General features: G+C 41.3%; 2 protein-coding genes across 2 annotated transcripts; both read right to left on the minus strand.

Moving 5' to 3' along the window:
- Positions 1-29,352: 29,352 nt before the first annotated feature.
- Positions 29,353-82,564, minus strand: DSG2 (desmoglein 2). The gene is made up of 15 exons (XM_065932402.1): positions 82,405-82,564; positions 63,553-63,588; positions 60,768-60,902; positions 55,653-55,814; positions 55,376-55,520; positions 54,383-54,549; positions 51,542-51,679; positions 51,247-51,432; positions 48,007-48,272; positions 43,703-43,845; positions 43,182-43,409; positions 37,067-37,294; positions 35,225-35,346; positions 33,865-34,203; positions 29,353-32,166 (listed from the first exon to the last, which is right to left on the minus strand). Exons 1-15 carry the CDS (start codon positions 82,441-82,443, stop codon positions 31,102-31,104), a joined length of 3,399 nt encoding a protein of 1,132 aa, XP_065788474.1. The 5' UTR covers positions 82,444-82,564; the 3' UTR covers positions 29,353-31,101.
- Positions 82,565-99,191: 16,627 nt separating this feature from the next.
- DSG3 (desmoglein 3) lies at positions 99,192-129,441 on the minus strand. The gene is made up of 17 exons (XM_065934985.1): positions 129,394-129,441; positions 120,949-120,981; positions 119,852-119,887; positions 119,190-119,321; positions 117,143-117,298; positions 116,439-116,583; positions 115,631-115,797; positions 114,503-114,631; positions 114,019-114,204; positions 111,284-111,555; positions 110,358-110,497; positions 108,323-108,550; positions 106,986-107,243; positions 103,699-103,838; positions 103,327-103,390; positions 101,399-101,646; positions 99,192-99,812 (listed from the first exon to the last, which is right to left on the minus strand). The coding sequence occupies exons 1-17, from the start codon at positions 129,439-129,441 to the stop codon at positions 99,192-99,194; spliced, it is 3,003 nt and encodes a 1,000-aa protein (XP_065791057.1).
- Between the last annotated feature and the right edge of the window lie 14,738 nt (positions 129,442-144,179).

Below are 144,179 nucleotides of genomic sequence, written 5' to 3' on the forward strand. Positions count from 1 at the left end.
CCAGCTAGCACCTCTAGGGGCTTCCCTTGTGGCTTAGCTGGTAAAGAATCCGCCTGCAATGTGGGAGACCTGGGTTCGATCCCTGGGTTGGGAAGATCCCCTGGAGAAGGGAAAGGCTACCCACTCCAGTATACTGGTTTATGGGCTTCCCTGATAGCTCAGTTGGTAAAGAATCTGCCTGCAGTGCGGGAGACCCTGGTTTGATTCCTGGGTCAGGAAGATCCGCTGGAGAAGGGAATGGCAACCCACTCCAATACTCTTGCCTGGAGAATTCTATGGACTGTATAGTCCATGGGGTCACAAAGAGTTGGACATGACTAAGCGACTTTCATTCATCATAGCACCTCTAGAGGAGAGTCAGGAGAAGCACAAGGCAGGTAACTCTCCCACGGAAGGCTATATTGAGTCAGTGGTGAGGTACCTTCGGCTTTACCTGGGCGATCAGGTAAAGATGGCATCCTGGGAAGAGGGTGGCGGTAGACCATCCTGGGACCAAGGTCCTCAGACTTTCTGCTCAGTGTTAAGGACCCTTGGGCACAATTGCTCTGGAAACCACTCTGGCTTTCTTGTTAATTATTTCCTGGTTTTGCCCACTGGAGGCTTTTAGAGCCAAATCAGAGTTTAAGATCCCAAACTCAGAGGCAGCCAGCCTGTGCTCCGACCTAGGCTGAGGGCAACGGGCTGCTCTGCACGTGCTTCCTCCAGCCTAGAAGTGGCCTCCTTGCTTCTTCTGAGGCTGTAAGCGCAGGTCCGGGACTTTCTGAGAGGAATGGGCTTGAGAGCTGGAAGCTCCTTGGGGCCCTGGTGCCATGTTTGGTTGGATTCTTGGATTAGACTTGACATTCAAAGCCATCAACCCTTCTTTGCTTGTTTTTTCCATTTAGACCTTGGGCTTTCTGGGAAAGCAGTATTAAAAAAAAAACGGCACAAATGAGGTTGGGGGATTATCTGGGGATTTCAACAATGGTTGATTCCCTTTAAGAAGGATAATCTGGACTTGAATGTGTAAGGGCTGCAATTTCAAGTCTTACACAGCCTGCAGGGGGCCAGACTGGGTGAGTGAAAGCCGGTGAATAAGAGGGAAATGATGTCTCCACAAAGGACACATGTCTCGCCACTAGAACACAGGAAAATTGGTCATCTCATCACTGTTTCCTCTTCGCTCTAGGGCTGGAGCCACTGGATCAGCAGGAAATCAGGGCTGAGAGGCACTCAGAAAACACTCCTGTTCTTAAAAGAGACAGGACAGACTCATTCAATGCCGTCTTGCTGGGGCATCACTGTGACTGTGAACCTTCTGAGATATTCATCTCTGTATCTCTCTGGGATTTCTCTCATTTGTTAGCAGGATTCAGTATGTTCTGTTCTTGCAGAGAAAAATCTCCCTAGGCAATTGCATTGCATTGTTTTTAAAGTTAATTTATTTTTTTGTTTATTTTTGGTTGCCCTGGGTCTTTGCTGCTGCGCATGGCTTTTCTCTAGTTGTGGTATATGGACTTCTCATCACAGTGGCTTCTCTTGTGTGGAATACTGGCTTCAGAGCTCGGGCTCAGTAGTTGTTTTATTTTATTCATTTATTTATTTTTGGCTGCGCCTTGCGGCAGGTGGGATTTAGTTCCCTGACCTGGGGTTGAACCCATGCCCCCTGGCAGTAGAGGGCTGGAGTCTTAACCACTGGACCACCAGGAAAGGCCGTACTTTTTAAAAATCTACACTTTCTACAGGCAAATACATCATGACCAATTGGAATTTATCTTTTTTTAAATAATTTTATTTCTTTTTGGCTGGTCTGGTCTTCGTTGCTGCATGGGTTTTCCTCTAGTGGTGAGGAGGGGCTACTCTCTAGTTGCTGTGTGTGGACTTCCTCACTGCATTAGCTTCTCTCGTGGAACACAGGCTCTAGGGCTCCAGGGCTTCAGTAGACGAAGCTCCCCGGCTCTAGAGCAATAGCTGTGATACACGGGCTTATTTGCTCTGCAGCATGTGGGGTCTGTCCAGATCAGGGATCGAACCTGTGTCTCCTGTGCTGGCAGGCAGATTCTCTACCTTTGAGCCACCAGGGAAGCCCCAAACCTATGTTTTATAGACGAGAAACTGAGAAATATTTGGGCAAGGTTGACCTGTACCGGACCACTCAAGGCCATACATCTCTTCAGTGAGGAAACTAGAGCTGATACTAAAATAGGTTCCACCTTTTTCCTGCCTGAGAATACCTTTCCAAAAGGCCCTGAATGGGACACTCTGCCTCAAGGATGCTATGTGTTCTTTGAGATAAAGAAAGGTCTTTAGCAACATCTACGAGAGCATTATCTATAGGGAAACACCTAGAAATGTTTTTTAAATAGAGAGTATTCTTAGAGCAGTTTTAGGTTTACCAAAAATGAGTACAGAGTTCAGAGGGTCCCACACACCCCCTCAAACGCGGCCCCCTCACCCCACCCCCGCTACAATTTCGCCTATTAGCAACATCTTGCATTAACCTGGCATATTTGTTACAATTGATGGGGAAAATTCAATACATTATTATTAACTAAATTGGTAGTTTGATTACCACTGACTGTTTGTGTTATACATTCTATTTCAGTTCAGTTCAGTTCACTTGCTCAGTTGTCTCCGGCTCTTTGCGACCCCATGAATCGCAGCACACCAGGCCTCCCTATCCATCACCAACTCCTGGAGTTTACTCAAACTCATGTCCATCGAGTCGGTGATGCCATTCACCCATCTCATCCTCTGTCGTCCCCTTCTCTTCCTGCCCCCAATCCCTCCCAGCATCAGGATCTTTTCCAATGAGTCAACTCTTCGCATGAGGTGGCCAATGTATTGGAGTTTCAGCTTCAGCATCAGTCCTTCCAATGAACATCCAGGACTGATCTCCTTTAGGATGGACTGGTTGGATCTCCTTGCAAGCCAAGGGACTCTCAAGAGTCTTCTCCAACACCACAGTTCAAAAGCATCAATTTTTCGACACTCAGCTTTCTTCACAGTCCAACTCTCACATCCATACATGACCACTGGAAAAACCATACCTTTGACTAGACAGACCTTTGTTGGCAAAGTAATGTCTCTGCTTTTTAATATGCTATCTGGGTTGGTCATAACTTTCCTTCCAAGGAGTAAGCGTCTTTTAATTTCATGGCTGCAATCATCATCTGCAGTGATTTTGATCCCAAAACCATACATTCCATGGTTTTAACAAATGCAGTGACATGTATTCACCGCTGTCCTGTTACACAGACTAGTTACATTGCCCTAAAAATCCTCTCTGTTTCTCCTATTCATCCCTTTTCCCCCTGTCTTGCATAATCACTGATCTTTTTACTCCTCACAGTTTTGTTTTTTCTGGAATGTCATCTAGTGGGAGCCATACAATATATCACTTCCCTGGTGGCTCAGATGGTAAAGAATCTGCCTGACAGTGCAGGAGACCCTGGTTTGATCCCTGGGTCAGGAAGATCTGCTGGGGAAGGAAATGGCAACACACTCAGTATCCTTGCCTGGAGAATCCCATGGGCAGAGGAACCTGGCAGGCTGTAGTCCATGGGGTCGCAAAGAGTCAGACACGACTGAGCAACTAAACATACATACAATACATAGCCTTTTGAATTGGCTTCTTTCACTTAGTAACATGTGTTTAAAGTTTCTCCATGTCTTTTCATGACTTCATAGTTCATTTTACTTTATGGCTGAATGACATTTCATTGTATGAATGTACCACAGTTGGTTTATCCATTCACCACCTGGGGGCTTCGTGGTTGCTTTCACATTTTGACAATTATGAGCAAAGTCACTATACACGTCCATGTGCAGGCTGTTGTGTAGTAGAAATGGTTTTTGATTGGCAGCTAAAATGACTGGCTGAGCTTTAAGAATACTCTCAACTTCTCCAGCTACACTTATTCTAGTCTGGTTTACTTCGTCTAATACACATGGAGATTCCTTGGTTCCCCAAGCCCATGCTCTCTTCTTTAAAGAGGAACAGTCTATACCATATAACAGAACTCTGAAGCTTGGGAAGTTCTCAGACTGATGTCCCCCTGGCCCCCAGATTTGATTAGACTTAAGGGAACTTCTCACTCTCAGAAACAATCAACAACCGAGGAGTCTTAACCCATGCGAATTTCACATGAAGGATTCTGGAATATTGCAGGCAATTTTTGACACCTTGGTCACAGGCAAGATTCTTCTTGAATTTCAGTCTCATTGTTCCTTCTAAAGTTGCCTCAGGAAAGAATGATTTCTCAACAGCTAATGTTCTCCAGAGCACCACTCAGGTTTAGGAGAGCGGATGTGAGAGCCATTAGACCACATGTATACCAAGGGGGAAAGGCCAAATTTTAATGTTGCCCTGTTACTATTTAGGCAAAGTGGTTGTCTCCACAATCACACATTTCCCAATCACCCTGCTGACTCAGCCCCGTCCTTCCTTTTGCTCGTGGGCTGAGACTTGCAAAATTCTCGTGTTCAGTTTGCTTCTGCTAATATTTTTACAGACGCATTTCTTTTCCTCTCACCTTTATTTACCTCCATGAAAAAGAACCCTGCTAGGGAGAACTCTTCTAGTGATAATGGTGTCATGTTTTAGTTCAAGTCATTAGGATTTTCATTTGATTATTACTCCCTGTTCTTTTTGGTAACCTTGGTCAAAACCTGATATGAAAATAAAAATATGTTCTTGCAGTCGTTTGGGGATGATTTGTTGGGGTGATGGAATTTAAACATCCCCTTTTTAGTTGCTAATGTTGAAAAAAGGAAGGAACTGAGGTGAGAGAAGGCAAAAATAAAATGAGACAGACACCCTTTTTTTTTCATGTCAGAGATGTCTTTATATTTTTCAAAAATTTTTGTTGGAGTATAGTTGAACTACAGTGTTGTGATAGTTTCAGGCGTACAGCAAAGTGAATCAGTTATATAAATATCTGATTACATATATATAATATGTATATTCTTTTTCAGATTCTTTTCCCACATAGAATATTGAGTAGAGTTCCCTCTGCTATACAGTAGGTCCTTATTATAATAGTTATCTATTTTATATATAGTAGTGTGTATATGTTAATCCTAATCTCCTAATTTTTCACTTCCCCCCACGTTTTGCCTTTGGTAACCATAAGTTTGATTTCGAGATCTGTGAGTCTCTTTCTGTTTTGCAAATAAATTCATTTGTATCATTTTTTAAGATTCCACATAGAAGTGATATCATATGATATTTGTCTTTGCCTGGCTTACTTTGCTTAGTTTGATAATCTCTAGGTCCATCTATATTGCTGCAAATGGCATTATTTTGTTCTTTTTATGGCTGACTAATATTCCATTGTATATATGTACCACATCTTCTTTATCCATACTTCTGCTGATGGACATTTAGGTTGCTTCCATGTCTTGGCTATTGTAAACAGTACAGAAGCTGACTGTTATTAATGAAAGAGCCCTGGGGACACATATTCCAATAAACCACATGTGCAAGTACACTCATATTATGTTTTTAAACCGGGTGTCCAGGTAGTTTGACACTTAGAAATAAATACACAAAGGACCCCAATTGAAGGTGGAGTAGAGGGAAGGGATAGAGTTAAGGGGAGTGGTAGGTGGGCCTGAGCAAACAGGCAACATTTGGAACAGTTTGATATCGATTCGTGGGGCCAAGAGGCAGCATTTAACCTGTGGTAGACCCAGAGGCTGAAGTTGCCGCCCTATGTCAGGAACAGGCTCAGTACGTGTGATGGGAAAATGTTTGATGGCCTGGCCCTGTTCTCTGTCTAGATAAGGATGTCAGAATAATGTGTGTTCAAGTGTATTTAATTTAGAGCTGAGCCAAGACTGAAGTCTTCGACCAAGAAGGGTGATTAACAAAATTCATGCCGAAGATCCTGCTTACTTTTTATGATGAAGTATACGTGCTTTTATTATGAAGTATATGTGCTTTTATTATGAAGCAAGTCACTTCAGTGAGTCTGACTCTTGCGACCCCATGGACTGTAGCCCACCAGGCTCCTCTGTCCATGGGATTCTCCAGGCAAGAATACTGGAGTGGGTTGCCATACCCTTCTCCAGGGGATCTTCCTGGTGCAGGGATCAAACCCGTGTCTCCTGCATCTCCTTCATTGGCAGGAGAGTTCTTTACCACTAGTGCCATGTGGGAAGCCCACTATGAAGTATGCACAAACTCAAGGCCGATGGGATGCCTTGATTATAACATAAATAATTATTGAAATTAGTGTTTAACTTTGAAATAGATGGCAGTACAATTCTTACCTGTGCCTACAGTGAAAATTTGATTACATTCTTTATGTTAATAAAGACAGCCTCTTCCATGAAGTATGATAAGAATTATTTGTTCAATGAATTATCCATCAATAGTATCAGTATTGCTGCCATTATTATTGCAGAAGACTGCCAAGCAAACAAATACTTGATTAGGGTTGATACACGAGAATGTCTTAAGTCTCTAGTGAACTTGATATTATTCCTCCTCTAGGCATTATATCTGATTTTCACAGTTCCTTCTTTTGTGGTGGACATACATTCAACTCTAAGGAATCACATAAAGGAGCATATATTGTAAATCTAGAAAAATCCCATGAGGCTGTCCTGCAGTCTTCTGGGCCAGACCTCATGGTCTCCATTTATCCTTCTGAGGCCTGTAGGAGGAGCAGTGGGACAGGTTCGGTGGGTGTGCGGTGGTCCTGGCTGACAGTGTCAGGTTGGAGCATGAGGTTACCGGGGATACAAAGATGCTCTGGGCAAGAACTGGAAGTCATATTCAGAAAGAGAGCAAAGGTCAACATGTGTTAATACCTCCAAAGCCTACAATGAATGAAAAAGACTACCTGGCCCGCAAATCTTTGACAAGAGAAAGTCGCAAAGCCAAGAGTCAGCAGAATCTGACCAGGAGAACGAAAGGAAAGCCTGGAGGTCCAGGGCAGACCGCTGGGGGCTTCAGTGGATTGAATGTCCTAGGGCAGCGGATTCCTTGCAAAACTGGGAATACTGAGATGGTATAAAGCTTGGAGGTGAGTCTATGTGGAGGAAGAGTGCCTGGAACACGTGCTTCTCTGCTCAGTTATGAGTGGTCGAGACATAGATGCGTCAGGAGTCTCAACCTATGGTGTCACTGCTCTGAGCCCAGCTTCTCTGTGACTTGCTTGACTTTCCTGAGGGCTGTCGACAACCAACATGGTTGCCCCATGTGTCTTCATTATTATTTTTTTCCCCGCATCACATGTTATGTGGGATCTTAGTTCCCTGACAAGGGATGGAACCATGTTCCCTGCAGTGGAGGCACTGAATCCTAACCACTGGACCACCAGGGAAGTCCCCCGCATTGCATCTTCAAACAACAGCAACCTGAACAGAAGAAGGGCATTTCTGTTTATTAGAAAGAAAAGCCTTTCCCACGACTTTCCCTCTGAGCCTGTTAGCCAGGATGAGGCCGTAAACCCAGGACCTGGCACCAGGGTGGACTGTAAAGCTGGTGTCTGGCATTTTCGCCTTGAATCAGCCAGAAAAGAAGCCAGTCCAAGGAACAGCAATTGTGATTCTGCAGACAGTGCTGGCTGCAGTGTGTACATACGTTGGGGCTCTTTTAAGTCTTGCTCAGAAAATATAAAGTTCAATGATGTTACTCTTTCACAACTCAGCCAGCTCATTTGACTGTGCTCCATCCTGGTTGAAAGAAGAGTTATAGACGTGCCAAGTGTTCTTGAGAAGCTAAGTCTGAGCCAAACAGGAAGTGGTATTTCCTACCCTCTTGTTTCCCATATCCTGCTGTTGTTTGTGGAGTCACTGGAGACGGAAGGACCTGGTCAAGAGCTCTCTGCTGAGGAGGAGTGAGCGTTTGGGCGGAAGTGCAAGTATCAGGGATGGAACGTGTGCAGGTCATGAACTATGTTGCTCATCAGAGAATCTGTTCCATGCCGACTACCACGTGACAAACACTTCCTCTGTAACAAGAATTTTAGATCTGCTCTTCGAGTCAGCTTTTGTCCTGGCTTTCTCTGAATTCAACCGACTTTGACATTGCTCTGTGTCCATGTGTCTAGTAAGCTTCGAGCTGTTCTGAGCAGGAGGGAAATGTAGACACTACGTGCTGTGTTGTTGTTGTTGTTTAATATATTTATTTATTTATCTTTGGCTGTGCTGGGTTTTCATTGCTGCGTGGGCTTTCTCTGTTTGTGGTGAGTGGGGGCTACTCTCTAGCTGGGGTTGAGGGCTTCTCATTGTGGGGGCTTCTTTTGCCATGCAGCACAGGCTCTCGGCTCACAGGCTCAGTAGTTGTGATGCATGGGCTTAGTTGCCCCATGGCACGTGGGATCTTCCAAGGCCAGGGATTGAACCCATGCCCCCTGCATTGGCAGACAGAGTTTTAACCACTGGACCACCAGGGAAGTCCCTGGTATGTTCTGTAGCCACTTTTAAGGAACAGAGGGTTAACGATCCAGGAATTCAGGAAACCAGGAGGGTCCACGTTGGGGACATGGAGATACTGAAAAGACAGGTGAGCCGGGGGAGACCTGGGATCAGGAGGTGAGGGCAGAGAGTGCGGCTGCCTCAGCAGCCCAAGCAAATGTCTAGGCCTCTAGGGGACTTCCCTGGTGGGCTAGTGGTTGACTCCACGCTTCCAATGCAGGGGACACAGTTTCGATCCCTGGTTGGGGACTAGGATCCCACATACCACGCAGCACAGCCAAAATAAAAACAGTCAGAGATCTTGGTTCTGATGTGTTCCAGGGCCCCCTTCCCTCTATGTCTGAGTGAGAGTTGGCTATCAGAGACACCTGCGTGAGATTTGAGAGGCAGATAGTGACCTGTAGTGAAGTAGTGACCTGTAGGCTCTAAAGCTCTTTGCAGGCTGATATGGTGGCAGCTGGAAGGAGGTGTCCAGTGGCTTCAGCCTATCCTCGCTGCATCCCTCCGGTGTCAAGCTCCTTTTCCTGATTGTTGGCCCATCTGAATGACAATCTAGCACCAGCCACGTGGCTGTGGATCTGTAATGCACCCCCCCGCCCCACCTCCACCCCATACAAGCGACTACTGCTGTTCTCCTAGTGACTAGCCAGCGCTTGGCCAGCTCTGATCAGCCCACCCAGCCACCACTTCAGGAGGTCTGGATAGTGAGTTTTCTCTGATTGTCTCGCTTCTCCGTCCAGATTTTTTGCTTCCCGAGCTCCTCCCACAGTTGGGCCAGGTCCACTTCCTAGACTAAATCTTACCCCATAACATACATGGCAGCTCTCCTTTCCTGAGCTGGCTGAGGAAAGCAGGCAGCCTGCCTGAGACACATACTGCTCCAATGTGCATAAAGCTAGCCTCCATTCATCTTCTCTACACCATGTTTGGAGCCCCCATCTCTGCTAAGGGTGGGGTGCTACTTAAACTTGCCAAATTAAGGAAATTCTGTCTCTTAGAGTTTAACTGATTTCTGGGTTCACTTAAGCTGCTTTGCATCCCCCTCCCTCCTCTGTTCGCTGGGTGCCCTGTCCCTGGGAGGCAGGAGAAAGACCCATATTCCTGATGGGACAACCCTCTCTTGGCGTGTGGATCTCCGCTTGGTCCAATCAAGTCACCCCCTGGAGGCCCTGGACTGCTCTCCCTTGAGACAGGGCTAATTCCACATGGTCTTCCAGTAAAGGTGCTGGACACTTCTACTGGATTCCAAGATCTCTGACATTTTTTTTGGGCTGTGCTGCATGGCATGTGGGATCCTAGTTCCCCAACCAGGGATCAAACCTGTGTCCCCTGCGTTGGAAGCGTGGAGTCAACCACTAGACCACCAGGGAAGTCCCCCAAAGGCCTTGACATTTGCTTGGGCAGCTGAGGTGGCAGCCCTCTCTGCGCTCACCTCCTGACCCCGGGTCTCCCCCGGCTCACCTGTCTTCTCAGTATCTCCATGTCCCCAGCGTGGACATAGTTTCCTGAATTCCTGAATGCCCAGGCTGTGTGGGAACTAGGGCATGGTCAGAACCATTTAGGGAGTGTTTAGAATCCACGAGGAGGGGAGAGGGTTTCCAGAAGTCTCCAGAAGATTGAAGAGTAGATGCAGTGGGAATGGAGACCCGCCTGGGAAAGTGGGACTTGAGACTGAAGTATTCAAGGTGGAGGAGTTTCCTGGAGCTGACGGATCCAAGGATATTCCTCAGAAGTGGGGATGGAGTGAAATGGGCCAGAAATGGAGCACATTGCCAAGTTACCTTCCTGAGTGGAAACTCACCTGTGAACGTGCTGGGGAGAGGCTCCAAGGAGAGCAGCAGAACGCCTAAGGAGGCAGCTTAGGAGACTGGAATGATGGCGGACTCTGTAAGTCAACTTCCTGAGTTTAAATCCTGGGTCTAAGGTTGAGGTAAATCCTTTGGTAACCAAAGGTGGGATCCAGCTGCTCACTGTTCAAAAGCCAGTAAAGAGGCCAGGTTGGTGGAAAGGAAAGTTTGCTTTATTCTGGAAGCTGGCGAGGGGGAGGGGAGAGAGGGTGGGCTCCTGTCCAATGTCGACTCCCCCCCACCCCGACAAGCAGTGGGCGAGAGCTTTTATAGACAGAGGGAGGGGGCTACGCCCAGAAACAGCACAGTCAGCTCAGGTGCTCATCCTGAAACTGGTCATCGGGGGCCTGACTGACGTCATCTTGATTAAGTACAGTTTATCTGGCGTGTTGTGATTCATGGGGTCGCAAAGAGTCGGACACGACTGAGCGACTGAACTAACTGACTGAACTGAATCTTCAGTTCTGGGGTTGGTTTGTTCCCATTTTCTGGAGGCGAGTTCTCAGAATTGTGGCAGCTTATGTCATGGCTATCCTGGTGGCTCAGAGGTTAAAGCATCTGCCTGCAATGCGGGAGACCTGGGTTCATTCAATCCCTGGGTCGGGAAGATCCCCTGGGGAAGGAAATGGCAACCCACTCCAGTATTCTTGCCTGGAGAATCCCAGGGACGGAGGAGCCTGGTGGGCTACAGTCCACGGGGTCACAAAGAGTCGGACACGACTGAGCGACTTCACTTTCACTTTCATGTCATGGCTACAGTCCTTGTGTAGTTACCTTCTTCCATCCAGTGTGCATTTCAGTATCTGTAAGACAGCTCACAGGGTATAGTGAAGTGAAGTCACTCAGTTGTATCCAACTCTTTGCAACCCCATGGACCTACCAGGCTCCCCCGTCCATGGGATTTTCCAGGCAAGGGTATTGGAGTGGGCTGCCATTTCCTTCTCCAGGGAATCTTCCCAACCCAGGGATCAAACCCAGGTCTACCTGGATTATGGGCAGACACTTTACCGTCTGAGCCATTAGGGAAGTCTTCACAGGGTATTGTTCAGAATATTGTCTATAGGTCTTGAGAAGGAATTGAAGGTCCTTGACTTTGCCTACTCACTAAACTAGTCTTGTTTTGTCCTGTTTGACTGCTTTTATTTGCTTCTGCATTTTCTCATTTCTCTGATGAAACTTATTCTTTGGCTGAAGTTTTTCCACCAACAGGAGGCAGGCAGAGAACATGGGCGGGGAAGGCCCCTAGGGTCCTGCTCTGTTTCACTCTCTTTGAGCCTCGCTTTGCCCAGTGTTAAACAGGGGCCTTGATGGTCCTACTACGGGATGACCGAAATAGTCAGTGGGTACTTGGCGCTTTGCAATCCGTCATTAGTTGCATTCATCACTCATCATTAGCCAGCAACAGCCAGAAAGGAAAATAATAAAAACGCACTACCATATTTCCATGGACTGGCCCCTTGCACCTCCCTTGGATTTCTAGAATCCAGAGGGCATGGGTGTTTGTTGTACTCACTCCCACTTCTGTCCTCTTAGTAAAGCAGTGGGTCCATCTTATAATTATGGATAAGACCAGGAAAGATATGAATTTACTGCCACTCCATGTAATGCCTGGGAACAGGACAGGATTTGATGTTCCTTTTATCCCATTTTGCGACTAGAGGGCGTCAGTCAGTTCAGTCGCTCAGTTGGTATTCTTTGCAGCCCCGTGGACTGCAGCACGCCAGGCCTCCCTGTCCATCACCAATTCCTGGAGCTTGCTCAAACTTATGTCCACTGAATCGGTGATGCCATCCAGCCATCTCATCCTTTGTCATCCCCTTCTCCTGCCTTCAGTCTTTCCCAGCATCAGGGTCCTTTCCAGGGAGTCAGTTCTTTGCATCAGTAGAGAGCGTACCCACCTGCTCTTTCTGCCACACCCCTTCCTGGCTCTGCGCCTCTCTCTCCCAGAGGAAATTAAGAAATGATTGGGTTTTAGTGTAAAAACAGAGCTGAAACTTTGAAATGGAAAATTTAAGGTAGTTTTGGTTGGTAGCTCATCAAAATGCAAAATTTCAAGAGAGAGCACTCCTGGGACTTCCCTGGTGGTCCAGCGGTTAAAACTCCTCACTTCCACTTCCAAGGAGTGCAGGTTCGGTCCCTGTCTGGAAACTGGAGTCCCATATGCCACATGGCGAGGCCAAAACGATTAAAAAATTAAAAAAAAAAAAAAAAAAGAGCACTCCTGAAATTCACACAGCTAGTCTGCTGCCATTATTTCATTAAATATCTGTGTCACCGCAGGAGACCACAAGCTCCTTGCCAGCGAGGACCATGTCTTAAGAATCTTTGTATGTCCAGGACTTAGCCTAGAACCAGGCCCAGTAAATGTCTTTCTAATGAGTGATTGAAAATTTGAACCTGGAGAAGAGAAAGGTCCATGTGAATTTATGATGCCTGTCAACTTAATAAGAGACTAAGGAAAATCTTAAGAAAAATAGATTCCTCTGTTACGAACAATAAAGGAAGAGATTGGCTTAGAACAGCAGCATGAGGGATTCCAGTGAGACCTAGGGAAGAACTTCCTGATATAGAAGCTGTGAATGGTAGTGGATAACGAAAAACAATGATGACCACCCATATGCCGCTTTCCTTTCGTTGTTCAGGAGGTGCTTCTGAATGGGAGGATGCTTCTAGCTATATTCCAAGCTCCTTTTTAGCTCTGAGACTCTGAATGTGTTTTCTTCACTTACTGCAAATTGTTGCTGCTTTCTCTGCTGCCTTGACAAATTTTTTGGAGACTTCAGAGCACTTGACTGCTAATCTTAACTGTCATGGGCTGGAGTGGATTTCTATGGATGTAGAAAGTTTGAGAAGTTTCAGAGACTGAGTAATGAGTGCAAAGCCCACCTGGGTGGAGGGAGACTGAGTGAGCTGGAGACCCTCCCCACAGCCCAGAATCTGGTCTCTTTCAAAGACTACATGCAGTTTGTAAGCTCAACAAGTGATGAAGACTTGCTTTGCACCGAAGAAAAAAACCAAACCAAACTGAAAACAACTTTGCCTGACCTTTTAAAACCCCTGTAAGCCTCAGGGCTGTTGGCTGTATTTTGCAATAACTCTGATCTTTTGACTAAAAAAGAATGCTGATCAGTCCGGGGAGGCCAACTTCCATTTGTTACCCGGTTGCTAAGTGATAGCTAAAGAGGATTAGCCATCATAGATCACAGGTGCATGGAAATTTCTGCCCTCTGCTTTTGTTTGTAGTGATGAAAAATAGTTTAGATCATTTGAAGAAAAAAATCTTTTCCTGTGTCTTTGGCTCTTGAATTGTTTTTAAAGAACTGCTCTCTGCCCCAACAAATCCAAAGATGGAAGATGGAATTCAGATTTCTGCAGACCTGCAGTGCCTCTTAAACTTAGTTTTTTCTTCTTCCATCATTATTTCTTTAGCTTGGACTAAATGTCTGATGATGCAGAAGGCCTGAGACAGATCCTCTAGATTTATATTTGTTTAACTGTGCTAACCCTCAACTTACTCATCCATAAAATGAGCGAAAATGATAGGAGGTATTTCTAGGATTGTTGAGAGGATAAAAATAGATTAGTATGAGAAACGTTTAATTAGCATTGTATTTGCCCATAGAAAGTACCCAGTAAATACTGAATGCTGTTATTAGTACCACTGCTATTGTCAGGCATAAGTTTTCTCTGGTCTTAGAGTATTATTATTTCAAAGTGAAATGTGCATTTATTTTCCTGTCTTAAAGACTGACTGCAGTTACAACAAGTTTTGACCAGGGTGAGGACCACCCAGGGACAAGGGTCACCGAGCGCAACAACTTTGCCCAGCAGCATGTACACGGGGCCACATACTTTGGTTTGCTTGTCTGCAAAGTGAGTTTTTAAGCCCACTATAACTGACACACGCTGTCATGAAGGTCGGATGGAGCAGTAGAAATATGGATTCCATGTCCCCTTTTATCCTTGGAGTTGTACGTGTGTGTGTGCTAAGTCACTTCAGTCGTGTCCAACTCTTTGCAACCCTATGGACTGTAGCCCGCCAGGCTCTTCTGTCCATGGGATTCTCCAGGCAAGAGTACTGGAGTGGGTTGCCATTTCCTTCTCCAGGGGATCTTCCCAACCCAGGGATGGAACCCAAGGCTCTTATGTCTCCTACATTGGCTGATGGGTTCTTTACCACTGAGCTATCTCAGAAGCCCCATCCTTGGAGTTTCTGAAAGTAATTTAAGAAATGTCATCAGTGTTCTTGGGGCTTCCCTGCTGGCTCACACGGTAAAAGCAAGAGACCCGGGCTCCATCCCTGGGTCGGGGAGATCCCCTGGAGAAGGAAGTGGCAGCCCACTCCAGTATTCCTGCCTGGAGAATCCCATGGACAGAGGAGGCTGGTGGGCTACAGTCCACAGTGTTGCAAAGAGTCAGACACTACCGAGTGACTAACACTAGCTAACTAGCTAGCAGTATCACAGGAAGCCCCCAGCTGGAAGCAGAGGTCCCTCAGTTCTGTTGTTAGAGCTGTGTCAGAGCTGGGGGCAGGGGGCAGTGGGGAAGACCTGGAGAATTTGTTTCCCTCTGCATTTCTCCCCCTTCTTTGCATGTTTCTCTGCCCCTTTTTTCAAACATCCTGATTTGTACTTAGGATCAAACATTACTGGAGACAGACAGACAGACAGAAAGACAGAAGAGAGAGAGAGAAAATATTCCTCTTGATTGTTGCCTTTATATCTATTTCAACCAGGCGATTGTCTGTGGATATGGGTCCCTAAACCAATTTTTTTCTAATTTTTAAGAACTGAAATCTTGCATGAACAATAATAAGGTGGATTATACCACCTTTTCTGAGAATGCTCTAGATTATTTCTCTTCATTTGCAAGGGAAGATCCTGGATGAAAAAGCTCATTCTTTAGAAAAGCAAGAATCCCTATTTGTCTCTTTAACTACCAGCTTTAACTGTTCTCAAAGAAATCAGAAGAGTGATTAGTTTCTTTTTCTTCTGTGTCCACTTTTAACTAAATGCTTCCTTCCAGTGTCTCCATTTCAAATTCTCAGAGAAATGAATTAACTGGACCAGTTACTCACCATCAGTGAGCCGTGAGCAGATCTTTGAATCAGTCTTTTTGGCTTCTAGACATCCCGCAGATGACCACTCTTGGGTTAAACATTCCTCTCTCATCTAATCAGCTTTCAGTTCAGTGTGTGTGTGGGGGGGGGGGGGGGATTGCCACTCTGTTTGAGCTGCTATAATAGACTGGGAGGCTAAAAAACAAATTATAACAACAAGTTAATTTCTCACAGTTCTGGAGGCTCAGAAATCCAAGGACAAGAACATATTCAGTGTCTGGTGAGAATCCACTTCCTGGTTCACAGACCAGGAAGTGTCTTCCCAGGGTGGAAGGGGTGAGGGAGTTAGTTCTCTGGGGTCTCAAGGGCACTAATCCTGTTCACGAGGGCTTCATCTTCACAACTTAATCACCTCCCAAAGGCCCCACCTCCTAATGCCATCACACTGGAAGTTAGTTTGAATTGTGGGGGACACAGGTATTTTTTCTATAGTGGGTGTGTATCACATGGAGTGGGAAGACTCCTCTGAAGTTCTGGAGTTCTGAGTGAGGTATACAGCATTCAGTGGACCTGTGTGGATGCTCACACTCCAGGTTTCTCTTGGATTGTCAAGCCAGGGGAGATAAAGTAGACTGTGAATTACCAAACATTTTATAAAAAGGAACTCCTGAAAATATCTAACCATTTACACTGGGCCCAGCAATCGCAGTCTTAGTTACTTGCCCAGGAGAAATGAAAATATATGGCTGCAAATACCTGAAAAGGAATGTTCGTAGTATCTTTATTCTTGATAACACAAAATTGGAAAACCCCCCAGCTGTCCATAAAAATGAGAATGGGTAACCAACTTTGACATATTTAAACATAGAATACTACTGCTAACAAAAAGAAATATATTACTGATACACACAACACAAGGGAATCTCAAAAACATTATTCTGAAAGAAAAAAAGACTCCCAAACACACATGCTATATGACTCCATTGTGAAGTCATAAAGAGGCAAAACTAAAAAGTTTTTAAATGATTAAAGAAGGTGATAAAATGAAAAAAAAAAGATTTTAAAAAATGTTAGGGAGTGGGGCTTTGGCAGGAAGAGGCATTAGTATTTTCTGTTGTGATGATAATTTCTACATCTTGAAAGGGGTTTGAGTAGCACAGGTATAAGCATTTGTCAAAACTTAGCAAATGTACACTTAAAATTGATACATTATCTGTAATTTTACAGCTGAGGGGGGAAAATGTAAGCAAATCTTGAACTCTAGTTAAAGATACACACACTGACATATATAGGCAGAAGTTTACTTATGGCTATATTGTAATTTGAAATTGACTAAAAAATAAGATGGATTGATGGATGGAAAGAGAAATGGGTGGGTAAATAGCTATGTGATAAAGAAAGAATAATGAAATATTAGTGGTGGAGTTTGGTGATGGGATTTTGAGTATTCTCTGAAAATGCTTTCAAATTCACTGCATGTATAAAATTTCTCAATAAAATATAAGGGAAATATCTCATAAATAATGCCTTTCAAATAATTTCATTAGTCCTCAGTTTAAGGTGAATTCAATAACAACAAAAAATAACTGAGCACCTGTCATCTATAAAGCAGTGTTATGTATTATACTAAGAATACAAGAGTAAAGACAAAGTACTTGGCTCAGAACGCTTACAATTTCATTTTTGTTGTTGTTCAGTTGCTAAGTCATGCCTGACTCTTTTTGACCCCATGGACTGCAGTACGCCAGGCTTCCCTATCCCTCACCTTCTCCTGGAGTTGGTTCAAACTCATGTCCATTGATTCAGGGATGCCATCCAACCACCTCATCCTCTGTCTCCCTCTTCTCCTCCTGCTCTCAATCTTTTGCAGCATCAGGGTCTTTTTCATTGAGTCAGTTTTTCCCTTCAGGTGGCCAAAGTATTGGAGCTTCAGTTTCAGCATCAGTCCTTCCAGTGAAATTTCATAAGGCAGACCAAACCCAACCCAAACTGTCATGGGTACAAACACAGGTCAGTGACTTTCTGGAATAGTCTAATTGCAAGTACTTTCATTATTTTTTAAATATAAGGGATTCGTTAATAAATAACTCGGTGTTCTTTTGATTGCTTAACTTTGAAGACTTTGTATATAAACAAATTCAGAAGTCAGGAAAAAATCTTTTGTCAAGTGCTGTCTGCTGATTTTGTTTAGGAAAAAGTTTTTTGCTATAATTGTATCTGGCCTCTCTGTTGGTTCAGGGACCTTGTTGACATGACATTTAAAATTTACTTTACACCAAGGAAACAGGCACCGGAATACATGGAAAAATCAATGAACGTCAGAGAAAAATAAGGTTACTATTTAAGGTTCACTCGGGTTGGAGTTATTTTCAACTTTCCCCCACTCTCTTGCTTTAGGATTTCCCACCTGCAGCCCAGCCGCCACAACAACCTAGGGCTCTTTCTAAACCCCGATCATAAGATTTTCCTGCTCAGAAATTTCTTGTGGCTTTCAATTACAGAGTCTGATCCCATGGTCTTCACCTGTGTTCTATATGGATTCCTTCATTCACACCTTCTGCTGAGTCCTCTGCATGTTGTTTAGTCGCTGAGTTGTGTTCGACTCTTTGCAACTCCATGGACTGTAGCCCCCCAGGCTCCTCTGTCCATGGGATTCTACAGACAAGAATACTGGAGTGGGTTGCCATTTCCTCCTCCAGGGGATCTTCCCGACCCAGGGATCGAACCTGCATCTCCTGCATTGGCAGACGAATTCTTTACCACTGAACCACCACGGAAGCCCAGTGCATCCTCTGTATGGTATTTCCCAAACACTAACCACCCACAGCTCTGTGAGATGAGCCTCTGGTCCAGCTGATCCCTGTTACTCAATCCTTACTTTTCATGAAAAGCCCTCCTCTCTCAGAAGGCTTTTTAAATATTCCCATCCCCGAACTCATAGAAGAATTAATCTTGCCCAGCAGCTTTGGGGCTTTCGATCTTTGAAGTCTTGTTTGTTACAGACCGTCTTGGTTTTCAGAATAAGGTGTTTGTAACCAGCACCTCCACTACTGTGTGGGCCCCTGAAGGGCAAAGTCTGGGCCTTACTCACCTTTGAATAAACTTGAAGTCACCTAACAATGCTCTGCACGTCGTGAGAAGATGACAAATGTTGGTTTAATTGAATCCTGTTTTGCAGAAAAAGTCAACATCTCTTCTTAAAATCAGCCCACACCAGGCTGTGTTATTTGTAAATCCATTGGCCAATCCTTCCTCCAAAGTGTAGCGTTTTTAACAGAGCCAAAATCCCATGACTGATCTTCTGAATGGAGTTTTGTATTTCGACACCAAAGGAGCCTACAGATTTCGTCAGACTTCCATAAACTGGACCTTGTTTCCCAGGCACTTCTGAAGGAGAGCACACTTTACCTGGGAGGAGCACAGTTAGCAAGCAAAGGCAGGTATGGGCATTTGTGAGTCTGCATCACTAATGAGCTTATTAAGTTCTGTTCAGTCAATCAGTCATGTCTAACTTTTTGTGATACTATGGACTGCAGTACGCCAGGCTTCCCTGTCCATCACCAACTCCTTGAGCCTACTCAAACTCATATCCATCAGGTCGGTGATGTCATCCAACAATCTTATCCTCTGTTGTCCCCTTCTTCTTCCGCCTTCAACCTTTCCTAGGATCAGAGTCTTTTCAAACGAGTCAGTTCTTCCCATCAGGTGGCCAAAGTATTGGAGTTTCAGTTTTAGCATCAGTCCTTCCAATGAATATTCAGGAATGATTTCCTTTAGGATGGACTGGTTGGATCTCCTTGCAGTCCAAGGGACTCTCAAGAGTCTTCTCCAACACCACAGTTCAAAAGCATCAATTCTTCGGCACTCAGCTTTCTTTATAGTCTAACTCTCACATCCATACATGACTACTGGAAAAACCATAGCTTTGACTAGACGGGCCTTTGTTGGCAAAGTAATGTCTCTGCTTTTTAATATGCTGTCTAGGTTGGTCATAGCTTTTCTTCCAAGGAGCAAGTGTCTTTTAATTTCATGGCTGCAGTCACCATCTGCAAGTGATTTTGCAGCCTAAGAAAATAAAGTCTGTCACTGTTTCCATTGTTTCCTCATCTATTTGCCAAGAAGGGATGGGACCAGATGCCATGCCCTTCATTTTCTGAATGTTGAGTTTTAAGCCAACTTTTTCACTCCCCTCTTTCACTTTTATCAAGAGGCTCTTTAGTTCTTCTCTTTCTGCCATAAGAGTGGTGTCATCTGCATATCTGAGGTTATTGATATTTTTCCTGACAATCTTGATTCCAGCTTGTGCTTCATCCAGCCTAGCATTTTGCATGATGTACCCGGAATATAAGCTAAATAAGCAGGGTGACAATATACAGCCTTGATGTACTCCTTTCCAGATTTGGAACCAGTCTGTTGTTCTGTGTGCAGATCTAACTGATGCTTCCTGACCTGCATACAGGTTTCTCAGGAGGCAGGTCAGGTGCTCTGGTAATTCCCATCTCTTTAAGAATTTTCCACAGTTTGTTGTGATCCATACAGTCAAAGGCTTTGGCATAGTCAGTAAAACAGAAGTAGATATTTTTCTGGAACTCTTGCTTTTTCGATTATCCAGCGGATGTTGGCAATTTGATCTCTGGTTCCTCTGCCTTTTCTAAATCCAGCTTGAACATATGGAAATTCATGGTTCATGTTCTATTGAAGCCTGGCTTGGAGAATTTTGAGCATTACTTTGCTAGCGTGTGAGATGAGTGCAATTGTGCAGTAGTTTGAACATACTTTTAGCATTGCCTTTCTTTGGGACTGGAATGAAAACTGACCTTTTCCAGTTCTGCAGCCACTGCTAAATTTTCCAAATTTGCTGGCATATTGAGTGCAGCACTTTCACAGCATCATCTTTTAGGATTTGAAATAGCTGAACTGGAATTCCATCACCTCCACTAGCTTTGTTCATAGTGATGCTTTCTAAGGCCCACTTGATTTCGAATTCCAGGATGTCTGACTCTAGGTGAGTGATCACACCATCATGGTTATCTGGGTCATGAAGATCTTTTTTTGTACAGTTCTTCTGTGTATTCTTGCCACCTCTTCTTAATATCTTCTGCTTCTGTTAGGTCCATACCATTTCTGTCCTTAATTGTGCCCATCTTTGCATGACATGTTCCCTTGGTATCTCTAATTTTCTTGAAGAGATCTCTAGTCTTCCTCATCTATTGTTTCCCTCTATTTCTTCACATTGATCACTGAGGAAGGCTTTCTTATCTCTCTTTGCTATTCTTTGGAACTTTGCATTCAAGTGGGTGTATCTTTCCTTTTCTCTTTTGCCTTTTGTGTCTTTTCTCAACTATTTGTAAGGCTTCCTCAGACAACCATTCTGCCTTTTTGCATTTCTTTTTCTTGGGGATGGTCTTGATCACTGCCTCCTGTACGATGTCATGAACCTCCATCCATAGTTCTTCAGGCACTCTGTCTATCAGATCTAATCCCTTGAATCTATTTGTCACTTCCACTGTATAATCGTAAGGGATTTGATTTAGGTCATACCTGAATGTGGTTTCCCCTACTTTCTTCAATTTCAGGCTGAATTTGGCAACAAGGAGTTTCTGATGTGAGCCACAGTCAGCTCCCAGTCTTATTTTTGCTGACTGTATAGAACATCTCCATCTTTGGCTGCAAAGAATGTAACCAATATGATTTTGGTATTGAGCATCTGGTGATGTCCATATGTAGAGTCTTCTCTTGTGTTTTTGGAAGAGGGTGTTTGCTATGACCAGTGTGTTCTCTTGGCAAAACTCTGTTAGCCTTTGACCTGCTTCGTTTTGTACTCCAAGGCCAAATTTACCTGTTATTCCAGGTATTTCTTGACTTCTTGATTACTTTTGCAATCCAGTCCCCATAATAGAAAGGATATCTTTTTGGGTGTTCTAGAAGGTCTTGTAGATCTTCATAGAACCATTCAACTTCAGCTTCTTCAGCATTACTGGTCGGCGCATAGACTTGGATTACTGTAATATTGAATGGTTCGCCTTGGAAATGAACAGAGATCATTCTGTCGTTTTTGAGATTGCATCCATACATATTGCTTAATTTTTTTCCCCAGCCTAATTTTGAGACTGATTGACTTTGCCTCCTTTGCTGCATGCATAGTGCCATCCTGTGGCCAAGATGCATATAACACCCATTTATTTCAATAAATACAGTGGTAAGCTGACTCATTTGAAAAGATCCTGATGTTGGGAAAGATTTAAGGCAGGAGGAGAAGGGGACGACAGAGTATGAGGTGGTTAGATGGCATCACCGGCTCAATGGACGTGAGTTTGGGTAAACTGGGACTTGGTGATGGACAGGGAGGCCTGGCGTGCTGCGGTTCATGGGGTTGCAAAGAGTTGGACACGACTCTATGCTCTGCTATTCCATCTCTTTCTGTGGTCCAGAGGATCTACAAACAGAGAAACGTGTGATCTACCACTAGGAATGTACACATAATTGAGTGCTAAGCCAACTCAGCTTGCTTCATCTAATGAAAGTAGTTTTAGAAGGATTTATGGGGTTTGTACTTCATGTGTTTTCTCACCATTTCATAGCAGTGCTCCAAGGCATGTTTTTCGCTTCTCACCCCAGTAGTTTTCCTCTGAGAAAGAGTCCTGTAAAATTGGGCCAATGGTAGGTGTGGTCCTTGGAGGGATTGGGAATAACAAAGCTGGAGAATACTCTGACTGGGTCCAACTCAAAGAGGGTTGTGAAACCACTTCCTGCTAGAAGAAGCTGAATGCAGTAGATAAAGGGAAACAGAACATCTGGGTTCCATCGCAACGTCAGCTGTGGGTAAGAGGACAGAACAATGAAACGAGTCTTTAATATAGTGAGTAAAATGTCTTGACCATCTAAGCAACCAGATTATAGAAAGAAACTCTGAAATAAACAGACTTGTTGAGTCATTGCAAACAGTTCCCACTGTGCACTGAAACCTTTATAGTTTTTTTAAAAAGATTTTTTTATATGAACCGTTTTAAAAGTTTTTATTCATTGTAATATTGCTTGTGTTTTATGTTTTGATTTTTTGGCCCCAAGTGGGATCGTAGCTCCCCGACCAGCACCAGCATTTCTACTCTTTGCCCTAACCTAGACCTGCACCTCCTGCATTGGAAGGTGAAGTCTTAACTACTGGACTGCCAGGGAAGCCTGCATAGTTCTCTTTATATCAAAACCCCTTGGTGCCTTCTCAGAATTTACTTATAAGACTCTACAGTGATGCAGCAAGTTAGAGACTGCAAGTTAAATGAAGGATCGACAGATGAGACAGTGAGATCATGGAACAAACAGATTTAGGAAATTCACTTTCAAAATTTTGTTGGATTTTCAAAATTCACAGTTGTTTGAGTGCATCACGAGAAGACACATCAAAAAGGCCCATTTCTGCCTTCAGTGATCTCAATTTCTAGGGCGGATAGAGAGAAGAAACAAGAATAATATACACAAAATAGTTTGTCTTTGGCTTCTTTAATCTGTATTTTGCCTTTCATTCCCCAACAAAGTATATATAATACAATAAAACATTTTGGTAAAATGATACTTTAAAAGTGAGAAAATTGGAGTGACAGAGAAAAGAGGTTGAACCCAGGCAGTAGTACATCTTCAAAGAAAAATAATTGGATTAAATGAATATTCTGTTTAGCAAATGACAACTGTTTAAGATTTTAAATATTGATATTTCTGCTAGTTGGAGGTAATTAGGGGGCCATACCAAGGGTTTATTACAAAGCAAGTAAATATTAAACCAAGTCGACAAAATGTACAAATATTTATTAGCAGACAAGCACAGAAAGTCAAACAACCTGATTTTGTAACTCAGGGCATTTCTACTCTCTGTCCTAACCCTTCTGACTAGCAGTTGATGAGAGGTGGACGGAATTGTGTTCAGATGAGAAGACGAGCCAGCATTGTTTGGCTAGATGGCGGGAATCTCCCAGAAGAGGAACACACGGCTGGTGAAACTCCAGTGCTTCAGTGGACCCATCAGAGTCTTGGGGCTGCCGTATTCTCATGCTTCCTTCATGGATCTCGCATGTTGGGGGGTGATGTACCCAATGTCTTGACAATCGCCGGTCTCAAAACCACTTGAGGTTGTTCAGTCGCTCAGTAGTGTCCGACTCTTTGCGACCCCATGGACTGTAGCACACCAGGCCTCCCTGTCCCTCACCGTCTCCCGGAGTTCGCTCAAGTTCATGTTCATGGCGTCGGTGATGCCATCTAGCCATCTCATCCTCTGACGCCCTCTTCTCTTTCTGCTTTCAATCTTTCCCAGCATCAGGGACTTTTCCAATGAATCATCTGTTCACAGTCAGATAACCAAAATACTGGAGCTTCAGCTTCAGCGTCAGTCCTTCCAGTGAATATTCAGGGTTGATCTCTCTTAAGATTGAGTTACTACTTATTTCACCAATTAACGAACTTTTATCCCTTGTACTAATTAGCAAATCTTCCAATGTGGATTTTTTAAAATATATTTTTAATTGAAGTATAATTGGTTTACAATGTGTTGATTACTGCTGTACGGATTCAGTTATACACACACACACACACATATATATATACACACATTCTTTTTAGATATTCTTTTCCATTATGACTTATCACAGTATAGTGACTATAGTGGGATTCCCAGTTAGTGCAGTGGTGTAGAATCCACATACCAAGCCGGAGACCCGGCGTTTGATCCCTGGGTTGGGAAGGTCCCTTGGAGAAGGAAATGGCAACCCACTCCAGTATTCTTGCCTGGAGAATCCCATGGACAGAGAGGAGACTGTTGGGCTACAGTCCAGGGGCTCACAAAGAACACATGATTGAGTGACTGAGCACACATCATTTTGTAAAACTAGAAGGCAAGATAGAGGGAGAATAATTTGTACTGACCTAAATTTAGACTACAAGATAAAAAGGCCCCATGGGCTATGTATAGAAGCCCTAGAAGCAAGTAAAAAAAAAAAATTAATCCTTAGAATGAGTTCCATGGGAGAGGATCATTGTGCTTCCCCTCGATTAGCTGAAGAATCACTTGTGGTGCTGTGACAGCCTCTGAGGAAGCAGAAATTTTCTACATAGAGCCCGTGTCTGATGCCACTGAACTGTGGTGTCAACAATTGTGGGTCTTGGACTCTGGAACCTGTACATATCACAAGTGTACATTTGCTTTGATTGCCTTTGAAGTTTTCTCTAAAGATTCAATAGATACTCTGCAGTTTCTTCATTCAGGCTACTTTCAAGCCAGCTTTAAATTTTATTACTGTTTCAAGCAATCTGTGTTAATTATTAACCAAATAGTTGGATGAAGAAACTCCTGGATTACATGGGAAGAAAAACAGTGCAGCTTTTCAAGCTAAGTCTGTTTGTCTACTGCTTCCCTGATGGCTCCGCAGGTAAAGATTCCGCCTCCAACTCAGGAGTCACAGGAGACATGGGCTTGATCCCTGGGTCGGTAAGATCCCTTGGAGGAGGACGTGGCAGCCCACTTCACTATTCCTGCTTGGAAAATCCCACGGATGGAGGAGTCTGGCGGGCTACCGTCCATGGGGTGACATGACTAAAGCGACTGAGCATGCGTGCACGCTCTTTGTTTACTGGGTGTTACCAGCTGAGTTCTGTTCCCTCAAAGTTCATCTGTTGAAATCCTGCTTCTTAGAAGCCCAGAATGTGACTACATGTGGAGCTAAGTTAAAATGGGGTAGTTAAGTTAAAATGGGGTAGTTAAAATGAGGTCATCAAGATGGGCCTAATTCAGTATAACCTGTGTCCTTATAAGAAAAATTTGGACATAGACACGTACAGAGGGAAGATCATGTGACGATATAGGGGAAGGCAGCTGTTTACAACCAAGAAAAGAGGCCTCGGAGGAAACCAGCCCTGCTGACACCTTGACATTAGCCTTCTGGCCTCTAGATGTGTGAGAAGATAAATGTCTATGGTTTAAGCCCCCCAGTCTGAGGTGCTGGTATTGGCAGTCCAAGACGACTGATATAATAGTGTTAGAAACAGGGGTTCTTATGGTCTTTTGTTAATTAGTTTGGCTGTTCTGTGTCTTTGTGTGTGGGATCTTCCCATTTTGGCACGTGCAGACTCTCCAGTTTTGGCCGCAGGCCCAGTAGCTCTGCGGCAAGTGGGATCTTAGTTCTCTGCCCAGGGATCAAACCCGAGTGTCCTCTGCATCCAAAGGCTGATTCTTAACCACCAGACCACCAGGGAAGTCCCTCTTATGACTTTATAAATGAATCATCATTTAGTTGCTGAATGCCTGAGTCAGTGAGAGTCCCCTTGGGAAGCAGGCAGACGTGACGGGGTTTAATGCATCAGATACAAAAGGTGGGCAGGTGGGGGAATCCTCATGGAATGGTCCAGTACTTCAACAAGTCTGGCGACATTTGAGGAGGAGACGATCACACCAGCAGGCCTCCAGATGCAGAAGGGAAGTCAGACGGAGTTGCTGTGCTAGAGACGCCTGGCTGGTGCAGGAAGTAGGAGATGGGGAAGAAATGCCCGCATCTTATCTTTCTTCTTCTCCAATCCCAGCCAATGCCTCGCACTGGCCAAACTCATTTACAAATCAGGGGGCAAGGATGCCCGGTGAAGCACCTGTTGGTAAAACAGACGAGGAAGGAAGGGTGGAGAACAACATGAAGGGACATCTGAAGAATCGACAACTCCAGCTGTGTGTGGATTTATAAGAGGTACACATTCCTCAACTCATTTTCTCCACTTGATTCCTGGGTGTGTGGAGCGTCTGTAATCTGTGAACTTTTGAGTCCATTTCCACTCATAAATGCGCTTGATGGAGTTTCAGAATCTTCACGCCAATAACACATAACAGTCACTGAGGTGTATCAAGGAAGGGGTGGGGGACAGAAGACCATGTTTGAGGGTCTCTGAATGATAGTATGGGTGTAAAGGTCAGAGACTAGTGGCTTTCAAAATCCACAAAGTGAAAGTTCAAAGCTTATGTACATCGTGAAGTAGAATATCTGAAGGCAGACTACAATAAAGATGCACACTGTAATTCTAGAACTATGGTGACAAAAACCTTCCCACAAAGATAAAAAATGGTCTATATGTGTGTCTGGAATTTTCCTGATGCGAAAAGGAAATGTACCCTCCCTGACCTCTTTAGAAAACTTGTCATTGTTAAATTGATCTTTTAAAAACTAAATGAGCCTCTTGCCAGCTTTACAAGCAGGGATATCTTTCTCAAGGACTCGGGAGCCATGTCTCTGAACATCAAGGAAGTAAGGACCCTTTTCTCTATGGGTGTGTGCATGCGTGTGTGCTGTCACTTCAGTCCTGTCTGACTTTTTGTGACCCCGTGGACTGTAGCCCACCAGGCTTCTCTGTCCATGGGATTCTCCAGGCAATAATACTGAAGTGGATTGCCATGCCCTCCTCTAGGGCATCTTCCCGATCCAGGGGTCAAACCCTTGTCTCCGCCATCTACCTGTACTCGCAGGTGGATTCTTTTTTTTTTTTTTTTAAATATTATTAGTTGGAGGCCAATCACTTCACAACATTTCAGTGGGTTTTGTCATACATTGACATGAATCAGCCATAGAGTTACACGTATTCCCCATCCCGATCCCCCCTCCCACCTCCTTCTCCTCCCGACTCCTCAGGGTCCTCCCAGTGCACCAGGCCCGAGCACTTGACTCATGCATCCCACCTGGGCTGGTGGTCTGTTTTACCATAGATAATATACATGCTGTTCTTTCAAAACATCCCACCCTCACGTTCTCCCCCAGAGTTCAAAAGTCTGTTCTGTACTTCTGTGTCTCTTTTTCTGTTTTGCATATAGGGTTATCGCTACCATCTATCTAAATTCCGTATATATGTGTTAGTATACTGTAATGTTCTTTATCTTTCTGGCTTACTTCACTCTGTATAATGGGCTCCAGTTTCATCCATCTCATTAGAACTGATTCAAATGAATTCTTTTTAACGGCTGAGTAATATTCCATGGTGTAGATGTACCACAGCTTCCTTATCCATTCATCTGTTGATGGGCATCTGGGTTGCTTCCATGTCCTGGCTATTATAAACAGTGCTGCAATGAACATTGGGGTGCACGTGTCTCTTTCAGATCTGGATTCCTCAGTGTGTATGCCCAGAAGTGGTATTGCTGGGTCATATGGCAGTTCTATTTCCAGTTTTTTAAGAAATCTCCACACTGTTTTCCATAGTGGCTGTACTAGTTTGCATTGTGGATTCTTTTTATCACTTTTTATCACCACCTGGTGCCTGGCTCCAAAGTGTAACTAACTACCTGTCATAGATATTAGAAGTTTTATTTCTTTGGATAAAGTTCATCAACAAACACAATGGTCGCCTCAGTTATCAGTTGAATGTAAGATGAGCTGTGTATGAAAACGGTGCTGGTAAGCCTTGCTTGAGGACAACCTATCGTTTATTTTGTGAACAAGTATGTAATCAGTTGTATCTGCCTGGTGAAGATTTCTTTCCATCTTTGCAGTTTCCTTATGGGTTGCCTATGACGCTCATCACATTCTGACTTGGCGCTTATTCAATCATAAAACTCTTTTCTATTTTTGTGACAGTTTTTCTAGGTGGGCAGGAGATTTTGGCTTTAATTAGATTTCCACAAGAGCAACCGGTTATTAAATAAACACAAAGAAGTATAGTTGAAAGGTGAGTAGAACCATGAGTGGAATTCTAGAACACATAGCACACAAAAGGCAGAAAAGGGGCAAAGAAATGTAAGGACAGACGGGACCAAGGGAAAACAAAGACCACGATGGAAGGTTTAAAGTCATCCATGTGAATAACTGCTGTTAAGTAGATTAAAATTTCCCCTAAGAAAGCAAGATCTACCTGTATATTTACAAGAATCACACATTAGAAATATAAAGGCATAGGCAGGCTGAGAGTAGAAGGGTAAAAAAAATGTACCATGCTGACAGTAGGCATCAGAAAGTGGGTGTGGTGACATTAATATTAGGAAAAGTCGATTCAAGACAAAAAATATAACCAGAGAAAAGGCTTTCTATGAGTCAGTTCTTTGGAAAGACAATAATTCTAAATGTATTTGTATCTAATAACACAGGTGTAACAAGTTTCAAGGTATTGTATGAAATAAACAGAAAGAAATAAAGAGGAAACAGGGAAAACCACAATCAATTGGTGACTGTAACTTTCCTCTCTCAACAATTAATGGAAAAAGTAGACCAAAAAAATCAATAATCATACAGAGGATTTTAGATACACCAATACAGTGAAAGTGAGAAATTTGTGTTAAGGAATATTTAACTGATAGTTGTTATGTGAAAACCCCTCATTTCTAGATGACACTTGATAAGCAATGTTTACTGTATAAATTTTGATGTCATGGTGATTGGCATATGTCTGTAGTGTTTCATGAATTGCTCCCATGTATCACTTGGAATAGGAGTCTAGGGGTTACAGCAGAGCAGGCTTCACACTTTAGGATGTGTTGACGCACCTGTGTTATGAAATGCTTACTGATGTGACACTTCAGTATAGGCAGAAACTCATCTTTTCTCTTGTAAGCTATAAGCAATTAAAACAGCCTCTCTACAACAGTTGAATGATTGCATCTCCTGGAGTCAAATATGCAAGACTTCTTCAGCCAAATCCACTGGTTCCTGCACTGTTACTTTCTGGGCAGAGAGCAAACCTCGGCCCCTTAGAACAAGGTTCCCACACCTGGCAAATAGAAATACAGAGCTCCCTGTTAAATCTGAATTTCAGATAAAACATAATTTTTTACTATGGGACATAATTTACACTAAAAATACTATTCATTATTGATCTGAAACTCAAGTTTCAGACAGGCCTTCTGTGTTCTACCCTACTTAGGAAGGGAAATATATTCTTTCAAGGAGTCTGGCTGAGCAGGATGTAAGCAGTTCTGTTAATAATTAAAACACCAAGGTCCACAAACATCTGCCTCCTCCCTAACGACGGACTGTATTCCTTGTAAAATATGATGGGGGCAATAAAAAGATATAGGCAGAGGGCTGCACAAAGATCATCTTTTTATTTAAATATTTTGATGATATACATACAAATATAATGTTTCTTCTGTAGAACAAATGTAAAAACTAATACAAATTATCACCCTTTCAGGAACAAAGAAAATCATCTAGAGAATGTGATGACTTTATGTAGAGGAAGTTTAAGACCAGGTTTTGCTTGGAGTATGCAGGTCACATTCACAAGTTCACACAGTAGTGATAGTCTTGTTGCAGACTTGGCAAACAATAACTACTAAGTCTATAATGCAAAGACAAAAGCAACAATTACAAGTAGAGAGTACAAAATTTAGAGTATCAAAGAGAGACCTTCATTTTGGCCACAGGTTTAAGGAGTCTAAAGATACTTCCTTTTTCTTCGTACACATTAGTGGGAGTAGAAAAGTATAAATCTTTTGCATAACACAGGTCATCAATATTTTTTTTAAAATGTGCTACAAAATGAGTTTTTTGAGATTTCATTTTCCTAGTAAAACATACTCAAAATTCACAAAATTAACAGCCTTTAAAGCTTATGGAAATTATTTTGTTGTGGAGAATATTTATATAACTGATGACTGATAGGCACTTACACTTTGAAACTTGAAATGGATCACTTCTTCAAGGAGGAATAAAAATACAACCTATTTATTTGGCCAAAACATCCAGATCACTTTTCAGAAAGAAAGGCAAGATGCTGTAGAAATTCAGGTCAGCTCTACAATATTCAATAGTCCATGTAGTCAGCCATGGCCAACTAGCCAATGACTTTGAGACATGGAATAAATTATAATTTCAAACTCAAAATTACAGCAATTATAAGGTCTTCCAATATTTGTTTTGCAGTCGTAGATAAAAGAGAGTGGATTCTAAAATTTGCCTAATTGTACACATATTGACTTGGCACCCACGGTAGGCACTTGAGAATATACAGCAGTGAAAAGGGCTCTTAGCACAGTGCATATGGTTTACTGTGTTTTACTAAATTAGAAGATAATGTATCCTGAGTTTTTCTAATAGTCTATTATTGCTATAAAAATAAAGTGATTTTATATTTATGAATTTCACGCTGAATTATTCTACTGAACTTGAAGTATTTAATATTTTCATGATTACTGAGAGACAAAGGGAAGGAATGATGCTATTTTTAAGGTCATACAACACACACACACACTCTTACATGCACAGAACACATAATGTTTTACCATATCATGTTCCAAAATTCAATTAACCTTACATGGGTTGAAGGGCATCTAGTTTTAAAGAATCCAAACAAGCAAAACAGGTCATTCAGACTGTACAAGTATCTTTGGAATAAAAAGCTGTTGGTAATCTGCTAGGTGTAAGAAGTACGGAACACAGAACAGCAAAGTTAAATATTAACACGGCAGGCCAAGAACCCACTCGGTTTCATGGATGGCTCTACCAGAAGGCTCATGCACTAGAGACACTGCTAATCTGATCAATCAGAAGCCAGATTTACTCTCTACTTAACTTTTCCTCTGAGTATTATTTGGCCATAAGTCACTCAAAGGCACCTAAGACCAGCTTCATCATTCTGTCCCTTCAGGAAGTCCCAGGGTATCTCTGAAGTGCAATCCTAGAAGCTGAGACATGAAGCTCTTTGCATAGTAGTGACTGAGAAAAATTTGAGGCCCATAGGATATGTGCCTCTTACACCTACAAGGCTCTTGAAAAGCCAGGTCCTTTGAGAACATGACATGAGTCACTGCTGGCTAAACTCTGTGTGGCTGATGGCTGCTTAGGAGAAGGACTGCTGCATGGCGCTCTGCTTGGAGACCCTGGTGGAAGATGTGGTTACTGTGTAATTAGAATGACCAGACTCCTCTAAGCCTGAGTCTGGCAGGGGACCCGGGACTCCAGCTGCAGAAACCACAGTCTTTTTGGCCATTACCGAGGTTTCGGCAGGGATCTGGTAACTAGATTGCAGCGCGGAGGCTGGCGTCAGCACTCTTTCGGTCACTGTCACGTTCTGACCTGAGGCTACACTTCTTTCGGTCACTGCCACGTTCTGACCTGAGGCTACACTGGGCGCGGCCAGCGGGGGCTGCAGGCTGGAGCTGGGGGTGAGGAAGCGCTCTCTTTCCTGCACCATGACATAGTGAGCGTCGGGCAGAGGCGGGGTGTCTTCCAGGGGGCCAGACGTGCCCCCGTGGGGTTGGATGACCCTCTCGGTGACCACCATGTGCCCCTCGCTAGCGTACTGCTGGTTCCCTAGGGTGGACGCCGGGGCGTAGACCCGCTCGGTCACGATCAGGCCCTGGGACTGTTGGGGGCCCGGGACCACTGTGCTTGGGGGCCCCGTGGCGCCCGTGGCATAGGACGTTTCGGTCACTATCATGCTGCCGGATGCCAGTGTATCAGGAAGTGGTGCAGCGACCTTTTGAGCCTGCCTAGCAGATACAACAGACTTTTCAGTAACTATTTCCTGAGTTACCTTCTCTGTGTCTGCCTCATGCAAAGGCTTGGGACCCTGAAAGCTGCCACCTGAGGCATAAGCGTTCTTGGAGTTAAGCCTGGTTTGCTCATAGAGGGACCGTGAAACTACCTTCTCATCTGCTTCTCTCATGGGTTTTGCCCTCTGCTGAGTTTCTGCATCCATCTCTATTTTTCGACCCAAGCAAACTTCAGCGAGTGTCTTGAATTTCAATCCTAAGTCATCTAAGAAGTGGTCATCTAGCTCTCCTTCGATGAAACTGCAGCAGCCGATGGAACCCCGGAGAGACTCGGTTTCTTCCTGAGAATAAACTAGAAGGCAATCTTTGGCTGTGTGGATGTCATCTTCCTCAGTGTAAGAGGCCACTTTCTGAAACAGAAAAGGAAACAGGCATATAGCCAGTGACACACTTCGTTTAAGGACAATGCTCTTGATTCCTGCTCAAAATGTGAAACCTCTAATTATAAGGAAACATCAGAGAAACACAAATTGAAGGACATCCTACCACACGACTGGCCTGTATTCTTAAAATAGTATTAATAAATGAGAAAGGCAGAGGGAACAGTTTCGGATTAAGAGGAGACACAAGGGTCATGACAAGTAAATGGAAAGCAGCACCCTAGAGTGGGTCTGAGATGGGAAAAACAATGCTATAAAAGACATTATTGGGATAACCGGCTAAACTGAGACATGGACTGTGTTATAAAGTCTCTGTACCATGGTGACATAAGAGGATGTGTGCGCATGTGTGAGAGAGAAAGCAAGCAAAAGCAAACGTGGCAAAATGTTAATATTTGGGTAATCTGAATAAACGGTGTGTGTGTGCATGCTAAGTCGCTTCAGTTGTGTCTGTTTGTTTGTGACCCTATAGACTGTAGCCCACCAGGGTCTTCTGTCCATGGGATTCTCCAGGCAAGAAAACTGGAGTGGGTTGCCGTGCCCTCCTCCAGGGGATCTTGCCAACCCAGGGATCATACTTGCATCTCTATGTCTCTTGCATTGGCAGACAGGTTCTTTACCACTAGCACCACCTGGGAAGCCCCGAGGAAAGCGTACATAGGAGTTCAAACTTTATATTATTCTTGCAAATTTCCAGATGAGTTTGAAATTATTTCCCAATTAAAAGCTGCACACACATACATCATCAAGACTGACTCATGCAGGATTAGAGCAGAGTGGGAAAAGATACTGAAATAAAACAAACAGGGTAGCAGAATGGAGCCTGGCCATGAGACAGAAAAAGGATGAGAAGCACTTTTCCTTGACACTGAGCAAACCACCATCTCCCTGGGGTCTAGCTGGTCCTTGGGGGTGGGCAGCTGGGGTGAAAGCAGAAAGCAGGGAAGCACTCAGCTACTTTGTGGCCATGTAGAAATGAGGTGGCAGGAATAAAGTCGCCTCTATGGAAGCCCATCGGGTCCCCAGCAATCTGACTCTGCCCATCCCATGCCCAGGCATGATCGTGTTCTCCAGAAAGGCTTCTAATTCCTAATTCCAGGAATCAACTTCCTGACTGCATTGCATCATCCTTCCTGCAACTTTCCTCCTAATTTTATGTGAACTGCCTCAGAGGTGAACCAAGTACTTGCCTTCAAAAGAAAACACTTAAACAGGCATAGCAGATTGTGTTTTTTAGGTCACATAGTCTCTCCCCTCCCACCCTACCGGCTCTGCAGAGGACCGCACTTTCTGACCCACCCACATCAGCCTGACTACGTGACAAGCTCTGGCCAATCACGCGAGTGGGGAAAGGCAGTGGCTTTAGGGGTCTCACTGCTCTGTTCTCTGCACCCCAAGGACGGGCGCTTCCTGGGCAAAACCTGAGCAGAGCTGCGCTGAATGGCAAGAGCATGACTGTGAGAAATACGCCCTGGTGAGAAGTAGGGCTGTGAGGTCACCTGTCACCACCACACACTGAGCTGATTTGGTCCCATCTCTCCTTCCTCACTGCCTGTGAGCACCTTCAAAGGAACACAGTCCCATTCAGATCCAAGAACATGACTTCCCTGATAACATCACGTTCACATATAAATGCAACTTCCCCCACACAGAGGAACCAGCGCCTACCTCAGTGAAGTAACTCCTCAGGAACTCCTCGCTCACCGCCACGGCGCCTGCTCGAGCCCCGGCCACTTCTCTGCCCGCCCCCGCGGCTCTCGTGGTCCTGAAGGCGTCCGAGGTCACCATGGCCCCGGCCGTCCCAGTGACCTGGGTGGCTCCGCCCGAGACGAGGCTTCTGTATTCTTCCCAGCGGCCTTCCGCCTCGGACATCTCCTGCTGCGCTTTGGTGAAGGAGGCGGAGCTGCCTCCTTTCACGAGAGCTTCCTTGGCCGTCACACCTCCGCCTGCCCCAGCGCCTGCCGCGGCACCGTCTCTGAGATCCGCCCCCAGAAGAGGCAGCACCACCTGCGGGAGCACACACCCGAGCCGTGGACGGTCAGTACGCCTGGCGGAGGGTCTGAGCTAAGTGAGCCCGTGAGAGTGCTAGGCGCTCACTTTTTGTGACCCCATAGACTGTAGCCCGCCAGGCTCCTCTGTCCATGGAATTCTCCAGGCCAGAATACTGGAGTGGGTTGCCATTCCCTTCTCTAGGGGATCTTCCTGACCAGGGATCAAACCTGGGTCTCCTGCATTGCAGGTAGATTCTTTACCATCTCAGCCACCAGGGAAGCCCAAGCTCATGAGGGGAGTAAGATATTTGCCCAAGGCAACTTAGCAAAAACTTTGAATGACTTCTCTTTGAGTCTTCTGAAGATCTCTGCTCTATCTTCTTCATTCTCTTGTGTGCTAAGTCACTTCAGTCATGTTTGCCTCTTTGCAACCCCATGCATGGTAGCCCGCCATGTTCCTCTGTCCATGGAATTCTCCAGGCCAGAATACTGGAGTGGGTTGCCTTTTCTTTCTCCAGGGGATCTTCCCCACCCTAGGATCGAACCTGGGTCTCTTATGTCTCCTGCACAGGCAGGCAGGTTCTTCACCACTAGTGCCACCTGGGACGCCCAGTAAGTGGGTAGGGAAGGGGATTTTGCGACATTTTACAAGTGTCACGGGGGCTGTGGGTGCACCTCTGCAGACCTTATGTATCGTGTGGACTGGAAATGGAGAAGCACCTGGTTGTGAAAGGCTGCCCATGTAAATACTGGGACGAACCATCCTACCTAAACCCCTACACACTCTTGCTCTATTTAGCCTTTGTTTGACGTTCCCGGTGTCACTACCTGACGCTCTGTCTACGTTCTCTGTAACTCAGGACCTGTGGCAGTAGAGCAAAACCACCCCAACTTGGCCCTGGCAACAAAGTAGGTGGTATTTAACGAAGGCATATGAATGAAATCTGTAGGAACCGGTTTACTCTCATGACCTATGATGTCAGAGACACTTCCTAAGATTCCTTTAAAGTAGCAAAGAAGACACTGGATTATCTGACCTTGTCTTCAGGTGGCGCCCCCTCGTTGTTCCACGGATGCAGCATCTCTATGGTGCCCGGGATGGGGGTAAAGCCTTTGGCGCCCTTTCCACAATGGCACACCAGCAGTAGAAGTGGTATAACTGAACAGAAACAAAATCCAGTACAGAGAAGGTTAGTCTTGACAGATTTTCAAATTTATTTTGCATAGTCTTGGAATTTGCATATCACTTTCTAAAGTTCGGTCTTCACTTACTCATAGCCCTATTTTTCTGTTTTTCTTTTCTTCCCCTGATCCAAACTCAACAAGTCTGTTTTGGGTGAGTCATACCAAAGCCGAAAGGCAGGATGAAGGAGTCTTACAGACTCAGAGTTCCTGTCCATCACTAAGACTGTGGTCACTGCCTGTGGTCACTCAGTGGCACATCAAGACTGGATTTGACACTATCCACATCACCAAAACCAATGGAATAGCTTAATTTTTTTACAACCACTTTAATTTTTAACATGTGCTTCTGTGGTGGCTCAAAAGGTAAAGAATCTGCCTGCAATGCAGGAGACCCGAGTTTGATCCCTGGGTCGGGAAGATCCCCTGGAGAAGGGAATGGCTACCCATTCTTGCCTGGAGAATTCTATGGGCAGAGGACCCTGACGGGCTACCGTCCGTGGGGTTGCAAAGAGTCAGACACGACTGAGTGACTAATACTTTCACAGACTATGGTTATTGTGTGTAATAAAAAGACTGAAGACAGCAAACGTTTATCAAGTGTCTGCCATGTGCTAAGCACCCCCCTTAAACCTGGGGAAATGTGAGGTGAAACGGTAGCGCAAGGAATCCCAGGTGGGTCAGCTGAAACAAGTTATTATCATCAAGTCAGTAATTTAACCCATTAAATGGAGATGATGATATAAAAGTGCACTGCAAACTGTTGAGTGCTGTGTATTCAACTGCACATATGCTAATGGCTTGGATGCACCCCTCTTCTGACAGAGAAATAGCAGAGGCTGCCTTGGAGGCGGGGGTCTGCCCATGAGCAGTGGGCAAGTGGAGTGGCTCCACGTGCCCCCGGGCTGCAGTCTTGTTCTTCCATGAAAGGAAACCCACAGTCAATGGAGGGCACTGGAGGGCAGGCAGGAAGGGACGGCCAGTTGTCCCTGCTGGGGAACATGTGAGTGCTCAGAGGGTCTGGCTCCTGTTGGTGCAGGGGGAGGGGCAAGCCAAGCAGAGCCTGGGGGGAGGTGGAGCTCTGACAAGTCAAGTGTGCAAAAAGCAAGACCTGATGGGAATCAGATGAGTTTGTAAAATAACCTTGTACCATGCAACAAGTCTTTTCTGAGAGTTTTCCACGCACAAGGCACTGTGTGGGGAAGAACAGATAACTCACCTCCCTCACAGAGCTTAACAAAATGGGGACACCCACAAGGTTGAAACGTACGTCTAATAATCTTGGTTACTGAAATCAGGAAATGATACATTTTTATAAAACAAAATTCTGAAGAGAGCTCTGATAGCTTTTGGTGTTCTCACCCTCAATAGCATTCTAGTGTGATTACAGAATAACTAAAGAAATCAATGAGTACTATAGTAACAAAATACTAAAAAGACACTAGAAATTACTAAAAGAGGAAGTACTCAGTGATGTCCAGCTCTTCGCAGCCCCATGGACTGTGCAGCCCACCAGGCTCCTCTGTCCATGGGATTTTCCAGGCAAGAATACTGGAGTGTGTTGTCATTTCTTCCTCCAGGGGATCCTTCTGACTCAGGAATCGAACCTGACCCTCCTGCTTGGCAGGCAGATTCTTGACCACTGAGCCACCTGGGAAGGCCCCCAAAAGGGAACGTACAGCTTTTAAAGTACTTACGTAGCAAGAGCAGAAGGGCAAGAATTATGAGTGCAATTGCGGCAGGTCCCAGGCCAACGTAGGAGTCAGCCCACATTTCTACACAGCCACTGCCTTCCACACACTTGCAAACTGTGAGTTTAAGGATCTGCTCTTCAGGACAGCTGAAGCCTTGACTATCTGCGATCCGGAAGCGCACTTCACTTCTCCCATGCTGTCTTTTGGTTTGTTGCAGTAGCACACTGGTGTCTGTAAGGGACAAGAAAATAAAGTGAGTGGTTACCGAGAAAGGGGCAAGATTAAATTACAGAAACATTCTTTTTTTTTTCCTCCAATTTATTGAGGTATATTTAATTTACAGTATTATATAAGTTTCAGGTATACAACACTGCAATTCACACTTTTTAAAGGTTATACTCCATTTATAGTTATTGTAAAATATTGGCTATAACCCCTGTGACATACAATATATCCTTGCAGCTTATTTATGTTAACATAGTAGATTGTACCTCTTAATCCTGTACCCCTGTCTGGTCCCTCCTCACTTGCCTCCCCCAGTGGTAACCATCAGTCTGTTCACTGCATCTCTGAGTCTACAGAAACATTCTTTAATTGCTTATCATATTTAGCTCCAGTTAGTTTTATTATTCCATAACTTCTCTGTTGAATTCACAGTGTGCTTGATGAGATTAGTTCAAATATGCAGGTAAAGATCACAGCATCGTTTCTGAACACACCTTCCTTTTATGATGACTAATGCTAACCAATGTGCGTGATCCGCCTGATGCTAGGAACTCTTTCCATTACTGGGATACAGTGACAAACAAGTGGTGAGTTAACCGATATTTCCATCGAATGACCATTTTTTTAAAATTTAGTTTTTCCTGTTTAAAATAACTACTTATTTATTTGGCTGCACTGGGTCTTAGTTGCAAGATCTCTGAACTTCACTGTGGAATTTGGGATCTTAGTGTTTCATGTGAACTCTTAGTTGTGACCTGTGGGGCCTAGTTCCCTTGAGCAGGGATCGAACCCAGCCTCCCTGCATCAGGAGCTCAGAGTCTTAGCCACTGGACCAGCAGGGAAGTTCCTATCCTACTATTTCTTAAAAGAATTTTATTAAGGTAAATTTCAAACAGAGGGTAATCAAGGAAAGAACATAATTAACCCTCATGGTACTCATCTCCAGCTTTAATAATTTTCAACAATGGGCCAATCTTATTTCATCCAGTTCCATCCTTTTTGTTCCCAACATGGTATGTTTGAAATTTTGAAAAATTTCAAATCTACAGAAAACTTGAAAGACTTATGACTGATACAATGAGTTTTGATATACTCTTCATGAATTGTTTACATTTTATAACAATATTATCTCTCTACATGCACACTTTTTTTTAAACTGAAGGATAATTGCTCTATAGAATTTTGTTGTTTTCTGTCAAACCTCAACATGAATCAGCCATAGGTATATATATATATCCCCTCCCTTTTGAACCTCCTTCCCATCTCCCTCCCCATCCCACTCCTCTATTTTAAGGTAAGTTGCAGATCTCATGACCTTCTTCAGCATATACCTTCTAACACCAAAGGATATTAAGTCCTTCTAAGAATTTATTATTGATATAAAAATCTAACATATAACTCATATTCAAACTTTTCAACTGTTATAAAAACATCCTGCGTAATTCTCTCTCTATGGCTTTTCTTTTTTTGGTAATCCTGGATTCAGCTGAAGATTATGCCCTGCAATTAGTTGTCACCCCAGTCTCTGTTAATAATCTACAAGAGTACCACCTTCCTTTTGGCCCTTTAAGATCTTGACCTTGTTGAAGCCCACTTATTTTAAAGGATGCTCCACAGTTTGAATCTGTTTCCTCATGATTGGATTCAGGTTATACATTCTTGGCAAGAATATTACACAGAAAGTGTTGTGCAAATGACCTTTAATCATATATTTAAAAAATGTGACTGATTATTTAAAATTTTTTCTTTCAACATGAATAAAAATCATGACCAGTTTTCACGAGTAAAAGGACTGATCAATTAAAATAGCTTAAAACTTTTCCTGATATATGTTTAACTCACTAAAAAGTAGTTTACTTGGGGACTGCCATGGCAGTCCAGCAGTTAAGAATATGCCCTGCAACACAGGATAGCGATTCCTGCTTATTGAACTAAGATCTCACACGCCTCAGAGAAACTAAGGCCATGCACCCCAACTACCAAGCCCACTTACCACAACTACTGAAGCCCGCAGGCCACAACTAGAGTGTCTGTGCACGAAAATGAAGATCCTGTGTGCCCCGCTAACACCCGACGCAGACAAATCAATAAACAAATATTTAAAAAGTTTACTTGCAAGACATGTAAAGATGGATAAATACCAAAATAAAAATGAGGTATTTGGGGTTTTTCAAATTTATTTATTTTTGGAAGTAAGAGATAGCCTCTCTACATCTTAAGGTGCAAATGTTACGAAATCTGATAACCATAGCTAGAAATTTACTTATTAGATAATCCCTATAGTTCTGTAGAAGTGAGGAAAGCATCGAGTCATTCATTTGAGGAATATGAGCTGGTTAAAAGCAATCTAGGAAAACATGGGTGAAGAATACAACTAAATTCACAATTGGCTCTGAGGGTTAGGGAAGGTGGAGGCGGTAGGAAGGGTACAGAGGGGTCGTCCACTTTATCAGCGATCATTAAAAAATAAAAGCCTGATTCAAATATGACAAATTGTTAATATTTTTTAATTCTAAGTGGGAAGTACAAAGGTGTCTGCCTTATTAGTGAAGTCACTCAGTCGTGTCTAACTCTTTGCGACTCCATGGACTGTAGCCCACCAGGCTCCTCGGTCCATGGGATTTTCCAGGCATGAATACTGGAGTGGGTTGCCATTTCCTTCTCCAGGGGATCTTCCCAACCCAGGGATTGAACTCGGGGTCTCCTGCATTGTAGACAGAGGCTTTACCATCTGAGCTACCAGGGAAGCCCTTTGTAACTGTCTGTACTTAAAAAACTTCTCAAGTAAATAAAATAGTTACTAGTCAATCCTAAAGGAAATGAACCCTGACTATTCACTGGAAGGACTGATGCTGAAGCTCCAATACTTTGGCCATCTGATAAGAAGAGCCAACTCATTGGAAAAAGACCCTGATGCTGAGAAAGATTGAGGAGAGGAGAAGGGGGCGACAGAGGATGCAATGGTTGGATGGCATCATCGACTCAAGGGAATGAGTTTGAGCAAATCCCGAGAGATAGTGAAAGGCAAGGAAGCCTGGTGTGCTGTGGTCCATTGGGTCGCAGAGGGTGGGACATGACTGCATGACTGAACAACAACAACAACATCTATTATCATGACAGGTGGTCACACATCTCATTATATAGGGCTTCCCTGGTGGCTTAGATGGTAAAGAATCCGCCTGCAATGCAGGCGACCTGGGTTCAACCACTGGGTTGAGCAGATTCCCTGGAGAAGGGAATGGCTACCTACTCCAGTATTCTTGTCTGGAGAATTCCACGGACAGAAGAGACCAGCAGGATACAGTCCATGGGGTCGCAAAGTTGGACACGACCAGGCGACTGATACTCGCTCACTCACTCATTATATAACCAAGGAGAAAAAAGGCAAAAAGCCTGGGATACAGCATCATGTCTCTCCCAATTGCCGAGATAAATAAAGTATAATCTCAGTGACTTTCTGGTATAACACTCTAACACCTATGTGCATCCTAAAGAGCTTTACGTTCCTCAGGCTAGGAAAAAATTCGAGACCTCATCAAATTCAGATGTTTTTATCTTTAGATAGAAAATTCATTGTGTATTTGGAGAGGCAACAGAACATAAAGGTAGAGAGTAGACTCCACAGCCAGACTGCGTGGGTTCAAATCCTATTCCATCAGCTCTTAACTAGCTGTGACTTTGACGTTAGTAAAACTTCCTGTACATTTGTTTACTCATCTGTAAGATGTTGATGACAGCAATGCCAAACTTCTAGCACTGATAATATTAGTAAAATGCTTAGACTAGTGCCTGGCATCTCAAAACATCATGTTCATTAGATAAAATAAATACATCTTGGAATCCCCACAGAGTCAATGTAAAACACATTTACATACTTAGTCAAAGAAAAGCAAACTCCAATCAAGCAGTCAACCTAGGTGGGAGTATCAGACTTCTGTGAGTACAGAAGGAGATAATGCGAACCAGGGGACCAACCTATCTTGAGTCCTGGGGTCTGCGACTTAACTACCATTAAGAAGAATCATCTGGATGTCTACATCCCAAGGCTCATGATAGCTGAAAACCTGATCTTAAGGAACCTGAATTAATCAGGATTGTGACTGTCTTCCCTTACTGGGGAGACAACTTGAGTTAATCAACAATGTAACTATCTTTTGCAAGTGAATCATAAACCCTAAGAAGATTCAGAATCAAGTATAGGAATATTTAAGCAAACTAAAGACAAGTTTTAGTATTTTTGTAAAGAAATTACTTGCATATGTTATTGTATTTCTACACTTACAATACTTTAAGGAAAATTAGCCCTACTGACATGATAGCTTTGTAAGTCCAGTTTAAAATGTGTAATTATGTTACTCATTTAGATTCATGGTTTTAGGTGGAAATATCACTGGTTTGTTGCAGTGGACCGCAACAGAGGATTTCAGGTGTGATATACTTAGAAGTTAAAATTATTGGAATCTTAAAGTATTTGGAATCATAAGAAAGTTATATTTAATTCAGATCATTGAAATACAAAAAAAAAAGGAAGCCAAATATACTAAATGTATAAATGTATTAAAACGTTGAAGGTGTTTACTTTGTAAATTGGACCAAACACAGATCAAAGCCTCTTAAAATTACTGCATGCCTAAATTTGCTAAGCCTAAAAAACCAGTGAACTTATAAGTTAAGAAAAATCGGGGTATTATATTTAAAACTCTTCTGAAATGAATACCAGCTATTTAAAATGAGAGTCTTCTGGAGATTATTTTTCAGCATTTGAAATCCAAAAGAACATGTCAATAAGGGAGTATGTCCCAAAATTTGGATATATGCTCATGTCCTTCTGGCATGGGGGTAGGAGGACAGACAGCTTCCTTTTCATGTTATATCCATCACTCACCAGCTTTGTGACTTCAGACAAGCTACCTAACTCTAGTTAAGTCAAAGCTCTCTCAGCTGTGATCAGGGAATGATGGTATGGGCTAAGGAATAAATGTGATAAAGCATAAGAAGGGTTAGCAGAGTGTCTGGCACATGGTATATACTCCGTAAGTATTATTTTTAATGGAATCATTATTACCGTACCTCAAGATTTCTAGAAGGCACCTACTAGGATTACTGTGCTTAGAAAGGCAAAGTACTCCTCAAGCTTATGAGACAACTACTTCAAGAGTGATTTGGGGAATAACCAGCTACTTTTAAAATATTAGAGGGGACTTCCCTGGTAGTCCAGTGGTTAAGAATCCACAATGCAATGCAGGGGACGTGGGTTTGATTCCTGGTGTGGGAACTAGGATCCAGCCTACCACAACTACTGCGTGCATGTGTGCGTGCACCTGATGTCGCTTCAGTCGAGTCCAACTCTTTGCGACCCCATGGACTGTAGCCCACCAGGCTCCTCTGTCCATGAGATTCTCCAGGCAAGAGTACTGGAGCGGGTTGCCGTGCCCTCCTCCAGGGGATCTTCCAAACCCAGGGATCAAACCTATGTCTCTGATGTCTCCTGCATTGGCAGGCAGGTTCTTTACCATTAGCGCCACCTGGGAAGCCTGACAATTACTGCTGAGCCTGGCACCATAACTAGAGAGCCGATATACCACAAGGAAGATCCTGCATGCTGCAACTAAGATCTGATGCAACCAAATAAATAAATTAAAAAAAAAAAAAGAGAGAGAGAGGTATTAGACATCTGTTTTTCTTCTTTCCCTCCAGGTAGATTATTTATCATTAGGCAGATCAAACACACTATGCCTGAGGTTCAGAACTTCATTTTATAAACTCGACTGTATTGGAAATACAATTTATGCAAAGCAAATAAATAGCTGTATTATGAAGATTTTATTTGCTTTGCAAATAGAATTCTATCATGTTTAACATTTAAATATATAGTCTAGAGATTTCTGCTTACCTTCTCGGCGTACTATTTTCCATCTTTCTGCCATTCCGGCTGGTTTATTAATGACCGAGAAATGGAAAGGCCAGCTGTTTTGAGGCCCGTCCAGGTCCTGAGCGGTCACGTTCACGAACGGCACGTCGTCACAGACAGTCCGCACAGGCTCGACCAGCGTGGGACAGTTGTCATTGATGTCTTCAACACTGACAACAACAGTGCCAGTGATGGTTTTCCTAGGATATTCTTAAAGATAGGAAAAAAAAAAAAACACCATTCTGGTCATACTGCTCAAAATGGACATACTCTGAATTCTCTAGTCAATTTCATAAGGAGAAATAGTATCCAATTAGGACACTTCTTATCTTAGATATTTTTTCATATTCAGATCAAGTAATGTCTTTTAATCCACTAAATATGTAGAAATGTGAGGGTTTACCCATTTGACCTTTCTATAAAGCCAAAACAAAGGTCTCCGTGGTTGGAAAATAAAATCTAAATACATATAACCAAGAAAAGATGCTTCTTTAATAACTTACCTTCTGTCATAGCCAAAATCTTTGCAGTGTATGTACCATTTTGGACATATCTGGATTCATAATCAGGAATCTTCACGAGTTTAATTTCAGAGGTGGCAGAATTCACAGAGATCCAATTGTCTATATCATCAAATTTGGCGTATCTGTTAGAAAAAAGAAAATTAATTCTGAACTCTGGATAAACTGAGACTATTTATAACTAATATCTACAACTCTTTTAAGCTTAATTTCTGCTCTATTATGTATGTTCTTATTACAGGCATGTTTGGAATGTTTTTAAATTTCTTGAGACTATCCTAAAAGCCCCTCTGTTTATCACTGTCTCACACCTACTTTGGAATCCTCCTTATTTCTGTAACATACCTCAGACATGTGCGCAAGGGCAACCACCTCCTGCCTACTCACCTGGGAGGGTTATGAGTTGCTCTTAGCCTGTCTTACAGCTTTCAATCTAGTTTCCCTTAAATTTGGAGTTAACCTTTTGAGGATAATTTAAGTCATCCAACAAGAACTCGTGGAGAAAAGCCACCTTACATCCTATTGTTTCTTGGCATATTATCAATATTTTAAAATAACAGTTTTTTTTTTTTAAAATAACAGTTAAAAAAAAAAATCAATGCCTTAAATGGAAGTGCTTTAAATTTGCTGGACACATGTACACCTATGGCTGATTCATGTTGATGTCTGACAAAAAAGAACAAAATTCTGTAAAGCAATAATCCTTCAACTAAAAAATAAATAAATAAATTTGTAGGATATTTTTGGTTGTTAGCAGCAACAGTCTTCTTTTGGTTAGAAACAGCTAAAAGTGAAAATAAAGCTGATAAGATGACTTCTGGTTTTCTTCTCTCAAAGCAAAGGAAAATTATAGAGTGGAAAGACAGCTTCAGGAAGGCAAGTAGAACTTTCATAGTATATTTTCACAAAAGTAGGTTAATTTAATCCCATCGAGTTTAAAACATATTCAAATACAAACATAAACTAAATAAACATATGAGCATTTGGTTCAAGCAATTAGATTATTATTTTGTATTAAGTGGCAGTTTAGGCATATAAAAATGAGTGGCTAACATAGAGCAATATTTATTTATAGTTACTATTAAAAAGTTCCAATTATACACTTGAACTAAATTTTCCTGGCTTTTAATAATTTTACCAGTGAATGATGATACCTTTGGATATTCACAAATATTTTTGAATTTCATGGCTGGAATTTTAAAGCTTGAACTTGGCTCAATGTTTTCCCACATTATACTTATAACCAAGACAGTGTTACAGTGATAAGAATCACATTTCACAATGGAAAGCTTTGTGTGATCTCATTTAAGGAATTTTCTGTTTTCTGTTGTTAAAATTAGACACCATTTAAGGCAGGATGGTGGCTCACATGTCATGTCAAATATCCGTAACAATTGATGCACATGGATAATCAAGGTAAATCATGACAAAGTTGAGAGTGTTTCTTCTACTGTTCTCATCAACATTTCAATTAGGTGAATACTGGAAAATTATTTCACTTAGCTGTGCCTCTCATTCCTTATCTGTAAATAAAGATTTTACAGATAAGGTTTGAGTTAATCTTTAAGATCACTCTCATTATAAAGTTGTATGCAAAAAAGAATAAGGTACTTTTGACAAGAAACATGTTTCATTAGTTTTCAATGTAGCACACATCATCTTTTGATATGGTCATAACTCTTACTGAAAACAACGACCAAAATTAAATAGGTAGATGGAAACAGAAGTTCCAGTAGGTAGCCACAGTATTATTGAAGAGTAATTAATCAGAACATTTAAGCCTCTCAGCGGACAGTCTGAGAAGTCATAAGGAATGAGCATCCTCAGCTTTAGAGCCACAGAAATAAAAATTAGGCTACAAACTCAAAAGGAGCTGGACTGGTGCCTGAAGGTAAGCTGCACAAAAAAGGATCACCAAGACATTGCAGAAAACACAATGGAAACTGTTTGTTAATATTATTTTAGAAAAAGGTCATTTGCTACTATTGGCTGATGAATTCTATGAGATTCTCCAAAACTAAAGAGGCTGTTGAAAAGGTTCCTCCATATCCCCATTCTTGCTGTGGCTGGCAGTGTTTCATGAAGTGCTGGCACCCAGGGACACAGGCCCAAGCAGAGTGAAGCAACCGAACAACTCTGGTACTGACAGCAGGAAAACAGGAGCCATGTGATGGACATCCAGGATTCCACGGAGGCCGTAGACATCAGGAGCACGTGCTGAAGCACACGGCTGCCTCCCGTCGGCCACTGCAAGGCCTTCAAGGACGCCAAGCGTGATGCTTGCAGCGCCCCCTGACGGTCATCTTGGGTGGCAGGTGAGGATCCTTGTGCTGTGCTGTGCCTAGGCGCTCAGTCGTGTCCGATTCTCTGTGACCCCGTGGACTGCAGCCCACCAAGCTCCTCTGTCATGGGGATTCTCCAGGCAAGAATACTGGAGTGGGCTGCCATGCCCTCCTCCAGGCGATCTTCCCAACCCAGGGACCAAACCCAGGTCTTCCGAATTGCAGGCGGCTTCTTTACTGTCTTGCGCCACCAGGGAAGCTCAAGAATACCGGAGTGGGTAGCCTATCCCTTCTCCAGGGAATCTCCCCAACCCAGAAATTGAACCAGGGTCTCCTTCATTGCAGGCAGATTCTTTCCAGCTGAGCTACCAGGGAAGCTTAACTTCAACCAAATAACTACAGGTAAGCAGAGCTTCATAAATTACAGCCCTGTAGAGTCATCTCTTGATGGCAAGGCTCTGAGAGCTAAGATGCAAACTCACTTTGCAGATGTGAATGGATCATGCAAACCTAAGGCGCTGCTACGGAATGGGTCTAATACAGGGTTGGCATATGATGGGTTCTTTAAAAATAAAAAAAATTTTTTTTTTTTTTAATTTTCGGGCTTCCCTGGTGGCTCAGATGGTAAAGCGTCTGCCTGCAATGCGGGAGATCCCAATTCAATCTTTGGGTCGGGACGATCCCCTAGAGAAGGAAATGGCAAGCCACTCCAGTACTCTTGCCTGGAAAATTCCATGGACAGAGGAGCCTGGTAGGCTACAGTCCATGGGGTCGCAAAGAGTCGGAAACGACCCAGCGACTTCACTTTCACAGCCCATTAACAATGTTGCCATCCTTTTGGGTGGATAGCAAAGGGATTCAGCCTTACATGGGTATGTATCCATTCTCCCCCAAACTCCCCTCCCATCCAGGCTGCTCTATAACATTGAACAGAGTTCCCTGTGCTATAGAGTAGGTTCTTGTTGGTTATCCACTTTAAATATAGCAGTGTGTACATGTTGAACCCAACTCTATCCCGTCCCCACCATTCTTCACCTCGGCAACCATAAGTTGGTTCTCAAAGTCTGTGAGTCTCTTTCTGTTTTGTGAAGAGGTTTGTTTGTATCATTTCTTTTCAGGCATCTAGTAGGTTCCTCATAAATATATTTTGAATAAAGGTCACCAGGATCAAGACAAACATTACAAGTTTCATCAACCCCTGGACCAAAGAGCCTAGTTTGAATGAAGATCAATTTTCAAGGCTGATGATCAATTAAAATTGGTTTCCCCATTATTAAGATTTTAATGCATTATGCAGCTTTTATTCCCTCTTAATCAAAATTATGTAAAGTGAACTTGCAGTAAATTTTACTTGCTACTTTCTTACCTCTAAAGACAGATTTTAAAAAGTTTCTTTCTGAACTTTCTCTTTGTTGCTATTTAGCCTTCTCAACCCAGAACTTTTTAATTAAAAAATTAAAAAAAAATTTACATTGTTGCATTGGTTTCTGCCATACAACAATGCAAATCAGTCATAATTATACATACATTCCCTCCCTCTCTAGTCTCCCTCCCCTCCCCCAATCCCATCTCTCCAGGTCATCACGGAGCACCAAACTAGGCTCCCTGTGCTACATGCATCTTCTCACCAGTTATCCATCTTATACCCGATAGTCTATGTACGTTGATGCCACCTTCTCCATTCTTCTCACTCTTTCCCTCCCCCACTGTGTCCACAAGTCCCTTCTCCATATCTGCGTCTCCTCTCCTCCCCTGCATCATTTTTCTGAACCCAGCCAGCCTTTGCCTCATACTCGGGTCATGGAGGGAAGGGGTTCCTGGGGAAATGCTTGGCCTCTCAGTGACAACACAACTCCAGGAATTTCATTTACAGGCCTTTTGGGGTCTGTAGGCCCCCCAAGCAGGGTTCAAAGGACTGAAGTGTCCAAATTCCATTATGATTTTTGAAAAGAGGCATTAAAAGTAACTTAGAATGAGGAAATAATATTCACAATCATCTCTTACCTTACATGGGCTACTTTCCCAGTGTCTTCATCAAAAGCCTGAAATTTCCCCAGTATTTGGCCCTGGCTTGATTTCTCCATGCTCTCGCTCGTGTGAAATCGGACAGTGCTGCTTTTAAAATAAACGCCTTCTTTCACATTTTTCACTTTGACTTTGATGGGAATGGATGTTGGCTTGTATTTATCCTTAACTGATTTGTGAAAAGCTGCTCTGTTAGTGACGATAACGCTCAAGTCAAGATTCTTCATTGTTTCATAGTCTACCTCCTAGAAAGGCAAAATCAGTGGGAATTCTTTTAAAAGGGAAAACAATAGAACACACGAGTGTGGTTTCAGTGTCAGATATTATATCATCATTTAAAACATGAATAATACAGCAATACTGAGTACAGTAAATCCCCAATATATCAATTCCATTCTGAGAGCATGTTCGTAGTCCAACTTTGTCCATTAAATCCAACAAAGTTAGTCTAGGTATCCAACTAACATAACTGGCTATACAGTACTGTACTGTAATAGACTTATAATACTGTCAAACAAATACATAAAAAACAAACACAAAAAATAAAGAAAACACTTTTAATCTTACAGTACAGTACCTTGAGAAGTACAGTAGTACCATACAACAGATGGCATCCAGGGGCTGGCATCCAGTGAACAGGCAAGTAGAGTTATGGAGTGGAGGAGGGAGAGGAGGAGGGAGGTGGCAGAGCTGAAGGATCGTCAGCAATAGGAGATGGAGGGCGAACTGCAGTTTCACTCATAGTTTAATGTGACTGGACATGCAAACATCCTTTTTGTAAGTTCACTACTTGAAGGCTCATATATAGGGCACTCTTATATTGATACCATGTCATTAACAACCTGCAGCCCAGGGACTGCAGCCCACCAGGCTCCTCTGTCCGTGGGATTTCCCGGGCAAGAATAGTGGAGCAGGTTGCCATTTCCTTCTCCAAGGGATAGTCCCGACCCAGGAATCGAACTTGTGAGTCTTGCATCTCCTGCATTTGCAGGAGGATTCTTTATCACTAGCGTCACCTGGGAAGCCTAAGGATGTTTAGGAAGCACCCCAATTATATTTTATTTAAGATCAAAATCACTTCAAATATATATATTTTTAGCAATCTGAAGTGATTCTTCGCTTAATTTAAAAAAAGTTATGGGACATTCAATATAGGTTAATATTCCTTAAAAAGTGTTCCATGGGTTTGTTCTGGTAAAAAGGGCTACATAAGTAGCAGAAGACTGCCAGCTCTGTCCCATAGCATATAATAAAGCTGAGACCTCACTGCATCTTATTAGGTAGCACATAATATTAATTTGTCTCTTTATTAATGATGTTCATTTTGATCATTTGATCTGAGGCTTCCCCACTATAAAGTTAGTTTTTGGCCTTTGTGATTCACGTGTATTTTGTGTGGTGGTACTTTGAAACTATTTAAGTACCCCATTTCTCTGCATATTTTCTATTTATGTTTGTTTATATTAGTATAAAAAAATAAAAGGAGACCTCCGCGAGAAAAAAATTATTTGACTATATTAAACCTGGGAAGGGGTTTTCAAATTTGTTTAAACAGAGAATCTAACCCCCTTCTTTATACCATGATGTCTATTAATAACTGGTTTGCTATTAATGCCATAAAAGATTAACCCTCTTCCAAATACTCTGTTCTTTGCGAAGTGTGGTATCACATTTGATTTGATCAGTTTATCACTCTCTCTATGTATTTTCCAATTTATCCATTTTCTTTTTAAAAACATTTCTATAGTGTTCTACTATTTAGATACACTTAATTTACTTAGCTATTCTGTTATTAGGCATTTGGACTATTTGCAATTAACATTGCTCTGAACATCTGCATGCAAGTTTTTTTTTTAGATACTATATGTTTTTATTTTTCTTGGGTGAACACCTAGGACTAAATTGTTGGGTCACTGGATTAGTACTCTATTTAAATTTTTTTACAAAACTGCCAAACTGGCTCTACCATTTAATGCTTCCACTGGCAATATACAGGAGTTCTGGTTTCTCTATATGCTTGCTGATATTTGGCGGTGTCAGTCTTGTTTGATTGCAGTTTCTTTCTAGCCAGCTGTGCAGTGGTAGCCCGCATAGACTCAATCTGCACCTTCCCTAATGTCTAATGATGCCGGCTATCCTTTATGTGCACACTTGCTATTTGTATATCTTCTCTAACTTCCTGTGAATGGAATCTGACGGTTGCCCTTATACTTTGGAAGTGATTCTTTATACAATTGAGAAAGTAAATTCATAATTTTCTTAACCTGGTGCTGTCATTTTACTACTAAATTTACAGTAACTCTGTCCCTTTTTGTGCTACCGTGGTGCACTGAGGGTGTTTTTATTATTCATCACTATGTTCATCACTGTGACTGCTTCTCCTTCCGTGCAGTATTGGCTTTTAATCTCAAGCACTGAGGATGGCTGCACCTATAATCTATGACTAAAAAAGGATGCTTAGTGCTATACAAGCAGGTAAATTGATTTTGTCTCTAATGCCATTATCCATTTATCCAGTAATCATAAAATTTGTCTTCCCTTTAAACATGAGCTAATCTTACTCTGTTTTCCTCTGCTTTACAAAAAGAGGTCTATGTACATACAGTAGTCTATTGATAAATGGTATCCATAATTATCACAATGAAACTTCAAGTTAATTTTCCTCTATTCTGTTATACATTATATTATCGTTATTCCTCTATTAGGGTTTACTTACTTTACCGTATAATAAGTTTTGTAAAAATGTGAATGCTTCTGGAATCAATTTTTGTCTGTGACTTAATGATATGTTTTGAAAGCTTTAGCTTTGCATTTTATTTTAAAATTTGACATTCTATCATGAACCATTTAACATATAGTGGTATTCTTCCTTTTTAATTTTGTTAAAAAAAAAAATCCATCCTCTAACTTTGTTTAAAAAATTCTGTAGGAGTCAGGGTTTTACATGTTTAAGACCCATATACTTATAACACTACTGAATTTTCATTGATTCAATTAAGCAGAATTATACACTGTGTTTCAAAATGTGACCCTCACACCACTGACATTAGAAATACAAAGAGTATGACCACTTACAACCACAGAACTTGGGCAAATACGGATGGCACCTATCTCTAACATTGTGGCACCAGTACTTATAAATATTTGGAGCTCAAAATACATCAGTATCCTCCTCTGGACCAACTTCTCTCATTCCAGGTTTGAACACTAAGTCCTTACCTTAATCAGGGTCACGATTCCTTCATTAGTTTGAGTATCAGTTTCTATGCGGAAATAACCCCCTTCGTTTCCTGATGCAAAAGTAAAATTTGCTAACCAATTATCGGAGCCTACTTCATCTGCATCGGACACTTTTATGCGTAAAACCTCTACGTTGGCTTGGTTTTCTTCAATTGATCCTTCATACTGCAAAACACAAACAGGAGGTTTTTAATCTGATGGAACACAAACATAAGTGATGTATTTTTACAACTTACATGTAAGTAGGCACAAATGTTATAAAAATAGTAGTTACCACATTACTGTCGACTACAGGTATATTGTCATTGACGTCCAAAATACGAATCTGAACTTGAGCTTGTTTTACTGGTTTATCTGTTATTTGTCCATTGCCATCTCTTGCTTCTACTGTCAGAGTGTAGCTGCTGTATTCCTACAGGGCAATGAAAAAGATCCGGCTGGGGTGAAAATGAATTGCTCCGAAATCTGTCTTTCTGGTTTCAGTTCACTTTATCATCATGGGAATGAACCACAGTGCATTATATTCATAAGTGAGTTTTATGGGGGCTTCCCTGGTAGCTCAGTGGTGAAGAAGCTGCCTGCCAATGCAGGACACACAGGTTCGATCCCTGATCTGGGATGATCCCACATACCTCGGAGCAAGTAAGCCTGTACACCACAACTACTGAGTCCGCAGTCTAGACTCCAGGAGCTGCAACTACGGAAGCCCGAGGGCCCTACACTCTGTGCTAAACAAGAGAAGCCACCGCGACGAGCAGTCTACGCACCACAACCAGAGAAAAGCCAGTACAGCAACAGAGACCCAGAGCAGCCAAATATAAATAAAGATTTTAAAAAGTTCCATGACCTGCTGTTAATTCTGTGAAGATGCTATTTGTTTGCCATCAGACCTTTTTTTAAAAGGGCAGAAAAGCCCAGAGCAGTTGTTGACATCAAATTCTTAATTACATCACTGGTGATATTTATCAGGAGATGAATCTCTCCTTAAAAATAGTCTGATTACAAAAGTGCTTTCAAAAGGTAGTCAGCATTACACTGGAAGTGATGAGACTCTAGGAATTAGTTTTTTCGAGTCCACACTTCATTTTAGGTTAAAAGTTAAGCCGTGAAGACTTAACCCCCCAAGAACACTGGGTCAGTAAAGGCATAACTTGGTGCACTTTTTATCCCCGGGAGAGAAGATTCTTGGAGAACATGTCCTAGAGAACAACGTCTCAGATGTTACTCCAAAGGGGACCCGTCTCTTCCACATGGTCCCTTCTGATGGCTCCATCAATGTGGCTAAAGTTTAAGATGGAGCAAGGCAGCGAGTGCCCACGCCCGGGACCCTGCGCAGAGCAAACCTGCTCAGTGAAAGGCAGGATGGCAGAGATTCTGGGACCAGCTGCCTGAGTTCCAATTCTGACATGCTAGCTATGTCAGACACACATTATCCCTTTGACCCTTGGTTTTCTTCTACATAAAATGAGGATAATAACTGGATCTGCTTCACAGGGTTTACAGGTTCATTAACTGAGTTAATCCACGTAAAGGACTTGGAATAGCACTGGGCACGTGGCTTGCCCAGCAAGTGACAGCCAGTATTTTTTTTGCTAAATGTTTCAGATACAGAATCACACTACTACTTCAAAATAGTACTTTTCCATTCTCATTTTATGTGAAAATGTAGAGTAGAATTCTAGGAGTAATAATATCCTTTAGGGCTTTCCTGGGGGTTCAGATGGTAAAGAATGTGCCTGCAATGCGGGAGACCCGGGTTCAATCCCTGGGTCAGGAATATCCCCTGGAGAAGGGAATAGCAACTCACTTCAGTACTCTTGTCTGGAGAATCACACGGACAGAGAAGTTTGGCTGGCTACAGTCCATGGGGTTGTAAAGAGTCAGATACAACTGAGTGACTAACACTTTCACTATCCTTTACAAAGATATCACAGGAATGTTGACCAGCATCCTCTTCTTCTCTGGCCAGAGTTAAATCATTTTTTTAAGCATTACAAAATACGCTGATTGTGTCTGATGAAGATTTATATTTGATGACAATACAGCGCTCCCAAGGATCATCATTTTACAATGCATGCTGTTAACATCTTTATGTGTGTAGCATTTACGAAATCTTGTCTTCCCTTTTCAACTAAAATGTTCCTTTTGACTTAGAAATAAAAAAATGAAATGTTTGAGAAAATATCATTTAGGAAACAACTCAAATTTTCCTCCAATTTGGGATTCACAGTAACTCTTTCCTTTACAAATGCTTCTATTACTCTAAACAGGACTTCTATTTCAGTCTCTTTTCCTCCCTCTGAAACTGTATTAGCAGTAGGAAAGATTCCTGAAGTTTCATTACAAAACCACAAAGTAAGGAACATTGCTTTAGAACTCTCTAGCAAACAGATCCTGACTGGAGAGGCCCTAGGTCAATGCTTATGTAATTTAAAAATTTCCAGGAGTCATATTAAAAAAAAAAAAAGAGGAAATTCCTTGGTGGTCCAGTGGTTAGGACTTGGCACTTCACTACTGGGGCCTGGGTTTAATCCGTGGTCAGGGAACTAAGATCCCACAACCACATGGTGTGTCCAGATAAATAAATCAAAGTAAAAGGAAACAGCTGATACTAATTTTATTTTTGCTTTGGGAGAGTAGAAGTATATTGGTTTGCCTTTTCATTTATAAAAACATTTGGGGGATTTTCTGTTCCTTTACTATGATTCCTACGTACAGTAATGACAGGGGATTGTTTAAATACCATGTGATACTAATTTCAAACAAAGATATTTCATTTAACCCACGGTATCCGAAATGTTATCAACTCAACAAGTGATCAACCAAAAATTATTAAGGTGATATTTTAACATTCTTTTTTTTTTTTTTCCATATTATGTATTCCCAGTCTGGTGTGTATTTTCCACTTACAGCACATCTCAACTGGGACTAGTCCCATTTCGAATGGCCAATGGCCACATATGACTGATGGCTGTGATACCAGACAGCACAGCCCTAGAGGAGGATGATTCTGAGTTATCCTATGAGTGAGGAACACAAAACAGAAAATTAGAGAGAGAATAAACTGGAAAGAGAGGAGAGCAGAAAGGATGAATGACATGAAATATTAATTTACCTCTCTGTCCAAGGTAATACTGGTTGTGTAGATCTCTCCTGTATCTTTATTTAGGAAAAACACTGGAGAATTAGCAGGCTCCTGAGACACGATCCTATAGGAAATTTTGGAATTCAGAGTGTTGGGCTCATCTGCATCGGTTGCGGTGATTTTCATCACAAGTGTATCTGGCAGCAGAAATGAAGGGGTCCAAGATGAAACACAACTTTTAGCACACTTACATATGTGATTTATTTTATTTATCACATCAGCTTGTTCCAGAAAGGATTTTAGGTATTTATCAAATTCAGTTTACTAAGATTAAAGAATTTAATTGTTTGGGGGTAAGTGTGAATGGAGGTGGGAATAGGAAAAATAAGATGAGAGTGAGGCTGAGGTTAGTATATACAATTTTAAAGATGACGTTCTGGACACGCTATAGGAGGGCCACAGATTTGCTGATCACATTTCTAATAACCAATACAAAGAAAGAAAAATGAACAGATACATATACATGCTTATTAAAATACAAGCAATTCAGGAGAAGCATAGCTATTCTTTACATTCTGATCAAAGAGAAATTTCTCCTGCAAGACCCAAATAGAAAGCTGCATTTAACACTTGCACTGAAGCCTGGAGGTAGAAATAATATGTCTAAGGTTAGCAAACCATGGACAGTGGGCCCAAGCCAGCCAGCCACCTGATTTTGTGAATAAAATTTTATTGGAATACAACCATACCTATTTGTTTACACAGTATCTACAGCTGCTTTCCTGACACAGGGTGAAACTGAATAGTTGCTGCACAGACCTAACCTATCACATCAATCTACCATATCTGTTTTGAAGGTAAAAAACTTACAACGAAAAATCGGTTCCAAACCTAGATCAATCAGTTTATTATTATTTTTCCTGTGGGTAATATTCAGCCTCCACTAAGACAGAGGTTTCAGTGTTCAGTGACATGCTGGGGATACGATGATCTTGAGTACTCATAAAAATAATGAACTCTTACTTGCTGCGCTCAGCTCTTCAACAGACCCAACAAAGACGTCCTGTGTGAACACTGGCTCGTTGTCATTTATGTCAAGAACTTTAATTCTGAGTTCTATTGGCTTCTCTAAGTTGTTTCCTCTTTCATCCAAAGCGTAACCAATTAGCTGAAATCATGGCATACATAATAGAAGGAATTTAGGCTGAGATCATTCAAGTAGCATCATTTCAAAAAAATAATAAAACGTAACTATTACCCAAGAAAAGCTACAAATGCATAAATGTAAAATTGTTCTTACCAGAAAAAATGGTGTTTCTTCTCGATCTAGAATGGTGGTAACGTTTAGCTCTCCGGTGTCTTTATTAAAGACAAACACGCCGAAGGGCGGCTCTGTGATCCCCTTTCCAGTGTATTTGTAGGTAATTTTTAGTTTTTTTTCTTCTGCAAGATCAGAGTGTATCTAACATAAAAATAAGAGAGGAATGCTTCAAGTTAAACTCTAACTTACAGGTAATTGTTTTTAATTGAAAATTTCGCTCGGAAGCTGTTGGCTGTTGAGAGGAGGTGGGAGGACACAGGTGATCCACAGCAGAGGTGCTGGTGTCAGAGAACCCGGGTCTAGTCGTGTCACAGCTAGTTACTAGGTGTGATGCTAACGGTTACTTACCCTCCTACCCTTCAGTGTTCTTACCTGTAACATGAAGAGACACTTCTGCCTACCTCTTAGGGTTGTTATGAAATTAAGATATCAGTAGGGGGATACATCTTGGTGGGAGTGGATTTTAAATTTAGGTAAGGTAAAATCTGTAGACTCAAAATCACCTTTATAACTTCTATCATCAGGAAGATGTGAGTAAGGCATCCTTTCACAGGAGGGTTAAAAGAGTCAAGTGCTTCTGCTACTTGAAATGCCCTTGCAGATCGGTGTTTCTAACCTGGGGGACTTCTGTAGTTAACACCTTCGTCCTCTAGAAAGAGCTCTATTTGTATCTCTAACTTGTTTGTTTGCCATTTCTGTTATCTTGAATTCTTCATCAGTAAGTGTATCTCTGTCGCCCCCTACTGGACCCTCAATTTCTCTTTTCAGACATCACTGAAGCCATCACCCCGCCTCGGCCCCGCCAGTTCTTCATCCTGAAATCTCAGAATGAGCTACACATGCTTCCCACAGGATTTCCAACATGCTCTGGGGCTGAGGATGCTGCTGAGAATGAGATGCGGCTCCAGCCTCCTGCCACACCTGCTCTGCTCCTGGAGGAATGGGGACCCTGGGGCAGCCCTGTGATCACTTCTGCAGAGAGGGCAGAGCCTCTCTCTCTCTCCTTTTCTTTGTGTTTCTGTCTCCTTTTTTTTTTTGCCAAGTACATGCATGTACACACACAACCCATGTGTATGTGTATACACATACATCAGTATTTATAGAGAACATTCTAGATTTTTATGTGCCGACTATATATATTATATAATTTCACTTATGTTAAAAATAAAATCAAACTGTGTGTGGACCTAGCAGTTGGTTTGCATATACATATGCATGCACATAAGAATATGTAAGTATATACATACTTATGTATTTCAAAAGATATGGAAGATACGAAGCTGTTGACAGTATGACAGTATTACTTTTAGACAGAGAATCTATAAAGTTGGGGAAATACAACAGAATGTTTTGCTTTTTAGGTAAATTTTACTCTTAACAACTTTTATAATTAAAATGAATAAGAATAGCTAATGCTTACTGAACTCCGAAGAATCCATGTATTTTAGGGAAACCTATTGAAAGAATGAGTGAATGACTCAGATATCTCATCAAACCAGCACTAACCAAACCAGAAAGCTTAACTGCTTGTATACAAAATATTACGTAAAGTCATGGGCTTCACTGGAGGCTGAAACTGTAAAGAATCCGCTTGCAATGCAGGAAACCCGGGTTTGATCTCTGAGTGGGGAAGATCCCCTGCAGAAGGGAATGACTACCCACTCCAGCATTCTTGCCTGGGAAATCCTATGGACAGAGGAGCCTGACAGACTACTGTCCTTGGGGTCGCATAGAGTCGGACACGACTAAGCGACTTTCACTCACTTTATGTAAAGCCATAATCAAACGTTTAGATTTAAGAGGGCTTTTATCAAAATAATATATTGCTGGAAAAAGGAAAGTGTCTTCTGTTCCTGGCTGCTCTTTGTTAAAAGGGGCTTGTCGAGTGTGCTGTTTATAAGGTTGGAAAGATGAAGGTACCACTTGCCTGTGAACACTTATTCATTCACACAGATGTTTACTGAGCACCTCAGGATGCTGGCTCTGCGCGGGGCACAGGGGGTGCATGCTGTGAGCCCTGAGGACCAAGCCCCTGCCTTCAGGGAGCTTACACTGTACTGAGGGAACCAGAGAACCAGCAAGCAACTTATGACGTAATGTCCTGGAGGTGAACGAGCTATAAACCGAGCTCAATGGAGTGAAGAGATTGAGATAGGGTGAGGCCGGGAAGGGAATTCTTGGCCAGAGGCTTTATGCTGTGACATACTGCAAATACCTATGGGGAGGGGGTTCCAGGCAGCGGGAACAGCAAGTGCTAAGGATGGATGCTGAAGCTCTAACACTTTGGCCACCTGATGAGAAGAGCTGACTCACTCGAAAAGACCGTGATGCTGGGCAAGATTGAGGGCAGGAGAAGGGGAAGACAGAGGATGAGATGGTTGGATGGCATCACCGACTCAATGGACACAAGTTTGAGCAAACTCTGGGAGACAGTGAAGGACAGGGAAGCCCGGAGTGCTGCAGTCCATGGGGTTGCCAAGAGTCTGACACGACTGAGCAACTGAACAGCAAGAGTGGGAGGCTGGCATGGGCTTTGGGCTTGTGTCAGCTTAGGGAGGTGGCAGAGTGTGGCGTGAGGGCTGATAGGAGCTGGGGTCAGAGAGGAGGTCAAGGTCAACAAATCCTAAGAGAGCTCTTGTTGGCTGAGGTGAGGAGTGTATTTCTTCCACTGCACTGGGCAGCTGTTGAAAGGGCCTCATGAAGGGAATGAAAATTTCGGTTCAGAAGACCACTCTGGCTGCTTTCTGAAGAATGGACTGTGGTGGGGGAGAGGCAGGAAAGAGTGAAGTCAGGGGGACCACGTCAGGGTGCTTTTGGTAACACAGGTCAGAGCTGACACTCACGGGAACGAGGAGGGTAGCAGTAGAGAGAAGTGGGCAGATTCGGAATCCACTTTTGGCACAGAACTGACAGTATCTGCTGCAGTTTTGAAAATACTGGACAAAATTATAGTACCATTCACTGAAATGGATAGAACTTGGGGAGAACAACTTTTGGAAAAATCAAGGGTTCAGACTTTGCACATGCTAAGTCTCAGATACAAATGAATGGAACTACCATACAATTTATGCATTTTGAGAGCTGAAAGAAGTTATTAATAATTAGCCCAGGACAGTGGCTGTAAACCCAGACTGTTTCAGGCAAGATGTGTGGTCGTCCTACCGCGAGTTAGATATCAGTTCTTTTCATTTTGAAAACTATTTTTGTGGGTAGGGTGGCAGAACGTGTGACTCTGATATAAGAATTGTTTCAAGCTGAAAGCGATTGAGAAGCAGCAGATACCAGAAAAACTCTCTGCCCTCCCCCTATCTGCCTAAGACTGTTGTGGTTTAGTCACTAAGTCATGTCTGACTCTTGCGACCCCATAGACTGCAGCCCGCCAGGCTCCTCTTTCCATAGGATTTCCCAGGTAAGAATACTGGAGTGGGTTGCCATGCCATACTCCAATGGATCTTCCCAACTCATGGATCGAACTCGCGTCACTTACATCTCCTGCATTGGCAGGTGGGTTCCCTACCACTGAGCCACCTGGGAAGCCCCACTTGCCTAAGAGCAGGACATAAGTTTGTAAAGGTGCCTTTTCTACCCCTCTCTACAGGAAGGACAAAAAGGAGGGGAGTTTAGATTCCTATCAGCCTGGAGACAGGACCAGAAGAATCTACAAAACAAACCTGACTAGCTTTTTCTATTATTAGTTGCCCATCTATTTGCCTTCCCAGGTTGCTGCCCCTGGGGATTCAAGGTCTTTCTTGTCTGTCTTGTCATTTTTCTAAAAATTTATTGTCCTTCTACTAAGTAGCCTGCTGCTGCTACTGCTAAGTCGCTTCAGTCGTGTCTGACTCTGTGCGACCCCGCAGACAGCAGCCCACCAGGCTCCGCTGTCCCTAGGATTCTCCAGGCAAGAACACTGGAGTGGGTTGCCATTTCCTTCTCCAATGCATGAAAGTGAAAAGTGAAAGTGAAATCGCTCAGTCGTGTCCAACTCCAGGGACTGCAGCCTACCAGATTCCTCTGTCCATGGGATTTTCCAGACAAGAGTACTAGAATGGGTTGCCATTGCCTTCTCCAACTAAGTAGCTTATAAAAACCCAAATCCTAACCAAACCTTTGATTTACTCATCTCTGGGTACTCCCACATGTTACATGTGGGATAGACAAGTTTTTAGGGGCTTCCCAGGTTGCTCAATGGGTAAAGAATCTCCCTGTAATGTAGGAGACACAGGCGATGCAGTTCAATCTCTGGGTCTGGAAAATCCCCTGGAGGAAGGCATGGCAACCCACTCCAGTATTCTTGCCTGGAGACACCCATAGACAGAGGAGCCTGGTGGGCTACAGTCCACTGGGCAGCAAAGAGTCAGACAGGACTGAAGTGACTGAGCACAGAGCACGTACAGACACGTTCCAAAGCTTGTTTTTCTCTTGTTAATTGTTTTCTATCAGTCCAATTTACAGGGCTCCTGCCAGAGAACCTAGGTAGGTGCTAGGGAAAACAGATGATGGGATCTCCTTTTCAGCACTGTTAACACTCTGTTAAAAAAGGATTCAACCAGTGCCTGAGTCCACCCTTAGTTGAATCAAACAGTGCAAGCCACTCAGTTATGTCCAACTCTTTGAGACCCCATGGACTTCTCCATGGACTTCTCCAGGCCAGAATACTGGAGTGGGTGGCTGTTCCCTTCTCCAGGGGATCTTCCTAACCCAGGGATGGAACCCAGGTCTCCCTCATTGCAGGCAGATTCTTTACCAGCTGAGCCACCAGGGAAGCCCAAGAATACTGGAGTGGGCAGCCTATCCCTTACTCCAGGGGATCTTCCAACCCAGGAATCAAACTGGGGTCTCCTGCATTGCAGATGGATTCTTCACCAGCTGAGCTACCAGGGAGGCCCAGTTGAATCAAAGCCCTCCATTAAATACATATTCACCACTAATGCTGCATCTTCTAGAATAGGAAAGTGGATCTTCAAGGTGGCATCTAGAATATTAAAATTTCAGTGAATAAATACATCATGTGACATTCCTAAAATTTTACAGGGAACATGGATGATCTCAGACCACATTTCGTGCATGTACTTCCTTTTCCTCTTTAGACAGTACCTTGGCGATCGGATTCTTCCTGGACAGGTCCTCTCCCTCCCGGAGGGCCACGGGGGCGGTGATCCAGGCGCGCTTCTGTCTCACTGGGTGAGTGTGTTTAAGAAACAGCTTGCTTTCATTTCTTGAGTGTAAGGCCTAAAGCAATAAAATGTTGTCAAAAAATTAGTAAAACATTAGTATGGAATCATGAAATGTACTAAAAGTTGAAAGAGAGCTGTGCAAATTCTAAGGTATTAATTATTTCATACTTTTTAATATGGCTTTAATATAGGCTTTGGATTTCCCAGGTGGTGCTAGTGGTAAAGAACTCACCTGCTAATGTAGGAGACATAAGAGATACGGGTTCAATCCCTGGGTCAGGAACATCCCCTGGAGGAGGGCATGGCAACCCACTCCAGTATTCTTGCCTGGAGAACCCCATGGACAGGGGAGTCTGGTGGGCTACAGTCCATGCGGTTACAGAGCTGGACATGACAAGCGACTTGGCACTTACACACAGGTTTCATTTTCAAAGGGAAAATATATACACTGGGAACAAACACTATCTACCTAAAGAGCTTGTTTCCAAACCAGTAAAGCATTTTTGTTTTGTTGTTTTTTTTACAGTAAGGAAAGAACTCCCAGAGGGAAGACTTAAAAAGGTTAGAGTAATTTAGTGACCTTACAAATGGGCAAATTACAATTAACACAGCAAGTCAAGAAATGTTTCTAACTTAAAATAAAGTCTTATTTTTCTGTGGCGGCTGATAATTTAAAAATGAATTACTAAGGCTTTAAGGCAAAATTATCAGTAACCTGTTGATATCAACTTAACTAAAACTAGTGAATGAGGTTAAAGGATTAAATGGCCCATCTCTGGTTTATCAAAAACTAGGCAGAAAACTAATCTATAAGTTTTCAGTTGGGCTTTAATAGATGAATATTATATTTTATCCAAGGAAAATTTTAATGCAGTTGACCTAGTATTTTAAGATCAGAGATGATTTTTATACTAGGTTTACCATTTTACTCATTTTATTGCTCTATATAACTTGTATTTTATTTCAAAATATTTACACTGGTTATCACTAGGTCACTGATTTTTTTCCTTTGTTTTCAGTGGAAAAATTTTTCTATAACTAAAAAATTAATTATGTATCAAAACATTAGAATAATATTAAAGTTTATAATGCAAAAATGTAAAATATCCTCCCAGTTTTTCACTCATACTTTGGAATATGCACTGTTAATGGCTTTGATATTTTCTTATGATCATACAGCTGCACATGTAAAAAGGTCTCCTTTTTTTTTTTTCCCCCATAAAAATGGAATTATATTAGGATGGCCAAAAAGTTCATTCAGGTTTTTTTCTGAAACAGCTTATGGAAAACCTCAAACAAACTTCATGGCCAGTCCAACACTATACATCACATTCTGCCCCTTGATTTTTCATTCAGCACCTCATCATGGGCATTCTTCCATGTACTGTGAGTTGTTTTACCATTCTCTCACTGGTGGATATTTAGATTGTCAAAAATGCAGCATAATCGTCCCTGGGTAGAGGTCCCTATGCACGTGGTTGAGTGGGAATGGCTGAGTCTGAGGTGACAGGATAGAGTTGTTGTTTAGTTGCTAAGTCATGTCTGACTCTTTGCAACCCCACAGACTGCAGCCCACCGCATAGACTGTCGAGTTGGTGATGGACAGGGAAGCCCAGTGTGCTGCAGTCCATGGGGTCGCAAAGGGTCAGACGTGACTGAGCGACTGACCTGACCGAGACTGTAGCCCCCCGGGCTCCTCTGTCCATGGGATTTCCCAGGCAAGAATACTGGAGTGGGTAGTCATTTCTTTCTCCAAGGATCTTCCTGACCCAGGGATTAAACCCACATTTCCTGCTTGGTAGGCAAGAAATGATCCACCTGGGAATTTACCTGAAATTTACCTGAATCCACCTGAAATTTACAACTGATCCACCTGGGAAGCCCCAGGGATTGAGTAGGATAACCAAAAGCTAGCTCTGAAATCCTATTAGGAGACTGTTAATAGAGAGGGAACTTTAGTGGGCTTTGGGAGACCACAGTAAATAAATAATCACTCAAGCAAGTAATGGAAAAATCCCCAATCAGTGTGGGCTTACTTAATTCATAAAGCTGAACAAGTCGCTTAGCATCGAAGCTAGATGGGTTTGCTTAACAACAAAACCATGTAACAGAAGCAAGAGACATGTCCCCATATAAACAAAAAAACAATAATGGAAAATAAGACCTGAAACCTGCCCAGTGACATCAACAAGTTAATGACCCCTAAGACATACTCTCTGCAAACACAAAAAACAACAATTTATGGGAAGGTGACATTTCAAAGTGAAAGACCCTCACTGTACTGAGACCTGATATAATTTTTCCAAAGTGCCATGAGAGATGCACCACATAGGGTCAGTAACTCCACCACCCAACATACAAGAGTTAATGATGGAAGACTCAAAAGAATGAAAAACAAGGTGATCTTTCCATCCCTTTTCTTCCTTTTATTTATTAAAATGTAACCCACTAAATATTCGGGGCAGCACAACACTTGACCACCTGCCTGGAAGCCTCACAATCATTCTATTCTGATAAATCTCTTGCCTATCACTATGCCTCTCGCTGAATTCTTTCCTGTGCTGAGACATAAAGGACCGCAGCTCCTTGGCACCCCCTCAAAACGCCACCTAGCGGTTTCAGTGGGAGTGTGTGCTTTCAATCTGGTAAAGGCACAACTGTCTTCTATAAACTTCAAGATAGGAATAACCCCCTTTGTTTCTTACCTCAAAATGGAGTCCATTTCCAAAGTCAAAGCAGATCTAGAAAATAAAAATTATTTGTTAATACAACAGTCAACTCAGCTTAAATATTTTGCTAATGAATAATCTACCACCTAAGATATTATAGACATTAAAAAAGGATGTGTGTGTTTAACCACCACTCTCCTCCTTTGCCAAAAGGAAACACATTTTAATTCTCCTGTTTGGTCCCCACCATGACCAGAGCCAGAGAGCAGAACCCGAATCCAGCTTCTTTGAGATGCCTACTGCCTCCCCCAGGAAACTCAAGAACACAGCTAACATCTGAAAAACAAAGACAAAACTCTCATCTTGAAATCTTAGCCACTCCCTGATCCTTCTCTCCTTACCGGTGGTTTTCACCTCATGTTCTCGGGGACCCACGCAGCTTTCCTCAAGGTCTTTAGTGTGAGATGCGCCCCCCTAGCCCTGCCCCCTACTCACTCCCATCATCCCCTGTAGGTCACACGTGACTGCCCATGTTCAGACTTCATTCCTCACCACCCCCCCAGTCCCACTAGCTGTTTTCTTTGGTTCTCATCAAGAACTGGCACACTCGGGACTTCACCGCTATTCACAACTAAATACATCATCATTCACAATTAAATATAGTTACATGTACGCTCAATCTGCACAACAAACTCCCATCTTGCCTTCTGACACCTGCTGCATTCTTTACAGTCCATTAATCTCTTGGCTTCACTCTTTTCTTGGCTTAATATAAACCAGCACTTCTAGTAGCGCAGCTTCATGCAGCTTGTTGCTGTTGTTTAGTTAATAAGTCGGGCCTGACTCTTTTTCAACCCCATGGGCTGTAGCCCATTGGGCTCCTCTGTCCATGGGATTTCCCAGGCAAGAATGCTGGCGTGTGTTGCCATTTCCTTCTCTAGGGTGTATTCCCCATCCAGGGATCAAACCTGTGTCTCCTGCATTGGCAGGTGAATTCTTTACTGCTGAGTCACCAGGGAAGCTAATTATTTTTAATTAATAATTCATTTGCCCGGTTGCCACATGAGGCAAGAGGCTTAAGAACACTTCCGTCATGGCAGACAATTCTATTGGACAATGCTAGCACAAGACTGCAGCCATTCCAAAGTTGCTGTCTATGGCTCAGGGATTCTCAGTCTCTTGATCTTCTAATATTCCAGTCTCACTTTTTCCCCAACTCTGGAAGCCTAACTATGATTTTCTTTGACTCTGTATTGGCAACATTGCTGGGGAGGGCCAGAGGGGCTGAACGGACCCGTCACACATCCATGCTTCCTTCACAGTAGTGATGTTTGTCTCCAGGGTATGTTTACATTTGTTCAGAAGAGTCATGTTGTGCAGACATGCTGTCTGTGAGCATCTCTTTCATTCTCTAAAGTGTGCTCATTCAGACCATAAATTATACAATCCCCTTATCTTTGCTTCTTGTATTGCATCCATCACACTGACCACATTCCTGAGCCCACTCACTCTTAGGAAATAACCCCACATTTTATTTGACGGATTGTATCTCTGATTCCCCTCTCCTTCCCTTCCCCAAGGAAGAGCCGTCCTAATGCCTTTTCAAGGTTAACCATCATCTGTGGGCTTTATTTGCAACTTTTCCATTTACTCTCCCACATTAACCTTGTCAAGAACCTTGTTCCTTCCACTAATCTTTTACCTGGATTTGCTACTTCATTTGCTAATCAAACATGTTTATTTCCTTCCCGAATAGTGGCCAAATATATTTAGATCTTCACCATCTTAAAAATAATCAAAACTTTTTCTTCTTTCTGCTAACATTTAATCTACTGTTCCATATCCTGATTCCACTATAATTCCAAACTGAAATCTCTATTTATTGCCTTTACTTCCCCACCTGCTATTTATGTATTCTTTGTCATCTGTCTTAAATTTGGATTTTTCTCAGTCTTTCCTGCCTTTTTTCATGTGGCATCTCAGGTCACACGGACACATGAAGCCTTGATTGGTAAATCATGGAAAGTAGGGCTTTCCCTAAAATCCCTAACTCTCTTTTGCTTATATCCTTTTGAAGCGTCTTGCAGGGTCTGTTCTACACGTCGATCTTTCATCTTCCTTTTTTTCCTCTACCTTGTAGTACGTGTTCTTGTTTCCACGATCTGGCAAAGAGATACTTAAGGATAGTGGCTGTTGAGCCTCTAGTATGAGTCTCCCTTGTGCAGATGAACAACCATGGCTAATTTTCTATTTTGTAGTCAGAATATTATCTCTTCCTCATCCCGTTACTAGTTTACCAGCTGGCAATGGCTAGAGATATCTCTAACCAAAGTTGTACTCCCCAAATCATGCACTTGCAAAGGTGGTGTGACGTAACAAACAAGGGAAAGCAATGCTGGATGGATGACTCCTCTCTGCATGTTTCTCTCCTGGGTATTTTCGAAGGGAAAGAATAGGGATGAGGTTCAGGATTCCTCATTGTCACATCATCAGGGGACATTGTCAAATCATCAGGGGACATTCTTAAACTGTGATATATTTTTGGCCCAGTCTCCTAACCATTGTTTTTTCTGTACAAACTCTCCTGAGGAGTTGGCTGGGTGATATATTCACCACTTTCACTCTTCCTTAGAATGTTATTGGGCCTAGCAAAGGTGTGATAGTATATGTAATTTTAAGTAAATGCTATTATGACCAAGTATCTATTCCAGGATATAAGTAAAGGGGGGCAACTTATAGTCTTCAATCAAATGTAAACTCTTTATAAAAGCATTTTCATTTTTTATTGGAGTGTACCTTTTCAAATGTTACTTGTTAAGAAATGTAGAAAACCACAAGACTATAAAGTGCTTCTAAGTTTTAATCTGTATTTTGTTCACTGGGGTTTTTGTTAAAATGATGATTTCATTTCAGTATGCCTGAATTTAAGCTTTACCCTTGGCATTTCTAACCAGCTCTCAGATGCCTAGTTGCAGGTTCTTGAACCACACTTTAAGTAGCAAAGTTGTATAAATGTGATATGCAACATCATTCATTCATTGAGGGATACAGACAACAAAGTTTACCTATTCATTATTATCTCAGCAGTTTACACAAGAAACTTTGTCACTCTTGATTGCTAGTTATCTTGAAAGCAGAGAATCATTTATTTCATGAATTTACTTATTTTTAACTGCTTAAAACGTTTAAATTGCAATTTACTCATCACTCTGTGAATGGAGAACTTCGGATACAGAACTTATAGATATGGCTGTTGTTACATGCTTTTGCAGCATTTGATTTTTGAGAATTTCTCTGAATTCTTTAATTGAAGTATTATCTGACATACAATATTGGTTTCCTCACACATTTCTTTTTAACTGAATTTTTAATTCAGGGGTATTTGTAGATTTACACAAATATTGTAAAGAGAGTGCCAAGTGCTTTTACTCATTTCTGCCTAAAGTTAACATTTTAAATAACTGTGGTACATTTGTGAAAACTAAGGGCTCAAAATTGGTACAGTTAACTAAATTCCATACTTCATTCAGATTTCACTATTTCCTCCATTAATGCCCCATGTTGCATGAAGTTGCCATGCTTCCTTAATCTACTCTAGTCTGTGACCATTTATCCAACTTTCCTTGTTTATGACCTTGAGAGCTTCGAGGACTACTGGCCAATTATCCTGCAGAGTATCTTCTTATTTGGATATATCTGTTATTCTTCTGACATTTAGAGCTGGGCGGTGTGTTTTTGTAAAGAATACCAGAGTGGTGGTGAAGTGCCCTTTTCATCACAGCATATCAGCGGTACACGATACCCACGCGACAGGATCTGTTAAAGCAGCCTTTGTAGGTTGCTCCTCTGTAAAGCTGCTACTTTCCCTTCACCTGCTGTATTCTTTGAAGCGAGTCATTAAGTCAAGCTCACCTCAGAGTGGAGATGCTGAATGGGCATATGCCGGGAGGAGAGAGGTTAAGCTCTGCTTCAGAGGAGTGGGGCATCTATGCTTATTGTTTGGAATTCTTTTGTGAGAAAGATTTGTCTCTTCTTCTCTCATTTACTAATTCAATCATTTTTATCAGTTTGGACTCATACATATTGATTTTACTCTGTGGGTTATAATCCAATACTATTTTATTTACTTTGTTGTTCAAATAGTTCCAGCTGTGGCACTGGAAGATCTTGACGGTTAAATTCTATGTCCCTCTGACACATCCCCATGCTTTGGTTTTTGAACTTTCTTATTGTCTAGCATTACCAGATATTCCAGACCCATCTTGTATTTTCTCTGTCCCAGCTTTAGAATGAACCATCTTCATCAAGAAGCCTTGATTTCTGATACTGAATGGTATTCAGAAGCCAAGACCTGGGTGTGTAGGTGTAGTACCTTACAATATTGTTTCTAGTCTCCTCGCCACTTTTTAGGAGAGGGAATAAAGATAGGGCTTTTCTTCTGAACTTTGTTATTACTAGAGGCTGTTTTAATTATTTGGAGTAGCAAAAGGTTCATCTAAACCTAATTACCTCCTAAAGGCCCCACCTTCAAATGCTATCACATTGGAAGTTAGGGCTTCCGTACGTGAATTCAGGTGAGGACACAAACATTCTGTTCACAACAACGTGTAAGAGAATTCAGCCAATGAGATATCAAGGAGCTTCTGGGAAGAAGATTCTTCCCTCTGATAAGAAGAAAAGCAAATGCACAGCCTCTCTTTGTACCTGCTTCTGGAGACTGCTGAGGAAGGATGTGACATGTGGAATGGCGAGGGCCACCTGTGACCATGAGCAGAGAGCTTATAAGATGGCAGAGAAGCCAAACTGAAAGCAAAACCATCTTTGAGTTATAGGACTGCTCAAATATGGAACCAGCCCCTATCTCTGGGCCATTTCTTATGAGATAGTAAGTATTCTTTTTATTTAATCTTTTAGTTGGCTTTTGGTACTTATATCTGAAAGCAGACTAATAACATCTATTTTGCAGAGTTATTACACAAATTTTGCAACAACTGGCACATAGCAGGCACTCAGTGAACAGAATTATGACGCTATTTCCTCATTTCTAATACTTGAATGAATTTTCCTCACCTTAAAATTTCAGAAATTTGGATTTACCCAGGCCTTTAATTTTCCAAGCTCCCACCATATGCTAAGTTAAAAGTGTTTCTGTCCTCTTGGATTCTTACATGTTGGGGAGATGGACACAAACAGGGAATGATAAGGAAAATTCAAGCAGGTTCAGGGTGGTAGAGAGGGATTTAGGACTTCAGGGAGGCTCTCAGAGGTTCTATCTTTAGAGAGACTGGAATGGGATGAGACAGCAAGTCAGACAGAGCCTCCTGCAAAAGGAACAGCCAGGCCAGGAGTGTGAGAGAGAGCAGCGTGGTCAAGGCGGCGCTGCTGGGGGAGGGAGTCAGTGGAAACGGTGTCGCGGTGCTGGTTATATTTCTTGATCTGGCTGCTGTTTACATGGTAGACTCAATTTGTGAAAATCTAGTAATTCAGTATGCTTCCTTAAAAACTTAGCGAAATAGATTCTGAAGCCCCTGGGGGCTCTGAAGATAAAGAATCAGCCTGCAAAGCAGGAGACCCCGGGTTTGATCCCTGGGTGGGGAAGATTCCCTGGAGAAGGAAATTGCAATCCATTCCAGTATTCTTGCCTGAAGAACGCCATGGACAGAGGAGGCTGGTGGGCTACATACAGTCCATGGGGTCACAAAGAGTCAGACATGGCCGAACGGCTAACACTTAAAACTGAGGGTTTCTTGGAATCAACCTTAGTTCTGCTGTCTGCGTTTTAGAGCACCGACTGCAGGAGCCTATTTTCACAGATACTTAATAAAGATCTGACAGACTGAAACATTTGCTCCACATTCATGGTACAAAACCCCCAAGGGACGTGTACCAACGTTTTGTCAACTGTGGAACTCTTTATGTGACTAAGGAGATAGCTGAGATCTTAACTACTCCTTCCTCAAGAAGATGGTTTGGATGTTTCCTTAGGGCTGTGTACCTCACAGACCACACTGTTAAGTTCCAATAGTTCTCAGCTGGGGGAGATTTTGTGCACACACACTCCCCAAACCCGCCCCCACCTCCCTGGGGTCACCTGGGATAATGGGTAAAGTCTGGAGACATTTTTATGCAAGCGGAGTTCCGTGTTGGGGGGGGGTGGGGAGTAGAGGGAGTGAGTGCTACTGACAGCTACTGGGAAGAGACCAGAGAAGCTGCTCAACATCCTGGATGCACAGGGCGGCCCCTCCGCCAACACGCACTCTCTGGCTCTAAATGGCAGAGCGCCAAGGCCGAGAAACCCTAACTAGACCGCATGTTTCTAATTCGAAGTTACCGTGATAACTAGGGTCAAGAAGGTCATATAAATTCTAGAGGACCATGAATTGACGTAAATTTCCAAACTGGTGCAGACAATATACATGGAGTAACTGATACACGCTGTCTTCTGTCCCACATTTCTACTCCTTCCCACTTCTCTTTGAATAGTTTCAGTTCTGTAAGTTTGAGTGATGGCCTGTGGGGATGGTATGAAAGGATTTCAAGCATTAAAAGGAAGTCTGGACAAAGCGAACCTTATGGTTTCTCTCAACTATGAAATTTCTAACTTTTTCTCATAAGGAACTTGGTGATTGAAAAATGTCACATACGACACGCCTTCAGCCTTTAAGACTTAAGAAGAAAAGTAAGCTTCTCGTTTCTGTAGCCAAAGAAGTAGTGTTTTTAGATGAACCAGACAAATCCTTCAAAAGATTCCCAATTTACTGGTTTAGAAAAATTAAAAAAAAAAAAATTCTATCGTTAGAAGACTCTATGAATCTTGTAAAAACTGGCCTTCTTGGTAACTGGAAATAATTTTTTTTTTTTTTGGGCAAAGGAATGAGGGAAGGTCAGTTTTACAATCAATCAATGACTCTTTATTCCCGAGGTCGGCACCTTTAGAAAAGACTTCCTTTTCTGAAGTCACCTTGATAAGCTTAACAAACAGAACCCTGGAGGACAAGTTTAACAAACAGAGACCTGGAGACTGACAAGTTACTGGATGACAAGTGCTCCTTGCTAATAGGCTATCGGCCTTAAGCAGGTGATTTTCAAGCTTTCTGTTGTGAGTCTTTGAGTCCACTGTTAAATGACCCCTTAACTTTAATATCTCAGACTAACCAATAACTTGTTGCAGATGAGATGTACAAAGAAGATGTACAAAGATGAGGAGTATAAAGAAATTTAAAATATTGTTTTAACTTTGAGGCATTATAATGGCTTATTATTTCCATTCAGCCAGAAAGAACTGTAGCCTGCTTTAGTAGGGTGGTCAGTGGATGATGTTTGCGGACCCAAATAGAGGGGACCTAACATGCCTGCTGCAGCTCTTCCATCTCATGCCCACCACCCGACAGTCACAGAAACACCTGTTACCTCCCTTTCTTATCCACCCTTCCAACCAGGCCGAGCGAGTGTTTTACAAATTCTGTTTCCTTTCATTGAACAGAAGGCAGAATCAGAAACTGCCCGTAGGGTCCCTGGCTTACACCCAACCCGTTCTTAAAGAGTGTTCAGCTTTGGCTAAAATAATTTAAGGGAAATAAAATGAGATAAATAAAGGCCACGTCTGATATTTGTTTCCTCTGATCAGTTCAGTTCACTCGCTCAGTCGTGTCCGACTCTTTGAGACCCCGTGGACTGCAGCATGCCAGGCTTCTCTGTCCATCACCAACTCCTGGAGCTTGCTTAAACTCATGTCCATTGAGTCGGTGATGCCGTCCAACCATCTCATCCTCTGTCGTCCCCTTCTCCTCCCACGTTCAATCTTTCCCAGCATCAGGGTCTTTTCCAATGAGTCAGTTCTTTGTATCAGGTGGCCAAAGTATTGGAGCTTTAACTTCTGCATCAGTCCTTGCAATGAATATTTAGGACTGAGTTCCTTTAGGATTGACTGGTTTGATCTCCTTGAGAGTTCAAGAGTGTTCTCCAACATCACAGTTCAAAAGCATCAATTCTTTGGCACTCAGCTTTGTTTATGGTCCAACTCTCACATCCATCCATACATGACTACTGGAAAACAATAACTTTGACTAGACGGACCTTTGTTGGCAAAGTAATGTCTCTGCTTTTTAATATGCTGTCTAGGTTGGTCTGATCTAGGTTCCTCTGATCACACATCCTAGATTTTCTAATTGTAACTCTGATATTTATTGAAAGGACTGATGCCGAAGCTCCCATAATTTGGCCACCCGATACAAAGAGCCGATCATTGGAAAAGACCGTGATACTGGGAGAGATTGAGGGCAAGAGGAGAAGCAGGCAACAGAGGATGAGGTGGTTGGATAGCATCACTGATTCAATGGACATGAATCTGAGCAAACTTCAGGAGATAGTAAAAAGATCCAACTTAAAAATAACTCATACGTAAGTACAATTTCTAAGGCAGCTTCACTCAATAGCTAGTTTAAACATATATTTGTTTTCATGGATGCTGTTTAAAAAAACTCAGCAACCAAGAAAAGCAATATTTTGACCTTTAATTTTTAATTCTGAATTTGAATTTTCTAAATTCTACGATCGATGATAATCTTTTGCCCACTCTTTAGATGTTTGGGTTAATCTTAATGTAACAAATATGATTTGGAGTGAGTTGTATTGAACTTAGCTTTAAAGGGGAAGATATTTTCCTTGGAAACATTTATGACACTGAGAATTTTAAAACACAGAGTTAACAATGCTTGTGCTACACTTGAGTTGTTAGATCATGTTGTGAACTGTTATTTCAAGGGAAGTTGTGTCATCTTGGACAGCTCCTATTTTTAACTTGTCATAGACAAACTGAAGACCCAAAAAAGCCATTATTTTATTTAGTGTCAATTTCCTTGGCCCCTAAAACATCTTTAAAAAAATTAAGAGTTACTAACAAATATCTAAATATGCTTTTTAATATTTAACTTTCTTTTCCATTCCCAATTATTTTCCAAGAGGGATGTTAATAAGCAGTGATTCTCAAGTATGAGTGGCATGTGAATCATCTTGTTAAAACACAAGACTTCCGGGCCCCACCAGGGAGTTTCTGAGTCAGCAGGCCTGGGATGGGGCTTCCCAAGTGGTGCAGTGGTAAAGAACCTGCCTGCCAATGCAGGAGACATAGGAGACTCGGGTTCCATCCCTGGATCAGGAAGATCCTCCAGAGGAGGGAATCGCAAACCAATCCAGTATTCTTGCCTGGAGAATCCCATGGACAGAAGAGCCTGGCAGGCTATGGTTCACAGGTTTGCAAAGAGTTGGACAGGACTGAAGCAACTTAGCATGCACACACCCAGGTATGGAGTGGGGTATAAAAATCTGTATTTCTTACACAAGTTTCCAGGTAATGCTGATGCTGCTGGTCTAGGCACCACACTTGTGAAAACAACTGTGTAAAATCACAGAGCAGCAGGGGAATGAGGAGAGCCTGCATAATTCATAGTCTGGATAAGGAGCCCTTAATTACAGAGATGCATGCAACGATATGTTCCAAATAAGGACATTCAGCAACTGAATTATTCCCACCACAAGACTTTCCACTTCACAAACAGTAATCAAATAGACTACAAGATTGCCTTAAATGGTGTTCACACCTTTCTCCCGATTCATACCTCTTTTTCTGGCTTACGTTTTACTGACCTTGAGAATTTATCATTTTTGAAATATTTTATTTACCATTGTATTGGTGTTTTCTATAGTTGCTACAAATGCTTTGAGCATCAGCACAATATAAGGGAACCTGTATAATGCATCTTTTCAGATATATCTATATAATACACAATTTCTTAGACAAAAGTGACAGGCTGTTTCAACCCTTAGGCTGCAATGTACTCCTGAAAATGACACTAAAAAATAGAATGGAGAAAACCAGATTTCCCCCGACCCCTCCCGCCCAGAAGCTTAAGAAAACCAAGAGCTTCAAGTTTTCCTTTTTCATCACTAGATGGCACTGTTCTGTCAGTAAGTCAAACTGCAGGAATTGCCAAAAACTGACCAACAACTTGACTCCAAGGTCCAAAGTGAGAAACAGGCTTTTCAATTGACTTCAAATAAGCAAACTGGCAAAACCCAACAGTGAAAAGCAATGGTTTTAGAAAGCTGTGAGAATACTTCTGCAAGACAGTGAAATTAGGAAAATTTCAATGCATGTTTCTCCAGTTTTTCCCTTCTTGAATGATTCTACCTTGTAATGAAACTAAACCAATTACGTAATTCCATAAATTCAGGCCTTTCATATGACTAACTATAGGAAACTGCTTATTTTGGAGGTGGCGGTCTAACGAACTATAGGAAGCTGCTACAATGGAGGTGGTGGTCTCGCCTTTGGATTGACAGAGAGGCATTAGGTGTCGGGGGTACTCAGGCTCCCCTCAGCTTCATCCATTAACAACAATCACCAAATCCAGCTACTGGCACGAGGTGGTGTTGCCGTTCAGTCACTAAGTCGTGTCCGACTCTGTGTCCGCATGGACTGCAGCACGCCAGGCTCCCCTGGCCTTCACCATTTCCCAGAGCTTGCTCAAACTCACGTGCATTGAGCTGGGGATGGCATCCGATCATCTCACCCAAAAAGAATTCGGCACTTTTGGAGCACCCACTGTGTTCAGTATGAAGAGGCACACTGTGGCTGCTCCAAAAACGTCAGACTATTTTCCCTACACCTGCCTTTCCCCTACTGCAGGCTCCATGATTGTGGGACTGCTCACAAGCATCTAGAAGACTGGTTGGCACATAGTGGAAGCACAGCTAGTAACTGCGGAATGTGTTCAAGTCAAACATAAATTTACCCCTCACTCCACCCAGACATTAAAGATTTCTTCTAAACAAATGAAATTCAGATTATTATTTCAACTTTTTCCAAACATAGAAAGATACATTAACTCTTAGGTTTTTAAAGGATTCTTCTGTGTCCAAGGCATTGATCTAGTTTATAGATAAATGGTACACAGACTCTATTTCAGAGAGGTTCAGTTTGTCAGGAGAGATAAAGTGGACATAAACATTTCCCTAGTGGCTCAGACGGTAAAGCATCTGCCTGCAATGGAGGAGACTGGGGTTGGATCCCTGAGTCAGGAAGATCCCCTGGAGAAGGAAATGGCAACCCACTCCAGTATTCTTGCCTGGGACATCCCACGGACATAGGAGCCTGGTGGGCTATAGTCCACAGGGTCGCAAAGAGGTGGACATGACTGACTAACACACACATTACTACAAGAGGTTGTTGTTGTTTAGCTGCTTTGTGATCCCGTGGACTGTAGCCTGCCAGGCTCCTCTGTCCCTGGGATGTCCCAGGCAAGAATACTGGAGTGGGTTGCCATTTCCTTCTCCAACTTTATTACTTACTATAAGAGGCAGGACAACTTCGTTGTGTGAATGACAGCTGCAAAAACGGTTCTGGAGAGCTCAGAAAAGGCAGAAAGGATCTCCTCTAGAGAATTCGGGAGAGGTTTAGGGGAGGGAGCAGATGGGAGGAGGAAGGAAACGATCTGCTGTAAGGACTGTAGGTGTCAGAACATGGAGACTGAAGAAGAAGGGGTGGATTCTGACACCGAGATCATATGAGCAGAAAAGGACAAAGCCTTGTGCTAAGGATCGTCACAGATTCTATAAGGATGAACTTCCAAAGAGGGATTCTATGCCTTCAGAGCTGAGGAGATGTTTTTGGCAGTACTGCAGGGCGGGAGGCAGGAGACAGCTTGAGGGTTAAAGTAGTAAGCCAAGGGAGATGCAGGGAGGACCTGGAATATGGTCATGGCGCCCAGATGGATGGGTGGGGTGAGTCTTCATGGGGACAACATGAACCCCTGGCAAAACCCTGCGTGGGAAGGACAGAAGGGGGCAGATGGTGTCAACATTTTAAGTGTGAGTAGCTAGAAGGATGCAGTTCTCAGAGCCCAGGTTGCAGAGACGCTGAGGCAGCATCCTGAGGAAATCCTCTGAGTAGGGAGGTGACAGCAGACACCGGATGATACAGCGCTGCGGCTCAAAGGGAGGCAGGGGTTACGCGCGGGGTCCCACGGGCACACCCCTGGCAGCCACGGCCGCCGCCCACTCCCTGCCTCCCACCTGTATCTTCTGGTGACGAGGGTCCAGCATGTCCTTCCGTGCTGGGTCAGAAAACCACTATAGCCTCCCGGCAGCGTACTATGCAAATAAAGGAGGGAGGAAATTGAAAGAAGAGCTGATTGGTTGGGAGCCTGTAATACAGAGTGAAGTCAGAAACAGAAAACCAAATATTGCATAGTAGTGTATACATGTGGAATCGAGAAAAATGGGACTGATGAACCTATTTGCGGGGCAGGAATAGAGACACAGAAAGAGAATGGGTTTGCAGATATCATGAGGGAATGGGAGGGTGGGAGCTGAGACAGTAGCAATGAAACATACATTATCATATGCAAAAGAGCTGATGAGAGGTTGCAGGTATAACACAGGGGACTCAACCTGGTGCTCTGTGACAGCCTAGAGGGGGTGGGGGGAGGTCCAGGAGGGAGGGAACCGATGTGTCCCTATGGCTGGTTCACGACACTGTTGTACGGTAGAAACCAACACAACACTGTGAAGCAATTATCCTCCAGTTAAAAACAAATTTTAAAAAATAAGAAAAAAAAAAAAAAAAAAGATGACTGAGCCAGGCCACTGGTGCCATTTCCCAGTTAGCACTCTTGGGGTCTAAGGAGACTGGATCTCTAACACGAGGCAGTTTATGGACCATTTATTTCAGCTGATTTAGTTTGCATCGTAGGGAACTTGGAAGAATAGTGGGATGGAGCTATTTTAGAATAGGGAAAATTGGACCTCTCACTTCTTCTCTCCACCCAAATCTGCCTTCTCATTTCCCCATCAGCCAGACAGCACCTGTTGGACTGACGAAAGGCACTCCCATGAAGGTGTGATTTTGAGACAAGACCTAGGGAAGTGTTTGGCACAGACTAGGTAAGTGCTCAATAATACCCATTGAGTAAATGAATGTATCAAGGCTTAATCAGCCTAGAGGATATTTGCATTTTAAAAAGAGGTAAGATGAATCTCTAATGAGAATCTCTCACAATCTATCACCATTTCTCACTGGGGGAGCTATTGGCATTTCTGATAGGGAAAGTCTTTTTGAGTGGCTAATTTTTTTCTTGAAGGTTCTGTGGATTGCTGGGAAGTTTAGCATCCTGCCTTTGGAGTAGTAAATACCAGCCGCATTCTGTGCCCATCAGGCTCCTCTGTCCATGGGATTTTCCAGGCAAGAATACTGGAGTGGGTTGCCATTTACTTCTCCAGGGGATCTTCCTGACCCAGGGATCGAATCTGTGTCTCCTGTGTTTGCTGCATCAGCAGGCAGATTCTTTGCCACTGGGCCACCTGCGAAGTCCCTTGTTCCCAAACCAAGCCTCCTGCCACGCTGCACACTCCCTCCCCTGTACTGTTGGGCTTTTCTGCCAGTCTTAGATCACAGCATCCCAAATTCTGAAAGCTCTTTTTTAAAATAATGAGGCAAAATTATTTTTGCCTCATTATTAAATGAGTCGACTACAATCTCTTCTTTCTCCACCCTTTCATGACTAACTCAACTAACACTCAATATTTCATTTTCTTAATGATTTGAACACCTCCCTAAAAACACTCACTTTTGAGGCTTCCTTGGTACCAAGAAGGCTGCAGGCTCATCGTTCTGTATGTCCTTCTGTCCTGCATGCTGTGTTCCAGCTACATGGACTCCGATCAAGAAACCATGCACCCTTGTCTTCAGGCCTTTGCACATACATGCTCTTCTCTCTACCTAAAACCTTCTTTCCCCTTCTTCTCTTCGTATCATCTTAATAATTTATGATTATTCTCAGGTCTTTGCTGGGACACTCAGTGCTGGAGCCCCTTCTGTAGGTTCCATGGCACCGTGTGTTCTTCTATCATTACTCTTTCTACCATCACCCGTCTGGGATTTTGCCATTTACTTTTTTACTAGACTGTAAGCATCATGTGTAAGCATCTGTGAAGAAAGCTGACAGCCGAAAAATTGATGCTTTTGAACTGTGGTGTTGGAGAAGACTCTTGAGAGTCCCTTGGACTGCGAGGAGATCCAACCAGTCCATTCTAGAGGAGATCAGTCCTGGGTGTTCACTGGAAGGTCTGATGCTGAAGCTGAAACTCTAGTACTTTGGCCACCTGATGCGAAGAGCTGACTCATTTGAAAAGACCCTGATGCTGAGAGGGATTGGGGGCAGGAGGAGAAGGGGACGACACAGGATGAGATGGCTGGATGGCATCACCGACTCGATGGACGTGAGTTTGAGTAGACTCCGGGAGTTGGTGATGGTCAGGGAGGCCTGGCGTGCTGCGATTCATGGGGTTGCAAAGAGTCGGACACGACTGAGCGACTGAACTGAACTGATGCATCATGAGGGCAGAACACTTCTGGAGTTTTCATTGTCTCCCAACATCTGATACATTGTCTAGATTGAGCAGGGAATTGCTAAACTGTGGTCATCTGTGGTTATCTCTTAGCTAGTTTATTTTCTTGAGAGTATTGTTCATCTTACCATTAGACTACGGTATAAATCTTGATGTTCCAGCTTCTGTAATTCTAATCACCAAGCTTTGTATAAGATAAAAATCTCAAAAAATTTAAAAAATAATTTGAAATCAACAAAATAGTGCAATGTCATATGTGGTATACATTTGAAACTTTAAGATAAACTTAACTAAGAAAATAATCTTTCATCATATTTGGGCTATATGTTTGAAAAGTGTTATCAGTTAAAATATGTGGCACACGGAAAGACAGAAATAGCTGGGGGTTTTTTTGTTGCTGCTGTTTATTAAGAAATACTAAAACTGATCTAAGGCACATTTATAATTTTAAATAAGGTCTCTGATTTTTACTGCAATTTTGCAGTTTTAAAAATACAAACCCTTATTCAATGTGTAATTTATTTTCCAAATAAATATCTGTGTGCATCACTGGTCAATAAACTATTTTTCAAAATTGAGACTGGTAACTCTCACTCTTATATGTGTCTGATAATTAAATTAACTGGGAAGTTTCTAAGGGCTTCCCTGATGGATTAGACAGTAAAGAACCTGCCTGCAATGCAGTAGACCTGGGTTTGAACCCTGGGTCAGAAAGGTCCCCTGGAGGAAGAAATGGCAACCCACTCTAGTATTCCTGCCTGAAAAATCCTATGAATAGAGGAGCCTGGCAGGCTACAGTCCATGAGGTCACAAAGACTCAGATACAACTAAATGAAATTTTCTAGCGATATATATATTTCTGGACTTTAGTCTTGGGGATTTTAATATATCTCGTCAGATATTTCTAATAATCAGGGAGAATTTAAACTCAATTCTCATGTCTTTTTGCAAAGTACTTTCCCCTAATTTTATACCTAAAGAAATTTCTGTTAAAGAGCTGACATTTCCCATTAATTTTTAGGAACAAAAACAGATGTGAAATCACACATCTCTAAAAGTCCCTGGATATAATTCACTCTTGTAAGCTTCAATACTTAGCATCTCACTTAGATCTTAATTTCTTCTAAAACCTGTCATCCACTTGCGTATTAGAATCTGAAGCACAACTCTAGTGTTACTAAAACTTTACAAATAGCCGCACCTACTTGTTATGAGTTAAATTATGTCTCTGAAAAGAAGATGTATTGAAGCCTTAACCCCAGCACATCAGAATGTGACTTTATTTGGAAACAAGGTCTTTGCGGGTTTAACCAAGCTGAGGCCATTAGCGTGAGTCCTGATATAACTGTTGCTGGCGCTTAGTTGCTAAGCTGTTTCTGACTCTCGCAACCCCATGGACGGTAGGTCACCAGGCCCCTCTGTCCACGGGATTTCTCAGGCAAGGATACTGGAGTGGGTTGCCATTTCCTTCTCCAGGGGATCTTCCCCACCCAGGGATCAAACCCGCCTTTCCTGCATTGGCAGGCACACTCTTTACCACTGAGCCACCGGGAAAGCCCTAAGCTATGCTACGGCTAAGGTACTGCAGGGTCTTTCCTACAGTCGTAATTTAAAGAAATACTAAATTTCAGTTAGATATTAATGAGGCTGGACACAGAATTTATTCCCAGCCATGACTAAGAACCTTCTGAATTCTATCCACCGACCATTTGGGAGTTGGTAGGTCCCATGTAAAGAACTCACGAAAAGCAAAGGTTCTCTGACTTTATTTACAAAATTGCTTCTATTTCCCATTTGACAGAGTTGGGCTCTATTTGTGTGCTGGGTCTGTGAGTGCCTCTCAGCATCTTGCTTCTGGTTTGTCTCCTGGAACTTCAGAAGAAAGTTAGAGACCACATATCACAGGCTCAGCAGCTAAGGTTCAGTGTATGATTTAACATTAACAATCAGCATTTACATGAGATTTGAAAGAAGGAAGTGGACCAGAAGCCATGTGGCTGCTCTTCTTGCTGGTAAGCACAGATGTGGATGGAGCTGGGTCTTTGCAGTCATCTTTCTCTAGCTAGCTCTAGGGTCCATCTAGTAAAATCCATATTAGATTCCTGAGTGCCAAGATGTAGGGTCCCGGTACGTATCAGTGTTATACATCCTAGCAAACGTGGCGTGTTTCTGGAGCTGGCAACAGAAGTAACACCTGATTTGTCTGTTTTCACATTGTGGGGTGGCAGTGTGGGTTCCTGATCAGGGGAGAGGCAGCAGGTCCCTGAGTGCTTGGGCGTGGCTGGATGGCTCTGAAGCCATTACTGACAGCTCAAAATGGAGTGTTTCCTCAGTCTTTGAGTGAGGCACACAGATGCAATGGAGACAATGCCCTTCCTGCTTTAACTAGCTAGAGTGAATTCTGTGATCTGCAACTGAACTCTGACTCACAGACACTACAATTTATATCCCCTTCCATAAAAGATCCGTGTCCTGGAGAACTACTTCTGTCAGAAGAGAAGCTTTTCAAATATTCTTCCCTGAAATCTATAATTCCAACTTCAAACACATCAGGGGCAAAATGCTGAACTGCTCACTGTTCTCTGATCAAAAATAAACATACTCAAATTTGTATCATTTAAAGTACTACAGAAAATACAAAGAACTGTCCAAGAGTTTGCTTATTCAATTAGTTATAATCACTTTTTAAAGAGGCGGTCAGTTCATGCCCAGTAAACAAAAAATACTGAATTGCTAGAGTAAAAAATATGCTGAAGTTATGTACCTATTTCTCTGTAAATGTACTTTAATCGGCTTGCTTGTTAAACCACTTGAGGATAAAGGCAATTTCTTTTCTAGGATTTAATATTTAAACTTCAAACTGAGCCAGGTGCTATGCTAGCGTGACAATCTCCTTTAGCTAGGAAATACCACGAGGAGGGAACTAGATGCTCTGTTATTCTGGAGGCCAGAAAGGAAACTGAAAATTATCTTTGAAAAGTTTTACTAACAAAATAAACTTGAACATCATCTCAACGACCTCAATGACTTAGGCAAAGTGAAATAAAAAGCAGGAAAATTAACAGGTGTGACAAAGGTCTGCAGGTCCTAAACAGCTCACAAGTGAGAATTCACTGAAATTCCTAGATTGTATTAGCCATGTTTCTTCTTATGTGATAAATATGTGTGTGCCTTTGTTGTTCAGTCTCTGAGTTGTGTCCGACTTTTATAAGAATATATACATACAAAACCCACAGGGGAAAATGTCCTCCCTTCATTGTAATTCTGGGATAGAGAGAAGGCAATCTTTTGGAAGTTAGAACTTTCATTACAGGGAATGTACCTGTATTTCTTTTTTTTACTATTATATAAGAATACAGAATATGATTTTGTACCTAATCTCTCCGAACACACATTTAAGTCTCTGGAAGCTGAAGGCAAACCTATATTAGGAGGATAACTGTCACTTTATCAAAACCCATTTGGCAAGCCTCTTCCAGCTTCAAGTACGTATCAGTCCTGTCCGACTCACTGCGACCCCCATGGACTGCAGTTCGCCAGGCTCCGCTATCCATGGGATTCTCCAGGCAAGAATACTGGAGTGGATTGCCATGCCTCCTCCAGGAGATCTTTCTGACCAGGGTCTCCTGAACTGCAGGCGGATTCTTTACCGTTTAAGCCACCAGAGAAGTCAAACCCTTTACTTATGCGCAATTCCCTCAACAAACAGAAAACAAATGTATCTAAAAACCAATCCGAGTATAAGAAGTAAAGCATAAGAAATGCAAATCTAGAAAGCGAACAGTTTGCCAGTTTAATAACCTCTGAAAACCCCATTTGACTGTTGCGCTGCACGTCGCCTTTCTGTAATCTTTTAAAGTGAAAAAAACCTTAAAACGATTACATATGTTCATTACCTTTAATACTAGGCGATGTCTTAAAACATCAACTTTGTGAACTTTAAGCTTGAGCTGTAGGTGGGTGATTTGAAGCGTAACGTGGCTTTAACAAAAAAAATTAAACTTTGTAAAATACATTAGAGAAACTCTCTGGGCCCCCTTCTGCCGTCTCAGAATACAGGTGCGTCCCCAGGTCACTGCCGCGCTCGGGCGGCGGGAGCCCGGGGAGGTAGGCGCGGCCGCCGCCTCCATGTTGCGGTCGGAGGAGACTCGGGACAAAGCCCGGGTCTCCAGGAAAGGTGTCCCCGCCTCAGGGCTCCCTGCACCCGCAGATCGCAGACCCAGAAACGAGCTGGGGCCTGTGTGCGACCGCAAGAGAAACGGAACGGCAGCCCGCTTCCCACCGGCCGCCCGGCCCCAGCGGAGCCGCAGGGTCCCCGCTCGCCGCCGCCTGCCCGGCCCTCTCCCACCTCGGGGCACAAAGAAGGATCTCCGGGCGGGCCGGCCCTCCCCCGGCGGAAGCGGGCAGGTCGAGGCGCGGGCCGGGCGCCCGCAGCCGCCCCGGCCCGCCCGGGGCTCCGTGCCGCCGGCTCCCCGCACTTACCAGGAGAAGCAGCAGCGCGCCCTCCGCGCCCCGCGCCATCGCGCCTCCGCCGCCGGCTCCCCGCGTCCCCGCGCGCGCGCGCCGGCCCCTCCCTGGCGCCCCCGCCCCGAGGGTCCCCTCCCAGGCGGCGGCCGCACGGCCCTGCCCAGAGGGGCGGCTCCAGGTGTGGCCTCCGCGAGAAAATGGAGCCCGGAGCCAGGCCGAGCGGCTCGGGCCGGGGTGGGAATAGCGCGGAGGAGGGAGGCGCCCGGGGGACGCCCGCCCCCCGCCGCACGCGCACCTGGAGCCGTGACGGCCCCGGGCTGGGGACTCCGAGCGGCCGCCCCGCCCCGCCGCCTCCCTCCGCGAGCCCCTCTCCGCCCAGGGCGGCCGGCTCTCTGCGCCCCGGGCCGCCGCGGGGGCCGTGCGCTGGGTGGCCGCGCGCGGGGCCCAGGTGGCGCCGAGGAGAAGGACGAGCGACGCGCGGACCCGTGTCCTCCCCGCGTCCTCCGCGCGGCCTGCTGGCCGGGGCCAGCTCCCCGGGAGCGAAGGTTCTGGAGCCGGATTCCGGGGGTGGTCTCCGTGAAGGCGTCTCACCTCCTTCCCACGGCCCCTTCCCACAGGTTTGCCGCTTGTCTGACTCAGGGAGAAACAGTTATTAGAAGAATCACAAAGGATCCCAAGGAACGGCTTTTTTTTTTTTTTTACCCCTTGTTAACTAACCTCGACTGGGAGAAAAGTCTAGAAGGGTTAAGGGAGAGACACACTCTTCCCTATATTTACAAAATGACAAAGCGTCACTAGGGGTCAGAATCCTCTAGCCCATAGTTATTTAGCTCTGTGACCTGGAGAATAGATACCACCCACCGCAGAGAGGGGACTACCCTCATAGCTCAGTCGGTTAAAGAATCTGCTGCAATGCAGGAGCCCTGGGTTCGATCCCTGGGTCGGGAAGATCCCCCTGGAGAAGGAAATGGCAACCCACTCCAGCATTCTTACCTGGGAAATTTCATGGACAGAGGACCCTGGTGGGCTACAGCCCATGGGGTCGCAAGAGTTGGACACGACTTGGCTACTCGACCACCAGCAAACAGGGCTGCTATGAAGATTAAATCAGGAAAAATCTTTATGATGTATTCTATAGTGTCTAGCGCCTAGCGCACCGGGCTCAACTCAGAGTGATAGTGTGATTACTTTTGCAAGCGTAAATATTAAGTTGAAGTCTTCTTGAAAAACAGAAGCCCTGGAATAAGCACCAGATTAGGAGACTTATAAGAAAGGCTAATTATTGACACTGACCTATTGGAAGAGCCTGTAATAGGAAAAAGAGTTGATTTGCTACTAGAAAGAGATGTTTGGCATCAAAGTTGATCGACAAGGCAGAGTTCCCTTTGTGATTACATGTGCCTCCCTCTCTCTTCCCCAGTGTCTCCTCCTCTTCTTTCTCCATTTCTCATCTGGCCACTTTTCAAGATCCAGTACAGTGGCCTTAACCCCTTTCTTCCTCAGCTGCTGAGGACCACTCCCTCTTTGAGCTGAGAACCACCTTTTACTTTGTTTGTTTAGGCATTAACTGGCCAGTAGCTTTTCTGGTAGTGTTACTGAACTGTCAGGAGCTAAACAGAAGACTGAATGTCGAGGAGTGTCTGCTTAATTTTTCACTGTTTGCAGAGCCTAGAACAGTGCTGAGTACCATGATAGCCTCTCAATAAATACTGGTCACGTAGTTTGAGTCAGGAGGGAAGAATGTTTCTAGTTTCCACACCTTTTTCTCTGAATTACTGTGGATGGTAACCTTGGTGATAATTCTCATTCCCCATCATTGCTGGGAGGATTCCTAATTAAACAAGGCAGACTTGACCAAAACACTCTCAAATCATCCCTGGAAACTATACATAAGCCCTACCCAAAATGAGTGCTCTTGTAACTGAGTCCTATAGGCAAGTATTTATGCCTCATTATCTAGAATTTGATCTCTGTTCAGTAATGAAGATAATTGTAGCTTCCAGAATGAGAAAAGCTAATGCAAATTGTATTTCTGTTGGATTATTTACTCTCCGCTGGAGGCTGTCAAAGGCAATTTAAGAATAATGTTCCTCTGTAAGACATGTATTGCAGGGCTTTGAGAGAAGATGTACAATCCAGTGTCATTGGATGACGTTCTTGAATTAGCTCCTCTTTAAAAACCTATGACTAAAACCTGTGACTCAGTGAGCTGAAGGCACTTGAAAGTTAGATCATACACAGCTCATTCTCTCACTCCTGACTTCTTTCTGCTGGCATGAGAGTCAATCTATTTCATAAATCTCTTTGTACAACATCAGATGCCATTACCAATGACGTGCTGATTGCTTTAAAATGAATTAACAAGATGTGAAAGATTACTTACAGGTTTTTCTTCCTCTAAATTAATTGAACGTTATGGTAAATATACTTAAGACTTTATTTTCTTAAGACATACTTACATCAGTTAAAAACTGTACCTTGTGCAAATAATTGGCTTTAACATTTATATATATTCAAAATATCTGTGTTATATTTCCCAGCATATTTTGTCTCACATGTACACATAGGTGATTAGCTTATTAGAATCATCTCTTAGTATTATCTAAAACAAAAATGTTATTTAAAAAAAAGACTTCATAAAGACCAACAAAAATTAACATGTCCCCTTTCTACCATCACCTCTTCCTTACTCCCCACCCACTCCAGCATTAAAAAAATCACTTTATAAATCATCATGGTATAAATGGCTATGGTTTGATAGATGACTGATTATATAATTCCATTGAAAATCCCAACGAGTGTATATATTAGAATTAACGTCTAAGAGGTACATGCTGAATCTGGTGCTATCCTACAACATGCCTTAGAAGCAAAGAACAGAAATGTGTGGCTGTTCCAACGTAAGAAATGGTTAGTATGGCTGGGAGGCTTACTCATATGACATTGATTAATAAAGGGTATGTGTAACAGGGAATATAGCCAATATTTTATAAAAGCTATAAATGGAGCATAGCCTTTAAAAATTATGAATCACTGTAGGGTATACCTGTAACATATAACACATCAACTGTACTTCAGTTTAAAAAAAAAAGGTTACTTGGATACAGGGAAAATTTATGACATGCATCTAAGTAAATAAAGTAAGAAAGGTGAAAAAAGGAGGAGATGGTTTTCTGGTTTAGTTATACTCATTTGTTTCTTCATTTATTCAACACTGAGTTTGTTTGCCAAGCATTTAATTTGCGTTTTATTGGCAATACAAATAAGTAATCCAAGAAACAAAAATAGACGCTTATGAAATAGTGCAGCTATAACTAACATAAACTTATCGATGCAGTGGTAGAACTCTTTGCATGGTATGAAGCAAACAGAGGGAAGAGAGTAGTGAACTCACGCTGTGGACGGTGAGGTTGTGGTGGAGTGGTATGGTGAGTTGGTTCTTAAAGGATGAATAATTGTAAAGGAGACATGACACCAGTCAGGATAGAGTCACTCAAAGCATAAATGCTGCTGGTGAAGAGTCAGGGATTCGTGAAGAGTCAAGAGTTTCAGATTTATCTGAAAAAAAAAAAAAAATTTTTTTTTTATTACATTGACAAAATTGAATTTGAGATATTAGAGCAGTGTCCAATGAGAAAAGTCTCCCAAGTAGTTTGAAATGAGACTACAACTACAGGTCGATTTAGGAGGCAGAAAAAGTTGCCTAATTTTCTTTCTCTTTGGCTGTTGTTTCTCAATACATTTCTTATTCTTTGCCTACTTGCTAAATGCTTATGCCTCTTGAGTTCTTTCCTTTCCATCTTTTCTTACTTGGTACCCAGCATGACTCTGTAGCCATTCCCATTATGCAAATCCTTCACAGCCTTCTCTCCTGAGCTTCAAACATGGGACATTACAATTTGGATATCTCATAGGGATCTCAAACTATCATCATAACTTTGTGAAAGTTGCTCATTCATGTCTAACTCTTTGCAGTTACTGTACTTTCATTCTCTGTGGCTCTGTTCAAGATGATTCACACAATGTGCATCGCAGCATCACACTGTGATGTATGGTTAATTCATTCATGTCTGCTGCTGTGATGCCTCTTCTTTCCCAAGATGGTTACTTCTTTAAGAGCAGAGGCTATATCATATCCGTAGTGGGCCCAGACTTCCATATCCAGCACATATAAGATGGTCAATAAAGAGTTGTTGAACCAAACCCATATGGAAGGGACTAATTACAAGTGAAAAAGGAGCATTATAGGGGAAGGTATTTGAATATATCCACTCCAGGTGTATTAATAGTGGATCTGGCCAGAAAACGGTCTGGGATTGTGTGGGCGGGAGTTACGCACATGCATACAGGCATGCAAACATACATGCAGGTGTGTTGGTGGATGTTTGTGTGTTTCCCCCAAGGAAACTACAGTCCAGGAGCAGGAGAGGAATGGCAGATGGTGGGTGTGAGTCAGAGTTTCAGAGTGGCCTGACTGATAGAGATGTAAGTGTCAGGGTTGAGTGTGGCAGGAGGGGTTTGGATAGAGCAAAGCTGAAGGAGTTTAGGCACAGGTTGAGAAGAGAATGTGTTAGCTGGGGGTGGAGAAATGGCAAGGGATTGTCCACCCACTTAATCCTGGAGGAGTATGGTCCTTTTCCCCAGAAGCCAAAGCAGGAGTGACATCACAGACATTAGGTGTCTGGGTGTTGACATTTTCATGGCTTAGCTGGACCAAGAACCTTAGGCAGTGAGAGGGGAGAACTGGGTGACTTGCAGGTGGGGGATGATCTCTTAATAACAGGGTGGGAAAAAGCTTTGCTGCCTTTCTGAGCTGGGACTTGCAGAGTAATAATCAAAGCCCAGCAGGCTGCAAGCCCCATGGTCTACTGTAGAGAAACCAGCACGTCCTTCGTGAACAGTCACCACTCTGTGTGGCAGCAACAGTCAGCCCTGGGAACACAGCCACAGATGCCAACACCCTGCCCAAGAGATAGAGAGCCGCAGGTGGTGAGTCATGGGCTGTAGCTGAGCTGTTCGCCGCAGGCTCCTCCTGTGAGTCAGAAGATGAGGACTGACTCCTTGCATGCAAAGTTCTGAACTGGAATGACTTCAGGAAATTGTCAGCGGTGTTGTGGACCAGAGAATTAGAGGAAGACACAACAGTGGCAAAATGAAGACTTGACTCAGCAGAGAAAACAAAGTTGTCTGTTTTGGGGCCTAAGTAGAGTGCTGAACCGACATCATAAGAGATTTTTTTTTTCGAAATACATCACACACTAGTTTTACAAGGTGATGAGACTATAATAGTCCTAAATTGAGGTGTGTCCAAAACAAGGATTGTCTAGAAAATCTTGGTAAGGTCTTGATGGCCCATTAGAATGCCTCGCCCTCCTAAGATCTGAAATCCCTTAGCTGAAGGCTCCCTTGACTGCTCTGTGCATATTCCTGGGAGGGTGGCATGCTGATCCTTCTCAATCATTTACATCACAGCCTGACACCACAGTCACTCCAGGCAGGCTCCACCTGAGAGCCCTTGTCCTCTCTGTTCCTTTTCTCGAGAAGGTTCTGTTCCAGCCACATACAAGGGTTACTCCCTCGCTCTTCACTTCTCAAATATTCATTTCTCAGTGACATCTTCTTCGGCTACCCGTATAAAAATCATAATAAAACTCCCACCCCCAAAGCTCCCCACCCACCTTTCTTACTTTATTTTTCTTCTTTGCACATTGCAACTTGAAAGGCTATGCATTTACTTATTTATTACCTGTCACCGTTCATTAGAATGTAAACCTCCTGAAGGCTGAGGTCTTTATCTGTGAACTGCTATGGATTCTGGTGGGGACTTCCCTGGTGGTCCAGTGGCTAAGACTCGTTACTCCCAATGCAGGAGGCCTGGGTTCGGTCCCTGGTTGGGAAACAGAGCCCAACTGCAACTGAGACGCAGCAGAGCCAAATCAATGGGTTGGTTGGATGGCACCACCGACTCAATCAACGTGACTTTTGAGTGAACTCCGGGAGTTGGTGATGGACAGGGAGGCCTGGCATGCTGCAGTCCATGGGGTTGCAAAGAGTCAGACATGACTGAGCAACTGAACTGAACTGAACTGATGGTTCTGGTGCCCCAGATGGTAAAGAATCTGCCTGCAATGCAAGAGACCTGGGTTCGATTCCCGGCTGGGGAAGATTCCCTGAAGAAGGGAATGGCCACCCACTCCAGTATTCTTGCCTGGAGAATTCCATAGACCTAGGAGCCTGGTGGGCTACAGTCCATGGGATTGCAAAGAGTCAGACATGACTGAGTGATTACTGCACACAAAACTTAGATCACTTAAACAGTGCTTGATCAATTATAAGTCTTCGGTTTATTCTAGTTGAATGTGTGAATGAAAGAACAGCAAATATATTTTCAAGGTTATTTTGGAAGAAAGGGTGTGTGTGTGTGTGTGAGAGAGAGAGAGAGAGAGAGAGAGAGAGAGAGTGTACATGTAAAATGAAGAGAGACTAATATTCCTGGAAGGATGTAAATCTCACCAAACTGAGGTGGGGGTGTACTGGAAGGTCTCCAGTCCCATGGACAACCTCCCCCTACCATGCAAAGTTATCCCGGACAAGCTTGCTAAGGCTTCTCGAACCATGTCAAGTTGGAGGAGTTCAGAGGCCAGTGGAGAGTGTTTCTGTGTTCTTCCTCTTCTTCGAGACTCCCTTCCTTACAGGAGGGACAAAGTGCAAAACCGTAAACCACATGGAAAATCCCTTTTCCCTCTGGAGATGAACAAAGCTAGCATTCATTTCCAGAGCTGGCACTTGGGAATGTTGATTTTATCTCCTCACCTATGTTTTCTGAAAAAAATCTCAGAATAAATCTCTAACTTTGATTTCACCTTAGGTTTGTTTATAAGAATTCTTGGAAAGATAAGGGAAGTGGCTGGGGAAGAAGGGGGGAGAGTTTGGTTGCTAATAGCAGCACTGAAGTGGTGTCCATCGCCTGTGAGATGCGAGCTGTAGGGCTTATGGCAGTACAGGAGTGTTTACTGAGAGTGTCAGACATGTTGACCCAAATGTGACTAATGAGCCTCCGAAGGAAGACCCACCAAAAAAAAAACCCCTCAGGAGACAGAAAGGAATACTGGTTTCTCAGCAGTTACTTCAGTCATTCACACGTGGACAAGTAACATTCTTGCATATCAAGAAAAAACGAGAAGGAAGTGATATAATGGCTTTGGAAAAGGTGGATGTAAAATACTGGCTTTGAAGATCTTTTCAAAGCAGTCCAATGGATGATTATAAATACTTTAGCAGAGAGCAGAATTTCAAAAATAAACAACAATTTCCATGTTAAAGAGAAAGCAAGGATTTAGAGAAATTAACTCATTTTGATTTACTTTCCAAACCTTGTTGGTGTGACTTGTTAAGTCTGTGATTGATTTACGTGTTATAAAATGATTAGATTTAAAGTTATTTAGTAATGATGATATTTACTTGCATTTTTGACATCCCCTCAGGTGGAAAAGGAGGCTTGATTCCAGTGGGGGAGGCAAACGGTGCCCGAGGGTGAACTTATCCAAGGGAGGGTGTGACCTTGTGAAGGTCATTTGTCACATTTACACAGAAGAAATATTGTAAACCGCTGCTCTGCAGAGCATAAGTTAGGATATTGTTATTCTTGAATCCCAGATTTGATATTATGAGTGCAAATTGTTTTTATGCAGTAACTTTATAACAAAAATAACTGAAAGTTTCTTAATATGATAAATAATAACTTAATTAACTCACATCTATATGGGCCCAGGGAATTGGAAAGTTGAAGCGGTCCTTTAGCTATCATAACAGAAGAAAATAAAAATGTCCCTGGTGCCTGAGCATTTTAGAAAAGTGTTCTTAAAGCTGTTTTGCTTGAACTGTACATTTTTTTGTTTGTTTTTGCAGTGGACTTAGTTTGAGTTTCAGACTTCCTTGGTGGCTCAGACAGTAAAGAATCTGCCTGCAATGCAGGAGATCCTGGTTCTAATCCTGGGTTGGGAAGATCCCCTGGAGAAAGGAATGGCTACCCACTCCAGTATTCTTGCCTGGAGAATTCCATGGACCCTTGTAGGCTATAGTCTGTGAGGTCTCAGGGAGTTAGGATGTGACTCATCTAGTTTGAGTTTTATCACCTTCTCTAGCTCCCATTTAGAGATTTTATTAGATAGAAATGTGTTCAAACATTATCAAACCAGTTAAGCAAAATTTAGTTACAAAAAAGGCAATAGTAAAGAATTTGCTCCTGATATTTTAAATGACTAGAGTAACCCTTACCAGCTTGTCTGAGAACATTTGTGGTTAAAGATTTTTTTAAAAAACATAATATTTATTATGAACATTACTGTATGCCCTTGAAGGCAGACCTCTTATTTTACAAGGCAATTGTCTGCTAATTTATTTTAACATATTATTTTAGGTGAACTTCTCTTAATTTCTACTGAAGCAGTATCTGAATGAGTCATACCTTTGGAGAGAGAATCACGCCCATTTCATGCAGAATCAGCTACAATAAAGGTAAGTCAGCCAATAAAGACTTCTTGTGACCAATTCTTCTGTGAGTATGAAAGAAGAGAGTGTATCCTTGTACTTCTTTCTTAACTTTAGGATTAGAACATTGAAATGAGAGCTCTTGTGGAGAGTTGTTTTATGATTCATAAAGTGTGGTTGTGAGTTTCCATTGTTTGGACCTTGAGATTTCAGTAATTAGAATCTCAAGTCCACAGAGTATGATTTACTGTTCTTTATACCTGCGATTTTCCCTCTAGAAGTGTGAATAAGCCATCTAAAACCAAATACATACAGGAAAAAAAACAGAGGAAGATTTTTATTCTAAGGCTTTCAGGAATAAAAAGATGATGGGATTTCTAAGGAACATTTTATTTACATTTATTTCTAGAGATGATGCATTAGGTCAGTTGGTCAGAATATGAAACCTGAGTCTTGGGTTTGCCCTGGGTAGTCCTAATGGACAGGTAGATGCCACATAGGTGATTTGGAAGGTAAATGTCCCTGTAGGAAACACTCCACCTCCTGACCTATGACCTAATGATAATGAAATTTCATTTTGTTTTCTAAGTCAGCAGGTATTTAAGTATTTAAGATACATACTCCAAGGAGGAGAACAAAGCATTTTCTGTGATTTATACTTTGCTGTGAATTAATTTTTAAAACAATTAAAAACTTTATTAACTAGTTATGATCACATTTTAAAGGAAATAGGAAGTAATTATGAAAACCTTTATTGCTATATCTGACTCTTTGTGACCCCATGAACTGCAGCACGCCAGGCTTCCCTGTCCTTCACTATCTCCCATATTATATTCTGGAAATAAGGTAATAAAATATGCAAAGGTAAAAACAATTTAACTTCCTTCTATTTTATATTGAGTCAACTGGCTTTTGTAAATAAAATTCCTTTTCACCTGGCACCATAAATCCTGTAAAACTGTAAAGTGAGGTCATTTTCTTCATACAGTAATTACTATTCTACCAGCATCCCTCACATGTCTCCTACTGGAGGTTGGGTCAGTAGCAGCATTCTTTTTATGCTGATTGCTGATTTTCAAGTATAACTACTTTTTTTCCCACCTAAAGCTACCTGGCTGCCCTGTTCTACTTGGTGGAAATGACATACTTAGAACTTTTACGGGAAAAAAAGCCTTCCATTCTGTCCTTTTCTAAGGAGGCCCAGCTGAAAAATTTCAATAATCTGGTGATTCTCATCAGTTTGACTACAAGATCACAACTTGATATGAATGAATTCATCTCTATTTGTGTATTCAGAGGAATTTCTAGTGCCATGTAGGGTAGACAGGACAGGCTCTGTGGCTAAGGTGAAAGATTAGCAATAAAGAAATCGTGCACCCGCAGTTTGGAGTCACAGGAAGAGAACTGGCTTAGTTAGTTCCTAATTCTACCTTTGATCAACAGGTTACTTTTCAGCCTGTTTGAGCATCTGTAAAACAGGATTTTGGATCAGGTAATCTAGAAGTTTTGAGTTTGTTTGGTTTCAGTGGTTTTGTATGTCACCCTCATAACTTTCTGAGTTCAGTTCATTTTGAAGATTGAAAAAAAATTCTTTTATGTCAGATCTCCATGAGTACTTCTATTAACATGTCCTAAGGCCGTTCTGTGTTTTGTGTGTGTGTGTGTGTGTGTGTGTGTGTGTGTGTGTTTGTGGTATAGGGGATCTATTTCCCTGACTAGTGATCGAACCCAGGCCCCCTGCATTGGGAATATGAAGTCTTAGCCACTGGACCTAAGTACATTCTTATTACTTCTTGACACAAATTTCATGAAGTAGAGTAGTCTTATGGACTACTCTCCATAAGAGTAGTCCAGAGAGGTGTGAAAGGTTGAAGTAACTTGCCAAAGACACAGCTAGTAAGTGATGAAGCTGGGATCTAAACTCAAATAGTTTGTCTCTAAAACCTGAACTCTTAACCATTAACTTAAACATACAATTGAAAACAAAAACAAAAACGTTTTAAGTTTATCTTTTGTTAGTTATTAAAATATACGTTCCAGCTATTGATTGACTAGATGGAATGAAATTTTAAAATTTTCTCTTAGACCTTCCTAATAAGTTTTGACTTTTCACCACTAGCAGATTTTCTTTGCTTGACAACTCATAGTTTCCTATCAAAATATTCAACAACATCTCCCGACTTGTTCTTTCAGTGGAGACATCCTTCTCTAACCAAGGTTGGCAAAATGGTAATAGCATGCATTGGCTTGTTTTGGAAGGCCTGGGAGAATCTTTGATTCCTAGAATAGAACGTCTTATGTCATCCTGACAGCATATGCCTTTGTTGTTAGTTTGCAATTTGAAAGAATATTCAAAGACCAACACAAAGAGGGCCCACGAAAGTGTGTACAGAAAGAGTGGCTAGTTAGAAAATCAGCTTAGATTTCAACCACTAGCAACCATAAATATCTTCTGAGGAAGTATCCATAGCAGTTTATAACAACTGAGAGGAAAGGGAAGATACAGAAAAATATTGTCAAAAGATGTTGGACTAAGGGTTTATTATATATTAAAAATTTTTGACATACAAAAAGTTGTACATAATTAATATATACAACTTGACGAGTTTGAGATAAGTATAAACCCATGAAACCATTATCATAATCTATACCATAAATTTATGTATCACCTTCAAAAGTTTCCTCCTACACTCTTTTTATTACTGTTACTTTGTGCATGAGACAAGAATACTTAACGTAAGACTTACCCTCTTAATAAAATTTTAAGTATACAATACAGAGTTGTTAGCTATAAGCTTTATGCAAAAAAAAAAAAAAAGCTTTATGCTCCACATTAGTCTGTAGAGCTTATTCATCTGGTACAACAACTGAAACTTTGTAGCCATTGACTAATATCTTCATTTCCTATGACACATGTTTTTACTAATCAAAAGTTGTGGGTGTCCTCCCTGGATAAGCATAGTTAAGATTAGTTAAGAAAAGATAAAAGTTTGGTCAAACAAGGCCTCTTCATTGTGTCTTACTGAAAGAAATTTAGGTGGAAAATCTAGGTGATTCTTTTCTTTTTAATTATGCATCTAGAGAGCAGATTCCTTATATGGAGAAACTTTGTGTCTGCAGCACCACTAAACATTAGTATTTGGTCCATGGGTCCAAGAATGAAAGACACTGCTTCAGCTATACCAAGCTACATGGTTACTGGTGGCAAATCCATGTGCTTGTGGTGCATGTGTATATGTGTGTGTGTGTGTGTGTGTGTATGTATGTTTCTCCTTGTAGTTAGGACCATAACAATCAGTACTAGTGAGCAGGACTTGGAAGACGTGACTTAGTTAATCTCACATTTTGTGTTTAAATACCCAATTTTGGTTTAGTAACAATGCCTCCTTGCAGGAGCATAAACCATATCATTATGCCATTTACATAAATCCAGGATTACCTGATTCTGTACTGCTTTATAATTAAGAAAGTTCTTTGCAATCCTCTTTTGATTATGAAAGAATATAAATATTTCCTCTACCTTCTACAGAAATGAGGACATACTTATTCAGTATCAATATTTTGCTTTTATCATAATTCAATGCTCTGTTTTTATACAAAATTTATTGCTTGCTAACTTAATAGTGACAAATTCAGCCCACATAAAACATCAGAGATATCCTGAGGCATAAAATTAAAAATAAGGTGGTCCCATATCCTTCATGGGAATAAAGATATAAGTAGAATTGGCTTTAAGTAGTAAATATTTGCTGTAGTTGTTAAAAATGTGTTGTTTCTCACAAATCATGGAAACACTGAGGTGGAAAGACTCAGTTAAAGTTATTATTAAAAAAAAATAAAACAAAAACCAAGTTCACAGATACAGAGAACAGACTGGTGATTGCCAGAGGTGAAGTGGTTGGGAGATGGGCAAAATGGATGGAATCAAAAGGTACAAACTTCTAGCTATAAAATAAATAACTTCTGGGGATGTAAGGTACAGCAGGGTCATATAGTTAGCAGCATTGAACTGCATATTTAAAAGTTGCTAAAAGAATAAACCTTAAAAGTCCTTATCACAGGAAAAAGATTTTTTTGTATGGTGAAGGATGTTAACTAGACCTATTATAATAATTTTGCAATAGACATAAATATCAAATAAAAAGTTTAACATATAAAGTTATTTTTATATCTAGATGCAAGTCACATTACCTCTTCTGTTAAAGTATGTTATCAAAGTAATTTTTAAGGAGTTTACTGGGAAAGAGGTTCCGTGACCTCCAGGTAGCTTGTTTCTGTTATTAAATGTGGAGGAAAGCTGCTTACTGTGACCTGAAAAATAAACTCACATAGTCTTCAAAATAGTCGCAAATGAAGTATGTGCATTCTTTCATCTGTCCCTACCTTTTTATTTCTCTGTATCTTTCAGTCATAATATATATATATATGCCAACATTGTACTGCTTCTTTAATCTTTAGAATTATATTTGGATTTATGATCTTTTTATTTTATAATTTTCATTGTTTTCTTTCCCATTTTTCATGTTCTACTTAAAGTCTTAGATCCAAAAATAAACAGATTATTCTGAGAAACTAATGAGTATTAATATTGCTGAATGATATAGACCAGCTTTTACGTTTGTGTCACTTATTCTTTGGTCTTAAGGAAGTTACTTTGATTCTCTGAGTTTTTGTTTTTGTGGCTGTAATCTCAAAGTTACCATAAGGGATAAATTAGAATATAACTCTCTTGGCTGTCTGGTAGACCTCAAAAGTGTCATTCTTCCTTTTTTGGTAACTGCATACTTTTGCATTTTAGACCATCATTATGTTGAGTTTTAATTATACCTGCACTCTACTTAGATTTTTTTGTTTGTTTTGCATTTGTTTAAAAAAAAAAAAAGGCAATGTATAAAAGAAAAAGAAAGCAAAGACACCAACCTGTGGAATGGCGTGTGTCTTGTCTTGGAGGGGATCATGGTGAACTCTGGATCAGGCAAAGCAGAAGGAATCTCAGTATTCTTTGTGGACGATGTGTTGTTTCTGGCACCTGAAATTTAAATGATTACCTTCTTTTCTCATCAAATATCCCCCTTATGTAAAAAAAAGGTCTCAGACTATGTTGTTGAGCAAGCGCTAAATCATGGGATCTCTGATTCACAATTACTCTTGTAGACTCAGTAAAGCAGTTGGGAAAATACTGGATTGCCAATAACAGGAAGGAAAGATCCTTAACTTTTACTTAATTGCTAGTTGTTTCTTAATCACCAGTTACATCGAAGCTAGTCAGTTGAATGTATTCATTTACACCTTACTTGACTTTTGAAAATTAGAGAAGAGAAACTGATCTTGCCGTTTTTATTCCTTCACCTTCCTAGGAATAAGAGGAACTGGTGATATTTTTGGAATTTACCTGCAGGGTTTTCATTTTCATGGGGTTGATCTAGGACATCTGAGTTAAGCCATCCACTTTTCTTCACTCAACATTCACTGGAGTCCAGTTTCTGCTTACCTTACCCCAGGTCCAAGTTGAATTGTCTGTATTTAAGAATGAGGAGGGTCAGCGAAACCAAGATGTGAGGCTCTGAAGGGGCTTGTGTTGTGGTATCCCTTAAAGGAGGACAAAAATAACAGACGTTTGTTGTTGTTGTTCAGTTACTGAGTTGTTTCTGATCGTTTGTGACCCCGTGGACTGTAGCCCGCCAAGCTCCTCTGTCCATGGGATTTTCCAGGTGAGAATACTGGAGTGGGTTGCCACTTCCTTTTCCAGGGGATCTTCCCAACCCGGGGATCAAAGCTGTGTCTCCTGCTCGGCAGGCAGATTCTTTGCCACTGAGCCACCTCACACATTTACTGGCAGACAGACTCACTGCAGGGGCTAATGGCTGTCACCAAAGTCATTGTACATTTTTGTCATCACGTTAGGCTAGAAACCTTACCTTCTCCTTCTCCACCTTTTTTCTCTTGAGTCTTCATAGGGTGTCAACATTTTTGCCTGAGAGACCATTCCAAATTACCCAATAGATCATAAATGAGTTAAGTCATTCAGTTAATAAAAATCTGCCCTGACCTCATCCAACATGTATTTCCACCTGAGGAAGAGATCCCAAGTCCCCATGTACTTCCTGTTGGGGAGGATTCAGAAAAGGTGTCAGCTTTAAAAAAAAAAAAGGAAAAATACTGATAAAAATACACATGCAATCACTTTCTTACATCATATTTCTTAACAGTTATTAACCACAGAGAGTAGTTCAGTTTTTGCTAAATGGTTAAGAAAGAACTCATAAATTTGTTGCCAAACAGTTTTATTATAACAATGTTACCACTCTATAAGTTTAAATATATACTGTTTAAAATTTATAATACATCAAGTAAAAAGATAGTTTTTAAAGAGTTTTTCTGCTTAAAACATTTTTTATTTTTAGTGAAAAAATGCAGATACATTTTTGCTTTGAATTTAATTTTACATGGCAGATTAAAATTACAGGTCCTCTTAGATAAGAGTGATCTACTTTTCTTTCAAAACTGCTTTAATTTCACTTTCCCCCTTATTTGACTTTACTACTGTGGCATAGTTTCCTCTGCAGTTTGGCAGTGCAGCAAAATTCCCATTTCATGAGTTGGATTTTAAGAGGAAATATTAGAAGACCTTGAGGATCCTGAAAACACTTCTGAAGTTGGAATAAGGGTTATTCTGATTATTCGTTTAATTCGCACGCATAAACAGAGTCACAAGTCAACTCTGTGTGTTCTAGACCCCAGAGCAAGCTTCTGTTGAGAGCAGGCCCCAGAGGTAACAGGCAACTTCCTCAGGAACTGCAAGGCTGCTCCAAAGGGTCCTCTCGCCTCAGGATGGCACCCTGCAGACTTTGTTGCTATAGCAACCTTGCCTTGGAGGAAGAGGTTGCCTGTGCTGCTTGGGCTTCCTGGTAGGCAGGCCACCAGGGAGAGGGAAGAATTCTAGATGTAAGGACATTTTAGGGGGTCTCTTCCCCACCAGGAATCCTCAGGAGTGCCCCCTTCTGGGTTAAAACACAAACACTTTATACTTTGTCTTCCATCTGAAAACAAATATAGATTTGAATATGGCAAAAACCAGAAAAGAGTATTTTATATACAATTAGAGATAACAGAGCCAAACAATGACCTTGTAGAGACTCGGCTAAGACAATAATGTTAATGAGAGGTAGGGTGCTGCCTATGGGCTAAAGGATGAGGACCTTGAATTATCAGAAATGATTTGAAGAACTACATTGTCATCAGGGTAACACACGTGAAATGACATATTCTAAGCCATCACTAACCTAACATGGTTTTACTCAAGGATTAAACTGTGGTAGCAGCTTCATTTAAAAGGAGTGAGGCTTAATAAAATTAAGTTACTCATAATCTCTTTCTATATCCCTTTTTGACCTGAAACACGGCATATAATACACATTCACAAATTTCACTATGTGTTACTCTAGTCAGAGGCCTCTTTTGCTTGTGAGACAAGCCGTATTTTGTATTCCTAGGAAGTCTGTAGACATTGTTAACGTGATAAATATCACTACACGTCATGTGTAAGTTACATCTACCTCCTAACATTTAAAAAATAAAGAGTAATTTTCAAAGACTATTAACACAGGATTGCTGTTATTGAGAAGTATAGGGAGGGGCTTAATGTAAAATATTTTCTTTAGGTAGATCCTTTCAAGGTGATTTAAAAAAACACAAAAATATTTACACCATACTGAACTTTCCTAAATTTCCTATGATACTTCTATTTCAAAAATGTCTTATTGTGAGTGTATGAGGAATATAGATGCAGCAAGTTTAATGTGTAAACCAGTACCCTTAGCTTGAGCAAAAGATGTCCCTAGGGTCTCCCAGCACCAAGAAGATGGCAGAAGTTTAAATGCAACTATTTTCTTTTTCCCAAGCAGCTCAAAATGCTTTAGCAAAGACTTTATGATTCTTACATCATTACTAATGATGTAAGCAAAGGTGAAAAATTCAAGAACTGGGGGTCTTGACTTCAAGTCCTTAATCCACTAAAACACACAGCATTTGAAGTTTAAAAATTATTAGGAAATTTTCCCACTGAATATGATCTTAAGATATTTCGGAAAACATTTAAGATCTACTAGGACTTGAATTTGAGAAGTAAGAGTGACCACACATCCAGTGTGGGGATATAAACTAGACAATTTAGACTGTAATCATGACCAGTTTATGAAAGAGTAGCAAATAAGTGCCAAATCAGACCAATACTGTGAGATTTGCTGTGCTATTTTGAATAATTTGGTTCAAGTATCCGTATTTGGCCAGTATGTAATTCCAGTTCACCCTGCTTAGATCAGACGGGAACAAGGATCTTCTGTAAAGATCTTACTGCCTGATCCTCGTAGCTCTGTAGGGCCATGTAGGTTGCCAGTAATACTAGGAATCGGACAAATCACTCTTTCCGTCACTATCACATTTTGCGTGAGAAGTGGATCAAAAGCAGCAGCGGGAGGTTGCACAAGGGAACCAGAAGAAGCTGAGTAAGTCTCCGTTACCAGATAGCTATCATGCTGCAAAGGGTCAGCGATGGGAACGGCGGGCTGGAGGACAGAGCTGGAAGCAGACAGCGCAGATGCTCCCTGGCTGCCTGACAAAGTCTGGTACCTAACAGACTCTGACTGCTGGACTTGAACGTGTTGGCCACAGGCGTCAACCCTAGAACTGCTGTCTTTGGTAGGCAGCTGAGAGCTTTTGGTTTCATCATCCATCCCGAGGCTTATCTCGGCCAGCTTTTTAAATTTGGGGCCAAGTGAGTCCAAGAAGCTCTCGTCAAAATCGTCGGCAATAAAACTGCAACAACCCAGGGAGCCGACAGGAGAACTGGGGGCATCGATTCCTTCATTATCATAGATCAGCAAGCAGTCATTTGCTTCCTGGCCATCGTCTTCATCTGCACAGGCAAATGCTTTCTAAAGGTGGAGAGAAGAGGAGAAAATGAACTATAAGAGACACTCAGGGGAAGGATGTAATACCTTTCTTAGAACTCAACATTTGATCGTGACTATGTGATTGAAGTAATTCATCAAAGTCATGTTCGGATGTGAGAGTTGGACCATAAGGAAGGCTGAGTGCCAAAGAATTGATGCTTTTGAATTGCAGTGCTAGAGAAGACTCTTGAGAGTCCCTTGCACAGCAAGGAGATCAAACCAGTCAACCCTAAAGGAAATCAACCCTGGATATTCACTGGAAGGGCTGATGCTGAAGAAGAAGCTCTTTGGCCACATGATGCAAAAACCAACTCACTGGAAAAAACTCTGATGCTGGGAAAAATTGAGGGCAGGAGAAGCGGGTGACAGAGAATGAGATGGTTGGATGGCATCACTGACTCAATGGACATGAGTTTGAGAAAAATCAGGGAGATAGTGATGGACAGGGAAGCCTGGCGTGCTGCAATTCACGGGGTCCCAAAGAGTCAAATACGACTTATCGACTGAACAGCAACAACAACAGTAGAAGTGAGGGCATACTCCATACCAGCAATCTTGTTACAGAAGTTATCTGTGTTTGGAGAATGATGCAATTGACATTCCTTCCAACTTGAGTCCGTTGTAGGCTCATATTTGAACTCTTGAGTTTTAAGACTTGCACTGACATGGACTTAGCCATACAGAGCAAATGTGTACGGAGCCTGGAGGTTATTTGCTGGGCCATCTGTGAGGGTCCCTGTGTGTGTTTGGGTCATTGTGTGGGGCAGGGTGCAGGCATCCTCACCATCTGAGGCAGCTCTCACCAGCCTGGGGTCTTGACCCAGACACTGTAACCCTCGTGAGAGTCTGATCCCTAACTGGGAGTCTGATCCTTCCTGTCAGTCTGTCCTCAAACACCGTGTCAGCCTTCATCTGCGTGGCCACCAGGCCAAATGCCATCACTTACAGCTCTGATAGCGCAGCTGTAGATGAGATCCGTTCTGGTGATGCACCAACCAGGAGGCAAGCCACCTGCCTCCCAGCGTCCTCTCTGTCCTTGCATCCCTGTCCCTTTGTAGATTCTCTGCTTCCTGACACTTCACCTCATCTTGGACCACATCCTTGTTTCCCCTTTTATGTTTGGGTCATTAATGTTTCTTCAGCATTTTTGGACATGGACTCCTTGACAATGTGAAGAATACTATAACCCTCTCGGAAAAATGTATTCTAATGTATTCTGACATACTTCATGGTACAGGAAATGAGAAATAAACTGCTTTGTATGTCTAAAGAGGATGCCGCTGATCGAAAAGCAAACGGTTTTGCTTTCTGTTGTTATCCCAGTGGGAGGAAGGCGGTGCCATATTCTCTGATTTTGTGTCTACCCATCCCTTCTTTCTTTTGACCAGTAGCCGGATTTTGGCAGTCACCTTAGGTTATCCTTGTTATTTTAACAAGGAGCCTTTACCTCTTTTTTCTTGTCTTACCAAGTTGCAAAAGAACCGAACTGTAAAACTGAAGTACAGTCAAGTAGAAAGATCTCTAATGTAAACAAGATAACAAAGCCACAGAGTTTTCCACCAGATTACCTGAGAAAAGTAGGAGTCCAGGAATTTCATGTTTATTGCCCCTTCCCCAAAGTCCTTGTTGGTTCCTCCCGTGGAATGCCTTGTTCTCATCGTCCCGGACTGCCCCATGGAAAAGTTGCTCAGACCAGTGGTTGCTGCGAACCCAGCGGCTCCCCCAGATCCTGCAGCTGCTCCAAGCTTGGTGGTCAGTTCCATTCCCGACGCTCCTTCTACCACCGTCCCTCCAGCGTATGTATTTGTACAGACTTCTAAAAACAGGGGAGAAAGTGCTGTGACATCTCATGCTGTGATTTGTTTTGTTTTGGTTTTTACTGATCTTTGATATCTGAGAGCACCTGCCAAGTAAAGCCAGCTTGTGGGAGAAAATACGGTTTTATGACTCAAGATGAGAACACCCCACAGTCTGTAATGTGAGAGTAACAGAGGAGGTGAGGGAGTAACAGAGGGTATTAACAGATGAAATAGCTCTGAAAACTTACCAATTAAAAAAATAAAATAGATTTCCAATGCAACAGCCAGGAATGGAAAAGTATGAACAAAATATTCAGCGCACAGCCATAGAAAGCTGCTAATGCGATGCTTGTTTTCAAGAAAAAAGAAGTTGTAAGTTAGCTGTCATATTGGCTCAATATGGAAACCAAAGAGGAAACATACATAATATAATCATGCAAATTAGCAAATGCTAATTAGGTGTCTTAGTGCCTAATGAAAATTTAATGAACTGTGACTATTCTGCCTGTTACCTTTACAATGCATTTTCATGGAAAGCTATTTTTCCTAGAGAATTCAAAATTCTATAGGATGTAATTGTGATGGGAGAAGCAAATAAGGATTAAGGTAACTGATAAAGACAGATAGTTACATTTTGGGGGCGATCTTATGTAGATGTTTCAGGCTGGACGTTTAAAAACAATTTATTGCTAAGCATGGAATTAAGAACAATTTGAATATTAGGCATTAGATGTTATTGTTCTATAGGCTTCCCAGGTAGTGCTAGTGATAAGGAATGTGCCTGCCAATGCAGGAGACATGGGGATTTGGGTTCGACTGAAGCAACTTAGCATGCTTGGTGTTCTAGTTTATATCTTAGTGTGGCACTGAGATAAGATGAATGAAATAGTCGTTTGGTAAACTACAGAAATAAATAATTTCACCTATATGACAACACAAGCGATCCTTGTCCCATTATGATTAAATATATTATTGTTGTTGTTTAGTCGCTCAGTCATGTCCAATTCTTTTGCGATCTGTGGATGGTAGCCCACCAGGCTCCTCTGTCCATAGGATTTTCCAGGCAAGAATACTGAGTGGGTTGCCATTTCCTGCTCTAGGGGATTTTCCTGACCCAGGGATCCAACCCTCAACTCCTGCATTGGCAAGCAGATTCTTTACCACTGAGCCACCAGGGAAGCCCATGATTAAATACAGGAATTGGTTATTTGAATTGAAATCAGGTTCCTGTTCTGGGGAAGAAAGAAGGGCAGCAAGATCTAGGATAGGCACACATGACACTTTAACTGCAAATATTACCAATGTTAACAGGCAGAGTTGGATGGTGGGTACATAGTGTGTGTTATATTTTCCTTTACATTTTTCTATATATGTAAAATCCTTAACTTATTAAAAAATTAGTAATCAACCATCAGAGAGCTATACTTCAGTTTACTGAAGTTTGGAAAAGTATAACAAATCTTCTGCTAGTAAAAATGGTGACATCAGTAGACAATGAACTTATTGAAGTCAGAACTAGGTCACAAAATTGACTGCTGTACTAACAGTAAACCAATTCACTGAAACCCTGTTTCAGTGGTAACATCTCTCAGTATGTGCACAAATTATTAAGAAAAGAATTTAGAACATTTCTTAGTTTTTAATATTTCTTATTTAACCCATTATTCCTTTCAAAAATAAATTTGATGTTTACTTACCAGAATTTTCCATGAAATCAACTCCATTGGCAGTTATAGGTGGCACACAGATATTTGTGATTTCCTACAAACAATATGCAAAAAATATATTTAAAAATTAACCAGATTTCACCAATATAAGTGAAATACGCTCCCTTTTAAATGGAGACATTACAAGTATTTCAAATTCTTGCAGGAGTAACCATTTTTATGATTTGACATCTGAAGAGCTAAGATCTTAAAAGGCTCCATTCACGTCAGCACTGACTCTCATAGGTCCTTGGTGGTCAGGAGTCTTATTTTTTATACCCCATTACCCCCTTTTCTATCTAGCATGTAAATCGCATTTGCTCTGTATGAGTGAAGTAAATGTTTTACAAAGTGGATCCTCACCTTGTCTTCAGGTTGGGCACCTTCGATTCCCCACGGGTGAATTGTTCCTTCTGAACCATCCGGCACTGGGACAAATCCACTGGTCACTCCCCCAATAGGACCTGCCCCACAGTCACAGGTCAGAAGCAGGAGGAGGGCCACTAGAATGAAGGAAAATAAAATATCAGAGCATTTGAATCACTTGGAAATGATTTGACAGGGTAGTTGTTGGAAACATTACAAAGAAATACAGTAGCTTTAATGCTTATGGAAAATCTAATAGAAAGCAAAATTAATTTCTACAAGGTAAAATTTGATTAAGCATACTAAAATTTCACATAATTATGAAACTGAAGGAGACAGATCAGATTATTCTTGTGACCCATATATTTTCTTAAAAGAGGCACTGTTTGATGAATGATAAAAGTGGTCATTCATTTCCTCAATTATTTTCTATAATATACTTTTATTATTATTGCTTTTATTTGTACATATTTCAGCTCAGTATATGATGTTGGGTGAATACACACCTGAATAGTCAAGATTTTAGGTGGGCATTATAATGATATGGTAATCTGGTAAACAGCTCTTTATAGAACAGCCATTAACCTGCAAACTCCCTCTGCAACCGATGATCTAATATCATTACACTCTTAATGGTGACTCAGGAATCCTTAGCTTGGAGGGGCCTTCCTGCCTGGGTAATTATCATTCTTTCTGTGCAGATAGGTCACATCTTGGCAATAAAGATTAGCATCATTCTCAGGCTAATAGGCCAAGAGAGAAATGAAACACTTCCCAGGCTGGGTGGTCGATGATCCCACCTCCACCTCTGCCCTGCGTGCTGGATGTTCATGTCCGACTGAGTTTGTGTCTGATTCTTGTGATCCCATGGACTGTAGCCTGCTAGGCTTCTCTGTCCATGGGATTCTCCAGGTGAGTATACTGGAGTGGGTTGCCATTTCCTTCTCTAGAGAATCTTCCCGTCCCAGAGATCGAACCCATGTCTCCTGCATTGCAGGCAGATTCTTTACTGAGCTATGAGGGAAGTCCTGCCCTGAGGAAGGAAGGCACTAAATCCTAGTTTGAATTCTTTCACTTACTGGCAGCTTAGTGAGGGGTTTAAGAGTACATAGTCGCTGGAGTCAGTCTTCTAGGGTTTGAATTTTGGCTTCACCATTCACCAGCTGAACAAATTACATCATCTTTTCTTGCCTCCATTAACTATCCAAAGAATGGGAGAATATATAGTATCATAGATTGTTGTGAGGATTATGAGTTAATGGAGATAAAGGATGGTACTGAGTGCCGTGAGGACTCCCCAGTATTGTTTGAATGAGCTACATCAGTTATACAAATTAGGTCAGTTACACACACACACACACACACACACACACACACACACACACACACACACACACATATGTAATTATTTGATGAAAAAATTAGGCCAAGTATATAAAATAAAATAAGTTGGACAAAGCACATTTTCTCAGAATTTACCATAATGTTCATATAAGTGATAGTTCTAAAGTCTTTCTTTATTGCCATTCTCAATTCTATGACTTAAGTAAATGTATGGGAAGGGTTGAATATTTTAAGTGGGCAAATTCGTTTTGAAAAGTGATGAATATATATATATATATATACGTTCAGTATTTTTAGATGAGTATAACAGTCTTTTAGAAATCTTGTTGATCATTGTATGTACAATATGTATTCGATTTTTAAATACGCATCCAGAGAAAGTTTTTCAAAGTGTTGATTGTGTTTCCACAGAAACATATTTATGTTCTGTCCACAAAATTCAAGATATGATCTTTTGAAAATGGTAGGATTACATGAAGCAAATATGACTGTGGGAATAACACTGTATATTTTCTCTGACTGCCATCCTGAGCCACAATCCCAAATGCACAGTAGTCTAGAGGATATATCTGTACCTCAAAATTCAACATTACAAAATCAGATTTATGATTGCTACCCTACATGTCTGCACTTTCTCTGATATTGTCAATTTCATTTAATGGTTTCAGTAGCAACTGAATTTAGTGGTTCAACTGGACTTTTCGTCCATTCATTCTATCCATTAGTCTCCAGATCTTCTCCATTTACTCCAACTGTGCCTCCCATACCTATTTGTTCCTTTCCAGTCTTATGTTGTGACTCGAAACCTGGCCTCCATCATCCCATGGGAGCTATAATATTACAGTAACCTCCTAACTGTTCTTCCCTTTTTAATTTGCAGTACACACTGCTGTCAGTGTTGTCTTTCTAAAATACAAATAAGATCATGTTGGTCTTTTATTCAGATATTCTCAGCAACTTTCCCTCTCGGAATGGAACTTATGTCCCTGGGTATGGTCCAGTGTCTCCTAGTTTATAGTCTATGGGAACTTGAATAGAATTTGTATCCTACTATCGTGTGAAAATTGCATAAATCTTAATTATGTTGAATTGGTTCATAGTGCTTTTCAGGTCTGCTCTATCCTTCTACATTTCTGTACATTCTGTTAGTTTTTGAGAGTTTGATATTGCAACTCTAAAAATCTTCATTTACCTACTTAAAAAATAATTGTCATATGTAGTGGAACTGTAAATAACTTTGCATTTTCCAATTCTCTCCTGTAAATGTGTTATCATACTTTCATAAGTTAAAAATATAAAAAAGAAAGAGAAAAAAATACATGTATGTAAATTCCCTAAATGTGTTCAGTAAACTTCATCATATTGAGTTTGAGCCTTAAAGGAGTGTATTTTCAGATGAAAAGCTGTTTTGAGGAAATTCTGCATTAAGCAACAACTTCTCAGAGTGCGATATATTTATCTGCATTGTAAAGCTCAAAGCTTATACTATCTTAGAATTTTTCCTAAATTTTTTCGGTCAGGACTCTATTGTATTTTAGAATTTCATGAGACTTGTAGAGGGAAAAGACATTTTAGAAAGTGCTGCGATCCTGGGTAAAGTCATTATTTTGACCTTGAACATCACAGGCAGTGTGTAGACTATCCATGCTTTCTTTTCGCCTTTCTTTGGTTCTCTGGTGATGGTTTCTTTTTTTTTTTGGTGATGGTTTCTGTATGTCTGACATACACGACTTGCTCTGCTGTGTTATAAACATAGATTGTTGGCAAGTCACGTGTTAACGTGAAACATTTCTGGTCCTTCCTGAGAATGTCAGCGCCCCCCCCCCCCCCCGCCCCCACGTCGCCCCGTGAGCTCTGCCTCTGAAACAACTGCGGAGATGCTTGGTCCACGCACACGCCACCATCCCGGTGGCGGCCGGAGAGGGCCCTGGGGTACTCACACAGAAGCAGCAGAAGCCCGAGGAACAGCAGGCCGATGGCGGCAGCCCCCATCCTCCCAGACCGCTCTCCAATCCTGGTGCCGGGGACGCTGGTCGGGTACACACTTCGGCAGACGTCCCTGTAGTCACACTGGCAGACTTCCAGGGTCAAGCTCTCTGGTGCCTCGCACCGCCGGCCCTCGCTGTCGGTGACCACGACGGAGATTCTGTACACCCCGGGAGAGACTGGCTGCGGGGCTGTGAGGCGGGCGGACGTGGCTGTAGGGGGACCGCAAGCACATCAGCAGCGGGACAAGGTGCCTGTGGCTCTTAGAGCCGCCTGTTGTTTTGGGTGAACAGGGCCACAGTTGCCCCATCACTGTCACAAACAGGGGGAGACTGGAGAAGTTAAGAGGGCTGTTGGGGTTCAGTTGGGTGTACGTTATTTCAGAAAAGAGCGAGAGAGAGATGGGGGCATTTACAAAGGACCTGAAGTGGCCTGACGGGCACTTTTGTTGTTTTTCAGTCGCTAAGTCATGTCCAACTCTTTTGCAACAGAGGAGCCTGGACAGAGGAACCCGGCGACCTCCAGTTCATGGGATTTCCCAAGCAAGAATACTGGAGTAGGTTACCATTTCCTTCTCCAGGGGATCTTCCCGACCCGGGGATTGAACCTGTGTCTCCTGCTTGGCAGGCAGGTTCTTTACCACTGAGCCACCTGGGAAGCCCAGCTGGTCACTATGAAACCCAAAAAGAGAGAAGGTTCTTATTATGTCTAATGCCTTTTTCTATGAGACTCCTGGAAAACATAGGAAATGTGAAATTAGCATGATAAAAGTTAGGAGAAAAGTAAGGATGGATTAACTCTTGCCCATTGGCTAATGAGAGTTTCAGCCTACCATGCTTTCAAGATTCCTGACTAGTGACGGACTAGGGGCAGCCTTGAGTAGGCTGACCGCTCCAGTACTTCATGTCTGCTCACAGCCTGGCTAGTTAGGAGAAGTTTGTGTATTTAGAAATCTACACAGCTCAGCAGTAAAATAGGTGCCTGACTGTGATCTTTTCATGATTTATTTATTTTTGGTATACTGAGGAGATACAGATAAAAAAATTGAAAAAATAAACATATCCAATTAGAGTCCACATGAGAAAAACAGAAAATTTTAAATAGTACTAATATATTGTTCATTTTCTGAAGACAGAGGAAATTCATGAGGATAGGACATCATCTTCATTGCAAAGAATTTTTAAAATTACTCTTGGAAAGGACCTGCTCCCAAATGGACTCTCTCTTAACTTTCTGGAAATATAAAGAAGCAGCAGTTGTCATTTGCGGAAGCAGCTTTACAATTACTCACCATCTGTTCCTGTGATACTCCACGCAACTGGAAGTTTTACGCTTTGCTCTTCCACCGAAAATTGGTAGGGGCCAGCATATTTATCCTTTTCCAGTGGTAAAGCTCTGACAACCACGGAAGGTGATGAACTACAGACTTCTTCCTTGTCCAGGGCAATTGTTGGACAATTTTCATTAAAATCAGGTACTTGGACATATATGGTGCCTGTAGAAGTTTTACCGGTGTTTTCTATAAGAATAACATTTTAGAGTTAGAGAACTATACAGAGCAAGTTGTGCAAAATAAAGAAACAAATAAATAAGCCCTTAAAATTTCTCTCACATGCATGGACTTCTCTGGTGGCACAGTGGATAAAAATCCACCTGCCAGCACAGGGGACATGGGTTTGATCACTGGTCCGGGAAGACACCACATGCTGTGGAGTAACTAAGCCCATGCACCTCAACTACTAAGCCTGTGCTCCAGTGTCTGTGAGTTGCAACTACTGAGCCCACATGCTACAACTACTGACGCTGAGAGCCTGTACTCCACAACAAGGGAAGCCACCACAATGAAAATCCTGTGCACCACAACTAGGGAGTAGCCCCCGCTTGCTGCAACTAGAGAAGGCCTGAATACAGCAAAGAAGACCCAGTGCAACAAGAAATAAATAAGTAAAGACTAGAGGAAATTATCTCACATGCACCAGATTAGTGTATGTACTCATGAAATTGTGTCTGTTATTCCTACAAATAAAAAGATGTCACCCAATTTCTGTACATTGTTAAAAGGAAATCTGATTATCAGTGTGGCTGCTGTCTTTAATTAGTAGCTTCTTGTTGTTCGGTCACTGAGTCATGTCTGACTCTTTGGGACCCCATGGACTGTAGCCCGCCAGTCTCCTCCATCCATGGCATTCTCTGGGCAAGAATACTGGAGTGGGTTGCCACTTCCTTCTCCAGGGGATCTTCCCAACCCACAGATGGAATCCTGCATTAGCAGATGGATACTTTACCTCTGAGCCACCTTAACTAGTAGCATCAGCTATTAATTCAGTGTGATTGGAACCAAGACCTTTAAGGTGATAAATTCACTGATTATGAATGAAATCAACATAAAAATAATAGTTTTCTTAAATATATTCTACTGCATGAGCCCAGACTATGTGGAAGATTTTTGCTTTTAAAGCTTGAGCCAAAGTATTTGGAATAAACTATGATTTATTTTTATTACCCAAGATATAAGATCTCTCAGTGGTGAGATTAAGAATTATTTCTGTTGTTTCCCTTAGTGCTTTTTTCTGTTTTTCCAGATAATATGATTTTCTATTTTATTTTTATGTTTGCTGAAATTGCCTTGAGTATAAATTAATTTTACTCTTAGAGAAGCACATAGTCAATGTGCTCTGACCAGGTGCTTCATTTAGAAGATTTTTCAGAAGATTTTTACTGTTCCATGATATAAGCATATAGGTCTCTATAAGTAACTCACTCTGTGTAAGTAACTCACAAACGCACCTCACATTTGAGCTGAGCTTCCCTGATAGGCTTTCTGTATCAATCTTTGTCCACTTTCTCAAATCAAGAAATTCTTGCTCCAACCACAGCAAACAGTAGGACTAAACCCGGAATTCACTGGTGCAACGAACTCCATTGAGAAGCTAGGATGCCCAGATTTAGCCACCTCAGACTTAACACCCAAGGCCCCTAAGGTAATTAACTTCATCTAGTTAATTCTTTATCTAGTTAATATCTAGTTAAAGGTTCTTCCCTAGTGTCTCAGTGGTAAAGAATCTGCCTGCAATGCAGGAGATGTGGGTTCGATCCCTGGGTCAGGAAGATCCCTTGGAGAAGGCAATGGCAACTCACTCTAGGATTCTTGCCTGGGAAATCTCATGGACAGAGGAGCCTGGTGGGCTACAGTTCATGGGGTTGCAAAGAGTTGGACACGACTGAAGTGACTTAGCACATATACATGCAGTGATAAAGGTAATATGTTAGTAATCAAAAGCATCTATTCATAAAGAAATGCCAATTTGAATAATATTTTTTCTTACCATCTATGGCCAGAACCTCAGCTGTGATTGTCTTGTTAATTATGAAAGTAACATCTCGTTCAATGTTTTTGATAAATTTGATTTCAGCAGTTTTTGAGTCAATCATTAGCAAACCACCATCATTACGTCCCAAGACATATCTGTTTCGTAAAAGAAAACAGTAAGTTTTTTTCCCAAACATGGGATGATACCTATTTAATGAAAATGACTTATATTTAATGTATTTTCATAAGACTCTGAAACATGCTTTTTAAAAAGCAGCAGAAAATTAGCATATTGGCCTAGACAAGGAGTATTTCATAAGCCTTAAGAATATGTTAGCCTGGTTTTTAAATTTTCTGCTCTGCTCAGTAAAATAACTGTGTCCCTGTTCTTTATACTATAGCGGTAACTTTTTATGGTGCTTTATTTTAGGCACCATGCTTTGTATGTACTGTTCTATGTCTGACTACACTACACTTCTAGTGAAATTCTACTCTTTTTTAAGGCTCAACTGAAAGTTTCCATGAAACTTTTTCTTGATCTCACTAGACAGGCTGTCATTCTTCATTTCCACTTCCACTTATGTTTATACTACCTTAGCTCATAGCACATCTCTTCTTGAGTTATATAGGTCCTTGAGTTGGTTACCACTGTATCTCTTTATATTATTGGCATAGAGTAGTTTAGATATTATTTTGCAATAATTTATAAATTAGAACTAGTCAAGGTAAACAGCAAGGTCCTATTGTCCAGCCCAGGGAATTATATTCAATATCCTGTGATAAACTGAAGTGGAGAAGAATATGAAAAAGATTATGTCTGTATAACTTAGTCACTTTACTATACATCAGAAATAAACACAACATTGTAAACCAACTACACTTCAATAAAATTAAAAGAAATTTCATCAAGGAATAAAGAGAGATTAAAAAAATTATTCTCACCTGACAAATGAAGCAGCTTCGCCAGTATCTTCATCAATGGCTTGATAGGTTCCCAGGATGTAATTGATCAACTGGCTTCTTCTTATGCCTTTTTGGACAGTAAATGTCTTGGAAGAAGGACGGAATGTAATTCCTTCCCTCACATTTATTACTTGAACTATGAGTGGGGTTGACTGGACTCGATATTGAGAGATTACGGATTGGTGAAATTCAGCTTTGTTTTTGACGGCGATACCAAGTTGCATGCTTTGTACTTGTTCATAATCTAGAGACTAGAGTAAAAGTAAAAATAGAAAGAAAGAGGTGTCACAAAAATATGATCAGGTAAGAGGACCAGAGAACTCTATGTTATGTGCTATGAATGACTCCTTTATTTCTATGAATGAATCCTTTATTTCTATACAGCAAAACGGTTTCACAGATGATTATAATGCTCTGATGAGGGTCCTTCAGAATTCTTCGCTTATGAAACCTCAGTTTGGTGGCTGATACTTATGAAGCACAGTTATCTCTTTTAAGACTAACAAAACGCCTTTACAGTTTCTTTAGGCTGTGATGCAGTGGAAAGAATTCCAAATTTGTTGTTGCTTGGTTTGAATCCTGGTTCTGCTACTTAGTAGCTGTGTGACTCAGGGCACAATATTTAATATCTCTGATCCTCAACTATTTACTTCTGAAAAAGGAAAAAAACCTCTTACCTCATCAGATTGTTGTAAGGACTGAACAAATTACAACCCACAATATATTCCTGTAAAGAGTAGCTACATCCACTCACAGAATAGTGAATTCTCTGCAGTGGATATAGTGGATTCATGTGCAGTAATATCTTTCCTGACTTAAAAAAATTCAGAAATGGCAAATTATCTTACTAAACTTGGTTGGCACATAGGCTTCTGTAAAGCCGTGAGAGGGTGTCCCACCAGCTCTTCATAGAACCATTTTCACCTGGTCTTATGTGTCCACTATTTGTTTGACTCTTATATTGAAGTGGCAAAAGTCAAGGCCAGGGATATCTCCCAGGATAGCTTGTTTCATTCACTAGTAAATTTTCTAAGGGTGATGGGATAAGGAAATGTTCATTTTGGTTATATTGGAGTATAACTGATAGGTATGAGATCTAGATTTGAGTTTTAATTTGGCAGTGACTGGTTTTGTGGGACTCAAGTGTTTCCTAGTGGAGAGGAAGAGAAAGCTGCTCAAACTGGTCATTATAATGTAAGGGCTAAGTGACAAAAGAGATGGTAGAGTCTCTATGTGAAGGCGAGTGAAGACTTGTACTTGAGAAAAATCAGGAAAGGCTTCCTAGAGGTTTTCGTGTGAGTGTTTCAGGGTGAGGAGGAGTCATTCAGGCAGAGTAAATGCCAGATTTAGCAGAAGGTGACCGAGAGCTGGTGATCCTCAGAGGCCTGGGATACAACTCTGAGGGGGTTGAAGGTCACCCCCAAGGCCAGCAGGTGGTCATCAACCCTGGCTGCATCTTAGAGCCTTGTGAGGAGCTGCTCGGCTTTCCCTGAAGACAGACTGGACCACCCGCTCCTGTGTTCCCACCGGCTAGGAGGAGCTGCAGGGGACTCAAAGGGACGATCTTAACTGAGCGCCATTTTCACAGCCAATGAGAACAAGGAAAGTTTTTAAGGGAGAGTAATTGGTCCAACCTGTTTTTCAGAAAAATGTGGTAGAAGAGAATGAAGGGGGGTAGACTCAGGAGGTGGGGGTGGAGCAGCCTACCAGAAGGAATTGCCAGGCAGCACAGGCCAGAGGAAGGAAGGCCAGGGCAGACTATAAATATGGTTTCTAGGGCAAAGTTTGATGTCTGGCTCTAGGTGGTGAGGAGATGCCACCATTGAAAGGTAAGGCCCAGGTTTCTAGTTTGGGGGACTGGAGATACCAATACAGAAGACTGGGAACATCTGGTCCCAGGTATTCTTGGGAGTTTATAATGAAACCTTGCAACTGAGGCGGGCTGCAGCTCACTCTCTGAAAAGCAGAGTAATAGGAGCTCTTATGGGGCTGCCAGCAATCCGGACTTGCAGCAGTCGCCCTGTTAAGGGAATATTACGGGTCTGTCATTCTGCTGGACTCACGGAACTAAAGAGAGAAGCTCATATAGTCCAATGTCCTGTGCCAAGGAATGTCCTAAAACAGTGGTAATATTTTTCTAGTCTATACAATAGCCAAACATAAATAGGTTTATGTTATTTCAGATGAAGAGTCTGTTGTAACCAAGCCTGTTAAATGGAAGTTTTACTCAATTGTTTATTTTGCAAACTTAGTTTATATATTCCTGTTTTCTAGAAAAAGTTGCAGTTTTTCCCTTCTGAGGACTGTAGCTAATCCATTTAAAGGAAGTTGACAAGTTCACAAGCCACTATTCCATGTATTCTTGTCTGTTCCTGAGTTTAAGTCAAGAAATATTTTACTTTCTTGTGCTTAAAACAGGCACACTGATAAATATATGTTTATTAGTGTGTTTGTGTTTCTGTAAAAAGGATGATAGTTTGGAAGGATTTATTAATGGATTTATTAATCAATGTGTTAAGAAAAGTCTCCTTAAGAAATGGGGCTGTGTTTTCCAAATTCTCTCTACTTTTGTGTGTTTTTTATATTTTCTGTAGAGAAGTGGTATTATTATTTGTAAGTGAATAAAGTTTATTTATGACAGTTTCAGCTAACATAAAGTAACAGTTTTGGTTAATACAGAATCTTTTTCCCACTGAAAGGAAATCAGACCTTACCTTAACTACTTTCAGGATACCTTCGTTAGTTCTGGGATCAGTTTGTATTTCAAACCAATGCCCTTCATTTCCAGAGGTAAAGAAGAACTCTGCTAGCCAATTATCAGTGAACTCTTCATCCAAATCTATTACTTGAAATCGAAGCAACTCAGAACTTAAAGTGTTTTCTTCAATACGTGCCAAATACTAAAAAAATAAAAGAGGCAGAATTTAAGTTTCAACGTCAGGTTTTATCTAAAAAATTATATTCATTCTGAATGGCATTAGTCATTAATTCTCAAATTATGTATAGCCTTTTTGCTGGTTCCTGAATTCTTATTTTTATAATAGCTTATTTTAAAAGAAAAGTGCAGAGAATGTAACTAAAAGCCAGCAAGCCAGCAAATCCTGAATTATGGTGGTAAGGTATAACATAATATATATATATATAATTATTTTATAATTATGTTTTAAATAATTATTTTTCAAGGAATAAAAGGCACACCTGTGATTCTCTGAATGTTGGGAAATTATCATTGACATCTTTCACTTTAATGCTACATTCACACTGAGCTGATAGTCCTTCTCCATCTTTGTCTGCACCACTCACAACCAGGCGATAGCTGCTAACTTGCTAAATTTGGAGGAAAAAATAAAGAAAAATGATTAATCTCTAGTGTCATGGATACAAATGACAACTACTTGCTTCCTATGGGAAGGAAGTGAAAATATTTAAATTCATGGTTCATTCTCTAGAAGGACTGCATGCACTTTTATTGTCCACCATAGATGAGGCATATGGAACACATGCCCCACATTGGGGAAAGTCTTTACGGGGCTGATGCAAGTTTTCTCTTTTGTGAGCTTCTTAGGGCAGGAAGGTGCACTAAGAGCAAAAATGGACAATGAGGATGGTACTCTGTTTATCTGAGGGAAGCTCATTTATAGAGCTTCCTTGCTGGTCTGTTCAGAAAATCATTTATGTAAAAGTAATACAGAGTCTGATGGGGTCTTGTGTGTTGTTGGAGATGTGTTGGTAGGACAATGGAGAAGAGAGGGTAAGGGGATTCTTTTTTCTTTTTCCCCTATGGCTGCTCCATGTAATTTATGGGACCTTAGTTTCCTAACCAAGGATTGAATCCGGGATGCTCAGCAGAGAGAGCATGAAGCCCTACCACTGGACCATCAGGTAATTCCTGGGGATTCTCTAGTGTTCTAGAAACAGGAGAAACATGGAAAGAAGTCAGGAGAAAAAGCATGGCATCAGAGATGGCTTTATTCCAAATACAAATTGCTCCCTAGGAAATTTCCTTTTCCTCCATCACATGAGGGATTAGCCCCAGTTCAGTCTCTGCCTATGGATACAATGCCTTCTCTTATTCCCTCAGTTTAACTTCCATGGATATGGGATACTCATTTGTTGAGGTACAATCGATTGTGCAGGTCTCAGATACACAGCCCACCCCAGCAAAAGCACAGTAGAATGCAAGGAGCTTCCCTTGATTGGGTCAGTTGAATCCAGGGAACCTGTCTTCCTTCCCTCTTTCATTCTTAGGTAGAAGGGAGTCACCTCTCTTGGGTTTCTTACAACTAAATCCTGAGTTATTGAATGCTCCCAAGTGCCTTGCTTTACCTCTCGATCAAGTGAATTGGTCAAAGTGCGGACTTCCCCTGTGTGTCTGCTTAGGAGGAACATGGGTGTGCCTGCAGGTTCCTGAGAGATGATTTTGAAGGCAATTTTAGAGTTCAAGTGGTTCGGTTCATCTGCATCTGTGGCATTTAGGATCATCACCAGTGAGTCTAGGAGTACAGAAGTTCATTAAAGACAATGTAAAGATTGACATTATATTCACGTTAAATATTCAACACAATTTCAATTTGATCTTTGTGTTTTAAGATCTTAAAACTATCTGTATGCTAAAAAACTACATGTCACGTGCAATATCTCTTACCCAGTCAGGTGACTGAATCAGGTGACCCTTGTTGCCGCCCATAAAAATCCTCCACTTCTCACTAAGCCTTGGTTGGTTGTGTTGAGCTTGAGACTGTTTTCTCTTCATTTTTTTGCCCTTGCTGAATGGCTTCCCTTCTCGCTTTCCCCCCATTTATCCAAGTAAGGAGTGTGTCTCTGTCTCTTATAATCTAAGAAAGCCCAGCTGATGCATCTGGGTTGTCTAAAGCTATCTCTTCACCTTTGTGACTAGAATAAGCTTTGACTTGATAACACAACCACAGCCTAGATATACAATGGCAGTGGATGAGTAGCTCAGTCACAAATATTAGCAAGGGAGACCCAGACTGTCTTCATGAATTTTTCTACAAAACTACTGATGAAACTAAGAGAATAAATTAGCTTGTAAAAATGATGTACTATAAATGATGCTTGTATCTGAAAGTTAAACAAAAAAAATTAAAAGTGGTAGTTACTGCAGAAGACTTACTTGAAGCACTATTTTCTTCAATTTCACCCTGGAATATGCTTTGTGAAAATACTGGAGCATTGTCATTTATATCTAAAATTTTGACCGTTAGTATAAGTGGTTTTTCTACCTCTTGTCCTAGGGCATTGAAAGCACGACATGTAATCTAGAAAAGGAGAGGACATGTTAATGAATGTTCTACAACATCAGTTTGCTTATTATTAAAACTTGTTGAGATAAGGCCTCTCCTAGCATATATAGTACTTTTGTGCAAAGAGGAAAAATATTTTTCCCAAAGAGGAGACAAAGTAGGAAAGTGTCTACTCTGGGTAGACTAGTTGGCCAAGTTTCCCCTTCTTGGGGGCTAGTACTGTGTCTCCTGGTACCCAGAAGGTCTTGGCCAGAAGCATGCTGGAGTTCAGTGTTTATACACCCTCCTGGGTTGTTCCTTCAGGGGCACAACCTTCAGAGGCTCTTTGTTTTATTTTTTTACTTTTACGCTGCACATTGCAGCCTGTGGGATTTTAGTTTCCTAACCAGGAGTTGAACCTGCGGCCCCTGCTGTGGAACCCCAGAGTCCTGACCACTGGATCATTAGGGAAGTCTAAGGAAGGCTCTTTGTTATTTGATGGTGAATGGATTCATGCACTGATATCCTTCTAGATTAACCTTCTAAAGTCAACTGCCACAAGGGAAAGGGTGGCTGATATCAAGGACACACTTACCTGGAAGCTTGGGGTTACTTCTCGATCAACTATGGCCGTTATGTTAATTTCTCCAGTGTTTCTGTCAATGACAAAGATTCCAAAGGGGGGCTGATCAATTCCTATTCCAGAGATGCGGTAGGTAATTTTCTGGGTTGCTTCGAAGTCTGAAGTAATCTGCAGCCCAAAATACCCAAAATGTTAAGGTGATCATCACTCAGGCCTCTTCCTTCCCCCCTGTCCTCCACACTTTCAAGTCATCTGTTCATTTTATTCATGCTTTCTGACACTGTGTTGTTTATTTTTTGCCTTGATAGCCTGGAAAATCCCATGGACGGAGGAGCCTGGTGGACTGCAGTCCATGGGGTCGCTAAGAGTCGGACACAACTGAGCAACTTCTCTTTCACTTTTCACTTTCATGCATTGGAGAAGGAAACAGCAACCCACTCATGTTCTTGCCTGGGAGAACCCCAGGGACGGGGGAGCCTGGTGGGCTGCCATCTATGGGGTCGCACAGAGTCAGACACGACTGAAGTGACTTAGCAGCAGCAGCAGCAGCAGCTACTAGGAATATGAAATAAATTCAAATTGTTTCCTCTGTTGGCCAGTATGGACCAATGTGCATTAACCTTTCCAGCTTTAGAATATTTGCCCAGATTGTGGTCACCATAGTGATGTTAAAAGGTTGAGAGAAAGTCAAGGACACCTAATGTTGACAAGGCTACTACTGAATGCCTCCTTGCTTAGCAGATAACACACACGCAAAAAATGACATTTAGTTTTAAATAGGAGGAGCTGGAGAAAAAATGGAAGGAAATAATATACTAAGTATTAAAAATATTAGAATGAATTGCTTTTATTATTATTAATCTTGAAATTTTTAATAGGGAAAATTTCAAATATATTATAAAGTTAAAAGGTATAATGAACCTGATATATCTCATCACCCAACTTCAACAGTTCTGAATACATGGCCAATCCAATGTTGACTCTCAACCATCTTTAATTGTCTTGTTGCTGTTTATTGGTTTGCTATGATTTCAAATCTCCTTTTTTGTTTTTATCTAGGAATAGAGTTGCTTTGTTTTAAGAGTGTGGTTGTTTGCATTGAGGAAGCTGTCAGAATGTTGTTGTGGACATCTGTGGCTGTCAATATCCACTCAGCTCAGCTGTTGAGGAGCAACATTGGGGGCTTATTGATACAAGCGTGTGGAGAAGTCACTATGGCTGGGAGACATTTAAGCTTTAAATAGGAAGAGTTTGTGAGGACTTCTTGAGAGTGTTCAGTCTGGGCAAGGCAACCCTTAGCTGATCTAAATGCCTCTCTGAAGCCCTTGGGGCATTCGCTCCTGCCTGGGCAAGGCATCTTTTGCCTGGCAGTGGTGAGAACTGTAATCTTGCCTGCCACTACCTCTGTTCCCTAGCAACGTGCTCTAGGGATAAGGGACTTTTGCTTTTGCACTGGTAGCCAGACCTCAGCTTGTGATTGACTAACCTGACTCTCCTGAGAACCAACTGGTAGAAAGGTCCACCTTAACTTAATCTGGACTCTATTCCTTTAACCTCTCTTGCCTGGAAAAATACTGTGATTAATCTACACTTTAGGAGTATGGTATTTTGTGGTTTATTGAGAGACATTATCCTATATGTTTTTGGCTTGTGAAATTGTTATAACTCCTGCAGTGAACCCATGTTAAATAAATTATTGGTAAAGACAGTCACATTCTCTGAGGAAAATTTGCTGCTCCAAACAAAGAACTTATCCATATACATTTTTCTATTCGTTTGCTAGAATCTGAATCCCAAAAGGCATATCCATTAAATATATTGAAATGGCTCTTAATTATTTTTAATTACTCTGGAAGCTGTAACTCCTTCATCTTTCTCTTTTATATTGATATTGTTAATACTATTATTGTTGTATTTTTTGTGTTGTTGAAAATACCAGGTTATTTGTTCTATGGACTCCTCAATTTGTATTTTGCTAATTGGAATTTCTGCATTATTCTAATTTACACCTAGTGCATTTTTTCTCAAAACTCACATTGCTTCTGCTTATAAGACTTACTTTGGCAATTGGATTTCTGTACGAGTTGTCTTCTCCTTCTCTGCAGGGTCTTGCGAATTTCACCCACTCACGTTTGTATCTCCTTTTGCCTTGTTGTATTGCTGTCTCATATTCTTCATATTGTCCTTTTGTCTTATTCAAAAAGGGGTTACATTTTATTATGCACATTGTTGGAAATATTTGCTTTAAATTTTGCTTTTTTGAGTATTAATTACAGACACCTAGGTTGAGGAGTCTCCTATGTTTCAAGATATTTAAGATGGTTAAATACCCAATTTTCTCTCCCTTACACTATCATGCAAAGAAGAAACAGTAAATAACTAAAACAGCTACAGAGCTATTTGATTTTTTAAGATTAGCATTTAAACATATTTTATATTTCCTATATATATTACACAACATGTAACTGTTCTGGGCACATAATACTGGTTTAATGAAATCCTGTTGATATTTTTAAGATAAGACAAAAGAATGCATGAGGTAAATTACAAAAATGACATCGATTCATGCTTGTATTTAAGTATTACTAGGTTAGTTGTTAGAATTGTATTTTCACAGTTAAATTATTTAGTAACTTAAAATATTAAATAAATATTTATTTTTCCTGAGTACAATTTTTTAACTAAACTATTTTAATTGCAAAAAACTTTTTCATACTTTACCTGTATTCTCAATTCTCCATGAACCAAAAGAACCACCTGTAGACATTTAAATAAAGTCAAATTAAACATGAATTCCTCAAATAAGTAATTACAGAAGATAATAATTCTGATTTTTACATTCTGCTGTTCATATTGTAGTTGTTTCTGTTTCAAGAGAGAAGGAACACAGGTATACCTACGGCTTACTCATGTTGATGTGTGGCAGAAACCATCACAACATTGTAAAACCATTATCCTCCGATTAGAAATAATAAAACCAGGAAAGAAGTAGATTTGGACAAGTAGTATTCGAGGAGCAAAAAAAAATAGTCTCATGTAAACAGTTCCTTCAGTTGTTAATCTGATTATAGAATTTTAATGATGTTCAGGAGAATCTATTGGACTTTTCAAAATTCTAACAACTGTTGAACAACCAGACATTTCTTATCTGTCTGCTCTATAAACACTTACCAGGAGCTGCGGAAGCTACTGCTTTGGGAAACAATGATGAGCATTATTATAATAAGCTTCAGAAAGTACCACAGGAGGTTATTAAAAGCCATGACCTACTCTACTGACTTGGCAATGCTGTTTTCGTTAGTTACAATTCCAGGGTAAGGCATTTTCTTAGTCATATAAGAGTTGAGAGATTGGAAAGGACCTAGTCTAATTTAGAGAATGAAATGTAAAAGATTGGAATGTGCTATTCCAATCACAAGTACTGTTTGCTATGGAATGTGGATTTGTTCATCTCTGTTCTACTGGTTTAATTTAAATTTGAGCTTAATTTTCCTACTAATCTAAAAGAAATAAAGATAATATGAAGCCAGGCCAGGCTAGGTCTTCACCTTCTCGAGTATATAGGACCTTCATCTGTGTGATTTTCAGTGTTGTTTTCTACCTGGAATGCATTCTTCTTACCTTCACACACTTGAATACTGTATTACTCATCCTTGAAGATCATTTTAAGCTCCAACAGTCTCCATGAAACTGTCCTTACTGATGTCTTCTTTTCTAAGTTTGCAAAACACATATTCTGTACTGTGCAATTTAGCCCATAATGGTTTACCGTGATTTATTATTTCTTATGGTTTTATGTACATTATATGGTGTTGAGCCAAGAGAATTGCAAGCTTTCCAAATCGGTGCTTCTATATTATTATTATTGTTTTTGCAATCCTTACAATACTGATCCCTTACCAGATGTTTAAAAACTGTTTTCTGACTCACTGACTCACTGATTTGAAGACAATCTGGAAGGGAAAAGATTATGAAAAATAAATCAGGACAAAAGAAATTGTTTTATGTGTCAGATGCTGTTCATAGAGCTTTATGTTTACTATCTCACTTAACACAGCAGCATCTGAAGGATGCTGTAATCCCTCCTTCAGGGATGAAGAAAAGAGAATACTCATGAGAAAATGAGTACTTTGCCCCAACTAACAGGCCTTGGATTTGAATCTCTGCAGCCTGACTCTAAAGTGTGCACATCACCACGACACTAGATTCTTAAGTCAGTGTAGATAAATAGAAAATAAAAACGAGTCATAGAAAAAAAGTTTTGTGGTAGTCAATTTAGATTTTTTCCTGGCAAAGGCTGCAGTTAATCCTGAAGCAATGTAGATTTATTACATCGATTACTTTGGAAGGCTATAATAAAGAGGCAAGTCCCAGTCTGAACCAAAGGAAAAATGATATGAGACATAGGATGCGAGGACCCTTCCATTCTAAAAATTTCAGTAAAATCTTTATTTCAAAGGATGTTTGTTAAAATTGTCATGGAAAAGAACCATGACTTGCATATAGGGTTATCATTACCATTTTTCTAAATTCCATATATATGTGTTAGTATGCTGTAATGATCTTTATCTTTCTGGCTTACTTCACTCTGTATAATGGGCTCCAGTTTCATCCATTTCATTAGAACTGACAGAAAAAGAGACACAAAAGTACAGAACAGACTTTTGAACTCTGTGGGAGAAGGTGAGGGTGGGATGTTTCGAAAGAACAGCATGTATATCATCTATGGTGAAACAGATCACCAGCCCAGGTGGGATGCATGAGACAAGTGCTCGGGCCTGGTGCACTGGGAGGACCCTGAGGAGTCGGGTGGAGAGGGAGGTGGGAGGGGGGATCGGGATGGGGAATACGTGTAACTCTATGGCTGATTCATGTCAATGTATGACAAAACCCACTGAAATGTTGTGAAGTAATTAGCCTCCAACTAAAAAAAAAAAAAAAAAGAACCATGACTTGTGGTTGTAACAAGTCTGAAAATGATTTAACAGCATTGCTGCTCTTTTTTTTAAACAGTATCAAGAGTTACTTGGGGGCTTCCCAGGTGGCGCTAGTGGTAAAGAATCCGCCTGCCAATGCAGAAGACAAGAGACGTAGGTTCGAACCCTGGGTTGGGAAGATCCCCTGAGGAAGGAAATGTCAACCCACTTCAGTATCCTTGCCTGGAAAGTTCCATGGACAGAGGAGCCCAGTGGGCTGCAGTCCATGGAGTCGCAGAGAGGCAGACACGACTGAGTACATATGCACACATGCATTACGTGGGAGAAAAGGCCAGGGCAATGCAGTCATTGTACACCTTTCTCAGTTCCTAAGAACAGCTCAGCCACACGTGAGGGGAGGGATGGACCAGGTATGATCCCTTTTACAGGAAAACGGGAGTCATCCTGAAAATATGAATCAGGTTTGTACTAGCCCTGTGGAGAATGATTCTTCTAATAGACATTAAGATTTCTGTTTTTCTGGGAAGTGAAGGAAGGACAAACCCTAAACTGTGGAAAACGAACATTGCAGACAGGTGTTTCTTACTTGTTAAGTCATTTCTCTGACTCAGAACCCTTAAAGAAGCTGCTCAGCCAAACCTTTACTCTTTCCCATCCTCTCTTTCAAAGTCAGACCACCAGGAATGTTTTCCAATTTTAGGGAATGTTGTGAAAATATAATCTTTGTTGTGTTTTTAGGAATATGGGGACAGTTACTAAGGACACTTTTGAATAATGCAGTGCTTTTAAAATATGTATTTAGACATATAGCCATAGCTTCACATTATTCCCAAGTATTTTTTTTAAAAATGTTACTATTTGAGTTAATTAGTACTTATATGCAGCTACTTAGTTGTTTTAGTTACATTGTTCGTATATATCTAATAAATATTTCCATAGCTTCTTGACAATATAAATCAATTAAGTTGTCTTTTTTGTGGCCTAGAGTCTAGAAAATAGCAGTGTGGAGAAAACACTCTGTATCTTGTGAATTTATTTTTCTTTCTTCCCTGTGTTCCCTGGTTATGGTTTTATAATTTTGACTGTATGATTTATAAAGCAGCGACATGGTCTAAATGCCTTGGTATACATAAGAATTAGAAATGTTTCATTAAAAGCAAATAAGATTTTTAAGTTAATAAAAAGCATGTGACATAAAGTGGCTTGATATTCATGTGCCCTGCTTGCTAACTAAAATGTATGTAGTTATATCATTAAGATTCCTATTGAGTATGGTAGGTTTGTAATAAGTATATTTTGAGGATGTGGGTGACTGGATTTTTAAAAATCTTATATAATAACAATTGCTTTTTACTGAGTTTGGCTAAGGTTTTGTTTAGAGTAATCTGAAACTTCAGCGTGGGGAAGGAAGGTCAGACTGTTTGAGTATGCATTGGATTCAGGAACCTAGTCCTAGCCAGCATAAGGCATGACCATTTTTCTCTGCATGGGATAAGATCACACCCACTCCTCTTTGGGAAATTTGCAGAATGAGCTGGGTAACTCAAAGGAATCATTACAAATTTTCAACTTGATTTTTAAAATTAATAATTATTTTTGAAAAGTTCATGAAATATATGTATGTATATAGGTTGGTGATACTATTTTTATAATTGGTTAGATGCAAGATTATGTGTTAGATTAAAGAGGTCAATAGATATGTATCGACTTTTTGAAATTAAGATTTAAAAAATCCAGAAGTATTTCAATAAGCTTCGTGTTTATCAAGGAAAATTCCTTAATTGAATGAAAACGGTTTATTTTTAATTACTTAAGAAGTATTTAATTCAGGAAAGTTCAACACTTTAATAACTGATGTTTAGAGTAAATTCAATTTAGAAAATTAAGCCATTTTTCAGGAGCTCATTTTAAGTACTGGGTAAGACACAGTTTCTTCCCAGGTGGCTCAGTGGTAAAGACATGCCAGCCAATGCAGGAGATGTAAGAGATGTGGGTTCAGTCCCTGGGTTGGGAAGATCCTCTGGAGAAGGAAATGGCAACCCACTCCAATATTCTTGCCTGGGAAATCCTATGGACAGAGGAGCCTTGTGGGCCATAGTCCATGGGGTCACAAAGAGTCAGACACAACCTAGTCACTAAACAACAGGAACAAAGGTGCAGTTAAGTGTAGAAATACAAAACTGGACATTGGATCCTGAATCCCTCAATTAAAATCCTAGTCTCCTCATGTACTAGCTGAAAAACTTGGGAACATTATTTAATTTTTCAGTTTCCTCATCTATAAAATAGGTATAATAATTCTACTAACTTGGTAGATTTGTTGTGAGGATTAAATGAATTAACAGGTCTAAAACACATAGATGAACCCTAGCCTACAGTAACTGCTTAATAAGTGTTAATTACCTCTGTTTGGACTTGAAAGAAATGTAAAAGAGCCACTGTGATATGATCTTTTATTATTGTTACTCATGTCAAGGCACATAGAACTCATTCTTGAGCCTCAGAAAGAGATAAGAACCCGTGTTCCACTGTCCAGTTGTGTGATTTGCCCCCTGTGCAGCTCCAGGGGACATTGTTCACATTGTAGTTTATGTGAATATGTTGTCTGGCATTGTGCAGTGTACAGCCTGGTCAACTGTGCAGGGTCATACAAGGGAAATGTGCACATTACACGGATTCAATTCTTCATAGTGTAATTATGGATAGTAACCAGTTGCCTATGTAATTCTTGTAATGAACTTCATAAAGCAAGCTGTCTCCTTGGTGGTTTAGTTGCCAAATCGTGTCCGACTCTTGCCCTAATTCTCGTAATGAACTTCACAAAGCAAACCCTCTCCTTAGGCTATCAGATTGACTCTTAACTGGAAAGGAAGAGCCAAAGGCTAAGAGGTTTATGAGAAGCATCATGGACACCAAGTCTTCCAGTTCTAAATGAAAACCGGTTTCGAGTATTAAGCAACTGGGAGTGGTAATTGGTGGAAGTAAATAATTACATCTTTTCTAAGGTTTGCCCATCAGTCAGGGCTGGCTGGAATCACTTGTCAAGGTTATTCTGATTTTAGAATTTTAACTGTTGGAGAGGTTCAGGAGGAAATTAATTTTCATATATTTACCAGCATTGGAAATTGAATTGCTTCATCAATGAAGAGAAGGAAGGATATGTCGAAGATTTTCCTTCTGTTAAAAATCTGGGCCACTTAGCCTACAATTCTTTTCTTAACAATTTGCTTTCTGGATGTTCTGTAGAGAAAGTGGTTGAAGGGTGTTCTGCTGTATTTGGGGCTTCCCTCATAGCTCAGTCAGTAAAGAATCTGCCTGCAATGTCGGAAACTCTGGTTCGATCCCTGGGTTGGAAAGATCCTCTGGAGAAAGAAATGACAACCCACTCCAGTCTTCTTGCCTGGAGAATCCCATGGACAGAGGAACCTGGAAGGCTACAGTCCATGATATCCCAAGAGTCGGACACGACTTAGCAACTAAATCACTACCACTGATGTATTTAGAACACATTCTAACTCAGAACTTGGTATTTAAACTTTTCTTTTTTTTCCAGCATGAACACCATTAACTTGTTTAAAACCTCATGCTTTAAACATCTTTGGATTTCAAATGCCTGTATTAGTTTTGTAATGAGTAAATCTTTACATAATAATACTGTAACATGAAATTAAATGGCTTGTTGTTCAGATGCTATAGGAGTGTTATTTGACAGACCATGTTTCAGATTTAATGGACTTTTGTAATACTGACCAGTAGTCTCCTTTGAAGACAAACATTGTTTTGAAAAGTTTAAATCTTTGAAGACAAGTATTTTTCAATCACAAAACCTTTCCCCAAAATGTTTACTTGGTATTGTGTAAAACAGATCAAGCAAACATGGGAAACAGATAAGTGTTAAATTTTACAACAGGCTGGTGTTCCTCACACAGTCCCCTCTCAATGAATCTAGAAGACTAAACAGTTAAAATTTGGGGTAATGCTCCAAGTTTAAAATTTTGTTATTTCCCTACACCCACTATCATAGTTATTTAAAATTCAGGTTTAATTTTTTTCTGTCAATTTTCAAAAAATTAATCTCATAACTGTTTTTGATATGCCCTTTCACTCAAGAAAAATGTAGGTTATTTCTTGACATTAAAACTGATGTTGGTAGTTGTTTAAAATAGGAAGGCAGAATATTAAGGCGTTATCAAGTTTCATCTTTATTACTAAAATATTACAAATAATAGGAAGTAGAGTCTTACAAAGCACTTTATATTTTCCAGAACACTTTTTTGCATTCATTGCTGTTTTATTTTTACTATGGTCATTCTCATTAGTCAGGGGGATATGATTATTCTTATTTGACAGCTGAGGAAGCAAAACCTGGAGTGAGTCAGTGGTACAGGCATAGATTGAAGTCAGTGACTTAGCTTTTATGTATTACCTCTCTAGGCAACCTTTGTATGGTCATAGGTTGGTGGAATTAACTCAAAACCTCCGAACAGGTCTTCCAACTTTCATACCCCACCCTTCAATAACAAAAGATGTACAGTCCAACTCCACAATGCTTTTGAGAACATTGTTCTTTTCCCATCACCACACCATTTCGAAATTCTGGGTGGCTCCCCACTTCTAAAAGGATTTCACTACCCCTCACAGAATGCACTTTTCTGTCTGACCCTCATCTGCCATCCTAACTCACATCTGGGTTCTCCAATGCAGCCAAACTAGTGTGTCCCTCGCCCCTAGGCAAGCGCTGTTGTGCCTGCCTTTACTCACGCTGGGCTGACGACGAAATACATGTCCCTGTGGCCCATCAATGTTTATCAGAGAGCAGCCCTAATATCTCCTGGTCCATGGAGCCTGGTTTTCCTACCTCACTTTTTTTTTTTTTTAATTTTTTTTTATGTGAACTGTTTTCTAAATCTTTATTGAATTTGTTACAATACTGTTTCTGTACTTTTTATGTTTTGGTTTTTTGGCCCCAGGGCGTGAAGGATCTTAGCTCCCCAACTAGGGATTGAACCCATACCCCCAGCATTGGAAGGCAAAGCCTTAACCACTGGACCACCAGGGAAGTCCCTGCCTACCTCTCTTCTGACTGACACTGCCTTCCACTAATGGGATTAAGAGTAGACCAGCCCTGTCCAGTTGAAATAAAGTAACGAATGTGAATCACATATCGAATTTTAAATTTTTTAATATTCATATTAAAAAAGGTTAAAAAGGTGAAATTAATTTTTTCAGCATACCCAAAGTACGTTGAATACCCAAGTATTTTAATGTACCCAAAATACTGTCATTTCAATATATAGTTGACATAAAGATTATTGATGACATATTTTATGTTCTTTTTTGGGCTTCCCCTGTAGGTCAGTGGTAAAGAATCTGCCTGCAGTTCAGGAGACACAGGTTCAATCCCTGGGTCGGGAAGATCCCCTGGAGGAAGGCATGGCAATCCACTCCAGTATTCTTGCCTGGAGAGGAGCCTGGCAGGCTGCAGTCCATAGGGTCGCAAAGAGTTGGATGCAGTTGAGCACATACGCATGCATATTCTTTTTTTCATACAGAGTCTTCAGAATAAAATGTGTACTTTACGCTTAACAGCATATCTCAATACAGGTCAACCACGTTTCATGTGGTTAATAGCCACATGTGGCTAGTGGCTACTGTATTGGACAGAGCAGTTCTAGACCACTTAGTTTAATAATTATATATGATGCTATATTGTTGGGTAAATAACTTGTGTGTTTTTGTATATGAGCCTGTAAAATTTTCCTGAGGGACCTTCCCCCATGACTAGGATTATAGAGGCACTGTGGTGGGGGTTATAGTTTAGAGAGACCTCATTCAATCATTCATTTACCCATTCTTTGAACAACTGTGTGTCCACTGTAAGGTAGATATTATGGTAGGCGCTGGGGATGCAAAGAGGAATAAAACAGCCCTCTGTGTAAGGATCTTACAGCCACTCCAGAACCAGAAGGGTAACTGAGAGGGGTACACGTCAGAGAAGGGAAAGAAACTCCCCTAAGCGTGTGGCAGTCCGATTCTGCAACAACATTATTCCAGCATTCCCTGCCGCATAGCCCCTAGCTTCCCAGGCTGGTCATTGGTTGGGACACATGGCTTATCAGGCTACCTGCAGTTCCTTTAGTTCAGAAATGACCATCTGGAAAGGCGGGGAAGTGATACAACTGCCAGATTGCTCTTTACAACATTCTTGGGTCAATTAAATTCGTTAGATTGCCATTCATTAGTTACACTGTCATAATAGAAACAGACTCGAAGAGGAGGGTGTGATACCAATTTTCTGCCTGACCATTGCCATGACAGAGAAGGCTAAGAAACACTGTCTAACAGGTGGTCTATTCTAATTTTAAGCAGACTAATTTTTAGAAAGTTCTTTCGTGAGCTCTATCTCCCTGTAACTTCTTGAAGTCCAATTATCTCGATTGTTTAGATAAGGACGTGAGGGAAACTGATGCTTAGGCCAACCCAACTTATTGTTGATAAAATGAGGAATTAGTATTAGGGATTTAAAAAATATTCATTATGGTATATTTCACTATTTTTATATCTATGTGGAACTGATTGTGACCAGTTTTTTTCTTCATTAAAACAGCACAGTTAAAGAGCACACTAGTGTAACATCTAGTCTAGTTCTTTGCTCTCCAGATTCCACTACTCTTTTATCTAATATTATAGAAAACTTTCCCAGTCAGTAAAAGTTCTACTTTCCTGGAAAACTGGCTTATAAAATATTTTTTTCTCCCTAAAGATTAGATACCTTTTGCACATAATGGCTAAACATAAATGTGCTTTTCTTAATAACCCTCCCAACTTCTCCAGAATCAAACATTGCTTTGATTTTAATTCAATGGTCTTAGACTAGTTAAAAACATGTCAGGTATCAAGACCAGGCATGTACAATTCTTAGCCATGTGCTTAAGAGATATATATAACCTTGGGAACTAGACCTCGTTCTCTTTTATGTGTTTTCCTTTGTGTACTAGAATAAAAGTATGACTTTAAAGAAAGTGAAGATACTGTGGAAAATAAAGGTGCAATCAGGATTAATTAGTTCACCAACTAAATATGCTAAATGGCGACTTTCAAATTTGTTTCTATCTGGCTTAGTTTTCCACGTGAAAATACAGCACTAAAATAAAAAGCAACAAAAGGGGGAAATTGGTAATCTTTGCAGTTTCATTTTAAAATGTTTGTTTCCACTGAACTCTTTTTAGAATTTATAATAGGGATTCAGCAATCAAATTAACACTCTTTAACAAGGAGGGAAACAGGGAAAGTTTGCAATTATTAGGGAAAAAAAAAAGAACTTACCATTAAGATGACCAGAGCCCATGTGGTTCTGAAAGGGAGCCAAGCCATGGTTTCTGATTTCCCTGGTGAACGAAGGGAGCTGCCGCTTTAGTCCTTCCAACCGTCGGCATACGATGTCTCAGGAAAGCCCTTTCTCAGCGTCTCTCCTGTCTTCAGGAGTCTGCAGATGGCCTGTTATGCAGAGCCTCCCCGCCCTAAACCAAGGATTGGTCTCACCAGAAACGCTTGCATCACTTTTGCTCCCAGGTAAAAACTTAGACACACCTCAATTCCTGAAGCAATGAAATCCTTTGTTGGAAGCTGAAAGAGAAGTTCACAGGCTAAAAACCAGTTCTAATAGGAAGGTACCAGATGAATAATAAATTAATCACAGTGTGGAAGGGCAAAAGCTAGCCTTGACTACACTGTAAAAGGATCTAGTTGGCTGGCTCTCATGGTGCCAATTAAAACTGAAAAGTAAAACAAAACATTCAAAATTCCCCCAGTCTAACTTGTGGAAGAGCACTTATTTTTAGCTTGAGTATGTGTGAGTAGATTTAAAGTTGAGCAAAATATATTTGGGGGCTTCCCAGGTGGCACAGTGGTAAAGAATCTGTCTGCCAGTGCAGGAGACGTTGGTTTGATCCCTGAGTTGGAAAGATCCCCTGGAGAAGGAAATGGCAACCCACTCCAGTATTCTTGCCTGAAAAATGAACAGAGGAGCTTAGTGGGCCACAGGCCATGGGGATCTCAAAGTGTTAGACACAGCTGGGCAATTGAGCACACACACGCAAAATATATTTTAGGTGTTAAGCAATATATACATTTTTTGAAAGAAACTGCAGATCTGAAGAAGAAAATCATCACATCAAGCGGTTATTAATAATAGGTTTTGAGTGAAAACAATTAGAAATAAAATTAGACTAAACACAAATGGTGCCTTGGATATTTGAAATCTATAAACCGTGTGTTGCAAAATCAGGTATCTGATAATACTCAGTTGACATCTTTCTGCTGTATTTCTTTTCATTTTTAAATTAAAAAAAAATGTAGTTTGCAGGGACTTCCCTGGTGGCCCAGTGGTTAAGAATCCATCTCCTGGTGCAGGGGACGTGGGTTCGATCCTAGGTTGGAGAACTAAGATCCCACATGCTGTGGTGCAACTAAGCTTGTGTGCCACTAGTACGGACGCCTTTATGCTTTCAGCATTCCAGATTTTTTTAAAAGTTTGGTAGAAGAACAATATTGTCTTTATAAGTATTTATGCATCAGGTTTTGGAAGCTTTTTCGTTTCAGAAAAACCATTTAATGAGAGTATTTCAGACAGAAAGGACTTCATAGTCAAGGAGTTGGGGAAAAACACCTTATAGGCGAGATGTTGTGCATTTGGGGGTTTTGTGTGTGTATTTGTAAAAATTTTGGTAAAGTATATGTAATAAAATTTACTATTTTAACTATTTTCAAGTTACAGCTGAGTGACATTAAAGGTATTCACATTGCTGTACATCCACCACTATCACCCATTTCCAGAAAAAAATCTTGATTTTGTGATAAAGTTTTTGTAAATGAAGTTTTGTTGGAACACAGCCACTCCCATTTGTTTATGTGTTGTAAATGGCTGCCTTTGTGGTGAAAGGGCCAAGTTGAGGGGAGTTGAGAATTGGACAGACTGTATGGCTGCAAAGCCAAAACTATTCAATACTAACTTATAGGAGATGGGCTTCTCTGGTGGCTCAGACAGTAAAGAATCTGTGTTCAAGGCAGGAAACTCAGGTTTGATCCTGGGTTGGGAAGATCCCCTGGAGAAGGTAATGGCAATCCACTCCAGTATTCTTGCCTGGAAAATTCCATGGACAGAGAATCCTGGTGGGCTATAGTCATGGGGTCACAAAGAGTCGGGCACAACTTGGTGACTGAAGTTCCACCACCACCACCAATTTATAAGAAATGTTGGCTTTATTTATTTACTTTCAGAAAACACTTGATAACTGATGACTAACATTGTATACCTTAAATAGCATTTGTGGCAAATCTGTTGGGTGTTGATGCTAATGGAGGAATAATTAATGAATCGTTTAAACTTAAAAACTTGGAAATTTTCCAAAGATCAGGTTTGATATCCTTTGTAGAATTCCCTCTGAGTTTCATAATGTGTATTTTATTCACTTTTTGAATAGAATCATAAAGTGAACAAATACTGAATCCTTTCTAACATGGAAAGACTGAAGCACAAGGCAAAGTCTTTCTTGAATTAGGAAGTGGTTTCTCCATGACAGGACTAGCTAACAAATTTAGGAGGATAGAAGCTGACATGAGCTTTATTGAATTTATTATTGATTTGTGTAATGCAGAATTCAGCAATTGAAGTGTTGGTTACTTGTGAATTTAGCATCTGAATTTGTTTAACATTGGTGAAGAGTTTTGGGTTTAGATGTATGTGTACTGGGGCCATTTTCTTATAAGATAATGAAAAGAAATGCATATGGGTAAAGTAGAATGGACTACCATAATATACTAGAACTTATTTTTTTTCTTTTTTTAGAACTTATTTTTGAATGAAGTGATTATGAATGTATTTAACTTTTTTCATTATGATTGTATACAGTTAAAAAAATTTTTTTAAAAGAGAGCTTATTAGCTTTACAATTAGAAAGGAAAGTTCTTTAAAAATAAAATGAGCACTGAAAGTCTTTATGTATAACATTCTAAACTTTGGGGTAGGGAAAAAGAGAAGAAATGAACTTCAGTTGCTTCCTCTTCTATAATATCTTGCAATTTCTTCAAAGAAGAGTTAGTGGAGGATGAAGGAGCTTGTTATACTACAGTTCATGGGGTTGCAAAGAGTCAGACATTACTTAGAAAACAATTATTCTGCTAAAGACAAAAGAGATTTTAAAGTGATAGCAGTGAATTATGATATTCCTAGGAATACCCATAAATTGCATTGTGGACTAAATTCTAGATATGGCTCATCTTTTTTCCTCCTGATTTGCCTTTCCTAAAATTCTAGTTCTTTGACAATTTTAATTAATTAGGCTTAAAAACATTAATTATCACTTTGCTCTTTCCTCACCTAAAGACAGGTTAAGGATTTAACTAGTACTTCCTTTTTGTATTTTGAAATACCAGTAATTAAATTCATGGTTGGGTGGTGAAAATAGAGTATGGGCACCCTTGTAGGAGAGTTATATACCATACATAGCCTGATGCAGGCTAAGTTAAGGAGGGTTGTAGAAAGGAAGGACAGATCCCATTGTCCACTGGTGGGCAGACAGGACTCCCCTAATCTTCTAGGCGCTCTAGATAATGCTTTAAGCTAGCACTTCTTTTTCTTTGCAGGACTGGCGAGCTCAGTAAGGTAATAAAACATCCTTGTATTGGGGCCACATTTACAAGGCAACAGGAAGGGAGACTGAGGTTACCCTTGCTGGGTAGTGCCTTTGCCTTCTGGACTCAGCGTTTTCACTTGCTAATTTGTTTGTTTTTGTTTGTGAAAAGGAAAGAAGGGAGGATTTTCCAGTGGTTTCTGTGGAGAGATTATGTTATTACTCTCCAGATAATGGCTGTGGAAACATAAGCCCCAACTTGAAGCTAGCTTTTACTCAAGAAGCTGAAATGAAAATGAGGATCATAACAATAATAATCATAATCATGAAAAAGAAGCTTCATTGTACGTGTGTATTGTGCTTCATTTGATGCATCGTATTAAAAATACAAGAATGGAACAATAGATACATCATAGGTTAAAGAAGAAACTGTTCTTCAGTCTGCTGAAAACTGAACGTGAAATAAGAAGTGAAGCAAAATGAGTGTTTATTTAAGTGACAGTGGCTTCAGAGGTTCCCATGATGTCCCCAATGTTCCTAATTTCCTACAGTAGTTCTGTTATTCATCAAGTAGAGAATCTTAATAAGACTGCCTTCACTGTTAAGCCTTTACTGGTTTTTGCTTGATTTGACTGGAAATGTATATAATGTATCTAACATGTCAGACATCACTACTTCTTGATATTTAATGGTTCTTGAATGTCCACCAATTCATGAATTAAAGTATGGGTTCCACAAATTATGCATTAACAAAATGTTACACACATCCCAAAATGGCCTGTCACCATAGTGATCCATCACTTTTTGTTATTCAAGATAATGGGAATCATCCACTTCCATTAAGATCATCACTTGAAGGCATCCAGAAATGTCAGAGAACATCATAATCGTGCATTTGGAGAGAACAGCCTACAACTGTAAAAATCAGTGAAAATAGAGCTTTGATCTAATTTTCTATTAGATGGTATGCAACATGGTCACCATGGTTCTGTGATTCCTGGAATTCTTTTTTTCAAAAGATTTGTGTAATTCTTATCATATACTGATTCAAACCCAAACTTCAGAAGAGTAAATACAGGTGAACCTGCATTTTAAAATTTTCACTTATGTTGTGGACCAGGGTCCACTTCTTTTGGCTTTGTTTAGTCTGATTGGGCAATTGCTTATTCGTGGAAATATTTTTGTTAGGTAATAAAGAATGAGAAGGGAGGAATTTTCCAAATGAACCTCATGTTCACTTCAACAGTTTCTTTAGAAAAAACTTTTCTTTGGTTCTTGTGTTTGAGTGAATGAAAGTCACTCAGTCGTGTCCTACTCTTTGCGACCCCATGTACTATACAGTTCATAAAATTCTCTAGGTCAGAATACTGGAGGGGGTAGCCTTTTCCTTCTCCAGGGGATCTTCCCAACTCAGGGATCGAACCCAGGTCTCCCACATTGCAAGGGGATTCATAGCCAGTTGAGCCACAAGGGAAGCCCAAGAATACTCGAGTGGGCAGCCTATCCCTTCTCCAGTGGATCTTCCCAGTCCAGGAACCGAACCAGGGTCTCCTGCATTGCAGGCAGATTCTTTACCAACTGAGCTATCATAGAAGCCATAAGGTGGAATCTACTTATAAGACCTATTTTTGAATTCATCCCACACTTGCCAGATTCCTGGAGTCTCTCAAGGTAGCTTAGGCAAGGGGCCAAGGACTCAGTTCCTGTTTCTTTCTCGCCTCTCACCCAGTCTGCCTCTCAGTCAGCAACCTGACTGGTATTTTTAAAAGGATTGCAGCTTGCAGTGTGCTTGGAAGAGAATTGAAACCGCCTGTTGTGGCTTCCAGGGAACTGCCTGGTTCATTCCTTGTGTTCCTCTCCAGCCACATCACAAACTCCCTTCTTCCCACATGCACCTTCTTTTGTTCTTCAAAAATCATCAACTCTTTTCCTGTCTCAGGTCATCACTCAGTTTCTCTTCTGCCTGATTGACTACTTCTCATTCATCAGGTGGTGGCTTCTGAGGCCTTCTCAGAGGGGTCCTTTCTTCCTCCTCTGTAACATGGGCCTGCTCATCTCCATTATTTTATCCATCATCCCAATTTGCCACCTGTATAGGGCATAATGGGGCTTCCCAGATGGCTCATTGGTAAAGAATCTGCCTGCCAATGTAGAAGACACAAGAGATGCCAGTTTGATCCCTAGGTAGGGAAGATTACCTGGAGCAGGAAATGTCAACTCACTCCAGTATTCTTGCTTTGACAATTTCTTGGACAGAGGAGCCTGGCAGGCTATAGACCATGGGGTCACAAAGAGTCAAACATGACTGAGTGGCTGAGTGCACACATGCCCACACACACGGGGGTCAGTATCATGTGCCCATTGTTAGTTCTTAGTTGAAATACTTTTTTTTTTTTAGTTGAAATACTTATACGACCTTTCTCCACTTGTCTTTGTGCTCTATCAGAAGGGATCATGTGTGTTTCACTTAATAGCATATTCCCAGCACTTTGCAGGGTGAGTCAATGAACATATCTTTAACAATTTTGTGCAAGTATGTCTGCTAGATCAAAAGGCACATATACTTCAGATTTTTAATAGCTCATCATCCCAGAAGTCTCTGTGAATTTATGTTCCCACTGATAGTGTAAGAAATTGTCTCTCCTCTTCCCCCTCCCCCTGAGACATAACATTTATTGTAGGTAATCATTTTCTACTTCTTTTATGAGAAAATAGTACTGGTATAAAAAATATATTTTAGTTCTACTAAGAGATTTTAGCTTTAAATCTCCTAGTAGAGCTAAACTCTCTCTTAGTAGAGCTAAAATATATATTTTTATATGAGTACTATTTTCTCATAGAAGAAGTAGAAAAGGGTTATCTATAGTAAGAGATTTAAAGGGGACTTCCCTGAGGGCTCAGTGGTAAAGAATCTGCCTCAGTTCAGAAGACCTCAGTTGTATCCCTGGGTGGGGAACGTCCTCTGGAGAAGGGATTGGCTACCCACTCCAGTATTCTCGCCTGGAGAATTCCATGGACAGAGGAGACTGAAGGGTTTCCATAGAGTCCCAACGAGTCAGACACAACTGAGTGGCTACACTCTCACTTCTACTTTCAAGAGATTTAAATGTGGTTCCTGTAAATTCAAATAATAATTTATTGGATTATAATAAATGAAGTTAAGATTCTGAGTATAGCAATCCAAGAAACTGGAGCCAAAACTAAGTAAGTTCTGGATCTTGGTTCGATCCAAAGAACCTGGCATCCCTCGTTGATCTAACCTCATCCTGACCTTTTTAGGGGAGGTGACAAAATGATATGATTTTTCACTGTCTCAGATGATAAAATGATATGATTTGAAAAGATGGGACAATGAAATATGCAAAGTCAAGTATTAATTTCCTATACTCCTTAGTTATTGTTACATCCCTATATTTGTATATTTTTAATAATCCTTTTGGTGATAAAGAGCACATTTCACAGAAGTTTTCAAATATTTTTAAGCATTGTGAGGGCCATGACTTATGTTTTTCTAGGAGTCAAATTGTACCAGTATTATTACTGGTAATTTCTAAGGAAGGAAAAATTTTTTTGTATAATTTTTAGAATTTAAAGCTCAACCCAGGGACTTCCCTGGTGGTCCAGTGGCAAAGGTTCCATGCTCCCAATGCAGGGGGCCCGGGGGTTCAATCCCTGGTCAGGGAACTAGATCCTACATGCTGCAACTAAGACTCGGCAGAGTCAAATAAATAAATAAATAAATAAATAAAGCTCAAGCCACCACTCCACCCGTGGGAAGCAATACCATGTGGAATGTTCTACCAGCTTCTCAAACCACACATCAGGAGGCGGGGCTGCTGGTGAAATGGATACACTGCATCATTTGCTCCAGCAGCTCCCTGCTCCCTGCTCTGCCTCAGATGGGCTCTGAAAACAGCATGGAACATTTGAGAAAATGATCTCCAAGGATTTCAGCAACGACTGTAGTTAAGAACTACTAGCTCTAATGAAGTAAGAAAGGATATTTCTGAAAAATGAGCAGTCCATCACTCTTCATTCCTCTGGGTCAAAGACAGACGTGTTTAATCTCTACAAAGACTCATGGGTTGCTGACATTTTACCTAGTGAGGCATCATATACTGATACTTTTATGATTAGTAAGTTGCAAGGAAGTTTGGCAAACCTGTAAAACTTGCACAACTGATCATCCCGTGCATTTTAAGCACTGGGGGGGCCTGACTAGGAGTGACAAAACCTCCTGAAAAGATTAATGAGAGGAAAAAAATTGCAAGTGTTGCTTGTGTTTTTGCTTGTGTTTTTCAGGGGCCCGATAATTCTCGTATTGTACAGATCAGTATTATAGTCACATAAGACTTAGGAAGGCACTTAACTTCCTGTTCAAACACATGAACATGTTTCTTCTGCAGTTTAGGACATGTCTAATTGGCCTTCCTTTGAATAAACACCATTATTCTATTTGCTGACATTAAGAAGAGGATCAGAATCCATTATGTACCTGAATAGGGAATAAATCTATGTCTTACAGGAAAATGTTGCTTAGCCTATGGAATTTTGTTCTCTATTATTTCATGTTAACTTTTTTGAACATCATTTCAGTTTACTTTCCTTTATTGAAACTTCTGAAGATTCCTGTGGATTCACTTAGGCTGAGCATTTCTCAAAGCACAATATTTATAGTGTAATTTATAGTTTTTGATCCAGTGTTGGCATAGGTGGAGCCTATTTGGTTTTCTGGAAGGCTACACCTCAAGAGAGATTAAAGTCAAGAAAACTCCACCTCTCGTCTCCCTTGTTCTTACAGCATGCTCATGAGTCAGTTTGGGCTTCATTTTTGAAGCCTTAGACACACGGCCAATTTTATGGATGTTTGTACATGTTGGTTAACTTGTGCAACATGGTGACAATATTAATCTTTAGTTCTTTGCATGAAGTCATGTTTGACAAATTTTCAGAACACCTTTTTATTCCTTTAGACTTGGAAGTGATGTAGTTTATACTCATTTGGATTGGTCAGCCTGCATCTTAAGGAAGTATTTTGAGCTTAGGAAATTTATCTCCAGTTACTCCAAGTTTCATTGTGGTCAGTTGGTCTGTAGAAGTTTTCTGTTTTGGGGGCTACCTTTCAATGATTTATATTTTTCAAGGAAATTATCCATATCTTCTAGCATTTTATCCATATCTTCTAGCATCTTTGATTATCACACATTTGCATGTAGCACTTATCTTAGAAATTTTAAGGTGGATTTTTATATAATAAGTTAGTAACATTTTTTTTTACCCTAGTAGTAAAAAAGGACCTAGAAAGTGAAATAAAAATCCATTCAGACTCAGTGAAAAACTGTAAAATATTTGCAGTAACTTTCTTATGAATGATTAGAAGACTATTAATGAAGGGCATAAAATAAGACTTAAGAAAATAGAAAGATATTAATGTGTTCCAGGATGAAATGAATTACTATGTCAATTTCTCAGAGATAAATTCTCAATGCAGTTCTCAGACTTGATCCAAAGTCTATGTGAAGGATGGAGGTGGAGAAAGATTAAAAAAAGCTTAAGGTCTGTATGGAAGAAAAATATATGTCCCCACCAGCCAATTAAGAATGATCAACAAGAATACTGTGGGAAAACTGGACCACGATAATGCAAAAGAATGAAATTAGAACATTTTTGCATCCCATATATAAAACTAAATTAAAAATGAGTTGAAGAGCTAAGAGAAGGGCCAGAAACTATAAAGATCCTAGAAGAAAACATAGAACACCCCGGGACACAAGCAATATTTTGGGGAGTCTATCTCCTAAATCAAAGGAAATAAAATAAAAATAAACAAATGAGACCTCATTAGACTTAAAAAGTTTTGCATAGCAAAGGAAACCCTCAACAAAACAAAAAGACAACCCACTGAAAATACTTGTTAAGGGGTTAATATTCAAAATATATAACAGTTCATACAACTAAACATCAAAGGAAACAACTCAATTAAAAAATGGACAGAAAACGTTAATAGACATTTTTCCAAAGAGGACATGTGGATGGCCAACAGGTATGTGAAAAGATATTCAATTTCACTAGTCATCAGGGAAATGCTAGTCAAAATTACAATGAAATATCACCTCACACCTGTCAGAATGGCTGTGTTCATAAAGAACACAACAAATGTTGGAGAGGATGTGGAGAAAAGGGAACCCTCACACACTGTTGATTGGAACATAATTTGGTACAGTCACTGTGAAAAACAGTATGGGGGTTTCTCCAAAAACTAAAAATAGAGCTACCATATGACCCAGCAATTCCACTCCTGGGTATTTATCTGAAAACAAAAACAAAAACACTGATTCAAAAAGCTACATAGCAGCATTATTTACAGTTACCAACATATGGAAGCAAACTATGTCCATTAAAGATGAATGAATCAGGGACCTACCTGGTGGTCCAGTGGCTAGACTCTACTCCTAATGCAGGGGGCCTAGGTTCGATCTGTGGTCAGAGAACTAGATCCCACATGCTGCAACTAAGACCAGGCATGGCCAAATAAATAAATAAAAATAAATATTAAAAAAGGTAAATGGACAAAGAAGAGTAGTGTGTATATATATATATATATATATACACACACACATATACATGCATATATATAATATATTAATAGCTGAGGATTCATCTTCTCCAGACACCATCTCCTATCTCCCAAACTAGCCTGTGCTCTGGGTCTGCGTTTCCACACATGGCTTGTTGTTGTTTAGTTGCTCAGTTGTATCTGACTCTTTTGTGACCCCATGGACTGTAGCCTGACAGGCTCTTCTCTCCATGGGATTCTCCAGGCAGGAATACTGGATTGGGTTGCCATTTCCTTCTCCAGGGGATCTCTCCTCTCTGCCTGACCTAAGGCTCAAACCCATGTCTCCTGCATTGGTGAGTGGATTCTTTACCCCTGAGCCAATGGGGAAACACATGGGTAGGAATTTCTTAAAGATTATCCTGAAATGCTTGCTTACGTGTTGATCCCTCTTACTAGTCTGTAGCATTTCCAAGGGTGGAACTGTGTCTGGTACGTCTCTGTAGCCCCCATGCCTCACCTGTCCATGACAGATAATAAGTGCTTGTTGAATTGAAAGTGTGAGCAAAACGTGCATTAGGAATCATGCCTCTGAGTGTTACTCTGAAAGAACAGATCTGGGAATCCTGGGAGAAAGTCTGAGACCAGGGTCAGAGATTCCTGGTCAGACTGTGGGCACCTTTCAGTGTCTGAAAAAGTTCTTGTTATGCTTGCAGTCAGGTCTAAGGGAGACGCAGTCATAATAAAAGTCAAAGAGGTTGCCATTTTTGACTAAGATGAGAAAAACAACAAAAATGGAGATGGAATATAAATTAGGAACAAGAACAGGCAACTAGTCAGTTTAACAAGCTCCAAATCAGGAAATGACTGTCTGTCCTAGAACAAGGATTATCTCTTCTCTGTCCTGTGTCGACTTCCTGGCAAGGAGGTCAGAGATCTCACCGTGGCTGGACTGGGGGTGAGAGGGTGGAGAAGTTGGGGTGGAGGAGTGGGAGGGGTGTGTGTGTGTGTGTGTGTGTGTGTGTGTGTGTGTTCCAGAGCGTGGCAGGCTCCTTGGGGTTAGGGAACCCAGGATCCGCTCCTGACTGCCTTTCAAGGCACATCCCCCTTCCAGTTTGCCTGTCTGGATGTAGCTTGCTCTTTCCATTCCTAATTATTATTCCCTCTCCCTCCCTCTCATCCTTTTACTTCCTGCTCCTTCAGCAGTGCCCCACCCCCAACCCATTCTTTCTTTTCTTTTCATTAATTTTCCCTTTTCATACTACCTCTGGGCAAAGTGTAGATCTGAAATTTGTGTTACTCTGTTTACCAGAGGAAGTTTTATGTTCTGTATTTTCACTCTAAAATGTAATTGCCCCCTCTCCCAGTTTTTTTTTTCACTCTTAAAAGAAGATCCAATTAATAAAATTGCTCAGTATTTATTGGGACTTAATTAAACCCCATTCTGCTAGAACTTGAGGAAAAGCAAGCTTCTGTTGTGTGGAGGGGGGAGTGAGCATGTGGGAGTGGATGCACTGAGTCTGACCACCCCGCTTCAGTCCACTAAGAAGGGGATTATGCAGAAAGGGGAGGGTTAACACAAAATCTCAAGGAATTCTGAAGTTTCTTTCAGAAAACTTATCCCTCGGGAACTACAGTTCATTGCTCTCCAAGAGCCTTCATTCCTAATTTTCTCAGTTGACCATAAAACACCCTAGAAATTGCATACCTGGGGCTTTACTCACAAAGGGGATTCTCTGAAACTGGTTTCTTCTTGAACAACTGCCTGGAGTGCCTCAGGTCACTCTCCTTTTAGGGAAGAGCTTAGTATCTATAGGGATTATCTTGTTAAGTGAGAGCAGATGCTATCGGGGCAATTTTATACCCAGAATATGTGTTGTCCAGGAAATTGACATTTTGAAGGTGATGTCTGTGAAGCCCAGAGAGGTAAGGGACTCGCCTGTCACTTCCTGGTTCCTCAGTGGTGAAGACCGGGCACCAATCCCGTATCCAGGTAAGGTTGACAAGACCGCAGTGGGCAGGACTTATGGGTACCTGTTTCATCATCTACAAATGACAAGCTATATCATACTCCAAAAGCGGAAGATCAAAGCAAAGATGGTCATAGTAGGGTTTGCTAGGTTCAGTTTAAATGAATGAAGATAGGATATACCTAAAACCTACATGGAGCCTTTCTTTCTTCCATGTAGTTGTCTTTCCCTTGTTGTTAATTCATTAAGTTGTGTACGATTCTTTGTGACCCCATGGACTGCAACATACCAGTTCCTCTGTCCTCTACTATCTCCTGGAGTTTGCTCAAACTCATTTCCATTGAGTCGGTGATGCTATCTAACCATCTCATCCTCCATCGCTCCCATCTCTTGCCTTCGATCTTTCCCAGCATCAGGGTCTTTTCCAGTGAGTCAGCTCTTCACATCAGGTGGCCAAAATATTGGAACTTCAGCTTCAGCAACAGTCCTTCCAATGAATATTCAGGACTGATTTCCTTTCGGATTTACTGGTGTGATCTTGCAGTTCAAGGGACTCTCAAGAGTCTTCTCCAGCGCCATAATTCAAAAGTATCAGTTCTTCTGTGCTCAGCCTTCTTTATGGATCAACTCTTAAATGACTACTGGAAAAATGATAGCTTTGAATATACATGATCTTTCTTCCGGCTTCCCAGGTGGCTCAGTCAGTGGTAAAGAATCTGCCTGCCAATGCAGGAGATGCAGGAGACTCATGGGCTACAGTGCATGGGGTCGCAGAGTCAGAGATGACTAAGAGACAGCACGCACACACCTTTCCTTAGTAACCACTATAATAGGCTTTTGGTCACTGAGGATCGCTGAGTCCTCATTTTACAAACTCTAGTCCTCCAGGGACTTGATGACTTGATTTTCTCAGTGCTCTCTACGAAGAGGTATTCTATAAAAAGATTTACCTACTGCTTATCTTCAGGTGATGTGAATAATATTAAAGGGACTGAAGCATCTCTCACCGGCACAACTTTTGTTCTGCTCCAAGAGGCACTGTCCTCTATCTGTCACTCTTACTCCCCCATTCCTCCCACTAAAGCCCTTCTTGTTTCTCCTTAAATCTATTGCTAAAATTCAAACATTTGAAACTAAAGAAGCTTAAGATGATCTAGTCTAGTGGTATTCAAACTTCTTTTAACCATGGTCAAAAATAGAGTTATGTCAACAACCAATACATAGATATATAAATGTGTACTCTGGCTCTGTGTGTTATACTCTCCTATTTCCTTTTCTTTTATGTTCTATCTAGTTCCATAAAAATATTTGTCTAGACAGGTGTGCTAAATTGACGTCATGACTCCTTATTGGGGGAGTGTGACCCGCAGTATTAAAAACACGGTGTCAGTGCTCAGTCGTGTCTGACTCTTTGCGACCCCATGGACTGTAGCCCACCAGGCTCTTTTGTCCATGGAATTTTCCAGGCAGGAATACTGGAATGGGTGCCATTTTATCCTCCAGGGGATCTTCTTGATCCAGGGCTTGAACTTGAGTCTCTTGTGTCTCCTGCGCTGGCAGGTGGATCCTTCACCATTAGTGCCACCTGGGAAGCCCTATAAAAAACACTGGTTTAATCCAATTTTCTAATTTTAAAAATAAGAAAAGTATGTTGACAAATTTAAATGACTTGTCCAAGAACTGAATGCAAATATGAATAGAATTCTCAGACCTGTTATGAGAGCTGCAAACCTTGCAATGTAGGTATTTAATACTATCTCTTCATGATTTTTCTTTTAGAAACATAGATCCTCCCATAACCTACAGCTACTAGAAGAGACAATTTTGATGACAATGTTAAGAATTGACTGAATTATCCTTATTGACTGAATAAGGATAATTCAGTCAATGAGTATACATTCCACATATATGTTATATATTTATTTACATTTATTAAGAGTCTAATGTACCAGGCACAATTTAAGCCTTGAGATACAAAGATTAATGAGATAATCGTGGAGCCTTGGATCAAAGTGTATCCATAGGCTTGGAAAGAATTGAGCTAATTCAATTCATGCTGTGAGTGTTTTTACATGACTAATTGGTCATGTGAAATTGACAGATATTTAATGAGTGCCTACAAGAGCGACTGTATTTTCTAAAACTCAGTATAGTCTAAAAAGAATGGGTACATAAGGGGGCAACAGACATATGATTTTAAGTTAAGACTAAAAGAACTGGTCATAAATATGAACCCATCTTAGAAATCCAGGAGGTATGGTCACTGTTAATTATTGTACTCAACCCTAAGAATCACCAGTTATTCCAGATTTCAAAACTCAATATAAAGCAATGTTCATTTTGCCCGGATTTTCCAGCTGACAATGTGATGGATGTTTTCTAAGTTATCCCTGCTAATCAGTCTGTCATGGAGCTTAGTGGCTTCAATTTCAGGTACTATTTCTCAGCCCTTCTTTTCCTGTTAAGCTACATACTTTTCTGTCTTGTCAAGTACTTTGCCAAAACATGCAGTGAGCTGAACACACCCTTATCTTCAGAGAAAGGACATCCCTTTCGATTCCCGAGAAACCATAATTGCTAAACCAGTGGGATTTTCTGTGGTCTTTGCTTGCCTCGCTTCTTCTCTCTCTAGAGGAGGGAGAAGCATGGAGGGAGGAATTCGGGAGGAGTCTGATGTCCTCCTGACCTGGATCCTCCTGTCTGAGGAAGCCTGTGGTGCAGGCAGAAAGGAACTGTTGACTTGGAGAGAGAGACTGGGAGAGGCCGGAGTCAGTGGAGGGTATGTGTCCTGTTCTCTCTAGTTCTTGCTCTCTCTGTTTTGCATGCTTGCTTCCTCTTAGCAGTAAACATGACTCCTCAGAGCCTCCCGTCAGAAAATCTGAAGACAGAGAGGAAGGCGTTAACTCCCTAAACTAGTTGATTACCAGAATATGGTAAAGGATTTAACCTTTTTTT

Source organism: Muntiacus reevesi, chromosome 4, assembly GCF_963930625.1.
Source record: "Muntiacus reevesi chromosome 4, mMunRee1.1, whole genome shotgun sequence".
Lineage (NCBI taxonomy): Eukaryota > Metazoa > Chordata > Mammalia > Artiodactyla > Cervidae > Muntiacus > Muntiacus reevesi.

Bases quoted from the DNA above. Each gene is read 5' to 3' on its own strand.
- DSG2 (XM_065932402.1), bottom strand. From the start codon at position 82,443: ATGGCGCGGGGCGCGGAGGGCGCGCTGCTGCTTCTCCTG. The intron at 48,273-51,246 runs GTAAGGACTTAG...TTGCCTTTCTAG, and splicing joins GAATCGTGACCCTGATTAAG to GAGGTAGACTATGAAACAAT. The intron at 32,167-33,864 runs GTAGGCGCTGGT...TTTCTGTTTCAG, and splicing joins TGAGGAGTTACTTCACTGAG to AAAGTGGCCTCTTACACTGA.
- DSG3 (XM_065934985.1), bottom strand. From the start codon at position 129,441: ATGGCTTGGCTCCCTTTCAGAACCACATGGGCTCTGGTCATCTTAATG. The intron at 120,982-129,393 runs GTAAGTTCTTTT...ATAATAATATAG, and splicing joins GGGCTCTGGTCATCTTAATG to AAGCACCGATTTGGAAAGCT. The intron at 119,322-119,851 runs GTAAAGTATGAA...TTTTTGAATAAG, and splicing joins ATGGAGAATTGAGAATACAG to ACAAAAGGACAATATGAAGA.